The 131,589-nt window shown below is 37.6% G+C and overlaps 8 protein-coding genes and 1 pseudogene across 12 annotated transcripts; 7 read left to right on the top strand and 2 right to left on the bottom strand.

Moving 5' to 3' along the window:
- Positions 1-3,281: 3,281 nt before the first annotated feature.
- Positions 3,282-9,155, bottom strand: LOC115433499 (neurosecretory protein VGF). Its single transcript, XM_030154949.1, has 2 exons — positions 8,932-9,155; positions 3,282-6,886 (listed from the first exon to the last, which is right to left on the bottom strand). Exon 2 carries the CDS (start codon positions 6,855-6,857, stop codon positions 4,854-4,856), a length of 2,004 nt encoding a protein of 667 aa, XP_030010809.1. The 5' UTR covers positions 6,858-6,886; positions 8,932-9,155; the 3' UTR covers positions 3,282-4,853.
- A 32,787-nt stretch (positions 9,156-41,942) lies between these two features.
- LOC115432575 (multidrug and toxin extrusion protein 1-like) lies at positions 41,943-60,460 on the top strand (annotated as a pseudogene).
- Positions 60,461-64,335: 3,875 nt separating this feature from the next.
- On the bottom strand, positions 64,336-80,055 carry slc47a1 (solute carrier family 47 member 1). 2 transcript variants are annotated; one of them, XM_030153282.1, is made up of 17 exons: positions 79,832-80,055; positions 79,405-79,506; positions 76,844-76,912; positions 76,617-76,765; positions 76,050-76,092; positions 75,692-75,736; positions 75,507-75,604; positions 74,783-74,880; positions 74,561-74,674; positions 73,875-73,942; positions 69,939-70,047; positions 69,752-69,827; positions 69,588-69,657; positions 69,318-69,450; positions 66,741-66,835; positions 66,266-66,370; positions 64,336-65,330 (listed from the first exon to the last, which is right to left on the bottom strand). In XM_030153282.1, exons 1-17 carry the CDS (start codon positions 80,036-80,038, stop codon positions 64,956-64,958), a joined length of 1,956 nt encoding a protein of 651 aa, XP_030009142.1. In that variant the 5' UTR covers positions 80,039-80,055; the 3' UTR covers positions 64,336-64,955. The 2 variants fall into 2 exon arrangements, with proteins under 2 accessions (XP_030009142.1, XP_030009143.1); XM_030153283.1 differs by lacking the exon at positions 79,405-79,506.
- Positions 80,056-85,659: 5,604 nt separating this feature from the next.
- Positions 85,660-87,781, top strand: tmigd1 (transmembrane and immunoglobulin domain containing 1). Its single transcript, XM_030153486.1, has 5 exons — positions 85,660-85,726; positions 85,835-86,113; positions 87,194-87,481; positions 87,569-87,672; positions 87,770-87,781. The coding sequence occupies exons 1-5, from the start codon at positions 85,663-85,665 to the stop codon at positions 87,779-87,781; spliced, it is 747 nt and encodes a 248-aa protein (XP_030009346.1). The 5' UTR covers positions 85,660-85,662.
- Positions 87,782-89,643: 1,862 nt separating this feature from the next.
- Positions 89,644-94,871, top strand: pimreg (PICALM interacting mitotic regulator). Its single transcript, XM_030153276.1, has 5 exons — positions 89,644-89,737; positions 90,660-90,974; positions 91,124-91,431; positions 91,999-92,094; positions 93,917-94,871. Exons 2-5 carry the CDS (start codon positions 90,666-90,668, stop codon positions 94,074-94,076), a joined length of 873 nt encoding a protein of 290 aa, XP_030009136.1. The 5' UTR covers positions 89,644-89,737; positions 90,660-90,665; the 3' UTR covers positions 94,077-94,871.
- A 1,517-nt stretch (positions 94,872-96,388) lies between these two features.
- Positions 96,389-103,399, top strand: cct8 (chaperonin containing TCP1, subunit 8 (theta)). 2 transcript variants are annotated; one of them, XM_030154443.1, is made up of 16 exons: positions 96,389-96,448; positions 97,304-97,394; positions 97,507-97,586; positions 97,671-97,820; positions 98,089-98,269; positions 98,415-98,476; positions 98,562-98,699; positions 98,855-99,033; positions 99,660-99,726; positions 99,811-99,898; positions 100,002-100,117; positions 100,414-100,485; positions 100,582-100,746; positions 100,923-101,042; positions 101,959-102,098; positions 103,108-103,399. In XM_030154443.1, exons 1-15 carry the CDS (start codon positions 96,389-96,391, stop codon positions 102,064-102,066), a joined length of 1,677 nt encoding a protein of 558 aa, XP_030010303.1. In that variant the 3' UTR covers positions 102,067-102,098; positions 103,108-103,399. The 2 variants fall into 2 exon arrangements, with proteins under 2 accessions (XP_030010303.1, XP_030010304.1); XM_030154444.1 differs by lacking the exon at positions 101,959-102,098.
- Positions 103,400-104,527: 1,128 nt separating this feature from the next.
- rskrb (ribosomal protein S6 kinase related b) lies at positions 104,528-115,243 on the top strand. Its single transcript, XM_030154912.1, has 13 exons — positions 104,528-104,823; positions 108,312-108,602; positions 109,621-109,704; positions 109,963-110,031; positions 110,559-110,628; positions 111,344-111,451; positions 111,735-111,775; positions 112,066-112,093; positions 112,393-112,482; positions 112,625-112,713; positions 112,916-113,026; positions 113,113-113,226; positions 113,809-115,243. Exons 1-13 carry the CDS (start codon positions 104,794-104,796, stop codon positions 114,040-114,042), a joined length of 1,359 nt encoding a protein of 452 aa, XP_030010772.1. The 5' UTR covers positions 104,528-104,793; the 3' UTR covers positions 114,043-115,243.
- Positions 115,244-116,104: 861 nt separating this feature from the next.
- On the top strand, positions 116,105-125,221 carry aldocb (aldolase C, fructose-bisphosphate, b). 3 transcript variants are annotated; one of them, XM_030154913.1, is made up of 10 exons: positions 116,123-116,247; positions 117,424-117,525; positions 120,883-120,999; positions 121,653-121,864; positions 122,396-122,450; positions 122,541-122,701; positions 123,081-123,164; positions 123,258-123,432; positions 123,607-123,806; positions 124,043-125,221. In XM_030154913.1, the coding sequence occupies exons 2-10, from the start codon at positions 117,432-117,434 to the stop codon at positions 124,133-124,135; spliced, it is 1,191 nt and encodes a 396-aa protein (XP_030010773.1). In that variant the 5' UTR covers positions 116,123-116,247; positions 117,424-117,431; the 3' UTR covers positions 124,136-125,221. The 3 variants fall into 3 exon arrangements, with proteins under 3 accessions (XP_030010775.1, XP_030010773.1, XP_030010774.1); XM_030154914.1 differs by having other exon boundaries at positions 116,143-116,247; positions 117,419-117,525; XM_030154915.1 differs by lacking the exon at positions 117,424-117,525 and having other exon boundaries at positions 116,105-116,247.
- A 1,425-nt stretch (positions 125,222-126,646) lies between these two features.
- Positions 126,647-131,349, top strand: pigs (phosphatidylinositol glycan anchor biosynthesis, class S). Its single transcript, XM_030154104.1, has 12 exons — positions 126,647-126,762; positions 127,411-127,550; positions 127,647-127,758; positions 127,848-127,937; positions 128,054-128,145; positions 128,471-128,711; positions 128,790-128,932; positions 129,038-129,152; positions 129,257-129,402; positions 129,867-129,967; positions 130,241-130,451; positions 130,778-131,349. The coding sequence occupies exons 1-12, from the start codon at positions 126,744-126,746 to the stop codon at positions 131,054-131,056; spliced, it is 1,689 nt and encodes a 562-aa protein (XP_030009964.1). The 5' UTR covers positions 126,647-126,743; the 3' UTR covers positions 131,057-131,349.
- Positions 131,350-131,589: the final 240 nt, after the last annotated feature.

Genomic DNA, 131,589 nt, shown 5'->3' with positions numbered 1-131,589 from the left:
ATTTTGTTCCTGTGAGAGTTGGAGCCTTTTGCAAAATTCAAATTGCAAATTAATTATACTACTCCCACCAGGCAAAATATAAATGATTACTATAAAGAGGTAATGTGATCTAAAGCTTGACACACAATAATGCATTGTGTTGAAAAATTTTAATCTCATTTGTGTGTATGTCATAGAAAAACAAATATGCAGTCCAACATCATCAAGACAATGTCTTTTTGTCCTCGCCTTGTCAACAAAGTGTGAAAGAACATTATAAAAGGCATCTTTTCATGGCATACAGTGTGTGAGCATCATCAGCTTTAAACATCTTATATTGTGTGAGCAGACCTGCTTTGTTTTCCACTTTTTCCAGACATGACGTCTATGAAGTACAAATTGCATTCAGTCAGAATCAGCTTTTTTACTCTCGCACATTTTATGAACAAAAACTGTAATAACTCAGACTTTTTCAAATGTATCATAAGAACATTACAAAGGTGTATGGTTCACTACTGTAATGCAATCTAAATAGTATGCTCAGTTGATTATGGATGTCAACCGTGAAGCACAATCACCCAGTATTCCTCTATTCCCATTTCAGTCATCTGTCCACTCACATAAAGTGTTATTCTTACTCCTTGGAACATTTGCAGATCAAAACATTTGATGTGTATGGAAAAATGTTGAACAATCTAGAGAGTTTGTCTGAAGCATTCAGATAATCTTTGTTAGTGAAAACTGCAGCCAGTATTCTGTCCCCAACATGTTGCTCTTGTGTTTATCTAAAGTTTGTGTTGGTGTCTGTGTTGTGCTGGGAGCTGGAATTGGATGACTCCTTTTCAAACAGAAGATACTGCTGTAGAATGACTTTAGAGGAGCAGAAAACGGATAATAAGCATTTTGGGAGCAAACATGAAGATTTTAGGAAAACCCAGAGTTCTTTTACATGGGTGCTTCTATGAAACTGGTCCCTAAAAACAGGACAGAGGGGCTAAAAATTCTAACCCAATGTTGACTAATGTTATGAAGCAAGTTTGGAAGCACTTTGGGTCTATTTTAAAAAATAAATATTTTACCGAGATAAAAGAGAAACAATTTTTCAGATAAAACACATTTTTATATTTTTTAATATAATTTTTTATACAAAAATCCATGTGTAACACAGTAACAAGGACGTGAAATCACAGATTATTAGGATCGACAAATTTAACAGTGTCTTTATTTATAGTCATTTATAATACCATTTCAAGCTATGTGTTCCAGATCAAATGCACTGACACCAAGGTAGCTTTTCATGTCCCCATTTTGGTCCTATTTTTGGCCCCAATATTTCATCAAAAATTCATTAATTTTGGGAGGGCTCAAAGCAACAGTATAATTTTTTTTTGCATTTATCTGAGATCATCATCAGGTACATCCTGGGGGGAAATATGTCTAAATTTCTCTTTTATTATTGGGTTTAAAAAGCTGGCAAATTGCCAGGTACCAAAACGAGCCCAGTTTCATAGAAGCACCTACATAGAATTGAGTGCACTTGGTGCAATCAAGATTGTAGTCAATTAATATTAACACTTTACAATCTATTCACTCATTGAAAATAAAGTGATTAGTGCATGTAAATTTCACAGTGTTCCTTTTAGTTTTTATTTAAGCTAGTGAGCTCACACGTCAACATATTCATCACCCGAACTGGCTTTAAAGTATGATTATTTGTACTATTTCTAAGTTAAAAATGTATCTTTCTATGTGAAAGTTAGATCTGAAATAACTGATATTTTTGGCCACTTGAGGTTGCCTTCTACCCACTTATTGAAACTCAGGTCACTATTCACTCTCCATTTAAAGTGACTCTGTTTTGTTACCACACACTCGTCAGGGAAATATCTAGTTCACTGCACTAGTTAGTTGACTTTGCTGACTGCCTTTTAATACTGAGCTACTGCAACGGCATGAAGCAGAGCTGTGAGAAGCATGGGAATAAACCAGAATGGTCAAGTTGTGAACCTGACAACCAAACAAAGAGCTGAAAGTGATCTAACGCTGTAGAGCTGGGAGAAGGTGCAGAGTTGGGTATTTCTCTGTAGATTTCACAGTGGGTGACTCCTTTCACATGGCAGTCATTTATTCCATTGTTACTGAAGATGAACTGTGTAATGTACAGCAGCTTTAAGGGATTATCTGTGATAACTAGCGGCTTACCAGCAGCTAGCATTATGCTTCTTCTTCTTCTTCATAAAACAGCATACAGTACCTTACATTTCCTTATATACTGCTTTACATAAATACATCTCACAAATGGAGTCGGCTGCTGTTGTCGTAGCACAGTGTTTTTTTTTCTCTTCACAGCAGCATAGCTGGCTGAAGGCCAGTGACCAAAAGTGATGTTTTCAGAGCTCAGTCACTCCTAATTATTAAATCTGTGTGTCTGTAGCCACAACAAATAAACATTATAACCAGATAAAAAAAAAAAGGTACAAGCTGTAATTAAAAAAACCCGGTTTAATAATATGATGCACAAGAATAACTTGACAAGGCACGATAATGCCTTGAAATGTACCCGGCCAATCAACTGGTGAGTAAGCTTTCAAGATAACAGGTGATCAGAACATACTGACAGCCTCTAAATCACCGTCAGTGTTTGTGGCAGTGACAGCATACATAAGGTTTGTTCTGATGCCAAACAAGGGACAGTCAGAAGCACTTCAAGGAATCATAGCAGAAGGACATATTGCCTGTGTGAGGGGGAGGTGTGGAAACAAGATATGGTAAAAACCTATCTACCAAACACCTTTCCAGCGGCCGATTGGCTGGCTCGAGGCAGGAGTGAACACGACTCAATCATTATCTTGAATGCCAGCAGCTAAATTACTATACAGCTCAAAGAGACTGTGCATGTGTGTGTGTGTGTGCGCACGAGTGTGTGGTCCTGCGCAGTAAAGTGTACAGATGGATGACTCATCCACCAATCATGTGACTCATCAATCACTGCAGTTACCATTTTTCTCCCTCCTTCTGAATTTTTCCTTTCTTCAGTTATTCCTCCCCTTTTCATTTCTGTTCTTGTTTTTCTTATGTTCTTTATTGATTGTCTTGGCATATTATAAACTCTGTCCCTCTATAGATTTGTCTCATTGTTAAGAGCCTGTCATACACTGTACACGTGGTGCTGTCACTAAGCGTCAATTGTCTTCATTTGTTTCCCTTATTTCCCTTCTTTTGTTAGTCATAAATTCAACAATGCTACTAAATTTGCTGCTGTAAGACATAGCACTCTCCAAAAAGCCATTAAAAAACTGAACTTTAATAAAATAATTGCTTTTATTTTTTATCATATAGCAAAACTAGTAATCATCATGCTGTTATTTACACATTGCACGGGCATATTTATTTCACACTGTACATCTTACAATGCTAAAGGTGACATCAACAACAACACTCTCTTTTTACAAGACAGATGGCTTCACTGTGGACACAGTGGCCCTCTTCCTTTTGAGATTTCTTTTTTTTTATGATCACAGTTTATTCAGAGAAAACAATCATCTTGGTTTCTCCATACTGTTTTATTTTTTCTCTTTTTTTTGTTTGTTTTTTTTGTTCATTTTTTAAGATGCAAGTAGAAAGACGTGCATTTAACGTTTTAAGCGCAATCCCTGACTCCCCGGCCTGAAACTTTTCAATGAATTACTTCTGAAAATGAACAAAATGCTTATAGCCTCTTGGTGGATCTGTTTTTAAAAGGCTGTAGAACAAATAGTGTGACTTCAAGTATTTTTTTAAAGAAATAAAAACCAAAAAGTAGAGATAGTGCATGGTGAGGAGAAGAAGTGTAAGAAATCAGCAAGTAAAGATGCTTCTGCACTGATAGTGAGTGGAAAAGTATGGGGAAAAAACAAAGAAATTATGAGCTCCTAACTGGTAAAGGAGTACTGTGTTGTGAATGTGAGTGATACTGATTATGGTGGATCAACTATAAATATGTTGACACAATAACATCTGGATCCCAAAATGATTAAAAACCCTTAGTCCACCAGGTTGGAAGTGTTTAGTGTTTAAGTTTGTGCTTTTGGAGTCCACAGGGTTTCTACATTGGGACCATTTGCAATGATAGTATAATATGCAATATGATATTTCCCTTATAGAACCATGGTGCTTGTAAGGCAAAATTCATAATCTTGAGTTTGAAAAACTGAAATGTGTGTATTTGGCACCTTTGCAAATTGCAGTTGTTTAAAGTTGATCCAATCAGGAATAAGAAAGGCAACTACACACAAGAAATACAACAAAAACATGTCAAACTGTCAACATTGACTAAAGCAGTGTTCAGTGTTTTTTTTTCCCATTGTCATACCTATATAGCTAAGAAGTCAGTGAACTACTTAAAATTCTGTTATGACATACACAAACTCAACAAAAAATACAAACATGTTGTATGTTGTAAACATGATTCTCTTAAAATGGGCACATCTGCTTTTGAATGTGTCAAAAATGTGTAGTGTTTTGATATGCATGTGTTTATCTGTGTGTATGTATGCATGTGTGCATGTGTTCGTGTATGTTCTAGAAAACTCTGAAATATGCAAGAGCATCAGAGATTCAACCTGAATGGAGGCAGACATACACTATGGTATGTTCTGTTTCAAAATGTAAACTGAGCAAGAGGCTGAACATGGTTACAGGGAGCTTAAACTTCATCCTCTCCCTGACCAACAAAATCAACAAAAATACAGTGAATAAACAACATAAATCTAACTTTTCTTCTCTGGACCCTTAAGTTTCCATCAGGCTCAAAACTCATTATCTCCTATGAGTCTTTTTTTCACTTCTCTTACAGCTGTCAGTCCCTCTGATCTGACAAAAGCCCATAAAGTCTCTCAATACATTCTGCGTTTCATGTAGATCCTCTCGATAAAGTTCTCCAGTTCCTCCTCACTGTCCAGCTGGGGCACCAGCCCATCTTCCTCATAGTCATCTCCTGGTGTGACTTGTGGATAGAAGTACGGAGGTCGCCTGCCTCTCCTGGGTGTGGTTATTGGTTTGGGGGGAGGTAGGGTTTGGTAGGTCCGTGGGTGAGGAAGGATATAGTTAGAGATATAAGGAGTGAGAGGCAGGCGTGGAGGTGGCTGCTGCCTCCAGCCCTGTCCTCGGTTCTTACCCCCAGCCCAGTGCTTTCGCCTCGGGGGCTGGAGGTCAAGCTCCTGGGGGCCGAATGGCTGGTCTCTTGGGGGGACTGGCTTACCATAATACTGTGATTTGGGGTATGGAAAATAAACAGGATAATATGCTCGATATGGCTTCTGGTAGTATGGGTATGAGGGGAAGGCTAAAAACTGTTTCTGGGGTTTATACCAGTAGTCAAGCTGCTTCTGAGGCTTATACCAATAGTCCTGCTTGTATGACTTGATTTTGTCCTTCTGCCATTTTTTGTTAGACTTGTACTTATAAGGGGCTTTCTTGGGGTTTTTTGAGGCTGTGTAGTGGTAGATAGGTGGAGCAGCCAGAGGAGGAGGTACCAGAGGGCGGAAGCGTGGGGCGACAGGGTTGTGGTTGATAGGCTGCTGTTGCAGTTCTTTCCTTTTCTTCTTCTTCTCCTCCACATCACTAATAATCTCAATCACATCGTCAGCAGGCAGGTGCAGCTTGCTGCTAATCTCAATGAGTCTGTCAATCATTTGTTGGTCCAGGTCATCTTCGTCTGGGATAACCTCCTCGGAGCGCTTGTCCTCGGCAGTGTTACCTGCAGCTCCCGTGCTGCTTTTCTGCCGGGGCTTCATGTATGACTGCTGCTTCCTGCCCATGTACTGCAGCAGCATGTCAGAGGCAATGTCCGCCAGCCGCTGCTCCTCTTCTCTGGCTCGCTCTGCCTCCTCCTGCTGACGGAGCACCTCCTGTTTCTCTGCACGTGCCCTCGCCTCCTCTTCCATATGGGACAGGCTTTCCTCCTCTTCCTCAACCTCCTCCTCCAGCTCCTCACCCTCATCCTCGAAGTCATCCATGAAGTTGCCCCCCTTAACGGGTCGGTTGCGTGCTCCATTCTCCTGCCAGTGGAGTTTCTTTCCTGCTCGTGCTAACTGAGTGTTATAAGCCTTGTAGCCCTTGAGAGGAGGCAGGATCTCATTATCTTGGAGACCCAAGTCAATGTTTTGGAAGTAGCCTCTCACTTTGCGTTGCAGGGAAGAATCATCTCCCTGTGAGGTGGAACCTGGTCCAGCCTTGTCTAAGAAACTTTCTAAATCATTTCCCTCATCCTCCTCTCTGGCCTCCTCCTCACTTACACTATCAGGTGCAGCACCCACGTCCTTCTCAGACCAGCCTTGATCCTCCTCCTCCTCCTCTTTTTCTTTTAAGTCATCACCCTGAACAGCTGTCAAGTGGCCTACAATTAGCTGTTCAATAACCTTATCAGCCCCTCCCCCCTCCCTCTCCTCCTCAACCCTCCCCTCTCTCTCCATTTCCCCTGTTCTCCTTATCTTACCACCCTCCAACACTTCCTTGGAGGGCAGCTCCTGACTCTGATCCTCTTTCCAGTCTCTGCTTTCGCTCGCCTGGGCTTCACCCTCGCTCGGGTGGTCGAGGGCCTCCAGGAGAACAGCGAGCACCTGTGCAGGGTCAGTCACTTTATCTGACTGATTATCTTGACCAGGGCCCCGGTCCTGGTCTTGTGTCATGTTGATAGGGCTGGAAAGACTCTGGGGTGGGAGTGAGAGAGAGGGGCTAAGGCTGTCCTCTATATGGTCTGTCCGGGTGCGCCCCTCCACCCTTCCCTCCCCTCCCTCACCCCACACAGGGGCGGTGCCAACCAGCTCTGTAGTGACAATGAGCAGGACCAATAGGATGAGGTGGGCTGTGGAAGGGGCGTGATGACAGGTCATGACCATGCAGAACTGGCAGGAGGGAGGTTAAGCACCTGAAGAGGAGAAGGTGGCAGAGGGAGAAGGGGGAAAAAATTAGAACTAGTCAATAATTCGCAATATGGTTTTAGGTACTGATTATGTGGAAATTCATTGGTCGTATAGATTTGTCTGAAAAATTCTAATTTATCTCGTTCTGATCAACAATTCTATTAAAGGTGCAAATTAAAAAAAAAAAAAAAAAGAACATCGCTGGATTTAGGATTAGACAGAAACAACCAGGCAGAATACTGGCACTTTTACTGGGTTAACAAAACCAGTTTCAGATTTACTCATCCTTTCCGCTGGGAGAGGAGAGACAAAAAAAAGCAACTGACACTGAACGATTTTTTTTTTTTTTTTAAATAATTGAACAAACGTTTGAGAACAAAGCAAAGGCAAACGCAGTCTAACGAGACCTGCCAAATCTAATATGTCCCACGCTTTAATTTCTTTCTCCAGCAAGAAATGCTTGTATTTTGTGCACTGAATTCGTATGACCCTTTTTCTTGGCTTTTTTAAAATTACATTTTCTTTTGATGTTGCTGTGTAACCCCATTTTATGAGGCAACATGTAGATGAAGGTCTGGTCGGACCGTAAAAAAAAAATCAAATGCTGGTCAGTCGTGATTCTTTACCGAGCAACACGCCCATGTCTATTAAGAAAAGGCTATTCATTTGAGTTAAAATATTGCGCGTCGGTCCGAAACAAGAGCCTTTTTGCCTGCAGTCGCGCGTTAACGCAGTAATTATCATCCTTAAAACGCGCACTCTGAATTTACGAATGTTCAAGCTTTTTTTCCCTCATCAGAATTAAACTGTTTCTGCATTAAATGTACGTTATTTATATTTTTAATGTAATTTGAGGTATTTAAAATGTCTCACCTCTTCTTCCAAGTCAATCCAAACACAACGCACATACTTTCCATTTTAAACGCACAGCGTCTTATGTTTAAAACAACAAAAGCAGAAAATATACATGTATCCATTGCTTGTCTCTGCTTGAGCTGTGCTTTTGGTATTCCATGCGTCAAGGCGATGTGACCAGGACACTGATATAAAGACAGCACGCACGGGGAAGTCATGCGTAAAGCCGGTGGCAACGGCTGATCTATTTAACCCTACGGTCCCTGAGTGGTCCATCCAAATTGTAAATAAACTGAAGGTGGAATTTGAAGAGAAAAAAAAATCCCACAAGGTGACAGAGGAATAGCCCTGTTAGAATCATGGCTTTGTCCTTCTGTGATGTGAGCATGTTTCTCCTCGTTGGCAGTGGTGGAATGCAGGTTTGCACAGCGCAGAGCGCAGCCCAAATTTTAACTATGTCAGTATTTATCAACTGGAGCAGCAAGATGAGGAGACGAATGAAATAGGCCTACATTTAGAGTTTAACTGAGCGTATGTGGTTTGCACTCTGATTTCACTAATATTTTTTAAACAGCTGGTGAAAGATTATTAGAGTTATTTTGTAAAAAATTTACACTATTTTTTCATTTTGTGTTTTATTTATTTATTTATTCATTTAATATTCGCATTCAAAAACTCCGGTTTAAAATTTTTATGGGCAGCGGTTACAAATAGAAATATTCGCAAGGTGTAAATGTTTGCGCACTACTTTGGCTCGATAATTTAATCTACTTCAAATATTAAATAAAACAATAAATTCATTTGCTTTCGGATATAAATAATATCTTTATATTTTTATGCATATCATAGCTACACACCAGTAATGTGGAGTAGTCATGAATTTTTTGTTTTTTTAAGAAATCCAACAGATCCAGCACTTAAAAAGGGGGTTTACTTTTGAGCACTAGACTACTAAATGTGATCCCTCCCTCACATAAAAATCACATTTCACATCCACCTAACAAATACACAGTCAACAGTCTCACTGTTGCAGCAAACATTCATTCTTCTAAAGCTGGCATTTCGAAAGAAATTCCTGCACATTTCAAACACATCTTTTAGAAAACAAAAATCCCTGTCAGAACATTAAAAATAAAACGTCCTGTCCGAACAGATGTGTTGTGAATGATGCAGAATGAGATTTCGTTCCACTTACCTGGAGTCCCGCTGGGGGGTGGGGAAGTGGTGAAACTCACAACGCGGGTAAAGCCAAGATTATTTCATGAATAGTGGATCACCTGAGAGAATTTTCTTTGTCTCTTTCCACCTTTTCTGTCTTCAGTTTGTGACCAACATCAAGAAAAAAAAACAAACTGACGGTTCTTTATTTATTTGTGTGCTGTGTTTGTATGGCAGCTGCACTGGAGCTAATGTACAATCGAGTGAATGTTTTCAGCACCACGGCCAGCGCAACTTTATTGTATATACCCTCCGTGGACCACGTGATCCCCCCTCCACCCCCCAGCTGCAGGCAGTGCTGACGTCACGTCCATTGATAAGAATGTTGGTGTGGAGATGGCACTGTGAGTCTAGGCTGGCCCCAGCTGATGAATGAACGGAAATGGCATGAATGAAATAGTACTTTTCCTCAATGAAAAGAGAAAATTGTAGAGATAGAGCTGGTACGCTGCCATTTTCCTTCTCACATATTAAAGGTTAGTGTGCAGCTTCTTCCTCCCTTGTTCCTTCCTTCCTCTCCTCCAGCTTGTTTCAGATTCAGGAGCTGGAAAAGATGGAGTGACCTCTTTCACAGGCTATCAATTAGGGTCATTTGGTGACGTGCTCTGACGAATCAATGACTTGTATCCACAGCCACAGACAGATAAGTGGTTCACACTTCAGAGCCGGACTTCTCTTGAAGCCCCGTTGTTAGGCTTTTGTCCGAGGTGGCCCTGAGTCCTTTGTGGCTATGTGGTCCATGGGCCAGAGGGGCTATTGTGCACCGCTGTTCAATTTCCAGGAACTGCACAATTTTCCACCTGCTGTCTCACATAATATCTGACTGCTGTTTATCTGCCACTGGCACATTGCGCTCTTTGCATGGCTTCCCATCACCATTATCATACCACATCATTGAATGTGCATTAATCAATGCAGGCACTAGCATGCTACAGTTCATACTTTCCTGTGGTGCTGGAGAAAGATTTGTTTAATGATTAGTTTGCGCAACAGCTCCATTTCTGATGATTATCAGTATCTAATCAAGCAGAAAACCTGCTGCTGCTTTGCTGAAATATAGCAGAGTGGAATTGGCGTGTTCGATTTTAAATCTCTACAGTCCTGAACACATCAACCAAAAGAAAAAAAAAAAGAATCCGCTGCAAACAGTAAAAGTAATTAAGCAGAGGGAAGCCTTGATTATGAAACTCAATTTAACTTTATTCTCTCTCTTTTTTTCTTTTTCTTTTTGTACTGTTTTTCTGCTTCCTTCATTATAAAATAAAAACAACTCCCACAGTCAGCCAGTCATTCTCAAGGTCTGCTGTAATGGAGCATTTTGTACATTACAGTTGAACATTTTGGCTGAAGGGCAAATAAATATACAGACATGCAACTTTCTTGTTGTGCTGCTGTTAAACAAAGACCTGCACTGTCATTATGGCATTCATGTGCTGGATAATGGAGAAACAAGTTCATCCACAATGTTAAAGCCAAGCTCATTTCCATACACTTTATTTGTCACTGCCAAACCTTCGCTGTGGCCTTGTGTGGTACTAAATTCAGCTGTCAGTCCTCATACAGGTTTGTTGTTCCCTGTATCAAAGCTTTTACCTCTAGGTGTTTGTGTGTTTGTGTATGCCTATATTTAGGTTGGTTTTGTTTGCATTTGTGTTCTGTAATTTGTGATGATGCTTACACTGTACATTTGTGAGCGATGTTGTATTGTGTGAGGTGTTTTCAGGGTAATTGGTTATTAGCTGCAGACGTCAGAGTCACAGGAGGCCAGCTTTATGAAGCAATTATGTGGTGGTCTGATTCAAAATGTCACGCTCTATGCATGTGAATGTTAGATTTCTGATACATCTTATCAGATCTACAAGATGCACACAAATCTAATCTACACCCTATGATGTTACATTTTGATATTGATGTAGCTTATTACACACACACACACACACACACACACACACACACACACACACACACACACACATATATATATATACACATAAAATCTCATATTGACAGTCTTGTATTTTTTCCAATGCTAAGATTTATGCTCACCGTCTACCTGGTGACTGAAGTGATCCTTTGTTTAGACTAGAGTGCAAATATGTGGTAGCAGACAAGATACGCACACATCAAATGAAGTTGTAATTTGTTATGATAGCTTGAGGCACCTCGTAACCTCTGTTTGATTAGATTTTGTGCGAGAGCACTGTTTGCTGCAGAATGCAAGGCATTCACAAGGTGGTCGTGTTATTGTATGTGTGTTTGTGTTGAAATGCTTGATGGCAGCAGCAGGCTCGGAGAGGTAAGCTTGGAGCCGGAGGGCAGATGCTGATATAACGGTCTGGCATTATCAACTGCCACTCAGCATTAGTTGGCCCCTTACCCTCACTCCATGTCCGCACCCCCGCACTGACTCACACTCCCGCCTGCTTGGCCACTCACATAGATTAACACTGGTACACCGTACTTGCATTTAATGGAAAACACACACTGGAGAATACACACACACCTCACAGTAATAGCTCCTCTGTTTCTCTGTCTGTTTTGCACTCCTTTTCTCTCTCTCACACACATGCACAGAGATGGCCGCACTTCCCCTCTCTTACTGTAATGTACATTACAGAGAAATGAACCTCTGGGGGAGGTTGGGGCATGCTTTTACTCATGGCTCCCTGTGCAAACTGCTATAAGACAACAGGCAATGACTATATGTGAATGCTCTTTTATCCTGTTTAATTAACCTCCTTTTTTGCACTGTGGGTACTGGACTGAGGAGGGCTATAAGGTTGTCAGGGAAAACTGACAAATCAACATGCTTCAAACAAGAGGAGATAGGAATGATGAATTCCCTTGCTTTTGCTGACATATTGGCCACAATTATGGTAATGCAGGCTGAGGATCTTTCAGCAAGTGTGCTAATGCAGCTCCCTTGCACAGAAAAGGGTCTCTACCTGGAAGTGATAAAATAGAGCCCATGATTAACAGAAGCTTTTCCACCACCCACGCCACTTTGTCAGGGGAGGGAAGGACAAGTAATTGCACCATAAGGTTTCTACAATACAATACATAGCTTCTTGATGATGTGTGCAGGACCCTGGCGCCCACACTATAATCTACATCTTCTTCATCTTTCATTTTATACATTTTGAAAAGTTAGAAATCACTGCAAGCTACATTAACTTACACAAATTTCTGCCATGCATGTCATGCATTTGCATTTATGGTATAAGAAATGGCCACATTTTAAAACAATCCACATGATTTATGAGCACTACTCTTATGAGAAAACGATAAAGGAAACAAAAAATCTTTTGCTTCTATCTATCAAATCCCCAGCTGAGCAGCAGTTATCACTGTTTGGCCCAGGTTTTTTTTTTTTTTTTAAAAAAGGCCATTCCTCCTTCTTCCATTTTGTTCTCTGAGAATAAAAGGTTTCTTCATGTCATAGAGTAAAACAAATTACAATAAAACTCAACACAAGTTCTACTTAGAGGGGCTTTTTACTGCTGGTACATTGCTCTGAAAACTGTTTTTTGTTTTTGTTTTTGCTAACCAGTGGAATGTGATAGAAAATCATACTGACAGCAGTGAGACATTAGAACTATCATGGATACATTTGTTATTGGTAGTTTATAATATTTTGACATACAAGTCATGTCTTCACGTGACAAATGTTACATATTATTCATTCACCTTCTGAATCATTTTATCCTTGAAAGGGTCAGTCTCACATTCACACCTATGGACAATTTGTAGATTAACCAATTAACCTATTAGTGCGTGGAAGCAGGCGTACCCAGAGAGAACCCACACAGAACATGCAAACTCCACACAGAAAGGTCCCACCTCCGTCAGCTGGTGTCGGCATTGAACCCAGGACCTTCTTGCTGTGATGCGACAGTGCTAAATATCATGTGTTATACATCATACCCTGTCCAAAGGATACGCATTTGAATAGTGTAAATGTGATAGTCTGATATCAAAAACATCACATCAAACATACAGTCCATGTATGTCTGAGGGCATTTTGTGCCCTAATTTTGCAGTGGAGAGTATGGAGGAGAAAGGAAACAAACAGAGAAACTATAAACATGGAACACAGTTCATCCAGCCTGAAACTGTACCTCAAACCACCTGATAACCGAGCCATCCATTCAGTTTTTTAACATTTGCTTCACAAGAAGTATTAATATTCTATTGTTGTCTTTATGCAGCAATACTCAAGGCTGCACTAGAAACATACCTGCATGAGGTGGAAAAATGTAAAGTGTAAAATGTCTGTAGCAAAAACGGTACAATACAAAGTAAAGCACTATAGAATTTTATTTGCACAAAATGAGTCTTAGGCCACCTCTAGCTTTGTTGTTTTTGCGTGACTGAAATGAGCATATGTATTTATTTCTCATTCTCTTTTCTTCAGATACAACAACAAAATGCAAGAAATATGTGCACAGCTTTCAAAAATACACAAATCTAAACTCAACTAAACTAAATATGTTTTAGAAGTTAGAAGTTAGTTTTAGAAGTCCCCACGACAAGAAGCAACACAAACAATTTGACATATGTCAAATGAGAGAATGAGAAAATTAATGCAATCTTATGCTGTCTGAACAAAAGAGTTATGGGCATGTTAAGTGCAAAGGGAAGTCACACTAAATACTACCACATTTCCCTCAAACATTTGCTTTTCCTGCTGTACATACTTCCCACATATCCAGATTATATCTTAATACAGAGATTGAGAAATGCTAATGTGTGGTCATTATAATTTTACTAAACCAACAAACCAGATGTTGGCCTAAGGCCTTTATATGGAATATGATATGTATATAATTTTGAGCTTTTCTTTTTGTCTTGTTCACCAAAAATAGAAAAATTACAAAGATTTCCAGCATTGTGCTACCTTTAAATTCCTAGACTTACATAAATCCTTGCACACTGCTGCAAAGAATAACGTTGCTTTGTCCACATCACATAGCACTGTGAGTGAACACCATCCCTTGATAAGTATCCATAATAAATTAACATAATGAACAGGATAATGAATACGGTGTTAAAAGTAGTATATGAATATATAAGCCCATATAGATGAGAGAGTAAGCTCTGAACAGGCGCTAAATGACCCATGAGAAGAGTTATGGTGAGAGTTGATGGACCTCTCGGGAAGTCGGTTCTGTGTGAGTAATGTGTGTGCATCGTGTTGATTGTTGTCCCACTCTTGCATTGTCTGCTCCTCAGAAATTATTTACCTCTTTGAATATTAGCCGTAAAATGTGCATTGCAACCTTTGGGAAACTGGTGGCGTCAGTGACGGATGGCGTTGGAGGCCAGAAGCAGGCAATGAATTTGAGGTTGATGAGGCGACTCATATCAGAGCGTGCGACATCAGCGCTCACCATCAATCTCTTCCCTTCTCTCCTGTAGACATCTGGCACATGCATCAGCAAACACACTATTGAAAGTGAATTGAACCTGATCCTGAAAAACACAGGCACACACACTGTTTCAGAGGCAGTACTGCACATTCAAGGCCTCATGACAAGACACTCGGCCTGCAGCCAGCAGCCTATAATGTACTACAGTAGAACGTAGCATGAGACTTTATTAGAATAATAGCTTGCATCCACATCATTTGTAATCACTGCACCAGAGAGCACAGATGGCAAAGCCACGGACTGCAGATGTAATGGCAGGGAAACCATGCTTTTGCAGACCTTCACTGTAACGTGCCAAATTTCAAACCCAATGCATCCCTATGGATTGATGAGATGAGAGCCACATTTATTATGTCATGAAGAATACTGGCTTTGATTGAACAAGAATATTACATTTTCCAATACAGTTTTTTTAATAATATGGCTGACAATGCAGGGAGCAAAGAAGTCAAGTCAATGCAAATTCCTTACCATATGGTTTTGATTGTTTTTTAAAAACAATACTATTTATGTTTCATGTTGGTAGCATTGGTGCCTGCAGGTGTACGTCTGTATGGCTTGTGCATACAGAGTGAAATTTGAGAGAGAGAGAGAGAGAGAGAGAGAGAGAGAGAGGTACTTGTTAGTTATGGAGAACTCCCTCCCTCCGCTCTTACGAATTATTCCCCCTGCTCTTATGTATTATTTCCCTCGTCACACACACACAGACACACACACCGGTCTGTGAACTTTACGTTATGGAAAAACAGCACTGCAGCATCAAACCACAGACGGCTGTGGTAAAAACAGAGCTTGCAGATAATACTGATCAAGGATGTTGACAAACAGCATTTTTCAGCTAATTTTTTTCTGTAGATGTGAGTGAGACACTAAAGTTAACTTGACCAGTGTAGCTCATACATTTCATGTTCATGTTCATTCTGTGCAGCTGAAGAAAACACAACAGAATTAACATTATAAATATAATGTATGTGATGCATTTTTTAGACTGCTATAGATGCGTCAAACATTGAATTGTACTCAACAATGCAACTAGGGAGTCACACACATACACACATACATACACACACACCCACACACACACACACACACACACACACACACACACACACACACACACACACCCCACACACACACACCAGTATATTAAAATGAAAACAATTACTAGCTCATTTTGACCAGTCAAACCCTTTGAGTTTCTCTTTTGTCCTGTAAATACACACATCAGGATTTTTTATTTGTGGTCAAGTGGTGCTTCAATTAGTTTGTGTTCTTTCTAAATGATTTTTTTTTTATCATTTGCAGTGGGGTAAGCTCTTTAAGACCCTACACTTTACATAAAATCATTATACTTGGCTTTAATTGTGATGTTAATGATGATATCTTAATTTCCCTACATCCCTCTGTTAGTTACATAGACCATCTGTGTATTTGCTATAATTTTTTTCAGGTTAAATGAGCCTTTTTATAGGCAGAGATTTAGAGGTGTTTATTTTTAATAATGACTTTATATTTGATAGATTGACAGATCAACAAGTTTGTAACTGTTAAAAAAAATAAGAGATTTGTTTAGGACAATTCTGCAGAAGTAGAACTTTCATTCTCCATGGTCTGCAATCTGACTGTATAGCTGTAATATTAACATAACCAGACTTGGGCAACACATAAGCTATACCCTGAGGCAGACAAACAGAAGGAAAGATGAGCCCTCTAAAACTCCTTGTTGAAATGAAAACTGTTATCGGTTATCAGCGCACCACCCAACTGGAAGGGAAGTAATTTGAAAGCCGTTTGAAACACGGTAATTTGGCGGTGTGACTCATCGCCAACACCTACAGCGACAAAACCTCTGATCCTCCAAAAGGAAGAATAGAGTAGCACAACCCTATACTGTGTGTGTAACTCACCAACAAGCTGGTGTTTGAGGTTTATAGATAGAAAGCTATAGGAGGATATGTAGCTTCAAACATGTAATTATAGATCATACATTGGAATAGTTGTGATACATCCTATTGCAGTTTTCATTTACTAACCCTTCATTATAGCAATTAAAATCATTTAGAACTAAATGCAATCATCTTTTTAGCAATGTAATATCATACTGCAGTATATTTACTGTAAAATGAAACACGGCATGTTTTATTTTTTAAGCCAGTCAACATTTGTTTCAACTGAAAGATGGCCTGTCCAGATATATTGACATCCCCAAGAATAGAAAGATAGCTTTTAGGCGACAGGCTTAAAATAATAGACTATTTGAGCACTGAGACACTGAAACAAAAGGGGAAAAAAAGCCTATATTTTAAGATCAGACAGGAAGATAGGGTCCAGTTAATACAGTTTTGATGACAACCTGATAGAATCACAGCAAATAGGGCAGGTCTGCTTGAGGTGCCAGGGTGACGGAAATTATCATGATTAATGCAGGGGTTATGACAAGGCAGGAACATAATCAGACTCTCAGTTGCTAATCATTATCTCTCTGATTAATTTTGGCTCAAGATTTCAAATAAGATATCAGGCACTGTTAGGTTGGGCAAAGACCTTAACAAGACTTCCCATCATTGATCCCATTTAAAGAAACATCGATCAAATAATAAGCTGCATTTCTATGGGGCGGTACAGTCAGAGAGCTGAGTGTTATGTTCCAATAATTACACCTTGCTTTGAAGGCAGAGCTGCTAAAGTGTTTCCCAGAAATAAAATAAGAGAATAAAGACCTGGCATAAGAAAGTAACTAGGTTTTAAATACAAAAATATTGTAGTTTTTGCACTTGTCTAGCAAAGACACTATCCCTAATCAGCTGTGTACGTGGCTGACAAAATTTCTATTGCACCAATATTCCTGTTAACATACAGAAATTCAAACTGATTAAAAACAGAATTTTTTGAAAGTTTTCCACTGTTGCCAGTTTTCCACAGTGTGAACAGAGCCTCCAGCTTTGCTCATATCTTTAAACCTGTTGAAGAATGACCTCTGTCATAATGTTAAAGGATTGTATGTAGTGTTGGTATGATATGAACAGTAGGAGGATGTTGGATACCAGAACACACCCACAGTCATGAAATCCACCAACGAATTAACGCTGCATCTCCACAGACTGATGAAGCTTATTGTTAACTCACATATGTATTATGTTATAATCACGTTTTCTCTTTCACACCCAGTCTAAATAATTCTGCTGTTTTATAATCTGAACGTGGGTAACTGTGTTAGCTGATATTTCCCATTATAGCTCGGTTAGCTTAGTTCTGTTTTTAGACAACACAGCCACGGAGAAAGCATCTCCATTTTTCATACGGTTTGTGTTTTTAATAGCTATTTAACAATGTCAAAACTACTACAATTTAGCCTGATCTGTGGATCAACAAACAAACAAACTTAAAGCACTTAGAACTTCAGAGCCGTATCCAGCCCTGAAAGCAACAGCAATGTTTCTGTTTCTTATCACTTTATCACTTTATTTGACTCTGAAAGTTGTTTGTTAATGGTCCCCACCCTCATCTCGACCTTGGTGTTAGTTTTTAACATGATGAGAGCTGAGCAGAATGACTCACTACTCACTCTACAGGTCACTTAAATCCCTCAGCTGGCAGTGTGAATAGATGAAGTTCAGGTCTCTACAGTCCAATTACATCGGCATCTTTGGCATAATTTTAACTCTTTACTGATACCTCCATTTACATCTAGAAGGCACACTACACATAGCTCCTATAAGAGTAGGTGTTTTTCTGCTGTTAGTCAGAAATATGGATTTTTCTTCAGATTCATACCTCTGTTAGAGAGAATGTTTATCTCTGCTGTAGCTCACTGTAAACAGGGGCCATGTGTCACAACCTGCTGTAAAATGCACAGATTTCTCAATGTGTTGCATACATGTCTGAAGATCAGAAAACCAATGTCCTACTTATCTTAATCAGGAAATCTCCATTCTGAAAAAAGGACGTACTTCAGAATATCCAAGCGTAAGATGCTTTTCACATGACACATGTCAAATTCAGGATATTGTAATAGTCAGACTAATATTGGAAGTACAGAGTGAGTGTAAACATATTAAGTCAATGTGAGATATGAAGAGAAAAAGGATGCCTGAGTTGCTGCTATTGTTATGTAGGAATGTTAAACTTGACTTGTTCTTGTCAAGTTGTTGGTCACAAATCACATCCACATGGGTGATCATTATCAGCTGTGTGTTGATTATAGTTCCTCATCAAAATGGTCCTTTATCTCAGCAGTAATTTGCTTTAGCAGGAAAAAGCACAGGTGTGACTCATGTACTATCGATGGTGATGGCGCAGTGAAATCAGCTGCAGAAAGCCAGAATGTACCAGAATGTATCACAGTAACGCAGACTGAAACTGACAGGTCTTTCCACAGAAACTGCCTCTAACTGTGGTGAATGGTGACTCAGAGCAAACGTTTTTGAAGGTAGGTCAGCCTTACTCAATATAAGTCCATCAAAATCAGCTAATGTGGAAACTTAATTGCTCCATTTTTCTTCATTCTATATGTACGATTAATCTGCACTCATTTGTGTATCTGTGTCTGTGAGAATGGCAGTATCCTTTTAATTCATCTGTATTTATCCTTTTAGAGTACACTTACTTATCACTCTTGGTGATGGTAAGTGTATGATTATTTTCCTCAAAATGGTCATTTTAATCATCTGATATCAACACTGTCTGGTCAATCAGATGTTCACTGTCTCCATTTCTAAGCCAAGACTCAGTCTGAAATCACTCTCTGATTCATTCATTCATGCTCAATAAATCACTGAGTTGTAGGCAATAAACAGAGATTTTGGACACATGTGAATCTGCATCACAACCATATCACGAACTGCAATTCTGAAGCCATCACCATGTCATCAGCACATTTGCTTTTTGCAGCCAGAAGTGACCATATTTGAACAAATGGGGTGGAGTCACAGGTGGTAAGTTAAGCTAAATGCTAGCTTACCAAATTCCTTGTCATTCAAATTTCTTAATAATTGATGGCAATTTCTGTGTCTTAAAGGAAGATAATATAAATGTATGACATTTGTTTTAGTAGCAATGAAATATAATTTTTTAATTAAATACTTTATCATTTTTAGCTCACTTGCTAAGACTACATACAGCCACTAACAAGTTAAGTGCAGTTCACCAGTTCAGTCAGACTGAGGGAAAAAATAAGCAAATTTCAAAATCTAAAACATGTTCATTTGTGGCTGTAGCACAGTTTATTTAGTTGTTTCATTACTACTCATACTATATCAAAATTATATTTTTATTGTTATTAGTATATTTCCATCAAGTCATATGCTTTGTGCACAAGTTAGATTCATTTATTTGACATGTACATAACAGTATCGTTGGAAGTGGAACATACAATATAAATAAGTACCACATGCACTGTATTAGGCAATTGTAGCGAAACGCTAATGTACAACACCAAATGCTTATTTACAACACTATAAAAATAAAAACAATGTTAAACAAGGCTTACGCTGTGGGGGGGCTGACAGCAAGGGTATTTCCCCGAAATCCCCCCAATCCTCTGCTATATATAAATCTATCCACTATAACTGTTAGACAATCAAATGAACTCAGTTTGAGCTACTTCCCCCTGACTGTGGCAGAATAATGGTCAGAGAATAATTTTTTCCCACAAAACTCCACCTAGTGAATGAAAATGACACTATATGAACTCTGGATGGTAGCGAGAAAATGGATATTTATAAGGTGATCAAAATGAACCAAACATTTTTCTCAGTCTGTCAATTATTGCTTGATTTATGTTCAAAAAACTGAAACTAAAAAAACTAAAACACCCCCATTTGGATGACTTATAATACTCATAGAGAAGGTGAAATAGATAGTGTTCTTCCACGAGGGGTCCCCCATGTTGGTTCTCAGGGGTTAAGAAATCCTACCAAATCTGTCGTTGTTATTGCATTCACACAAAGGATATCTAGCGGCAGCAGATCCTGGCGGCGGCAGTCAGGGTAAAACCATTATATCCCCGAAACTTGATTTAAAATGGAAAACTTTGTCATACTTCTACTTACTTTCCTTCATCTACCAAAGAACAACATCTATTTATTCAATACAAAATTATTTAGATCAACTATTTCACCACAAATATTATAGGACACATTTTATTCTGTAATAGACGACAGAAATAAGTATTCCCACACATGGGTAGAACAAGTGGGGTTTTCAGTACACATCAGGTAGCATCAGACATCACAGTGTTTTTTTAAACCTGAGGTCTTTAACAGCACTACCAGATCACTTAATAAGAGTATACAATATGGTTGTATAATATTTACTACACTGTCTAATCATACTACACAATGACAAACTCACTATGTAGTGCATTATATTGTGGTAAAGTATTTCAGACATGGATGTAGGCCAAGACAGTTGTTAGCTTAGAAATGATGTAAGCTAACATACGACCGACTTCCAGCACAACACAGACTTCATGAAAGCATTTTTACCTAATTTACAGTCAAGTGTCACTATCTTGCATGTTTTCCTCTTTAAAATGATAATATGGGTAAAATGGCTGATGATCATAATTAATTTCAAACTGTGCATTGTATTGTAAAAAATAATTAAACACTAAATACATTTGAAGAAGCAGTGTGGGATGGTGACATGATTTCACTACGATTGTCAATAGAGGGTATGCACGTGACGTCACCGCTAGCGGAAGTCACCGCTGTTCCGTCCACTGAGTGGCAGAAAGAGGGAGACAAGTAGTGGCTTTGGCTTGAATACTGCAAAAATTTTAGAACAATCTAAAAAATGGGGAAGAGCTGTTGTACCATTGATTGCACAAATAGGTTTAAAAAGCACTCGGAGCTATCGTTTTAGCGGCTACCTAAAGCCAAAGACAGAGGCAGCAAATGAATCGCTGCAATTTGTAGAAATAACTGGAATCCAGGCAACGAATTCTGGATTTGTGGGTGCCATTTCATGTCAGATAATGTTAATTTATGCTGTGTTCTTGTGTAAAATCATACCTTAAATTACATGTTGTTTTGGCTAACGTTACTTCGTAGTAAAGCTCTTAATGTTAGCATCTGTCATTTAGTTCTATATTTCATAACTGAAATGTTTTTGTCTTCAGTTGTGTGATTCTGAACCTTGTGCTCTACATAATTTGTAAACTAGCTTAAACTGAGGCTAACCTAGTTTTCCAAATAAGGGGGTACTCTAGCACAAAGCTGTTGTAGCTGTGTTGTATCCAGTATTTGATGTTAACTATACTTAAATATCAAAAGCACCAGTAGATCATCCACTCACTTGGGTCAATACTAAGGGTTCAACTCCAGTAAATCAGTAGTGAACTGTGAGCACTACTGCTGGGCCTTTACCTTGGCAATCACCGCCAAGAGAATACATCTGCACTGAAATAAAACCTCAAAAACAATAGTATGTGGAATTAAAGCACTCACCAGCTGTAATCCTCTAAGTAACGATGACGAGGATGTCAACACCTCTTTGGCTTTTGTATGCTTTCAGCCTTTGCATTGTGGATTTTCCTGGCGTTGAAATCAGGTTCATATAAATGTCCGGATACGTGATTCCCGGCCACATATCAATGTTCATAGACCACTTGTTGTTTGGTAGCTTGTATGGATCCATGTCCAGTCCAGTTGTCTTTAATGTCATGTTATATTCCACATTTTTCCCGGTCTCGCTGTAGTTATTGCTTTACTCTGCCATGTTGAGCCGGTTTGTTTTTGCCACTCAGTCTGACTTAGAGGGGCGTGGCCCAGGGGGGAAGTGACATATATGCATTCCCTCTATATAGAGACAGAAATCATGTTTACAGAAGACTTAATGCGTTAAAGTTTTATTCGCATTAAATTGATACATATGCATAAAACAACATTTTACTGTAACAGCTGCATGTTAATAGTAACATGTTCATTTAACAAGAATCCACTCTCGGAAAAATGTTTGATATAAAGGATGAACACAAGTCAACAAAATATATACCACAAACATAGTCATTTTAATGTGTTAATCTGGAAATGTGACATATTATATCTTTAAAGGCCCATTTGATCTGATATGTTTGTCTTTTGTAAGTCATATTTTCAGGGAATCCAAACTTTTTCATTATTTGATTGTGTCAAAAATGTTGTTCTGTAGCTAGTTCTAAAACCTTTACAGTTCTTGACTGTGTAGGAGTCAACTTCTCATAAATTAAAAAAAAAAAAAAGAAAAAAAGATAAGAAACAATCTGAGATTATGACATCATAAAATCCCAGATTTGGCATGTCAGTTTGAAGCTAGAAATTGTTTATATCACAAGTATGTGTAAATCTTAATATTTGATGCTATTAATCCTATTAATGTGTGTAGAGTAATCCTCACATCCTGCACCTTAGATTGTTTTTAAATCAAAGAAATGAGATGCAAAATTAATGAAATCCACAGAGTTGGTGAGGGTTTTTATTAAGCATGTAAAAAATGTGAGCTGTCAGGCCTGTTAGTTTTGTAAAGTTGTGGAGTGTATTGTATTGCCTTGTCACAATAACATTCTCAGAGGATTTTATGGATCAATATTAAAAGAATAATCTAGATTTAGGAAAAGAAACAAACACCCAGAGCTTAATGATAACAAGAAAAAAATGAATAGCAAATTATGACCCCTGGTTACCGTTACCTTTTTAATTAATGTTGTTAATGAAATAAGTATCAATAGCTTGAGAGAATATTGACATTGGAAGTTTTAAGAAAACACAAAACAATACAGAAAGAACAGAAAGTTTCAAAGCAGGAAATGCATTTATAGGCTTATTCAGTCAAAACACAGCCTCTTTGTCACATCATCTTGAGTTACAGCAATCCCTTACCCCCATCTCTCCCCAAAAACATAGCATCAGTACACTAAGAGTGAGTAGTGACTAATGTGGGCAGTTTGGCGAAGCTGTGGACATGAAGAGGATTCAGCCTCCGTCACATTTCTTCTGTGGAAATTTAGAAAGAAAAAAAAATGGAAATTGAGATCCTGAATTTAGCCACTGGGAAAACCTGAGTTTGTAAATACAAAAGGATTCAGGCAGCAAAAAACAGAGCAGAAGCTTATATCCAGCTAGCTTTGAATTCACAAATTCACATTTTGCAGATAACAGTGCACAATAAAATGTCCCATTTCTTTATCTGTCACTTCTGCTAATCCATACACTGATCTCCCTAAAACAAAGCAGTGTTCTCTATATGTAACTGAATGCTCTAAACACTTCTCTTGTCTGTATCATTTCAACTCATCACCTCTTCTATTATGATTGCTTGCATTCCTTAAAATTTCGATTTCCCCTTTCTCTCTATCTCCTCTGTATACGGCCTATTTCCAGGGTTGACTGTGCTTATCTCTGTGTGCCTGTATGCTTGAGAAACAACAAGAGACAGCACTGACAGTAGAGAAAAAGCAATGGAGGAAAGCTGAAGCACTAACATACGGAGGCTTTTAATAATGTCATGTACAACGATGTACTCTTGTAGAAAGCAGATAAGTAAACGGGCTTAGCGATAAGAAGGGCTGACACATATTATGCCACGTCATTTTTTAGGATTAAAGTTTACTTTTAATTGTAGTCTCAGTACGTCATTCATGCAAAAAAAAAAAAGGGAGTCTCCGTCAGTTATAAATAAACCAAAGCGCATCATCACTTGTTACTATGGAGAGGGCTCTCGCAAAAACTAGACACAACTGGGCTGACAAATACCACTGTTTCAAAATTATGTGTGTTCTTCTGTGTGTTCTATGTTTTCCCGTTATTTATCTTTTGTTAAAGAAAAAAGTCTAGTGTAGTTTAAAGGTTGATGAGTGTTACTAAATATTTTGGGGACTTGGTGGGAAAAGGCCTTTGGTCAGCTGTCTCAGTCACTGACATGATGCCTACAAACACCTTAGTGATGTATTTAGTGCTTTTGTGAACACACGGTGAATCAGTATGTGTTGTAATTGAAACATTACATCTTGCACCAGTCCTACTGACCCACACATGTCTTGTTAATGAGCTAATGTTTTGTTAGACCAGATGGACAGAAAAAAAAACACAATTAAAGTTACAAAAACCAAAATTACCAAATGTATTATGTTCGTCACAGGAAGATGTCAGAATACTTATATTTGGCAACTGAAAAAGAGCACCTTCCCTTTCCCAAATGTCAACATTTTATTCGTGAAAAAAGACTTGAGTCTTAACTGATCAAGAAAGGTTAAATCATTCAAATGAGGCAAAAATGAACCAATTTCAACACAACTTCTTGAGCAAAGGTATGTCACTGTTAGTGTTGAGACTTGACAATGGGTTTGATATTTATTTATTATTATATTGTTATAACAAATAGTAGTAAAGCACAAATATAGAAATGTAAATTTGAACATGTAACAGTTCGCTTCAGTTAAATCTTTTTCATTGATTTACAGTTTAAAACTGGTGCATAAATTAGCAGTATGAACTATTTTTGAAGGTTAAATATACGTGTATGTTCAAGCTCTTATATGAAGTTTATGTTGGAGTCGGTGTTACCAGATGTATTATATTTGTCTCATAATTTGTCTGATAACTCTGAAATGAAAGAAATGCCTGTGTTGTAAGAATTGTAAAGTTGCAGGGGTTTGCTCCAAAACTCCTCTTTAAAAAATAAAATCCCCCCTCCCCACCCCCAAGAACCATAAAATGCACTTCGAATGCTAGTGTTATGATGAAGCATTACAGTCACTTAGTTTGATGTTATTAATTAAGCACATGTTGGTTACAAAGACATGACAGGTGCTTAATTTGACCCACATAAGTGAATGAAAAACATAGTATTCTGTCGTAAAATGGTCAGTGTTGCACATAGGGTTCATTGCACTTTTACTGTATCTCAAGTTGCTACAAGGAGCCATCAAATACACCAATAAAGTATGTGGAACTGGTGCCCATGTCTTTCTCCTACTTCCATTAGTGGGATTGAAACAGTGCACTTCCTACATGCATAATTACAACTTTGCAGTCATCATTATAAGTTACTGAAGTTACTAGCTGTACTATATACCGGTAGCCCTTCATAACTGTCACTGTTATTTCTCATTAAGTACACAAATGCAGTCAAAGGGAGGAAAGTTTCTCTTTCAGAGAAGCAGGACATTTGATTGACACTTTTATTTATATTTAATTATAGATTGCTAAGATTATGTTAGATGGAGCTGTACTACTTCTCCCCATTACATGTCACAGAATCAACATGGCAGTTCCCGTAACTGTGATAATTTCTTTTATCCACATGAAATTTCTCCTGTCATCTACTTTATATTTAATCTTGATTTGGACTGAGATGAGAAAGCTGCAGAAGAAGCATAAGATGTGTACTTTCAATGACAGAATTTACTTCCTGATGCAGCTTTAAGTAGAACTAGATCGCCTACATGGAGATTCATATCCCTGCCAATGTTTGGAAGGAAGAAACACAGTTCAAATGGATTTAAAGAACTGGGCCACACAGCATTGACTGTTGAAACTGTTGGTTGAGCAGGTGATTACTGCATGCTTTTACTGTTGGCCTGACCCTCATGCGTTTTTCTTGTGGTCGGTCAATGCATCACATGAAGTTTTACATGGGTCAGGGCTTACATTGTCAAAAGGGCACATCAACTATGTTCTGTTTAGCAGTCCTCCTTTAGAATTTTTTTCCACAGGAGAAAAGAAAAGGGTATTCTGTTGACGGAGTACTTGGCTCCTATGATCCAGAAACCAGCTGGGTGAAGAGGACCCTCTATGAACACTTGACCTTGGTGTTTCTCATTGGAAAAAATCTTACAAATAGCACTGAGCAGTGACTACACCTGGGAGTGGTGAGAGGGACCTTCTCAGTTGCACTGAATACAGGATGCTTCATCTTACCTCTATCTCTTAACAACCCTTTTTCATCAATCCTTGAATGCTAAGAGGTCTACTTCAGGGTATCTCAGTATTAGTTGTCTGGCAGATCAATTCCTCAGAGTAATTCTCTTTGGATGAGACTTGTGCCCCAAACAGCTGTGAACACACTGTAATTGGTGGGGCTCACTACCTCTGTGTTTAGCATCTGTTTTCTGCTGGTGAGCAATGTGCTGCTGTGATGGTATACCTCATACCAGGGCACATGTAGTCAAGGAACCATCTGTTCTGGTTATATATGTAACCTAGGACTGCATAGCTGTCAGTATAGAAGTGCACCCCAACTGGCATGCATTTATCTATGAACTCAATTCTAAACTTTGCATTGCTGACACACTTAATGGAATACAAGAGATAAAATCTCAGGACCGTCTGCAGAAAATCTAGGAAAAAAACAAAACAAAACAGTTATTTGCACCCAATTGCCTTGTTTTCTCAGGGTGTTTAATTAAAAGAGGTTAACAGGCTCAGATCATGACTGAGAACGACAATGTTTTATTAGTGTCAAGCAAAAGATTGTTTTGATTTTACCCATAAATATAATACATGTAAATAATAAGTTCCACATTGCTTTTTGTGATCATAAAGGTCAGTAGAGGATTGCAAAGCCTGCAGGAAAAGGAGTCACATGAACAATGGCTGGTAGCAGAAGCAAGGAGGGAGAGGCCGGGACCATAAAGGGCACAGATCAGTGCCCACCTTCTAGCTTCAATGAAGAGGGAAGAAAAACAACTTTTAATACACCTGACTGATTCAAACAAACATGCACTAACATGGAGAATGCATTCATGTTACAACAGTCAACATATCACCACAGTGTGACACTTCAGGTCACATTTGTAGCCTGAATTTTAGACACTCTTAATACCACTTTTCTACTGCCAGTATCAGATTTAGTCACTTTAACTCAGCAGGTTTTTTTGATGTTCCCATTATGTGAAAGCTGGGACCACCAGGTGATATCAGATGCAGTTTCCAGTAGGTACCACCTTTGCTGAGGTTTCAAGTGAGCCAAAGAAATACTAAATGTGATCATACATGTTGCTTGATCCAATTGCCACTGTGTCTCTACACTGGGATGTGGGATACCACGCCAAACTAGCAATAAGTCTGGTAAGTAGATGATAAGTCTAACTGGTGACTGTGTCCCTTGGACATTAAACAGCAGCACTGGGGTTCCACAGGGGACTGTGTTGGCTCTCTTTTTGTTCAGATTGTCCACTGTAAAATTTAAGCACAGCTCTGACCCCTGTCACATACAGAAACATAGTAATGACACTGCTGTTGTGGAATGTATCAAGATTAGACAGGAAGGGGAGTACAAGGATCTGACAGAAGTCCTCAGTGTCTAGAATCATAAACACTGCCTCCAATTGAATTCCTGTACGCACCAAAGAAAGGTGGTAGATTTTCAAAAGCCCTAATTTCAGTCAGTGAACATTCGTGGGTCAGGCACTATATCAGGTACATGTTGGTCGGTGCCAACATATTAATAATCTTGTATCTGGATAATAAGATGGACTGAGGATAGATTTTATTGAAAGGGTCAGACTTGGCCATTATTCCCAAGGAGGCTCAGGTCTTTGACATCTACACTAACATGCTACTCACTCTAACAGCTGGTTGCAGCAAGTGTGATTTTTATATCCCGGAGTGCTGCTAACAGACAGGATGAATCGCAAGGACACAAGGAAGCTGGACAAACTGGTGATATCAACTCAGAATACGGTGGAGGACATCATGGATTATTCAGATCATCCCCTTTACCATATCCTAACCATCCAGAGAACCAGCTGCAGGGGATGACTCACCTCAGTTTGGTGCAGGACTCAACGTTGCAGTGGATCCTTCATACTCACTGCCATCAGACTGATTTGAATTGGCTTACTATGTCTACTGTTGTCTACTTCACATGATGTTTTCTAATTGATGAACTGATTACATTTTTTTGTGTTTTCTTAAGTTATGTTGCGTTAAAGCTGCTAAGGGGATCCATACAGTTAATCTAATCTCATACGTGCAATTTTAGTGTTTTTTGCACTGCAATATAATGTACAGGGTGGGTGAAAAGTAACTAGGCATTAGAAGTCGCTTATAGAATTTTTAGTATCACTGAGGTCATGACAAAAACATTTTTTAAACAGACAACACTGATGGGGATTTCTTATTTTCTTATTATCTTATTTCTTATTCACGGATTCAGGAGGTTCTCAACGATATCCCAGCTGACGTCCTTCAGAGGGTTGTTCATTCCATCCTTGGCCGTTTGAGGAAACTGGTTGACACCACTGGTGCTTACGTTGAAATATGGAGATTTACTTTCATTTTCCCATGTAATAAAAAACAGGTATCATTTGTTTCAATAAATTTGTAATAGGAATATGGATTTTACTCTCAATTTTTAACGCTTAGTTAGTTTTCACTTACCCTGTACAGTGTGCACTGTTTTTCTTATACCTTATATTTTAAACAGGGGAGTATTTGCTATTTATCTCAAAAATAAGAGATGCAATGAATATAATGTAGACTGATAACATAAAACAGCCATTTTATTTTCACTCTATAATCACTGAATTCAAGGGCCTGGAAATTAAGGTGCTGGGGAAGTTAAAACTGTGGCACAGTGGGTGTCCTTCTGCCAACTTTGTCTTTATGCTACATAGCTCCCTCAGGCAAACTTCAACTTCCACTGCAGCCAGCCAATTCTTTCATTTTATTCAGGCCGCTGTGTTGACGCAATAACAGTCTGCTTAAGAAAAAAAAAAAAAAAAGCAGGATAGTCTGACAAAAACTCAGCCTATCTCAGCTTTTGTAATGCCTTTAGGTGCTTTGCTGCTTGTAGTTCTACTGATGTTTCTCTGGAGTTGTGAAGTATATTTAAATATATATATTGTATATAAATGTATGTTTATTTATTTATTTTCCTCTCTAAACCTTTGGGCTCATGGATCTATTAACTAGCCCTCCAAGATCCTGTTATGCTGTCTTGCATTTTACTGTGGCTTCAATGCCTGCATGTTCTCACACTTTGACACCTCTGACAGCATCATCATCATGACAAATTCTTGCATTGTGATGTTGGGCCCAGGGGAGTAAAACTATTTACAGTAAAAAGCTCATACCGATAAATGTGTCTTTGAGAATTCACCAACATATTAAGATGTAACATCCTGTCATATGGTAGGTTTTAGGGGCCGAATGTTGAGTTTCTTAGTTTTTAGTGTCATTTCATTGGAGATGACCTTGCATTCAGAGTGCATTTCCAATACTTAGAAATCTGTAGAACACTGTTACACTGTGTCAAGAGCAGAAGGAGAGATTAAAGTTGGGATGACTTAGACCCACATGGATCTCTAACAAAGCCTAAAAACAAGTCGAATCCTTTCACAGAATGAATGAAAGGCTGAATTTTTCAGATAATCATGTCATAATGAAATCCAAATCTGCTCATGTACAGTAACATATCTGCAAATATGAATGATTTCTTTTTCCGCACGCATACTTGCAGTATACAGTAACTATGTTTGTGCAGCTATTCTAACAAGCTCCAGCACAGAGATATATTCAGATATTAGGCTGTGTAGCCTAGAGGAAATCATTTAAATCCCACACGCTGATATTATCACCAACTGACAGTTTTCTATGCATAATTTTATTGAGGAGTCAACTCTCATGGACTAATAAAAGCTTGTATTCTTCAGTGTCTGCTTTAGGCAATGTCATACTTGAAATATGTCCAAATTTAGGGTGTAAATATTTAGTATGTTTGAAGCACTGTAGGTGTGAGGTGCTCCAGTGAATTACGTTTTTAATTAACACAAATGAAGTGAGAGTTACGAGGTGCTAATTCAAGTGATGTTGCTGTTATACTCAGAAAACAAAGAAAAAAAGTTCTCAGTTGCAGAGCTGGCTCACGGCTACCAGCATTTCTTTGTTCAAGTAAAATTTTCCTTCGTCACGTTTGTATAATATTCAGCATCTGGGATTTTCATACTATTTCCCCCAAGATTATATTCCTGTCTTTGTGAAATATATCCTAAATAAAGACTTACACCTTAATCTTCATTCATAGGGTAAAAAAGAGAGTTGCTTTATCATGATTGTCCAGCATGTGCACATGATCAATGTGCACATGCTGGCACAAGATAATATATAATACTTATACTTTAGGAACCCCTTGTACAATCAAGCTGTGTGGCTTTGTTAATGAACACACAGCTTACAGCATCTGTGAACAGAATACCTTGAATTATCACTGTCAGCTCAGAGGATAATAGTGCGTGATCCCCTGTGTCAGACCGAAACAACTAATGCCAAACACAAAAACTATTGCACTCAAAACACAATATTTCATCAGACAGCTTTGCTACATATTCGTGAAGGCTCTCCTGGGTATAAAACATCTATCAGGAACAGAAGCATATTGGCATACATCCGCTTAGCCACATGTTTTGTGTAACTAATTGGATAACCACACCAAGTAAAGCACGAAATTGCCTTTTTTTTTTATCTCTCCTGCAGCAGTAGATGCAACCCTCTCTGCAGGGCGTTGGTGGGGCACAGAGGCACACACATTTATGAGTCATACATTTAATATGCTCTCCCTTCCTACTCATTTCATAAACACTGGGAGATGAAAACGAAACATCCCCTTTTTACTCTTTAAACACAGCAGCAACTTCATCAGACAGTTGAAGAGAGATCCTCTCCTCTCTGTCCTTTGTTGAGTGTTTTTTTTACTCGACGGTGCCCCCCAACTCTTCTTCTTCTGCTTCTTCTCTCACGCTGTCTGACACTTGAAAATGCTGCTCTGACTCCCTGCGTGCTTTAAAATCTCAGCAGTGTGTGTGTGTCTGGTGGCTGTATATGCTTGTGTGTTTGGCTGAGAAGATAAGAGATTAGCATGAGTCAGATAATGATTCAGGACGCCAGGTGGCAAATGCCTCAAATCATGCTCTCCCTCTTTTTCACTCTTGTTTCCTCTCACTTGTTCTTCTCTGCACTCGCTCTGTCACTGCTGCTCTTTTGCATTACTGTCTCTAAGCCTGTCTCTGAGGTCTTCTCTATAAACTCTCTCTTTTTCTCGCTGCACTCTTTTCACCAGTCTCCCCACCAACTATGGCAAACTCAATAACCTACCGGTGGGCGTGGGGAGGTTAACAGGGGAGATAAAGAGGGTAAAGACAGATCGAGTGAAGAGGGATGGGAGAGAGAGAGAGAGAGAGAGAGAGAGATGGCCAGATGTGTGAGAGATAAACGGGAGTGTGTCGGATTGAGGTGGAAATTGAGCACGAATCTCAAGGAGCGTATAGGGAAAAGCGGCTGCACGTATCATGCGCGTGCCGGAGGGGGAGGCAACAGGGAGGAGAGGAATGGTGGGTAATTTAGAAAGAGTGGGACATAGGAATGTGTAGTGAGAGGCAGAGAGGGTTATAGAGAGCTGTGTAGAGGTGGATGGAAGCAGGGATAGAGAGATAGAAGGAGGGGTGGTGATCCTGGGGGCCTGATGACTCATGGCTGTGCTGCGGTTTGTGCGTCACTGGCGCTGGCTGGAGGAGGAGATAGTGGAGAGGTCTACGCATTTAATTACAGCCTTCCAATTTAGACACACTGTACACACACGCACCTACACACACACACGCACAAAATAATATCACAAATAATAGTCTTACAAGTACACTAATTTGTAACGCACCCATGTAGACACATGGGACAGACGCGCGTGCTGTGAGCACTCAAAGATGTTCACAGCGTCTTCAGTAAACTCTGAATGTAAATGTTTCTTTTCTTTTTTTCTCTATACTTTTTTTTTTTTTTTTTTTTTGAGTTAAAATGACCGTGGTCGTGAGTGTGTTGGGTACACACGTTCTCTGTGTGCAGCCATCCCATCCCAGACAGACCTTGAGGCACAAAACTTATCAAGCCCCAAAAATTCCCAAATACCAAACCGTACCCTTTGAGCAGTTGCACCACACGGCTTGTGACTGGAATATGAAATAGAGACACAGACATACAGAGGGACGTGCAGGACTCGCTTTGATGACGCAGTAAAGGCAAACTCTTCCTCTCGATAGTACTGCACGCTTGATAGTTTTCACAATACAATCATCACTGCGTGGCGTTCACGTCATCCAGCTGGTTAAAGGTCAGCCTTGTAAGACTCGGCTTTCTACATTGCCTGTCATGTAGTTTTTTTTGTTTTTTTTGGGGGGGTTATTTATGGTTTTTTGGTTTTGAAAAAAGACAGAAGGGTTTTTGAAATATTACGTCAGAGTGATTTTGAGGGGTTTAGACGGTGGAAATTGTCAAAATATCATCATATTATCACATCGTCAACATTGGACTTAATGTTTCTGCACCACTTTAGAAATCACTTCTCCAGTCGAGTCAGGTTTATTTAAAAAGCACTTTAAACACCTGTTTCCTGTCAAGCACTTTGGAAGTGCTTGTTGGGAAACAAAGGACACATGCAGATAGAAATGACGTGAAGAAACAGAAGAAGGATAACATAAATACCAGGAAATGGTGTCAGAGCTAATGGTTCTTATCTACAAAACATCCTGAAAGCAAAATTGGTACATTATTAGGCATTACTTGTGTGTGCTTTTGCCTGTGTATATTTTATGTCAAGTAGGTAATTACACATAAAGTATTTAACACAACATCTAACCTGGATATGAAAACCTGTACAGGCTAATATAGTTCATTTATTTCAGTGTAGTTAGGAATTTAAATGAAATAAAACAAAATACAAACACAATCAACAGTGTTTATAAATAATTTTTTACGACCAGGATTCACTGTATTATTACTTTTTTATTACTTTTTTCATTTTCTTATTTAAAATTACTTTCATGCATGACCATCATTAACACTATTTAGATAAACAATGTGATTCTACATTGTATTCTGCATAAAACCTGTTGTCATTTTTAAGTTTCTAATATTAAAAGTAAGTTGTTTACATACTGCATTGTTTACAAGCATGTCTACTTGTGCTTTACATCTAAAAATGTAATTTCTAGTGCACTCCTTTGCCTTTGAACAAACCTATATATTAAATAAATCAGCCTGCAAATAAAAAACCTATGCCAAGAACATGAATATATCAAATGAATGAAGTGCATTAAAGAATTTTATACACACACTTGCTTTCAGAATCTCATTCAGATGATTCATTTTACCTGATCCACTGCAACCCCTACATTAGCCTTTTCGCCACCTTTCTTTTAATTTTTCTTTCTTTGACTTCTCTTTTCCAGTCCAAACACATTACCCTCCTTATGTGCCAATTATCCCCTAAGAGGCTGCAAGCCTTACTCTTAAACAATAGGAGCAATCAGTTGCCCTCTCTCCCTCCCCCTTCTGTCTATGCCCCTTCACTCCACTCTTTTTTCCAGCGGGGAGTGCAAAGGGAGGATAATTTTTCCAAACAACAGCATTTGGAGGAAAATGGCAGAGGGAGGGGGGAAAAAGAGACAGAAAGACATAAAGAAAAAGAATGAAAGAGAGGCTGGCTCTTGGCCAGGTCACATTGGTTCAGAGAGTTTAGCCGAACATGTAACAATAAAACACTGCATGCAGATGTTTGCTGTCTTATCCTGAGACACACAAATACACAGCTGCTCTATAAACCCTTGACACAGATCCACTAAAGCTTAAAATACACAAATACACCGTCTGAGCCACTTCACTGCATGAAAATGATCCAACAAATGGTCTAACAGGACAAAAGCCATCTGAACAAAACCTAAGTGCATTACATTAAAATACATTTACACATTCAGGCAACATATTTAACATACAGGTGTAGGGGCAGATTTTAGAAACAAAAACTGAAACAAAGGTAAATTTCAACAGGGTCTGATGTCACAAAATGTAATCAAAAACTGTAAATTAATACTTTTTTTTTTTTTTTTCAAATGAGATTCTCACATTTTATTTGTTACGGTATAATTTTATTTTTTCAGATTTTGATTAAAAACTTAAATTAAAAAAAACATTTCAGCAAAAATAAAGACTAAATATGAGCATTTTTGATAAATAATATTGTAAAATTTCTCATATGTAAAAATGTTATTTATCAAACATTCAGTCATATGTGTTTTCCGGCTTTCCAGGTTTTTCAATTTAACGCCTATTTCCCCTTTCATTCATGTCTGCTATCAGGAATTGTCAGAGGCTCCGTCCCTGGGGAGGGAAATCCCAGCTGTCACTAAATAACTTTTCAGATCACACCAATAAAGCTAATGTCCACGGACGCTAAAGGCCATGGAGTCCATTTAACAGCCGCTTAACGCATGAGCACACAAGTGACACACACACCCCCGCACACACGCATCTGCGTACACGCACTCACTCAGATTGTTGTGGATTACTCTAACCAGGCTAATGATCTCTTCAATGGGACAACTGGGACTCTTCTGAGACCGTCTTCAGCCTGAGGCCCCACAGGGACCTGGAGAGGGGCTCTGGGGTAATTACAATGTAAATGCCCCAAGTGTGTGTGTGTGTGTGTGTGTGTGTGTGTGTCCAAGATTAGCTTACTTTACAATCTTTTTTTGTAAAGCAAATTCTGATGATTTCTCAGAAGATAATGAAAATTTAATTCATACCTACAAATAAATGATAAGAAATTTTATAAATGTTAACAAACTGTTATCTTTGCATCTTGGTGTAATTATATAGAGAGTCTTGAACTGAAATGTTTTTTATGTGAAACTGAAAATTGTTTATATAACCTGATAATTTTATTTTTTTTCCGCAGTTGATTAATTTATCTATTAGTTTATCAAGTAATCTATTAGTTGTTTGGTCCATTAAATTCTGAAAAATGTCCATAAGTGACTCCCCAAAACCCATTTATGTCCTGTTTGATGCAACTTAAAGATACACAGTTTATAGTCACAGAAAAGGAAACACCCAAGACAAATGTACATTTAACAAGCTGAAATCACAACATTTAGAGTTTTGTCTTTATTCAAACTGATGAAAAGATTGTTAAAATAGTTGCAGATAAATTCAGTAGTTGTCAGATACTTGATTTATGGTTGCAGCTCCAATATTGACCTCTACAAGCTTTAGAATTACTTTATGAAAAGGTATCTGAACATCATTTTCTGTAAAAAAAAAAAAAAAAAAAATGTCTAATGCCAAAATGAGTTTAATTTCATGGCATGTTTTTGCTTTTAAACATGTTTGAATTGCATATTCTGTATGATTTCAAATTTACTCGTCTGGACAGCACAGTGTGCATATTCAGCAGGGCTTCTTACATCTCATCTTGTACAGATGTTACAGTGTACATGGGTTCATTCTCCGTTGATTTTAGACTTTCAGGTCTTTCTCTGTTTGTTCAGCTCTATAAGGCAATATAACATTTCAGCGCCTTTTATTCTGTGTAGAAATAAACATCTGTAATGATATGAAACATTAAAAGCAGTGTATGCTGGATGTGCCACTCGAAGGATTTGCACCAGACAAGAAATGGAGGAGAGAATGTAATTGAGAGGGAGAGAGGGATGGGGTAAATGAATGTATGATTGATGTGAGTTTGGTGCTGAGAGAGCAGAGAAGGGGCATGGGGGGTGGGGGCAGAAAAGGAGGGGGCAGGCTCAAATGGTGCCTCACGTTTTTTTCTCACTGTGCCTTTGTTTCGGCTCATAGCCCCTCATCATCACCCTCATCATCATCATTATTTCTATCTCTCTCTCTCTTTTTGTGTTCCTGTCCCCGTCCCAGCCCTCTTCCCGCCCCTCTCTGTGACGCTCGCCATGCCAATCAGATCGCAACATGACATTATGGCTCATTATACCTGGGCTGGATGAACGGTCTGCTGCTGGTGGTCAGCCTTTTCACATAACAACGGGAATGCACATGGAACGTCCCTAACATGTAAACGCTATGATCCTGCTGCTTTGTTCCTCTCTCGTCTTTATTTGTTGCATCTCATTTTCCAAAAAGAAATTACATGAGATAGGGCATTATGTAATCTGGTGATACAGGCTTGTAACGCCTAAAGAAAGCACTGATGGAAAGAGATAGCAGGAGAGTGCAAAAAGAATTTAAATGGTGAAGAGATGATGGAGAAAAATAGGTGATTCAAAAAAAGAATGGGGGTGAAGAATGAGAATCATAGAAGAGGGAAAGGTACAGAGCTATGAACGCTCAAGCAGCAAAAAACATTGTGGTCATCTGCAGTGCGATGAGTCACCTGTCGGCAACACACACACACGTACACACACACACATACACACACACACACAAAAGAGACAGGCTTTGCAATCACAGCCCACAGCTGTGTAGTTACATGCCATATAGTCTCACCAACTGCATACACAAAAAGCACTGCATTATTATAGCTAAAGCACGGAGGCCAAGTGGACATTAAATGACGGAATTAAAAAAATCCACAACACAATGAGTAATTTGGACTTTAACACCCATTCCATCAAAATAAACAATGATGCAAAATTGTTATGGGAGCTGACAAGTCTTGATATAGTTTACTGCCAACACGATGTTTCTCCTCATGTAATTATCAAAATAAAATCTGGAGATAAAATCAGCCATCTGCACCAAGTAAACATATTTCCTTCTGCTACCCTTCTGCTATCAAGATGGTCATGAGCAGTAATCTCATCATTTGATATCTAAAAAAATTATACAACACGAGTATAAGCATATATATATATATATATATATATATATATATATATATATATATGGCCTTTTATCACCATCAAGCAATGTATCTCCAAAATGTGTGCAGAAGTATCACACATGTACATTACGTTGCATGTATTATACATCCTTCATTTAGACATTTGAAATCCTTTTTAGATTAAAACTCTGTTTTCCAAGAGAGACCTGCCCAAGAGAACAACATAAACCTGGTTACAGTTACAACAAATCATGACACAACAAACTAACAACTTATATACACTACGAATATGTAAATGTAATATATAGGAAAGTACAATAAAACACCATAATAAAAAATAAAGTACGCATTCAAGATTGTTACTGGTGCAAGTTTAGAAGTAATCACATTGACCAAGAGTATTATTTTCCTTTAAAATAGATGTTAGAAGTTCTGATAGTTTCATGTTCTTCTGTAAATATTTCTATGAAGAAGTGGCAGTGTTAGTGAATACAAAATATTTGTTTCTGTATGTTTTACATTTTTATTACATGTATGAAATGGGAGACATGTCACTATTTCTAATGTAACAAAATTTGGGCATTTGTATATTTTAGAAAGTTCTGATTTTTGTTATAACAAACACCTGTTTTGAACCATTTTTTATTCAATGCATAAAGTCAAATGTTCAATACAGTTAGAGCACAAACAAATTGCAGTCCTCAGGAAAAGAACAAATTCTGAAAGAAACATTTATTTCATAAAAAAGTAAAATAAGATTTCAAATCGTACTCATATTCAAAATAAATATGCCAAACATTTGTGATCTGCTTTTTCATTGATACATTTATGAAAACTGTGAAATCAAGAGGTCAAATTATTATCCTGACTCAGTGAAGAAAACTTGTCTTGACTCTAGAATATCCAAAGTTATGGATGGTGATGATGAAAAATTAGAATAAAAAGCACAAATAATTGTGCTACACAGACAATGTAAATACTGGGCTCTGTAACATCAGACTGACTCATTCACTGCGAGAGGTTACTGCTGTGAAACTGCAGTTTGACAGAAAAGAAGTAGACTTTTCAACAGCAACCTTTGCTAATTTTTTAATTATCAGGCCATCTTTAGGTAAAACCTTCATGTTCTCATTTGCAAATGAAATATGTGACTTTTGATATCTCCAGTGAATCTGTTGGCAGTGTGGGTCATTTGGAGACAAAAATTAGATTTGTCTTTATTGTGTGTGCCCAAACTCAACAGTGAGGATATAAAAGGGGGGATAAGGAGTAGATCTTGTCATCATTCATTCTAATTCTCTTTGCATTTAACTCTCCTGCCCCCCCCCCCAGCCACCTCCCACACCCCGCTCTGGCCCACCACCTCCACTCCCCTTCCCAATTTCCCCCATCCACTTTCATGTCCCTGAACAAGAATGAGATTAATTCAGCCCATTTGTATTAGAAGTAGCTGGTTGTGCTGCTTTAAGGTCTCTGACCGCAGTTGGCAACGGCAAAAAAAAACCTAAAAACTTTTTCTTCAGTGGGAGTAGCATGTCATCTTCAGTGTAAGCTGACTGGTGTGTTCTCATTCTCGTGCTATTAGTCTGCTCTCTCTTGTTGTGTATGAGTCTGTGTGCAGCTGTATGTCTGTGCACTCATTTAAACAGATTATTATCAGGTACTCACGTATTCACTGCCACATGTGACTCTTAAAGCATTTCATTTTAGGAACATTTTAGTAAGTCATTTATGCAACTTTTGGAGGACTGGAAATATTCAGGTGTTAAAGACCACTGAGTGCTTATTAGGGTTTTTAACTGTGTTGCCGTGGCAACATAGTCAATGAGCGACATATTGATTATTAACTCACAAAGTTAGAAACTTTACATCGTTAAGAAACCAGTGGACAATAAATGGAAAGCATTTTTCTGTGACTGTGAGTGAGTAACACAGAATCTGGTCACGACCTTTTTATACAGTCTGTGATTCTGACCACATATTTGACCAAACGCTGTTCAAACACAAGGACAAACATCCACATGGGACAAAGTCTCACTTTGGATGAAATACAATTTTCCCTTGAGCTGAAAACAACTGCTTTTTCACATCTAAAACCAAATGATTTCTGTGTGTGAGAGAGACATTAGAATTAGAATATCTGGAATGTGCTCTACACCATAATAAAGACTCTGTATCTGAAGTGAATTGATCAAGTAATTAAAAATGAAGAAGAGAGCCAACAGACATGATATAAAGAAAGAGGGTCAGGGTGAATTATATCAGCTAGAAATAGGAGTAGCCTGGTTTGAGAGATATATTTACTTTAAAAGGTCAGGAAAGAAAAAAAAGAAAAGTTACAGTGACAGCAAAGGTTTTGTATCGGTGGGTGATACTCCTCTTAAACATGCTTTAAACTGCTGTTTTTTTCTTTAGTTTCCATGAACTTGTGCCATGAGTAACATGTCCATTCACACAAATCAGAACACTAGTGCATGATCTGTTAAAGCACCAGCTGAAGTGTACAGTGTACTAGAGTAGAAGAGTAAAAACTAGAATTCCTGCTAGAACTACTGGGTCCACAGTTACACATAGTACAATGCACAGTGATATGTATTTGCATCTATTGCATTTCATCGATTTATGGGCAGACTTCCATAAAATATGTGGCAAACACTTTGAACGTATTGGAAAGTCTTACTGTTGAAACTAAATAATGTACAGAGAATTGGGTGTTGAAAAACAGACAGACACAACACTGTGACATTCCAGTGAAGTTCACCTTTGACCTTTGGTGAAATAAAATGTCATTGCAAAATTATTTGATACTATTGGACATTTCATTAAAATTCTTTCAAAATTACAGAATGGATTATTGAATTTGAAGGAATTACATCAAATCATTCCTTTCCTGAAAGAGAGGGCAACGAACAAAAAGACAGAAAAAGGTAACCGTCTGAAAACATTCTGTAAAGCTGTTGTGGAATTTTTGCCCAGCGACACCAAAAAAAAAAAAAAAAAAATCCTGCCTACTGAAATTTTAAGTATATTTACAACTGACATCAGTCAAATTTATCACTTGCCACTCCTGATGCTAAATAAGAAATACGCTTTACAGTGCAGCTTTCAAAAGGTAAAAGGTAGCACACAAGCTGTGATGTAAAGGCCACCAGACTGAATCAGAGATCAGTCTGGTGTGTAATTAAGAACTCTGTAAGTGCTAAGCTTTCAGGCTGAACAGACACAAGAACTCCTTTGTTTTTAATCTTTGGCCAAAATAAGGTGTAGCATAGTTGTTTTCAGCTACCTGCCATAACAAATAAGGATCGATTTACAGAGCCGAGAGACTTTTCATAACATCTGCTGGTGTGTTATAGGCGTGATGCGCTGTAGGTGAGGCCAGGTGCTGCTCTCATGTCAGATGATGCATCTCCCGCTTCACTTCCTCAGACGAGGAAAGAAAAAAGCCTCCAGGGTAGAAACTGAGAGTGAGAGAAACAGGTTGCCTTCTCTCCAAGGTCAACCAGCTGCCACAGTCAATGAGCCTCTTCGGTCTATGAGTCAACAAAGCACAGAATCACTTCCAAGCATGAATTTGTCATATCTCCGGCCCCCTGACCCGACACACCTGACAAATACAAGAACACAGTCATAACATAATAACCCTGTGAGCGTAACTGATTCAAGTCGGTTTAATTCAGTGGGGGTTTTTTCTCTCCACCTCTTCTTTGTGCTCACATGAACAGCCTCTGAGACACCCGTTGGTGCTGTCTGTTCATATTTACCCCTTCTGCTCCATCAGGGGGGCTATGGAAAGGACAGTGTGTCATGAAGGACCAGGCGCCACGCTGCCGCATTGTTTTAGAGGCTGGATGAGTCATGGAAGACAAATCAGGGTTGGTGGCATTGGAGAAGGCTCGTCTATTGCATTTGGACAGCAATATTAAATCAGCAGGGGCACTATAATGTGTTCCCATGATGCCTGTTTTAGCAGGTCAGACAAGGAATTCATTATGGCCTAATCTAAGCTAATTACCTGAGAGATTTGATAGTCATACACTTTTATGACTGCAGTTTGTTTTTGAAGCTTTTGCTGTCATAATCTGCTGTGTCTCTCAAGCTTAGTCATATAAATATAAAGTTTAAATTATCCAAAAGAGCAGCATCTAAAATAAATCCAACCATTTATAGCACCTCAAACACAATGTGTGCAGCATCGCAATGAGTATTTCAAGTAAACATTATATGACTCACCAAAAGAAACTCAAAAGCTCATACATCATCAAAAGAGCAGACAGCAAATTTTCTTGTGCTTTAGTCATGGTTGAATTACTTTCTCTACTTTTTTTTTTTTCTTTTTTGGTGTGATGAGTCCACGCTTCAGTTATTTGTTCCTGATGAATTGGATCAGAGTCTTTGGTGAGGTCTAAAATTTAAATGAAGCACTTGATATTGAATCAGCAGTAGGTTAAAAATGTGGTCAAGAATATGTGAGACAAAGAAATCTCATTTGGCTTTCACCACGTTTCTAAAACTCAGTAGGCTGAGAGGCTGCCTTTTGATTTTTTTTCTTTTTTTACATCTGTACCGATAAAAGCAAAATTACACAAGATTGCTCACAGACAATAGTGGCAGCTATAAATACATCGCTTTTTTTTTCCAGCACGCATCTCATATATGCGTCCTGTACATGAATGTCAAGTGTATGCAGGTGACAGACTTGAAGCATAATCCGTTTTTTCCTCCGCACTCCCTTTTTCTCCCTTTTTCCACCTCTGTCTGTCTTTGTGTCTCGCTTGCTCCCTCTGACACCCTCTCACATGCTGCCAATGTGAGATAGACATGTCTGTGTGTCCAGTGTAGTGTGTCATGTGTGATAAACTGTGACGTAGGCGTCACGAGCCGGCAGTTTTAGGGTTCCAGTAGAAGCTACTTATTATTGTTATCATTTCAGTCATCATCATTATCAGCTGGAGCAGACACCATGGGTCCCTCTGCGTCATTGTTCCCTTCTCTCCCAAACCCCAAAGCCCTCACGGCGAAATCTACCCGCAACGTAACCAACAAAGGAGGGAAGAGAACACGTCGAAAATCACCCTGGCACTTTTTCAACGAACCCCCCCCATCCATTCTCTCATCTTCGGCCTGCACCCCTCCTCTATATACTCTGTCTCCATTTTTTTTTCTCTGTCTCTCTATCAACTGTTCACTTCTTTTGTCTCATCCACTGTTTCTTGTTCCATCACACTCTATCTTTCTGTGTGACACACTCTGCCCTCGTCCGCGCTCTCTGGCCACCATTATCTAAACCACATATCTCCTCATCTTTCCCTCAATTCCCCTCTCTCATAGTCTGTAAAAAATTCCAACCTACACATACAGATAAATGCACACCCCACAGTGATACTGTGTGTGCAAATACTCTTACCCCTCCCAAAACCTTCTTCCATGCACACATTCCCCCCCGCCCCACCACCTCCCCACTTTCTACTCTCTCCAAACCCTACCCCCCCACCCTAATCCTCATCACACCACCACCACCGTCATCAGCCCTTATCTCACTCTACCAAATCTGCTGTGACTCAAAACAATTTCCTCTCATTTGCGATTTTACTGCCCGCCCCCGCCTCGTACACCTCCGTCAACCCACCTACCCCCTCCAATAAACCCTCTCCACCTCCTCAATACCCCATTGCTACCCATCCGGAGCAAACCCCACCCAAGCACACATGCACACAAACACAAACACATATACAAATGCACTCACGTTCACACACTCTGAACGGTCGCCATTAAGAATGACGGCTCATCATGTGTAAGCGGTGACTTGCCACTGTCATCCAGTGGAGCCCGAGAAGAACTGCAGTGTGACGTCACGGCGGACGCCGACCCCGCTGGTTGGTGGAACATATTTACGTGTGTGTGTGATTCTGTGCATGTGGTTGGGATGGGGAGCTGGAGGAATACAATTTGGTGGGTGGGTGGACCCGGTGGGCCTTGCTGCATCACTGAACCAGGAAAATGAATGAGAGCCTACGTTGGGAGTCACACCCTTTCTTTCCCATTGGCCTATGCTAATTTTTCCCTTTCTCCTGCTTCATCTTCCTCACTCAGCCCGCTATTCCATTTTAATCACTTCCAAATCATCATCAATCAAAAATGAATGCAGTTGTTGACTGTATATTTGTGCCTGTTGCAACTTGATTGAAACTGTTCAATGACTTGAGTTGGCTAAAAAAGATACAAGCGTTTTTATCAGTTGATTAAATGATTTGAAATCCATTCAAAGTTCAGTGAAGCAGGCTGATGTGCCAGAAATTTTGAGTGTTTGAATTTCAACAAGAGCAAAACAGCACCACCCGATGGGAGGTTTCCAGAGCCACAGCCAAAGGGAGTACCACCTCAGTGAGAGGTGCTATGTACTCTGCAAGGAGGAATATTTTATAACATAATACACGATGAGCTAAAAGGATACACATTTCAATTAACATTGAAAGTGATATATTTACCTCAGCAGTGAGAAAGGAAATAAGCAGCCTAGGGACAGTTCTTTTATCCCTCAAGTCCAATGACGCACAACTAAAAAGTGAGCTTGTTGGTTTTAATCACAAGTCAAATGGCTTTTTCACACACACACACACACACCCCCATCTTATAATAAGCTGTTTGTACTTTTCAAACATCTTTCAGTTTTTCCAAGTCAGCCTGATCAAAGTCAAAACAGAAAATTATATGTATTGCAGTAATAAAGAAACAATGAATTATTTGTCTCTTTTAAGATTCCTTGACACATCATTATGCAGACTTCTCAGTATATGTTAGGTAGGTGTAAAGTGTCAATTTAAATCAGATATTTTTTAATAATATTCATTTATAATATTCCATGTTTACAGTAGTTAGAAAATATTCCTATACAGTTAAAATGCTGACCTTGAGCAAGTTTGAGACTAATCTGGGAGACTTGTTTATCTCCCTCTTAAGTTTAAAACCATGTAAACATAGTTTCTATACTGTATTTTATTCTGTACTCTGTCTTCTTAATATATGTCCTATAAACTGCTTTCACTGTTACAAAGTGATAAAACTGTGCCTACAGTTAAAGTAATTATGTGAAAATCCAAACCCTCCTAACTGAATAAATATTCCCTAAATATTAAAATAGGGCAAAACAAAAATGACCAAAAGAAAAACCCTTTTCTGATCGAGACACAAGTATCAGAGTTTCAGGATTAGAGACTCAGATTACACAGCTAGTGTCAAAGGATTACTTTCCTTTGGTGTGTTAAATGTCATTGAGGTGTGAACATGAGCTGTCACAGTGATAGTGACTGATTTATTATTAGTATGTGTTTTGACACTTTTAAGATGAAAATCCTTTTCTTCTTCTTCTTATTCATTATTACTATTATAATTTTTTTTATTTTTGTTTTTTTTTTTGCACTACAGTGAAGGTGATCTGTGTCCTACAGAGCAGATGAAACAGTAACAAAGCAGAGGCACAGGTCAGTGGTGGAGCGATGCCCTACCATACTGTAAGTGCCAACTCTCTCAAACAGAGAGCATGGTGGGTGGACATGCCTTGGTTATTGATTATTACCCAGGTAATTGGTTATTGATTACTCCTAGCTTTCTTGCCCGTGTCTGGGGAAAACTGTACCATAAATACACTGTCCGCTTTGGGATTGAATTCTGTTTTCTGCCAAATCTCATCACAGTATGGAAGATTTAGCTGCAAAACCTGCCTGCAAAGAAGTAAATGGACAGACCATGGCAGACAAAGCACCTTCTCCTGCAGCTCATGATGTTGCCTCTGCCAGAAAAACATCAAGCTGTGGATACCAGTGGACTGCAAGAATGAAGCATTTCACCTCTTAAAATTGGCAGGACCAGTGATATGACCAGTGTAAATGTACAGAAAAGTGATTGGTATATTCAGAAGGGCTACCTCTGTGGGTCATCATAAAGATACAAGATGATTTAGCTTGTTTGTTAATATTTCATGTTTTTTTTTCTTTTTGTTTGTTTTTGGGGTTATTTTGTCCAATGAAACCATTAATAACCAGAAGTTCATATTAAGCACCCTACACTCAAACACAATAGTTCATATTAGGATAGGACTTAAGTTTTACATCAATACTACAAAACAATAAAAGCAAGTTTTGTACTGGGTGGCACCACCCAAGATGAAGTTGTTCCACTGTTCACATCCACAGCAGTTTTCGAGTTGAACTGTGAAAATGTATATGGATTCAGTCTGTTCCTTATCTTTCTTAAAGAGTTCAGCCATTCTGAAGTTAAACCTCCTTTAGTGTTAGTTAAGACTGGATCACATCGACTGTCATAAATTTGCAACATCCCCAAAACTTCATCTGTTTTATGTGCTATCGTCAAATTAATAATCTTCAATTAATTTAGCATCTACTTTAAAGCAAAAACACAGATAATGAATGTTTTAATATATTTGTGTATAAACTCAGGCATGAAGGGGTTAAATTGCAATGAAAAGTTTTGGTGCAACAAAATCAAATTTTTAGGTTTGGGGTAAAAACCAGACTGGGGTTTAAAGAGAGGTTAGCATTTTATCTTTCTCTGTTTTAAGCTAGTCTCAAAGTGTTTTGTAGCACAATTGAAAGTTAATCCACATGCACATGCTTAAAGATTAAACCTTAGTTTGGTGCCATTGAGCAAAAAAGTAATATTGTAACTGTTAGAGAAATGTACTTTTAATGGGCCAGGTGATGATATAAGGTAATACTGAGAGTGTGACCTGCATTTGCTTAATTTTGTGCCTTTATTTACTCAAAAGCCTCAATATGGAGGATTTTTGCTTGTTTTTGTCCTTAAATTAAATTTGTGGTGGACTTCAGAAAAGTCAGTTGTTGAGTAAAATGACTGCTAACTCCATTTCCATCCTAACCACTGACTAACCTCCCCCCACCACCACCACCACCATCCACACCTGCGTTCTATTCTGTGGGCTACCTAACTCTGAATATCGTTAAAACAGAATTACATAAGCAAGGGTGACAGAACAACCAGCCATCAAAATATCTGTATTGAACCTTTAAAGGTCCTGTACAGAGTTTGTTTCCAGTGGATTGCAGCGATACCTTCGGCCGGAATTGGTGGTGTTTTTAAGGGACAAAGACTCTGCTTCCCATGAGCACTAGCACCTACTGTCGTAATGTCGTAAGGGCATAACTCTGGCCAAGGTGTTTTGAAGCTAATAACTGAAGAGCAGATCCTCTTTACAACTCTGCATTTCTTTTTTCAAGACAGTAACTTGCAGGGTGCAAAGTGACGTTTGAAACGAGACAACAAGCCAACTTCATAAAGTTCGTTTGTAGTGTAGTTTAGTAACTGGCATGAAAACAAAAGTGAAACCAAACTTTGAAAGTCTGACTCCCACTACAATGTCTCTTTTACTCCAGAGCTCCTAAGTGTTACTCACAGACCAGTGTCAAAGACATGTACAATAATATACATTTGCACTAGCTTTTCCACAAAGTATTCTTTCATTTTCATGAATGACTTAAGTCGTTGAACATCTTCATCATTCTGCATTAGCAGTTCAGCTCTAGCTGCTTCAGCCTTCTGCATTCACAGTATTCTACTGTTAGAATAGTCTTGTTCCTGAAGGACAGTTTAGTATCCAGGCCCCGGCATGAATATTCAACTCCATACAGAACCATTTCAGTCTCACCTTCCAAAGCTCTTAGTTTGGACTGAAACAACGCTCCAAATAAAACAGATTACCGACGTCGCAGAGCTAGCCCTGTGGCTAACACAGAAGCGTTTACTAAGTGTTTGGCTGAGCTACCAACAGCCACTATAGTCAAATACAATGTTCCAATGCATATGTAGAAAGAACACAAGCATTCTATACCTGTGTAGAAGAAAGAGGGACAACTCCAGCTCTGTTTTCATTCCTTTTAACTCCCTTAGTTCTATCCATCGATTCAATGCAGAGGTTTACCGGTGTTTTAGTCTGTGCCCTTTCACTGTCCCGTTTATCTTTCTTTTTCTTTCTGCCAGTCCAGCTCCAGTTCCAGTGTCCACCATCACAACTAAATAAATCCAACAAATCCCTTTCTTTAGGAAAAAGGACAGATCTTACTCCTCACTTGTTCAGCTTACGTCTCACTACTAACCTCTGCCGGTAGGTGTGGTGTTGTCATAGTGATGTTAGTCTGCTGTAAATCAGTCCAGTCTTGTTCGACCCGACCAGGGACGCTGGAAATAGCATTTGGAAATAACCTATTTTGGTGCTGATAATCTCATTTTAAATTGCTGACTACAATTATTCATATATCTGAAAATGAGACTTTTTTAACATCATGCAGAAAGTCTGTACAGCGCCTTTAACCACAGCATATAATTGATCTAATTAAATTCTTTGAGCCCTCATTATCTATGAGGTAAACAAAAAGTCCCCATATCGCTTAAGATTTCTGTATTCCACATTTGATATCATACCGTTCTCTGTCTTTACTATTTCAGCAAATGTGAGACAAAAGTTTCTGCAGTGTGCTAATTAGAAATGAGCTGCACTTGCACGTGTCTCCTGTACAACAACTTATAATTTTGTGGGGAGGAAAGTAGCTTTGAATTTCTGGGCACCCAACGTGGATCCACTTTTCTCTGATTTCTATTCATCACACAAACCTACAACTTGATAGATGAGGACATTAAATTTCTTTTATGCAAACCTTTTTATGCCAAAGGTTGTCAAAATCCTGCACCAGCACTCACTTTAACTATTTTCTAGAGAAGAAAAGTAGTAAAGACATTAAGAGAACACAAAAGAACTACAGGAAAACCAAAGCATAACAAAAGTCAGCTGCCAGCTGAAATGAAAACTTTTTCTCAGCACAAGGCCTTTTGAATTGATTTTTGTGAATAACAACTTGATCTGGTGCCTTTCATGAAATTTTGTGTTTCATTCTTCTATCATTTATGTTTTCAAATTTATGAGCTCAGGTGAATATGACTTTCTTTCCAGTTCATTTCACAGCCGATGAGCTTTTTGATCGGCTTCATCAGCATGGTGTTTTGTGGTCACCTATAGGGAAACCAGCTCTCACTGGGGTAGCATTAGCAATAGCAGGAAGAAATTTCACAGCTTCTGTTTTTTTTTATCAACATTCTGCTTTTAAAGATCAGCATTTTCTGAAAAATGTTAACATTAAGCATCAGGCAAATAGAAATATGTGTTCCTGTTCTGTCTAGACTGTGTTTTTTAATGATTTATTTTAATATCTGCAATAAATGTCACTGGTATTTCAATCAACACTGGTCTGGCTTCAGCATGTCACACTCTCGTATCTCAGGAAATCAATTCATTTTTTGTAACTAACCTGTTGAGTCCTCAGCAGCCACCCCCGTGTTACTGCTGCATCTCTGACCTCTTTTTTGGCAGACATATGAGTGTGGTAACCTTAAGCGTGTGGGAGTGATTCTGGAAAGAGGGGTCTTGATTCTGCTCTTAGCCTGTTTCCCCTGCTGGGCGCTCATCATTAACACTCAGCCCTAACACTCAGCCCTTTCTGCAGGCTGTCAGGCAAAGTACAGAAGTCACCAAGTGAACCCTTTTCACTTCTGCACATAGGTCAAAAAATGTATTGACTGTCTTATGAATGATTCACAATTCAAAATCCAAATTATGCAAAGGATGTACAATAGGAACAAATAATGACAAAAATCACTCGATATGATGATGTAAATGTGAATTCTAAGTATTAAAAATACATCAAATGAAGCATTCATTTGAAATATTGTCCAGCCTAGACACATAATCATTGTTTTGCAGCTATAAATAACAACAGCCTATATATAAATCCATACATATAACTAGTGCTCATCCAAGTTATTATTAGTTCAGTATGATTTTCGCACTTATTCATAATTTTTGTTTTTTCTTAAAATTTCTCGGCTGTATGTGATGATCTTCATGCCAGCTCTGCCTATGAGTTCATCTTCCTTTTTAGTACAGACACAAAATGTTATTTGTATCCGCACGTATGCACTTACTGAATGGTTGCTGTGACGCAATATTGATCTAATTATCTCTATTCATGGTGTTGGGGTGGAATCTGCAGGCTGCCTTCATGTACCAGCTGCAGGGGAGGTATCTTCAGAATCAGGTGCATTTCAGACTCTAAGGCCACTGATGTGATGCAAATTGTACATACAGTTTCTCTGCAATGAAGTGGTTTAGTGCATGCTTGTAAAAAGATGTTGGAGAAAGGAACAAACAGCACATGCACTGTTGAAACGGCATGTTCTTTTAGAAACAGTGTGCTTTGGCTCACAGGGCATCATGTGGCCTCAGGTCATTACTGGAGCCATAGGAAATGTTTTTAATGCACTCATCAACTAAATCTGTCTTGGTCTTTTGGATCGAGGGGTCAAGTGAGTACACCTACCATACCAGTAGCAGTGTGCTTTTTACATGATTCATATTCATAAATGTTTCTCAAAATGTTACAAACAAATCAGAGGGCATGCTGTTAAAGCAAGAAGTGTGAGTAATCAGCAATTATCATTTTTATAATGATCTGGAGCAAGGAGTGGGTGAAATAAATGTCCTGCCATTTGTACTTTAATATTACAATTAGAATATAACAGGGTGTGATATACAGAGAAACTGGAAAGTACAACTAGAGAGGATTTGGGGAAAGGCAAAAAAAAAAAAAAAAACCCCACGGAGAAAATATATGTTTCATCGTGTTGAAGTAAAAATCCTTGATAGTTTATTTATTATTTACTATTTATTATTCATTCATCCATTTCATTTCATTTATTTACTGTTTCAAGCAGAAGAAAAAAACAAAACTTGTGTGTACAAGGAACTAATAGCAGAGCAAATAAATGAATAAATAGAGGTGATTAAGACAATATAGCAATTGCCATGTACTCTTGTAATAACAAAATTAATTCAATATGTATTGCTCGAAAAAGAGTGGGATGAAGAAAACTTACTAAATCCCACCCCGACTTCTCATTTATACAACATAACACATTACTTTTGCTTCCTTATTTATCTATAGTATTATATGCTTTATTTATTGTATTGTTAAAAAAAAGATAATTGACATTATTGTTTGTGGAAATTCTATTGATATTATTAATTTATTTCCCTCTTTTTTTTGCATTGTTTTGCCTTCTTGACTCCACCATATTTGATCAGCTGCTGCTAATGCCATCTCACACTACTGTTTGGCTGTGGTTTTGTTCGTTTACATTTGCGGCAGGGGGTTGCACAAGGCTACATGGGATGGTGAGTTGAAGCATCTCAAACTATTAAAACTGACGGTTGTGAAACATGTTCTGTCTTCTGTTTCTTATGTTGCAGTCAGTGTTTTCTCATCATTCTTTCAGCCTATCCCAGTCTTTCTGTCAGTCAGAGCAATAAACTACTGTATATACCTGACAGTTTGATACATTAGAAATTATTTTTATTTTATGTTGCAGGGAGCTAATAATAATCATAATAACCCATAACCTGAATTCCTCTGAATTCTTGTGTTTCATATCACAGTATGCATCATATAAAGGTTAATTCAGTCTCTGCATTTTACCTATTCTAATATACACACACTGTACCTGGCATTAGCATTAGCATTAGCATTAGCACTGCTGGTTGTTTGGGGATTAACTCCAGATCTTCAACAGCAGTGTGGTCAAGGGCACTGACTGAGAATTATCCTATATGTACCTATTTTTTTAATGGCAGGGAAATATACCATACCATGTAGGCTACATGATTAAAAATGTCTACAGGGCCCACTCTGCTATTTTATAATTTCATCAAACCATCAAGATAACATTGTGCACATAAAAACATGATCATATTTTATTGCTTGTTACTTTTTTTTTTTTTTTTGTATTGCAGTGGCTAATGGTTGTATCCCATTATTTTGGGAGAAACTTATAATGAAAAACATGTATTGCCTCCAGCCTCTTTTACATGATCTATCCAGTAACTAAAAAGGGCCTTTACTAAGTCTACATTTGTCCAACAGGAGATCTCAGTTCAGTCTTCAAGACAGTGGTAAAACTATAATTTTACTACTGTCTTGATGCAGTGTCGTGTTTGTGTGATTACTATAATATATAGCTACTAAAACAGACTACTGCTGAAAACCTCTGAAAAGTATTTGAAACTAGTCTTTAAACATGCAAGTGTACAAGAGAAACACATTTCTTTTTCATTTCCTGCCATGAAAAAAGCTGACTGACACATTTAGTAAATTGCACAACCCATGGCAGTGAAAGGGTTACACAATGAAATGGCCACCAGCTATCTCTTGTATCAGTTCTTTACTTTTTTTTTTTTTTTTTCTCATTATTTCACACCCTGGTCAGTCGACTGCCTGACAGAGTGGTGACTCTTCCTCCACCTGGCCATCCCCAGCATGTTGATGCACTGTCTGGGCTTGTGGCTCTATGAGACAGGAGGTTTCCTGGCAGGAGTTATCAACAAGGTCCAGTTTGGAGCATTTGTATTTATTTGCATTGTAACCTATTTTTGCCTTCTCTAAAATCACTTTTATAGTATCTCATGGAGAGGTAGCATATTGATATAGCTTTGACTTTTGTGTTCTGTATACAACACTTACCTTATTCTGTCCTGTAACTGCCAATCGGTTTCTCTGTAGCTGCCAGTGTTTGGGTTTGAAATGCTGGTGCTGGAAACATGAAACAAGCCAAACTGTCCAGCAAGGTGTCCCTCATCTGTGCATGTATGAATTAAACATATGACCTGCTACATCTCAAAGAGGCAAAAGTTACTGTGTCAAGAATCTCACGGGGGAGACAAAGCTGTAGCCAGAATTTTGTGCCCCCAAGCTTGTAATTTCATTTTTTTTATATTCAGTGTATTGTGTTTATCAAGGTATCTTTAGTTTTAGCGTTACATAAGTTTTATTTAGATAAGGCATCTCTACAAAAAAAAAAAAAAAAATCTTCTAGTTTTAAACAATCTACATCACAGGTGTCAAACATGCGGCCCAGGGGCCAAATCTCTGCCCGCCAAAGGGTTCAGTCCGGCCCTCGGGATGAATTTGTGAAATGCAAAAATTACACTTAAGATATTAACAATCCTTTTAGTTCAGGTTCCACATTTAGACCAATTCAATCTCAAATGGGCAGGACCAGTAAAATACTATCATAAAAACATATAAATAATGACTACTCCAAATTTCTCTGTTTGTAAATGTAAATATTTTCATGTATTTACACTAAAACAAAGTATAATTGCACAAAAAAATGTAAATAACCTGAACAACTATGAACAACCTGAAATATTTTAAGAGAAGTAAGTACAATTTTAACAAGATTCTGCCTGTTACTAAATGTTTTGTGTATTTTTTATATTATAATGTAAATGTGTAAATGATAAACTGAGGCAGAATGTTGTTAAAATTACACTTATTTTTTCAGTTTGTTCATGTTAATCACATTGTTTTAAAGGATAGTTTGTAGATGTAAACCTTTTCATAATGTAAATTAACTTTTTTCGCTCTTAAACATAGAGAAAAGTTCGGAGTTGACATTATTTATATATTATTATGTTATTATTTTACTGGTTCGGCCCACTGCAGATCAAATTTAGCTGAATGTGGCCCCTGAACTAAAATGAGTTTGACACCCCTGATCTACATCAATTAAAATATCTAGAAAATATGTGTCTGCAGTCTTTGCCAAAGGTTGTGGCAGTAAGAAATATGTACTAAAGTCTTTGAAAGTTAAAACTACCAGTAGTAAGAACTAAACTAGCTGTTCTTCACTTCCAAAACATATTGAAAAAAACTGAAAAAACCTTACCATATATATATATATATATATATATATATATATATATATATATATATATATATATATATATATATATATATATACACACACACACACACACACACACATATATATATACGTATATATATATATATATATATATATATATATATATATATATATATATATATATATATATATATATATATATATATATACACACACACACGCACGCACACACACACAAATATTCTTGTGCCATATTTACATAATACAAATGTTTTTGTGCTGAAGAAATTTGTCCAAACAAAGAACAGACAGTGCACTTAAATTATCAGTCTAGTAAATCGCTGAAGGTGTCATTTCTTCATTTAGATCAGCATAGAATGGATTTTCATAGTCTGGGTCTGGGCCATGGCTTACGTAGGCTGGTATCTTGCTCATTTTCAAGTTCTCCAATCTTACTCTGAACTAGAGAAAGCATTGTATCAGTGCAAAGCTGTTTTTCACTGCTGTTAGCGAGTGTTGTCTGTGTGTTTAAATGTGTCACCTCCCTCCTTTGGCGATGGTAGTCAGTCTGAATGGAACTGGTTGTGACGCTGGGGCCTCCCCTGCTGGTCATCTTGCCGTTTTTCAAGGCATTCCTGAGCCTAATGTCCCTTCTGACCACAGTGGAAACACACATTTGGGTCATAGACAGAGCGAAATGTTTATGTGTGTGTGTGGGGGTGGGGGGTGGGGTCTTCTTTGGAGGTGGAGTCCGGTATCTCTACTAAGGTAGGGGTGGAGAGGGTGGTGGCAGCTGGTTTGCGTCGGGTAGAGGAGGGACACACTGGCCCTCAGTGGATGGTAGAGAGGGACCCAGCCACTACCACCATTCTGCCCAGACAGAAGGACAGAGAGAAGAGGAAGGAGAGGTGGGGTTATGTGTATCAGTGAGCAGTCCCTACTCTGTTCCCTGCTCTGTATTATTCTAACCTTTTGGATTTAGAACCTTCATTAACTGTTTTTTTCTGCTGGAGACATTTCTCAACATCTTGTAACTTTATCATACTTAACATATCTGGAAACACATTCTTTTGCCCAGAAATTCCACCTGTTTGATGCAATCTGGAGCAAATTTCTTTATCGTTAATTGACACACTGGGTGGGGAAGCAAAATTTACAATATTTTGAGGCAGGGATTGAAAGACAGTGTATGACCAATTAGTTTATTGAAAGTCATGAGAATTTATTTGCCACAAGAAAATGTACATAATAGAAAATGTTTTTATTCTATGTGTCCTCCTTCTTTCTCAATAACTGCCTTCACACGCTTCCTGAAACTTGCGCAAGTGTTCCTCAAATATTCGGGTGACAACTTCTCCCGTTCTTCTTTAATAGTATCTTCCAGACTTTCTCGTAATAGTTTTGCTCATAGTCATTCTCTTCTTTACATTATAAACAGTCTTTATGGACACTCCAACTATTTTTGAAATCTCCCCTGGTGTAACGAGTGCATTCAGCAAATCACACACTCTTTGACGTTTGCTTTCCTGATTACTCATATGGGCAAAAGTTTCTGAAAAGGTATGGATAATAGTGTTAGGTATGATTATGACATCAATATATGTTTGGTTTCAAAACAATTGACGTAGTGCCTGCTGAGAAAAAACAACTAAATGTTCATTGTAAATTTTGCTTCCCCACCCTGTAATTGTAAATATTGTATCGTAATTCACCTTGACATTCCTGCTTCCCTTAAACCCCATATTTCTGTGCCTGGGTCTCTCCTCTACAGACATCTCTGACAGAGGTTTTATAATGTTTTGGCTTTACACTGCCTTTTTCCAGCCTGTAACAATAAATTGCATCTGTTTTACAGCCCATAGTAATTAAACTACACCTGTTTTATTGACCCTAAAGAAAGTTTGGTCCAATGTCCCAGAACATCCAATGTCAAGGAAAATCACTTTCAACCCCTTTAATGCACAAAGACTGACTGTTTACACCACCTAGAATTTGGTTGAAATTTTAGTTTGTCAGATTCTGAGGTGACAGCCAGAGTCCACTCAGTTGTTCCACCCATCCTTAAGTTTCAGGGAAAGGGCATCATTTTTCTGTCCTGGATGATTAGTCACCTTCTACAGTGGACTCAATGATCAGCCTGGAATCCCACTTCTGACACCAAGATTGTGGTGGAAATTTGTCTGTAATAATAGAATCGTCAGTCAGAGCTGTCTTTGTGAAGCTAATTGAGGTTGTGCAAGAGGAGATACAACTAGGCAGCATAAGTTTGTAAGTAAGGGATCTCGTTGGGCTACCCCCAACGTAAGCTTTTTATGCGCACAACAAAACATGGGGCATCACGGGGCTTCATGCACGGCTGCTGCCAAGGGACAAGGCTTTTATTATCAGTCATTCAGTGCAATACATTTTCCATTTCACTTGTACCATATTTTACTGACTCAGAGAAACAGTTATTGGTAAGTTACAACATTAGCATTCTCAGAGTGAGGTAAACAATCAAATATAATATAAATAATGATGTCATATACCTTTTCAGTAGATTTTGGTGAAGAGAAGCAAAATCAATTGTTTTATTAGGTGGTAGTTAAATATAATATGCTACACCATTTGACATGTTATCTTTGTATGAATTTTCAATATGTATAATTTCATGTGCTGCATTTCTTGTGCTAATTTCTAGTGATTGTCACATGTTTTAACCGGAGCTTGTCTGAGGGGGTGTAAGGATGTGATCGGCTACATTTTCACCACAGAGAAGTGAATACAAATTTTAAAGCACTGATTATTAATTTCTTTGTTTTTCTCAGATCTGATGTGGTAACTAAAAGTCAAAAGCTTAGAAACTGTTATAAAGAAGTTAACATGTAATTCATTATGTAAGACTCCTGACAGAGAAGTCAGCTTGTGCTTCAGCTACACTTCAGAATCGAACTGAAAATTAAACTGTCACCATGCAGAGAGGCATAGATTTGGCACAGTTTGCAGACTTCTATCAGAAAATGGTATTGATCTCTTGGCTGGAATTTATTGATGTTTCTTTTAAACACTTAAAGCTTTTTACAGTTTGAACAGAACCTGTTTCTGTATTTTTATTTTCCATCTAGGGATATTGTTCAGAGATTTGCTGATGTCATGACGATGTATAGTTTCATCCAGTGGCGATTTCTCATAGACTGCAAGGGAAGGTCGGCTTCCCCTAAAATTATGAAAATTAAATGTTTGAATATGTGCAGTTGTGTTGACATTTCATTGACTACAAATGTGTTAGAACACGTTCATCTCACAGGCGAGTTCATTCAGAATCAGCTTAATCACAAATCAACAGACTCAATGTTGTTCACTTCTCATACATTCCCGTTGCGCTGTTTTCTCATTCGATCTCTGCTCAGTGCATTTGCCCGTTGACACCCGACGTCCATGCACTTCAATGGGACTGAGTGGAACAGTTTTTTTCATTGCCTCAAAACTGGACGGTAATTGGATAAATGTCATGATGTTGTCCCGCCCCCGGACGCTCGGCTTCTCGGGGGGTGAATGGAGCTGTGGGCGGAGCTCAGCTGGGCTGGACGCCAGTCTTCCATGTGCTGATTGGAGGATCAGTCAAAAGGCTGAATCCCGTTTGATTGACAGCTATTTTGAGATCTACTCCTTCACTTGACAGAGTTCAGTTTAATACCGTCTCGCATTCTGCTGTGAAATCGAGAGAGAAACCACTACGAAATTACTTGTTCATTTCTTGCACTGTAAATAAAACACACTCGTTGTTCTTCCTTGTTTCAATTTAACATAATTTCAAAGTTTTCCTGTTTAGTTGGTACGATAAGGTCACTGACCATTTTCTTAAAAAGGAACGGAGGGCCGAATTAATGTTTAAATAACTTGACCATTTTTTTTTTTTTTATGTAAGGCGACAATGAGCTTCCCCTCTCTGAAAGATGAGCAGCCGCCACCGGTTTCATCCCTGTTGCAGAGGCCTTTGCAGTGAGTGACTCTACTTCAGTGTTGAAATAAAGAAACTGCTCCTCACAGATTGGACATCCCTCTGTATTTTCTGTCAACAGGGTGCCATGGCAGGTATTGTCAGGGGAATAGGGAAGCAAATGACTGGTGCTGTGAGTAGTGTGGTAAGTTACAATTTCATAGGGTTCCCTGTTGAAGCATCTTTAATATTCAGTGCCACAATGGGCATTGGTGAGGACATAAGAGGTACTACAACACCACACAGCTCTTGTTTCAACTTAAATCAATCAACTTCCTTTTAATCTCTTTTTGCAGGGCTGTGGTCAGGATTTTCAATTTCTGCTTTGGTACAGTCGACCTTTTTTATGTTTTTTGCTGTGTAAGCTAAATTGGAAGACAATCACAAAGGAGGTGAGTAATCCCGTTATGTGGTTCAGGTAGAAAATGAAGCTATGATACACTCACTGTGTGTAATTTAACTCTCATCTCTGTAGGCACTGGTACGAGTAGGAGTCCACATTACAGACAAAAACAACACCAAGAAAGAAAATGTAGGTAAACACATGTTACAATTATGCACAGGCATATTCTGCCTACTAAACCACATATAAAACTATAACATGTAAATGCTTTTTGACACCTTGGGCCACAGCAACAAGCAATGAATACAACATTGATATCATTTCAGTTAATTCAGTTGTGTAATCATCAACATTAAGCTGCTGTTGAATGCATGACTAGATGACTGTCTTCTAGTCACGTAATTGTGTCTACTGTTTTGGTGCTGGACAGGTAGCGTAAAGTGAGTTCATCTGATGTTTTTTTAATTAGTTTCCTGCTGTGGCTGGAAACAGAATGAGAGGAGCTGTGAGAGGGAACCAAGCAGTAAAACTAAAACAATGAGCTGATGATGGTGCTGATACAGAGCTGTGATAATTATCTATGGCCTCATCACTGCAAGCAACACCTATCATATTACATTACATTTAATTTATTGAAAATATGATGTGAAAATATGAAACGTAATTATCTTCATTAAAGCTACAATATATAACATGTCCCCATCAAAATATCTAATAAAAGTAGGTTTGTGTTATATATTTTGTTAATTTGCCAAATGTTTCCAACAAATCTGATGTTAGCGGTGTTATAGTGTTGCTAATATGGCTATTAAAAGCATAAAACTTTAATATATAATTAGCTCATCTGTTAACAGGATTTTTTAAATGTACGGTGGTACTGAAAAGAATTCATTCTTTTTTGCCTTCTGTCATTGTCTATTGTCACTATATCTGCATTGTATTATGGGAAGTTTTTACTTGCAAAATGTCCAGAGGTCGCATACCACAATATTTAATATTAATGCAATATATTTAAATAGTTTGTAATTGACCTTTCACTAAGCCCTACCCAAAATAGTCCAGTCCTACATTTGCAACCCTTCCTAGGCACAGGAGCTCATAGATATAAACATTTATATATTTTGTCACTTTATTTGTTGCCAATGATTAACGTATATGTATAATGACAATGCTATTTATCAACTATAAACATCACACCACCATTTTAGCACTAGTTAAAATCGTGCGTGCCCCGAAGGTTACTCACCAAAACATTCATTCATTTATATCTTATATGAGTGTTAATATTATCTCTGATGGAACCTATAAGTCTGACAGCAAAACATATTTTCGCTTTAGAGGAGGATGTCATGAATTTTTCTTTTCTGAAGCTAAAATATGCTCACAGCTGAACATAAGTGACCATGTTGCTTATTGACTAAATGAGAATTTTGGACGTTCATTACTGATCATGGATAAACATGAACCGTCTCAAATAGTGTGTTAAATGTATTTTAGTTTAAGGATGTCTGAGAAATTGTGAAGGCATTTTTATACCTTTTTATGACATTGTATGAACTAAATGATCAGTCGGATACAGATCAGGTATGCTCAAGGAAATCATTTTAAATTTCTGTGAAAGATATAGACAGAGAGGGCAGTAGTATGTGCCTCTGAGCTACTTTCCTAATCTTAATGAACATGAACATGATCCTTAATGAACATCAGTGAAAACTCCTTGAGTTGCTTTACACTTAAAACACAAGATATAGTCACGGAAAAATTTTTTAGACTACCCTTGCTTTCTTCAGTTTCTTGTTCATTTTAATGCCTGGTACAACTAAAGGTACATTTGTTTGGACAAATATAATAATAACAACAAAAATAGCTCTTAAGAGTTTAATTTCAGAGCAAATATCTAACCATTTTCCATGTTTTCTTGATAATAACCAAAATCACTTCAGTTCTTACATCAATAGCTATGGCATTGTACTGACAAAAACAGTGCTTTTAGGGATTCCATGTTTTCTTTTCTGTCTGTTTTAGTCACATGATACACACAGAAGTTAGTACTTGATTTCATAACCATTGTTTCTGATGATTTTTGATGGTCTAATAATTTTTTCCGCGACTGTAATGTAGACAAACCATCGACAAATATACATGACCTTTTATATCTCTTTTCTTATTTGCATCATCAAAACAAAATGTAAAAATAACTACACTCACCAAACATATAACTAACCTCTCCCATCAAGGCTAAAATAAGACTAACTGTCGTAAACATCAGGAGATGATGTCAGGAAACTGATACAATTGGTTCACAGTGGTACACAATACGAAAGCATAAGACAAGTAGATGCAGTTGGCCATTACATTTTCATCAACAGTGAAACAGTAAAGAAAGGGATTCTTTTATCTTTCGTCTAAATCATTGGTGTCAAACATATGGCCAACCAAAGGGTCCAATCCTGCCCACAGGAGAAAATTGCAAAGTGCAAAAATTACACAGAAGATAACAGTCACTGAGTCCTGACAAGTTGTTTTGATCATAAAGTTAAATAATATGTTTTTCATTTCCAGATGCCTATCACTATGTTTTGGATCCTGTGTGTTGCCTTTGTAGATCCACTGCAATTTGTAAGCACAATATTGTTAAAATTATGTTTATTTTTCTTAAGAAATTTCAGGTTTCAGGTTTATTCACATTTTTTCTGACAGGATACTTTTGTAATTGCCAACATTTTTATAATGTAATTTAATTTTTTTTTCACTGAAGCCAAGTGACAAATCTGCTGTTTTCATTTATAGGCTTTTTTTGTTATTATTTTATTGGTCTGGCTTACTTGAAATCAAATTGAACTGTGTATGGCCTCTGAATGAAAATGTGTTTGACACCTCTGATCTAAATATAAGTGGTATATTATATGTAGCATCAATAAAGCATCTTACCTTCGTTTCATTTGATAAAATTAGCACTATGAATTATTGTAAAAATAGCTCCTTTAGTTACTTCTATCTTCCTGTCTCTGCTATTTCACAGAAATTTAGGGAAGGGTCAGTTCACATTCTATTGGTTTCATGCTATGGTTTTGGACATTCTTGAAAATCTTACGTGCTGTTTCACCATCTACATTTAGTGTGGAATTTTGGATATGACCATTTTTAATGCATCATTAGTAATGTATTTTGCTGTCCTTCATTGTGGCCTACAGCTCAAGTAGATAGAAAGCTGGGAGCATCCACTTCAGGTCAGCGGTCCTCAGACGATGTGACTGTGTCTGTCAGGCAGCTGGTGATAGGACGTGGCCTCACTGTGCTGCTCAGGTTCATCATCCTCTCTGCTGGAGTCTTCATCAGTGAGATGCTCATCAAAGTGCTTGAATTAGACTAGTGACCTTTATCAGGCCACATGGCAGCAGTTCAAAAACAAGTTCTGAGTCTTCATCTTGAGGCTCAAATGAACCGACACAAACACTCAATGACCAAATTACAGCCTATTGACTGGAATAAGTACTTGTATGTGTCAGTGTTTAAACTTAAGAGATTTGGTTTTTCAAAGTTTTCCTTCAAATCAGCTTTTAGACAACTTCACAGTCTATTTTCATACAAAATGTCATTTATTTTGTACTTTGATGAAAAATAGCTGCAGTAAAATGACAGGTAATTACTGAACATTACACAAATGAAAAACTATTCTGTAAGTGAACCCGATAAGTGGCATTAAGGCACATTTTTTAAACCTTGAAAGAGTTGTTGAATTCTACTGATTACTTTATGTTATTTCCCATCATGACTGCATGATTAAGCAACTGTAAGCAATTGCACTTAAAGTAATGACATGTGAAGTAATAATATGTGTTGCTTGCTCCACTCCAGCTAATACTCATATACATACCCAGATACATATGCAGTAGTTAGCTGTGTTTGGAATGCAAAAAAAAAAAAAAAAAAAAAAAGAAAACAGGAAGTAAATGAGGCAATCAATGAAATCCTGAACTGAATACTGTCTAGGTTCGTTTTATGTGTATAAAAACATGTGGTGTAAGAAGGGCTCCAATCAAGACAAAAAAAGATATAATTCCCTCAGTGACGAAATATATGTCCTCATTACACAACATATAGATCAATGGATGCTACATTTAGGAATTGCATGATTAAATGTTATAAATAGACTACGGCACATCTGTGGATGTGTGCTTTCATCATCAAAGACAGAAAAACTGTCTTTTTCTTTGATTTATTTCTCTTTCTTTTGATCTGTCTTGCCAAATTTGATGATAATGAAAGGTCTGTATGAGCTCCATGCAAATGCTGGCTGGATGAATACATGTCAAACTGAGCAAATCAACCACCTGCTCTCTGTGTAGGAGCAGATAACTAGGTAGCTAGTCCAGTGTCTCAGTCAAGTCCTGCTCACAGAAATGAAACATTCCCCCTCGTTATGACTTTAGGAAATATATACCCACTATATTAGAGATTATATACTGTACACTCAAGTTTCCCTTTTCATTATTAAAACTTTTCCATCTCAATCAAATTTGGATGTAGGCCACGATGAAGCGCTCCTGGAGGGATTCAATGTACAACCTAATAAGTGCGAATTCTATTTGAGTCATTTCAGACGGTGTTAACTTTGAAAGCTGGGGTCTCATTCCAGAGGCAGATTTAAGTCTCCAATCTGGCCTTTAAGAAGCTCTTGCACCCACCCAAGTGACATCAACGCTGGTTTTCAACAGACTGATGTTTGTTCAAGTCACATAAATCCTGCATATTAATTTATCATTATTCAACATGTAAATCAGGCTTGATTCATACATGGCTACATCATCGTCTGTGTTCCAGAGTCGCTCATCAGCAGAGACACTGCCACAGGCTCCTCACAGAGTCTATAATCTCACCCCCAGAGACTGCAATCAGTGACATGCTGTGGCATCATTAACAAGTCACTGGGTAAAGATATTTTGTCAGTATTGTTAGACTATAACTTGCTATGCAGTAACTTAGCACTGTCATACATTTCTTGATGGACTTGCTATATGTTCAATTGTGTCTTCATTTTAAGAAACTCCAGTCCAGAACAAGTGCTGCGTATGATTTTATAGTCATTTATGAGCTCTTTTGCAAACAAAAGTGTAATGATAATTAACCCACACAGACTCATTATTAACCCTGTGATTTTTAAGGTGCTGTATGAGACAAAACACACTGATTGCTCTAGTTCAGCCTGTATTTGGTGTTGTAGTGATATTACCATTTAGTATGACATTGGCCCAATCCTAATTTTCACGCTGAAGCATCATCAGTAAACCCTCACAGACAACTGACGTCATTTGATAAGTGATTGAGTGTGAGAGGTATAAATATAAATTCTATAAATATGAATGGGACAGCGCTTTGCCACGTGTCATGTAACATCAGCTTGACAGTGCAAAAATACAGGGAGATTTATGTGTCTTTCTCCAAATTTCTAGCCTGTCCAGGGTTTTCTTTTTTCTTTACACGCTGTATTCAGTTATGATTTGGTTTCACTAAAGCAGTAGCACATAACTTATTCATTATGGATATTTAATGCAACTAGACTGCTCCAGACCAGACAAACAATCAGGTTCAGTTAATCCTGGCATCTTATTTGTTCAGTTCACACTCACTCTGACCACAGTTTTACACTTAATTCATGTTCTTGTAAATGTACTTCACTTGGCTTATATTATCCTGCATTAAAGGGTCAATATATTATCTTTACTGACATCTGGTGGTAATGCTGCAGATTTCAACAACGCAAACAAACCTCTCTCCCTCTCCTACAGTGGCTACAAAAAGCACAAAAGGTCCTTTAAGTTGAATGAATGTTAAGTCTCTTCACCCTCATATGTACAAAACACACAACCTCAAATCAGAAAGGTTGGAAGTGTGTGTTAAAAGAAATAAAATAAGTGGTGCCAGGCACAACAAACTCTGCCCCTCGCATGTATTGTAGCTTATTTAGGCATCAATCCAGCTGATGTCATCATGTCTATGAGTGTGCTGATGTCAGTATATCAACTGCCTCTATATATGTGGCAAGTTTGAAGTAAACTGAAACAAAAATGACATTTTTATAGACATTTGAAATGTCACCCATTAAAAGTAAAAGGCAGAAGAAAAAAATGTTAAAAATTCATAAAAATTAGAAATTTGACCTACTTTTTCATAAATGTAATCACCTCTTTTCTGGGTCGCTTGCAATCTATAATCTAAATTTGGTATGAATTCAACCAGTAGTTTTACTGGTACAGACATGTGAAATTTTGCCTTTTATAAGTAAATGGGAAAAAAAAGATTAAAAAAAAAAAAAAAACATGAAATATTTAAACTTTGACCTATGTTTCCAAAAATGTAACGACATGTGTTCTGGGTCACTGGCAATCTATAAACCAAATTTGGTATGAATTCAACCAATTTTTTTGCCGCTACAGATATTTGAAATTTCGCCCAATATAATTGAATGGAAAAAAGAAAAAAAAAAAAGATTTTAAGAATTCATAAAAAAAACAAAAAAACTGAACTTTGACCATGGTGGTGATAGGTGATGATATATATATATATATATATATATATATATATATATATATATATATATATATATATATATATATATATATATATATATGTATGAAATGATGAAAACTACAACTGAAAAAACATTTTCGTTAAACCCAAATAAATAAAAACACTGATTAAAAGAAAAAAATTTTAACTAACTGAAACTGTATTGTGTGCTTAGAAAACTAACAAAAACTTTTTAAAAATTATAGAAAAATTCCCTTTGTTTTCATCTTTGTCAATGTCGGATTGATATGAAATCAATTTATTTCATTCAAGCAATTTTAGCTGGTGGCAACACACAGTCTGTCACTTCTTGTCACTTGCTGTTTAGAGTCGTCTTCTCGTCCCCACTCTACCTGGCAACATGGAGACTAAAGTTGGGAGAAAGCAGCAGAGTCTTGTATGGAATTTCTTTGAATATGACGGCGAGGAAGATAAAAGATATGAAAAAACTAAAACTAATACTAAAACGTAACTAAAACTATGCATTTAGAAAAAAAAATAAAACTAATAAAAACTAGCAAACGTGCTCTAAAAACTAATTAAAGCTGAATTAGAGAAAAAAAAGTCAAAACAAAATAAAACTAAACTATAGAGAAAATTCCAAAATTATTATAACCTTGGTCACAACACTCTAGAATCAGGAAAAACTCTCTGGGTTGTTTGTGGATTGTTTCAGACTAAACACTTAAAAAATTTATTTACAATTCATTGATCATAGTGCTCTCACAGTATTAATGTTACTGGCCACAGATTTGAAGTAAAAAAATAATAATCAAGTATTAGTAATTAATTGTCTGTGTCTTGGCTCAAACTGATACAGTAGAAATACATTTTTCTATAGTTATACAATGTATTACATATTTACATGTACATTTTACATCAGCTTTTAACAGTCAAATCATATAAAAGTTAAGATATTAAACGATTCATAGTCAGTGAAAAAGACAACATGTCAACATAAATCACAAGATCTCAAAATCAGAAGTGAAAGAACATCTTTGTGTGAGATGAATTTGTAAATACGTCTTGTCGTCCCAGCTGAGCGCCTCTAACTGAGCAGGCTAAGACATGATCTTTGGAGCAACACCTTTGATTCTGCCAGTCTCGCTTTGCTCCTCATGAGACCCTTTTGATATTGCTTCTGGCTTTCTGCGGAATGGTTTGGCAGACTAGAGCTGCCTCAGACATTACTGACACATATTTCTCCACCAAAGACACCCACCAGTCCAGAACAGCTGAGGTTTATGAGAAAAGCTAAACCTCTTTAACAATAAATGGTCCATTTGTTAGGGGTTCGTTTATTGGTTAGTGGTCAGGTCCAGTGGGAGGAGTGGGGTAGGAGTGGAGTCATTGGCCCAGTTCAGGGTAAAGTTGGCTCGTATGTGAGCCGACGGTTCTGGTGCAGGGAACGCAATGTGAAAGCCAACACCTACAGCCAAAATCAGAACTGAAATCAAGACAGTGAGCCCTCTGCGTAGAATCAGCTGAGTGACAGAGAGCGGTTCTTGGGGTTTGGATTTTGCAGTGTTTTTGCTCTGTTCAGCATCCTTCTCAGCCCCTCCTGTGTTTGTACTGTTGCCCTCGGCTTCATGAACCACTTTCACCTCCTGATCCTGAGTGTTGACAGAACTGTATCCTTCTGTTGTAGGAGCTTCTTCACCATCCATTTGGGCCTTCAGGTTGTAAAGATACTGGTATTAATCAACACAGCACATGGGTTAATATTTAATTAAGGGACTTTTTGAGTTACCTTTACAGGATAACATAGTTGACAGGTATAATTGACATTTTTGCTATTTTCAGGCCTAAAACCAACATAACCATAGCACCACATGGCATTTTTACAGAAAGATTCTTCTAAATATCATATATACAATTGAATAAAATTGAAATTAATTTATAAACATATTGTAGTAACACTGTTGACATAAGAGTGCCTTGACTCACACACTACTTTACATTAAATAACTAAGGATAAGGAGAAAGAACATATCTTGAAGTCTTGCCTGTGTTTTCTTCAAGAGGAAATGACATCATGTGGAGCAGGTCATGTGATTTGGAATTAACACACTTCCATCAGAGGTGTTTTTGTAATGGTAACTTAGTTGAAAGTGATTTCTCGGACACAGATACAATTTATTATTTTCCATATAAAAAATTATATATGGCCAAAAAAGAAGTATCTGTCACGATTATCTCAACTTAATAAAAAGAACACAACCACAACAGTTTTTGAATAAGCTCATTTTATTATTGTTTCGCAAATTAGAAGGTAGTTGTTATTAAATTTGGACGGTTATTTAGTTGATATTTTATCTAGTCATTTATGGATTATTTATTAATCATTTATTAATAAGTGATTGTTTCTGTAATTAAATAATTATGGAATTTTCAAAGACATGATCATAATGAACATAAAAAAAACATTAGGGTTTTTTTTTGTTTTGTTTTGTTTTGTTTTGTTTTTTTTACGTTTTTATTTTTTTTTAAAGATGTATGCAAGATATATCCCATGGATTTCAAAAGTCCCTCAATTATATATTGACCCACATACACAATAACAGATTTATCTCACACCACATATATAAAGTATAGACTGTACACTCACTGTATTGTTGCTGACAGTAAAATCAGGCACCATTCCTTCATTCAGGACTGTGCTCACAGGTCGCTTTGGTGTCACCAGCACTTTCATCCCAGCTCGCTTTAGGGCCTGAAACATTGCATTGATATTGTGACAAACATAAAAAGCACAATTTATTTCAGTCAAGCACTTTGAAATATTTTAGTCATCTTCAATACTGTTTGCTAATTCAGCTGTCATCTGAAAAATAAATATTTAAAAAAACTAACAATAAAAAATGTTTATTGATTCATATAAACAGACATTTAATTTAAAAAAACTGGGATGAAAATATAATCAAAGATGTCTGTGAGCAGTTTTTCTACTGTAGGTTGATTTAAAAAAAAAAAAAAAAACTTAACAGAGTGTTTCATGTGATAATCCCAATTCTATTGTGTCTTTTAATCCCTATTGGAAATGTCTGAAGTCCGTGTGTTCAATAAAGATAACAACAGCCTACCTTCCGCGTAACTTTCTTCCAGTCGAGTTTGAAGATTAGAACAAGGAAGAAACCCATCTCAAGGATAACGCATATGAGGAGGCCGAGCCACAAACCTAACAGAGCAGACACACATACAAATATATACAGATGCACAGTCTTCACTTAATACAACCATCCTCATTTATATCATGATTAGTAAAAGATTAGATTTTCATGGCTCCCTTGAGTTAATAATGACCGATGTTACAAAATACAGATTTCACAAGGTCAGAGCTAGAGTTGAATGTGCATGCACTTGAGTGTGCAGGTATGCATTTATCAACACATGCACACTTTAAGTGGACAGCAAAGCGTTTCAGTCTGGTGGGGGGTAAATGGCGGGCTGCAGGGAAGGAAATTAAGCAGAGGCTGATGCAGAAGGGCCCAGTGGGTTTGTGAACTAACTAATGAACCTGGACTTAAATATAGAGACAGTTTCTCACTTGTGCTGGCACGCCGCCACTTTGCGTTTTAAATCGAGTTGTTTACAGAGTGATAGATAAATGTAAAGGGTAATATTTTTGTCAAAGTACTGTAACTTATTACAATTTTTAGCCAGTCACTAAGTGTTTAAAAAAAAAAAAAAAAAACATTAACAAATATTGTCCATAAAGGCTGAAAAATCCTGGAAACATAAATTTAAACCAATACTTAATGGTCATCAACACTGAAAGACATTCTTGTCTGACAACATGGACACTCTCCTTTTATCAAAACTAATATGTAAAGAATATGTTTAGATAATATCCTACTATTATCACTGATATTTTGATGATGAATATTACTAATCATTATTACTCCTCAACACTACCTATTGCTAAAAAGGTTCAGTGCATCAGATGTAACGACATCTAGTGGTGATGTTGCAGATTGCTCTGCACTGCCACGATTCTGACCCTAATGAATGTATTTGACTACAGTGACTAAAGTCTCTCATTTGAGCCAGTTTTTATTTCATCTGTTCTGGGATGATTTTAATTCTATTCAACATCCAAAGGTCAAATGTAACAGTAGTACACCCTGTCATAAAATGGATAAATAAGGAGGAGAAGGAGTCAGTTTGGAGCTGCTTTGAAAACATTTGTATGCAGCCCACTTCCTCTGTATAAACAGCTAATTCTAAGTTGTTGACTGTATATAATTTGTGTACTGAGGAATGGTGATTGCACCCATTTTTGAAGCCAGTGGTTTGTGTTTTGGCTGTCACCATATTGCTGTTTTTGGCCCAGAAGAGACCATATTTGGATGAAAGAGAAGGACCTGCAGGAGTCAAAGGACTCAGAGGTGAGCTAATGCTTAAGCGCTAACTCACTGACTTGGTAAAACAGTAAACTTCATCATGCATTGTGTAATTTTGTAATTTCACAGTCTTGTTGGTAGATCCTGTAACAACAACTTGTCAAGTGACTTTCAGGAAACGTATATTTTACTAAATAAACTGAAACTATGAGCTGTCATATAGACCTGTCAATCAAAGCATGAGATGACAGGCAATGAAACTTTATTTTTAACCTGGTATCTGATTAACAAAGAAAAGAAAATTAAGATGAACCACTGAATCACTTATTAGAGGTTCCAAATAAAATATGAGACCAGAATGAGTACTGGAAAAAATGACTGACTTGGTATTTTTAGAGAAGTTCAGTGTAAGTAAGTGTATGGGAGTCAGAGTTTTTGGAGTCACCTGCAGTAGCCATCAGCTGTGTTACAACCTTAAGACACCTTTACATTGGCTTATTTTGTAACTGAGGTCATTGACCCTTATTGTAAGGTTGTAAGGTGCAATGATTCGCATTTTCAAGTAAATAATATTAGATTATAGTAATAATGATGATGATGAATAATGTGAACCTATCAAACAACTCATGTTTAAAGCAAAACAGCTTGATTTCTGACAAAACTCTGAAATCAGCTACTTGGAAATTAAACTTTACATTAAGATGAGCATAATTATTATTTTGCCGGTGTCTAAGACCCATTGGACCTGGCCTTTGGCTTAATGATTAAATTTGAGACTTTTAAGGATTTTTTTTAATGATTTTAAGGACCTGGACTAAGTTAAGATGACACCACTGTTGCCTTTGTTGTGAAAGGAACTTTATGTTTTACCTTTTTCTCTGAGAATTGATTTTCACTGATCGGCTGAATAGCGTTGCCAAATAGCTGACTGAACTGTCATGCGATCGATTGGTACAAAAAGATTTAGTTTGGGCGAGAGGGAATTATCCAGAGCTGACACTTACAAGTAGGAGCCCAGACTAGACATGACAGACAAGATGAGTTGTACACTCTCAGCTACACTCTATGACTTCAGGCTACAACATGACATGAAAGCATTACTACCTATATAGCACTGTAAATTCCAGCAAACATCTGTTTATAACAGTGTGTTAATGTCAATTAAGAATCTGTAACAATCCATGTAATTTCTAATCTCTCATTTAAAGAGTACACAGCTAAGAAAAGTCATCTTTATTAATGTCACTAATGCCATTAAGGGAGTTAATACACAGGCTTGTTTGCAAAAATATACAAATAAAAGGATAAAAGCATTACCTAATGTTCTGAGCTGTGCTGCAAACATCAGAGCGATTCCTACTGGCAGGCCTATACAGTAGTAACTCACTAAGTTGGAGAAGGCAGCAATTTTCTGCATCCCAGCCCCGACAAGAATCCCCGAGCAGACACACTGAAAATACACAGATTGCAAGAAACAAAAGAGAAACATTCATTCAACAAAACAAGCAAATAGCTCGGTGTACCCTTCAACACAAGGGCTCAGCGTAAAACAAGACAAGAGCATTTGTTTGTTCTGTAACAACATACCAGAACTGCATCAAAGAGTTGTACAAATGTGTAGACTGTGAGGTTCTGTGAGACAATTTCCACAATTTTACTGCAGGCAGATGAAGAAGAAGGTAATTACAAGTTAATTAACAGTAGACTTTATTTCAGACACAAATGAGTGTGTGTGCTGGGCTGAAACTCACTCATCAGAAGTGAATATGTAGCCGATGACAGACTTGGAGCTTGCAATTACAATACCCTGTAACACAGCAAGCACCCCTACAGCAAAGGAGATAAATATGGGAAATGTTATGAATGGACGCTCACTTCTGTCTCCATCTACAATTTAAAAGGTACAATAAAAGGTCAAAAGTATCTTTCTCTTTATACCTGATAGAAACAGGGAGACTTTGCAGGTGACTATAGCTCTGGCAGTGTTTCCAGCCCCGAGAGCATTACCAACACGCACACAGGCCGCTGCGTAGACACCTAGAGGGAACTACAAGTAACACATAGGGTGCGCATATGGGAAATATTTTTTGCTTTATTCATAATATATTTCAGTAAGATACACAAAACAATCAATACCAGTTTAAAATTTATGATTCAGTCAATACTGGAGCCAGTGTGATTAGTTTACTGCATCCAAAGTTTAATTATCCACTTTTTAGTTTGTCATAAAATATGTTTTTGCTTTGTTTAATCTGTGCACAAACATGAATTAGAAATTATCAAGTTTTGGGGGAGGTTGCTGGTTGAGTTAACTGCTGGTATTTAGTTGTGGTGATCTTCCACAAGATAACAAATCACTCTACCTGTCTGTGTCTCCCAGTGAACAGCCAATGCATGTAGGTACATTCAGAAAGCCTAGTTTTGACAGGGCCTTTTAATTAACTGGGGTATTGCACATGTGGGTAATCTACAGCCCCACTAAAGATTGGGTGGTTTCACAAAATGAGAATGCACAATTTCAGACAGACCACAGGATAGCTTTTTCCCCCTGTTTCTATTCTTTACTAAGACAGGATACCATCTTACAGCTTTAGCATAATGAACAGGGGTTATTTCAGAATTGGGGGTACGTTTCGCGTCTCCCAGTTACACCCTTTGTTTTTTCTCCCCGGACAAATCTTTATTGAATCAGTTTTTAATAATAATACTAATTGAATCAAAGTTTAACAAATAATAATGCTTTTTGTTTATTTTTGACAAAGTGTATACAGAAAATATTAACTTAAGAAGTCCCACCCCATCCACAATTGACTGTCTTTGGCTCAGGATTCATACATCGAACCTGAATTACAATGAAATAATTTAATATAATTTTCTTTTTTTTGTGCTCACTCTAATAACATCAATAAAATCAATTGCACAGAATATCTATTTTCTGTATTATATGAAATTTCAGTATTAAATGAATATGTGTTTTTTTGTCTGTCTATACATTCTGGTCAACTCTGTTATCTGTGTTATAAAACGCCATAAAAATCTCCAAAGCATTCATATAAAAACATGAGACCTGCATATTGTGATGTCACTTCCTCTTGCAGAAAACATGTTGAAGGCAGGAAGGCATATCATTTTTCTTCTCCCATTATTTTGTACAAAATGTTTAGGATACGCCGATAGTAGATTAATTACTTGTCAACTCTGTTATTGTTAAATCATGGTGAATCAATCATGAAACCTTTAAAAACCAATGATATGATAAAATCTTAAAAAATTCTATTTTTAGACATGCCATTAGTATCTCATTTTCATCTGGCACATGGAGTTAAGGTCAAAAATGGAAGAAAATGTCATCTCTGTTATGTCAACTCTGTTAATGGTTTAATGATAGCAGACACTTGACAGTGACTTACAGAGTCAAATGCTCCTAATCTTATTTGAGTATTTTGAGGTATTTTACTTTTTTATATACACACATATATTCACATTTATTATGGTTGCTGACTCATATACTATAAAGGGGACATCAGTGCTATAACTTTCCAGTTTAAGGGAATTGAATCATATGTTGTAGGTAAATGAAGATGAAGCTGTCAGCAGCAGAAAGGCAACAGCAATACAGGGAAAGCGAGATGCCGACTCGGTAAGGAGAGCAGAAAATGTGCAAAAAGACAGAGATAGACGGAGCAAAAGAAGTGCAGGGCAGACAAGCAGAGTGGCAGATTTGAGTAACAGGGAGCAAAGACAAAAATGCAGGTATTGTAGAGAGGCTCAGCAGAGGTTCAGAGCAGGAAGGCAGAGAATTTCAGAGATGACACCACCACCAAGTCCAGAACCAGACCCTGAACCACAGCTATCCAGGTTAGATTAGTACCTGATTACATGGCTACATAGGTCCATGAGTTTATAATTATGTTCTATAAAGTAACTGTACAGTACGTTACAGATAGGTTGAGACGTGTTTTTTATTAGGGTTGTCAGTGTGATAGTATGTAACTGAACTGTCCAGTGTGTTGTGTCTTAAAGGCACATTCTGTAATTTATGCATGGCTTTAAATAAAGGTGCACTTTTTAGCAACAGATTTTGGTAAAAATTTTGGTCTTCTAGATAGGCAATGTTCTCTTTTTGTTCTCACCATAACTGATATGATGCCCACCATAACTCTAAAGACAAGCCTGTTTTGCTATTCCTTCTATCAAAGCCTCCATCTTCTTTGTTTGATGACATGATTTCAAAGTAATTTTATAGTGCACCTTCAATAATAAATACTTATTTCTTGAAAAATGTAACTCATTGATAAAGAAGTGGGACTTTAGGCTAGTTAGTGTCATATCAGTACTGGACTCTTGTATGTTTTGTCTGTCTTGTGTGTCACTTCCTGTTTTATTTTGTAGTTTCCCTCATGTGTCTTGTCTGGTGTCTTTACTTTCCTTTTGTGTTCACCTTTTACCTGATTACCTTACTCCTCCCTGATTGTCTCCACCTGTGTCCAATTGTCTTCCCGCCCTCTTCTGTATTTAAACCCTGTGTTCCCCTCAGTTAGTCGCCAGTTCGTATTCCTTCCTCGTGCTGTGTTTACTTACCAGCGATTCTCTGAACCTGTTCGTCTGCCTGTCTGTTCGTTTCTGACCCGGTTTGTTCCTCGACTTCTGAGCCTGCCTGATCCCTTCCTGTACCTCTGCCTGATTCTGCCTCACTGGTTTTCGACTTTTTGCCTGGACTCACAGTTAGTGCTTTGCTTTATCCCCATGTACCGTTGCCTGTTTTTTGGATCCTCTGTGTATGACCTGGTCTGTCCCCTGACTCTTCTCTGCTTACTCCTAGTCGGGTTCCCCTGGTGTGCTCCTGACCCGGGCAGAGAATTCCCCTTGCTGGTCTCGGACGCCGTGACGAACTCACACAGTCTGACCTGCGAAGACTCCTTAAAGAAACCTTTTTGTAAACTGTTAATCCTGTCCGTGTTTAATAAACACTCATTAACTTTACTCCTGTCTGTTGGTTGTGCATTTGGGTCCAAGTCTTGTGTCTCTGGTTCTAACAGTTAGGCCGTGTTCTCATAAGTTAGGCTAAGTCCTAACTTGAACTAAAGAAGAGTGAATGCGTCATATGATATCACAAATTGTGTCAGGAAAGATATCAAAAATCGTTTCTACATTTTTATATGTTTTTAAAGGTTTCAGAGTCTGTCAGAAATGTTGTTGTTTTTAACTATGGATGGTCATCTCTGTTATTCATTGTCCACTCTGTTAACATCAATGTCAACTCTGTTTGTTAATGGTTTTGCTTTAAAAAATGATTATCAGGTATGTTTTACTATTAACAAACTTACTAGAAGCTGTGTCCTAACTGCCATTCTTCCTAAATGAAATTTCAAAGTATTTAATTCACCTTTACAGGTATGTTTACAGAAAATGCACATCCTTGCGGCAACATGTCAATTAAATGTGATGACATTTTTACTCCGAAACAAAGTTTTTATCTAATCAGACCAAAAATTTACTTAATGGATTTAGAAACACAATATCTCTAAGGAAAAACTGTTTTAAATTGTGTGACCTTTGTTAATTTTATGTACTGTACTCGATTTGTCTGCAACAGAGTTGACAAATTTTTCTGCAACTACATTGTTTTTCATATTAAAAGTTTCAAATGTCACAGGTTTATGTTCAGCAAATACTAGAAAAGTTAAATTTAAAGTGTGTTCTATGAAATAAAGTTTAAAGAAAAAAGAAACACTCCCAATTTTTGTTTTCTTTCTCCATGTGAAATGTACCCGCAATTCTGAAATGAGCCACAGACATAAGACTGACATTACTTTGTCTGGTCAAAAGAAAGCAAAAAAGGATGTACATGAATATATGAGAGCAAATCCATACCATGTATGTAATGGCGCTTAGTTCCAGTATGACATGTTGTGCAGCAAGATCCACCTCACCAAGTGAACCTGACAGAGTAAGATGGAAATTTAGATATTTGCACACATACACTGTATTTCACTTTTGATCACTGTCAGCTTAGATTAATGTCTAAACTTTCAGCTCTCCTTGCAGTGTCAATGTTAAAGAGTAAACCGAAAAAATGTCTTATCATATATATATATATATATATATATATATATATATATATATATATATATATATATATATATATATATGTGTGTGTGTGTGTGTGTATATATATATGTGTGTATATATATATATATATATTTATTTATTTATATTTATGTGTGTATATACATACAATCTTTGCCTGTTTCCAATAATTCCAGTTTGCTGTAGCAGACATTATCCATTCATTATGTGTTAATACACTGTTTTGTTTTCAGACACATTCCTGGTGACCTGGTGCCATGATTACATACTTAGTCACAGTTACACAGTATCTATCAAGAATAAATCACATTGTCACAATCATTTCATGAAGTAAAAAAAAAAAAAAAAAAAATCCAATTTTATGGACATACTATATACCATAAAAAGGTTTTCACATCCTTGTAAGCAAGTATTAAGTAATCTGTTAGTTGTGATCTGTTTGTGGTTGTCAAACACACTCCGATGCTTACCAGCAAGGAAACCTCCAATCTCCCAGATCCACCATTCAAAGCAAATCATAAATACACTGGGAATGGCCAGCTTCATATAAGACCCCCATTCCTGCAGACATTCAGTAGACCACCCTGCAGAGTCACAAAGAATAACACTGACTAACTGAGAATATTTAAAGCTGACATTCTCATCGGTCAGTCGTCTGTATAACATGCACTGTGGACGTGTAAAGGCCTCACCACCCCATGTCTGCACATGAAGCTTTCTCCACCGGATGTAAGCAAACAGCAGCAGGCAGATGATGATCTGAGAGAGACCATTGGCAATTGCTGAACCACTGCAAACATGCAAAATACAACATTTGTGTATACACAGCATTTTAAAAGGGGTCGTCCACCAGTGACTCCATCCCTGTGGGGTCACAAGAGGTCACTGAGATATTTACACTATACCTTAGACATTTACAGTAAAGTTCTAGAGTTATATATGAAGTCGTCTTTGTATGCAGTTGATAAAACTGAGGATATTTTTTTATCCTATGGCGGTCTGAAAATAAGCTTAGCAGGAGTCCATGCCAGTGATAGGAGGGGAGGGACAGACCCGGCTGCAGAGATCTGATTGGATGAGTTAAATGCTTGTTAAATGAAGTGTTTGTCCAGCTGGTCCAGGATCAAATCTGCCAGCGACCTCTCTCTGGGTCCTTCTAAATAAAAGACAATAAACACCAGTCGATTCCTGACTCAATTTTAATATCAAACATATGCAGATAGGTTGAAACCTGAGGCTAATGCATAGGGCTGTGCATCAGCAACAGTCTGCGTCTACTTGAATAATAGTAGCGTTATGGCCCTTTGCAACATGAAAAGTCACACAGACTCCACTTGTTTTATTTTACTGGCTATCAAACTTAAACCCTGATTAGATCGCAAGAGCAACACAAAGTCCATCAAAGTCCATACGTACACGACACCCAGCTGCAGGCTGATGATTAACACATAGTTAACCCCCAAGTTAAATATGTTTGCTGCTGCTGCTGTGTACATCTGTGGCAGAATGATCCCCTGAAAGAAAAAGGACAACAAAACTACTGTCAAATATTAAATCTGGAGAGCTGTTGTTGTCTACAATGTGAATAAAATAAAACTTACTTGATTTTGTAAGTAAGTGACCTGAAGCTGATGCAGGAACATGGCCTGTTGTAGAGAAAGACAGATATTTTTAAGAAAGAGTACTATTTCAGCCAAAATGTAAGATCCTCCAACTGAATGTTAGTAGGCCAACAGAGAAACACCTAACTGAGTTGAACACCACTTTATGTTTTTGATCAAAGTTGTCATTTCAGAGTATAAAATACACTTAAGGTCAGTGTCAACCCTGCAATGAAGTTCCACAATTTCCATTAATTAATTTGCAGTTTTTGAAAGATATTCCTCACTGACTCCCACACATCCTTCAATCAGTACTATCAATACAGTAATTTAAACTGACTGAGTTCACTGCACTCACAGGAACAGCTGGTAGAAAAGCCATCACATAGAGCTGGGCAATTCTGGAAGCAAAGAAAACAGTCATTAATGCCAAAGTCAAGAATGCAGGAAAACAAACACAAAGCAAGTTTGTAAATGTGTGTGTGCAGGAGAGATGTTTGTATCCTTTTTAGTTTAGTGAGAGTATTGCAATAATTACATACAGCAAAAAAAAAAAAAAAAAAAAAAAGGAAAAGCTTGTATCTGTTCACATTATTATTATTTTGTGTTATTATTTTTATTGTTATTATTTTTATTATTTATGAGATTTTTGCCTCCTTGTACTGTTTTCTAAGTAACATAAAGAAAACAAGAGGAGTCTAATAGTTATTATTTCAGCTTTTCTGAATTCACATCTCTAGCTAAACCGAATGTATTATATTCACATACCAGACTCCAAAATCTTGAGGAACTCTACAAAGTTCAAAAGTTAATGTAACCACCCACACATACAATAGGCTAACTCTATGCATAAGGAACACACAACGTTTCTGGACATCTAATGTATTAATGCATCAGTTTTCAACATCATGTACAATTAATTTACCTTGCGACCTCATCTTCTTGTTGCATCAGACTTAATAAGTTGTAGGAGTTGATAAGAAGAGCCCAACAAGGCAGACAAAACAGCAGCAGGATCAGTGAACTTCTCTGAAGAATTACCCCAACACGTTTCATGTTTTTACTGCCAAATGTCTGAAGAGCACAAAAATGACTGAGATTTATGAATGTCAGTACACATAATACCAATATATGTAGACAAGTTTTGCTCACCTGAGAAATAAGCGTGTCACAGGCCACAGTAAGGCCATAACCTGTTGAGGTCGTGGTCAAATTAATGGTCTGAAACCAAATAATAAAAACAGCATGACAAACCTTCTTTAATCATTGTGCCTTTTGCTCATTTACAAAATCCATAATTGCAGGATGTTAATGATTTCTGGACTCCCAGCTTCTCATTTTGCTCTTACTTTGTAAATGTTCAGCAATAAATACACACAAGGGAATGAAGAAAACCAAGTACATTCTTTACACATTGGTCAGTGTCGAGCAGGTGCAGAAAGAGTTACAGAAAAATATATGTTCAGGCAGAAGATCATTTTTAAGCATAAAAGATTAAAGATAAAAAGACTACTGTGGTTAAATGATTTAACATAAGGAACAGCAAAGTTGGCAAAGTAGTGTTATGAGAAAAACTGGTAAAAGAGGAAGAGGACAGAGGAAAAGACAAACAAATTTTAGGAAACAGCTGAAGATTGGAAGGTAAATCTGATAAGAACCAATGACAGCAGTCTGTCGTGTACTACCATTTCCTTAAAACCTCAACCAATGAGTGTGATGGAAAAGATTCCATTGTACCACTTCTGACACAAAATGGGCTGTACTTTGACGATGGTGGATGGTAGAAATTAGTGCTTCATTTTGCTCACACTTTTTCCTCCTAAGTGTACCTATATTTGGTATTCTGATGACTCACTGTGAACTTGACTGCACTGAAGATGATTTAGAAAGTCATTTAAAGAACATTTTGACCGACTTCTACACTCCACATCCATTGTGCCCTACTCTCAGTATATCATTATCCCATACAGGGGACATGGACACCCTGTCCTCAAAAACTCAGGCACTTCAGACACAGCTATAGAAAGCAGCTAAATCTGCACAAGACCACAAACACCAACAGGGCCAGAGATGGTTAAAAAAAACAAGCTACTGAAATTGATACTGAGAGGATCAATTCAATTGGTATTCTCAGAAAAGATGTCATGGATTTTAAGCATCTGCTCATGGCATTTAAATGGCATGAAAATAGATTATAATAGTTTAGGAATAATTGCTATGTTGGATATTTCAAAAATTACCAAAACATAGTCCAGGTCAGGTTTGACATTTCTATGGCTGTGTGATGACAAAACTTAGAAAACTTTATGTTTTGATATGAAAAGACTTCTGTTCCTATCCTATTTAGTGAGAACTTCACAGAGAGTGTGGTGAAGACTACATGTCCAGCCGAATCTATCATTGAACACTAGAACAGTCCATCCTGAAACACATACAGACAGGTGACAAATTAAAGCAAAACCATAAATTTGTCTTTCTAAGTTGCCGAGCAGTTTCAGTCCTCCTCCGCATTGATTCTACACTGTCTGAACTCAGCTGAAGGGATAAGCAACATTCTTCCAAAAATCACTTTGTGTTTTGATGATGATTGATGGTGTAGATGGTATTGCGCTGTCTAACACTTTGGTGCAAAATGTTCATTTAGATTGAGATCTGGTGACTGTGAACACAAATAGCATGTGATTCATGTCATTTTTATTCTTATCATCAGTGACCCCAGGATTATCATTCTGAGGGGGACCAGCAATTTATTTTATTTATTTATTTATTTTTTGCTAAGTCAATTTTACTAAAAAGCAAAGAGTCAGAGTAAATGTTAACTCGCTTTATTGTGCCCATAGGGGAATTCAGTCTCTGCAGTTAATTCATCCTAAAACACACAGTATCCATCATTAGCATTAGCACTTAGCACAGTGAGCTGCCAATGAAGGTGCTTGGGGGCTAACTCCAGATCTTCATCAGCACTATTGTAAGGGACACAGACAGGAGAATTAACCCATATGTATCGGGTTTTTAATGGTAAAAATAGCTGGTGAGGAGATTTTAAAAATTTCCAAGTCAAAGAAAAGGACTAGTAATCCATCTATTTTCAGTTATTATCAATGTAGATGCCTTGAAAACCAGTGCACGTAGGATAAAATCAGATTTGTTTTCCAATGTTAATGATTCATGATGTGCAGTAATAAAATGGTATGGAGCAATATACAACGTCTAAGAATAACAAATTATCACACTCTACCCATGACAATCACTGTAAATCCAGGCCTTCCCGAACATTAGCTGAACAATTGGACTAATTAAAAACTGAATGAAACCTTACCAATTCTGCATTATAAAAATGAAAACATAACTATTTATGCACTCATAAAATTAGCCAAATTCAATCAAAAACAATCACCTGTCTTTAGTGTCCATAAGATAATCTCTGTTGTTTTAAATGAAGTGTTTTTGTTGAAATTCTATTGTCAGGGCCCTGTTGTCAGTTGGGGGCTTGTTGACGTACTCAGCTAAACCAATCAATCCATCAATCAGCTGAAGAGACCACTGTACTTATAAAAATATGTAACTGCAGAAGATTTTTTTGTGATATTTATGTTGTAAGAAGTAATAGTTAAAGGATAGGTAATAATCAAGGATGGAAGAAGGGTAATAGGACTGTGTTGTGGGTGAATTAAGTGACATTAGTATATATGTGTATAGAGTATAGGTGGTACCGCTGAGGCCAGTGCATATCCAGCCAGTTCTGCATTGCCAATGTGACCACAGAAAATGGTGATAACAAATGGCAGTAGGAAGCTGAGAATCCTAGACAGCAGCTGCAATACACAAAAAGAGAAATCTAATATATCTATAATAACATCCTGTCTGGTGAGATATTGTAAAAAAAAGTATAGGTTTTATTTAGGTTACAACGTCCAAAGTACTTAACAAAGTGATTTCAGGTTAAAGCCAGAAAATTTCACTAATATGTGCCATTGTATTTCAGTTTGTACAACTCCAACTAGTAGCTGATTGCACTGTTATGTAAATTTTCAATGAAAAGTAACATTGTGAGGCAATGGAATGCAGTAAATGGATCATACCACTGTATGAACAACACACAAGCACTCCCCACCAACACTTCAACTTTCCCCTACTCACCAGTGGACCTGTGAGCCGCAAAACATGGTAAAGTTCTTCTCTGTAGGCCAGTGGTAGCCAGCGTCTCACGCATGCACACCGAAACAGTTTGGAGCTGACTGCAGCCTCGTCTCCCTCGACCCCTGCCGTCTTGGCAACAGAAACCCCAGCAACAAGCCCTGCACCCTGTGAGGGGTCTGCAGGATCTGGGGAGCCCAGCTTCTCCATTCAAACACAGAAAAAGCACAGAGGAGCAAGAGAGACGGACACAAGCCAAAGGACAAGGGAGGGAGGGAGTAAAGAGAGAGAGAGTAAGGGGAGAGAGTGGTAGAGAGAATGAATAATAGAGAGAGGGAAAGAAAAAAGGGAGTGACAGGAGTGGAGGAGAACAAAAGTGTTTTTTGTTGTGGGTCGATACAGAGCTGATAAATGCATCTAGATGAACAATAGGAGAATAATGTGGCTAAGTATGCATTTACAGTAGACTATATATGTATACAGAGTTGTCAGCTGTGTATTTGTGTGTGTGGTCTTAGTGGGCTCAGTAGTAATCTGATGAGGAATGCCTGCTTGTATAAAGTATACAAAGAGTTTTAATGAAGTAAAGCTTCAAACTTTTCAATAAGTACAGACAGCAATAATGTTTGTGTGTGAGTTGTATCTGCACTGAACAAAAATATAAATGCCCCACTTTTGTTTTTGCTCCCATTTTTCATGAACTGAACTCAAAGATCTAAAACTTTTTCTGTGTACACACAAGGTTTATTTCTCTCAAATATTGTTCACAAATCTGTCTAAATTTGTGTTAGTGAACACTTCTCCTTTGCTGAGATAATCCATCCACCTCACAGGTGTGGCATATCAAGATGCTTAGACAGCATGATTTTTGCACAGGTGTGCCTTAGGCTGGCCACAATAAAAGGCCACTCCAAAATTTATCACACAGCACAATACCACAGATGTCACAAGTTTTGAGGGAATATGCAATTGGCATGCTGACTTCAGGAATCTCCACCAGAGCTTTTGCCTGTGAATTGAATGTTCATTTCTCTACCATAAGCCATCTCCAAAGCTGTTTCAGAGAATTCATGAAGAAGAATGTGCAAGGAAAATGGTGGTCACACCAAATACTGACTGGTTTTCTGACCCCCCCTGGACCACCCAATACAGTAAAAGTGCACATTTTAGAGTGGCCTTTTATTGTGGCCAGCCTAAGTCACACCTGTGCAATAATCATGCTGTCTAATCAGCATCTTGATATGCCACACCTGTGAGGTGGATGGATTATCTCAGCAAAGGACAAAGGAGAAGTGCTCACTAACACAGATTTAGACAAATTTATGAACAATATTTGAGAGAAATAAGCCTTTTGTGTACATAGAAAAAGTTTTAGATCTTTGAGTTCAGCTCATGAAAAATGGGAGCAAAAACAAAAGTGGGGCATTTATATTTTTGTTCAGTGTACCTCTAAGTGTACCTTGACCCTTCTCATGTAGCTGTCAGATAAAACAACACAATTGCACATGTGCTAAATACTATGTTTGCTTTGCCCTGATGCAGCTTTGTAACAATAATTTATTATATTAATATCATGTTAATGAATGACCCTGGCAGCACGGATTTAATCACTGGTAATAATCGTGAGTTTCTTGAAAAAGATCCATGGTGCACAGTTGACGTTTTATTAATGTCACAAGCACAGATTTAGTGTGTGTGCGTGTGTGTGTGTGTGTGTGTGTGTGTGTGTGTGTGTGTGTGTGTGTGTGTGTGTTTGTCTGTCAGTTATATAGGTTACCCGGTGCTCAGTTGTGCAATAAAACACAAAGAGCATTTGCTTCATATCCTACACTGTTGCAACTGCTGCTCACCTTTGATCTGACCTGACCACACGGGATCTATGGGAATCTGACACAGCACAAATATTCTGAATACAATAGAGAGAAAAATGTCCAGTTTGAAAATGTTACAATAATTTTTGTATTTTTGATCAGTTGTGACCAAAGGTTTTAGCAGTGACACATTTTCTTTTCATAATTTTCACAGTCAGCACTTATTAATACTGATAATACTTTACTCTTTTACATATATTTTCTCTATATTTACTAATTTATTAATATTATTTTTAATGAGTGAAACTTTATATATTTTTATGTATAAATTTTTTAAAAATTGCATATTTTTTAGACTTTTTACAATTGACTATTACTTTCAATATCCCTATCCTTATGCCACTTTATCACACCACCATTCCCTATCATGATACTAACAAAGGATTATGTTTTGTTGTCTTATCTTATCTTAGTTTTTTCCACATTTCTGAGGTACGTTGAAGAACAAGATCAGCATTTATTAAGTTTCAAAAACTTACAGGGGTAAAAAAAAAAAAAAATCACATTTATGTAAAGAGTCACTGTCAAAGCTTTTAGCCATAACTACAGTACATACACATATTGTTTTTGTAAATTATCTTAATATTAACATGTTTACCATTCATACTTAAATATTGAGTCTTCATTTTCTCATTGTTTGCATGGCTGCTTGATGACAAAAAAGTCTTCTTGAATCTTGAAGTAACATGTCAGTAAATTAAAAATCTTTAGCCAGATCATGTATAAATAATCTAGACTGAATTGTCTATTACAAACAAAACAAAAAGATGAAAAAAGTTATGTGTTCTACAGCGCATTACAAAAGTCATGTGTTGCTTTTGAATATCATAAAAAAACCAGGGACACATCTTTCTTTCTACAGCATATTATGATAGTCTGACATGCCTGTGAATGTCTCAAACATAAATAAAAATTTCAGATCCATTACATCAGAGACATAGAAAAGCCACTAATAGCTTCATAACAATAACAAAATAACAAATGTAAAATTCTGATTCACATATTACACATGTGAAAAGTTGTTGTTGCAAAGGAAAAATAAATGATAAAATAATGATGTTGAATTATCATAGATTTATGGATAGAAGAGGTACCCACATGAGACAATACAAAGAACACAAAGAAATAAATCTTCCAAACAAATACAAAATGTAGAACCCAAGGGGGGTACAGCCTCTAATGGTTAAGTCGATGCATAAATTCATAGTGGACAAAGCTAACACACAGTGATAAAGGCAAAATCAATGAAGTAACTGGACTGATCGTGTTCATTTAATGCAACAAGAGTCCAAGTCATAAAACCTGTAGCTTTAAAGTTTTTTTTTCTCTTGGCTGATGCTTCTCTCTAGTGGGTAGAAGAGGAAATACACAGCTTACATATACAATCACAACATTTGGATCTCCTCAACAGCACACTCTCCAGTCCACACTCTGTTCTGCATATTTCAACTAGAAAAGCACTCGGAGAGCGCAGATCTCCGCCAAAACAGATCAGTGCCCCCCCCCCCCACACACACACACACACACCCCCACCCCACCCCCTCAGATCACCACCAAAATCTAATCATTTGTTCCTTGTGCCTGTATAAACATTTCCTGAAATTTTCATCCAAATCTGTCCAAAACCAGACAGAAAAACAGACAAACCAATGCTGGTAAAAACATAACCTCCTTGGAGGTAATAAGTAACTAAAATATGCCCTGTTGTTTTAGTGTTTTCTTTAAGCCTAACTTGAATCCTGGCCCCATTCCTGCACGTTTCCTTGTTATTTTCTTACATTTATCCAGTCGGAGGAAACCTGACATCACATTAGAACAGTGAGTCTCAATACAAATGTGTTAGTTATACAGCGTGTGCAGTGTGTTTACACTGTTTTGTCCACTAAATTTTAACATGAAATCAAACAAATCTTTAATATAGAGGTGAATGATGTCAGTGTGAAATGGTAAGACTCAAACACTATGAATTGCATTTGGATTTGTTGTCTTTTGTTTTTTTTTTTACATGTTTAGGAAGGACATATTTAGACTTTTAGAAGTGTAAAAGGTCAGTTAGTTGTGTGAAGTTACTGTTTGGTGGTCATTCTATTCACAACGTGCACCACTTGCTGTGAATTATTTTAGAGAAGACAGACAGTTTGTCTGGATGTTTTTTTTTTCTCATCATATGTTCTTCAGTTGAGGTTGTCTTATGCCTATTATATCAAAATAAAGAAACACAAAGCTGATAAGAATTAAAGATGAAAATGTAATTAGATAAATTAACTAATTTTCTAAATTTGGAAATAATTTGCATGTTCCTATAATGTTAATACGAAGCAAAGGTAATATTGCACTTTTTCTTGACTTGTTCAATATTATAAATTCATTGCTTTGTGACTCGGGTGGTGTAGAAAATAGCTGCACTCTGATTATTTTGATTAATGGTTGATTAATGACTTAATTTTCTCAATCATACTGTGCATTCACTTCATTACTGATTCATTTTGGGTGTGAATAACCTGTAAAACATTTTTAATCCTCATATCCACACCCAAGATGTTTTACTGGCAGTAAAATGACAAGAGTCAATAAAAACTCCCTTACATCTAGTGTTTGGACATTATGACTGTGCAACAATAAAACAAATCTGGGATGGGAGGAACACAGGGCAGGCAGAATGATGAGAAAGTCGTTTAGTAACTGGACGTATGTTATAAAAATCTCCTCATCTGTATGGGAAACATAAAAGGGCTGTTAAGCATTTAAGAACGATCTTCCACATCCTCATATTCACAAACAGGCAACATCAGAAAGAAAACTCCCACACGAGGCAAAACAAAAACTGAAGCAGAGTCGGGTAAGTAGCTTTTCTCTTCATCTCAGGAGGCAAAATTTTCATTTATGTTTGCATTCATGATTTTATGGGGTATGTTTTATTTTAATTTTTTTATTTAATGGGAAATCCAGAATGCACTTATACTATTGGTGAGTCTTCACCTCTTAAAACAGAAAAAAATTTAATCTGACTGATAATGTGATGACAAATAACTTTCATGAACAAAATATTCTAGGAGTTTTAACATTGACAGCATTTTTAGTCCTTGTCCAAAGACAGAACTAGTCTGCCAAAAGTCTAAATGACTCATGAGGATGATAGCTCTGTTGTCACACAAAGACAACTCGACACAAATTTTCTACAATTTTAGTGTATTTTTCCAAAGCATAGAAAAAAGGACACAATTGCAGCCTTGCTTTTGTAGAACGCTGATTTATTTAAATGAAGGCAGACTCCAAAAGAATGCTTTTAAGATTTTAACACAGTTTTGTGAGCAGAAAATGGATTTATTCACAGCTTATTTGATGTGTTATAGTGTTGTAAAGCATGTCATTTTACCAGTATACCAACTGTATGAAGTAAAGGTTAATAACAACTAACTGCCTTTATTCTATTTAATACATGAAAGTAGGAGAAACAGTTTGAGCAAACAATCACAGACTCTCATAGAAGAATAAAATTTCAAGCACATATTTATATTAAGCGGCAATGAACACATTTCTTTCCAACATTATTGGAAAAAATCAGTTTGAATGGAATGTGACTTCTAACTGACACGTTAAAATAGTCTCACACAGTCATCCTCCTTTATCTTTCAGTAAACTCAGAAGAGTGTGTTCCTTACTCCCACTGAAAACCAGCCAAAGTAAGATTGGATCACTATAGTTAGATTTTTTTTTTACATCATTTTAATGCTCAAAGACAAATCTTAGCTACTACAAACCTTGAAGCACACATAAAATGACAATATCATAACAAAAAACTTGGTTAAAGCAGAAAAAAAAAGTGTCCGCTGCCTCCCAATATACTACGCAGGATCTAGATCTAGATTGTGTTCTTTGTTAGTTTTAACCAAAATAAACTATTTAACCATTTTAATAAACAATGTATGTACACTTTCTTCTAGGTTTATAAAGAAAGATAAAATGAAGTTGATGTCAATACCTCTGCTTTTCAATTTGCTTCTCCACTGCACAACACAGACATCAGGTAAGTGTCTCAGTTTCCAAAACTCCTTTACCAATCAGCTCTTTTCATATACTGACATTATTTCAGTTGATTTCGCAGCCTCACTTTAATCAACTTTTCCCCAATAAGGTGTCAAAATCGAGGCCAGTCATGCTGTTAACACTGAGGGAATTTTAGAAACAAAGCTGGATGAGACAGTGTCTCTGGTCTGCAAGTATGAGGACGAGCCTGACGAGGAACTGGTCTGGAAGAGGAATGATGCTCTGGTCAGCCTAAAGGACGAAAATAAGAAGGGTCTCAGCAGAGTTTGTATCACACCCATCGACTATGAGGACAATGAGGTCACGTTCACCTGCCAGCTGGGAAAGAATTCTACAGTTAGAGCCTTTGTCACCTTGAATGTCACATGTGAGTCCCCACAAAGATGAAGAAATTGAATGTCAGTTATATAATTTTTATTGTAGATGTGTTCAACACTTTTGTGAACAAACTCCAGAAACAAAAATGTGTTGAGAGTTTATTTGTTTTTTGTTTGTTTTTTTAGAAATAGCTTAATTTTATAAAGGTTTTGTCATTGCCTATTGTAAACTTTACACAAACAGAATTAAAATACTCTTTCTTCTAAAAAATAGAGAGATATTCTTTTCTTTATTACCCATTATTCTCAAAAAGATTCAGTGTAGGACTGGCATCAAATATTAACCCATAAAGACCCAGCGCTACTTTTGTGGCAGTTCCCAAATTATTTTCTCTCTCAGATTAACCTATTTTAAGGCTTTATCGCTATTTATTATAATATTATCATCTACATTTTGAGGTTTTTTTTTTTTTTTTTTTTTTTTACTGTAAGTCATGTATTTTCCTTTATTTCATTTCATGTATTTAATTTAGCTGTTCATAAAAATTCAGAGTTCATTCAAAGGTTATAATATCACAACAGAGAAAACTGAAGAAAAAGTGAGTTTGTCAGCAAATACATCATTAATGTAAAACAAGTGGTTTTACTGGTGAATCAATATTGTAGAAGATGACAGGGTTTCCTCGTTCAAAATGGAGCCTCTGAACGTTCAAATGGGTCATATCTGATGACCATGAAAAGATGACAAACTGCATTTTACGCCAATTATTTACATGGATTGATAGGATTAGTGTGTCAACAGGTATTAAACATTTTAGGTCAGGATATGATTTTGGTCACCAGCGGAGGTTTGAGTCTTTAGGGTAACGGAAACCTGTCACTTATGTCACCGTTGAATTTTTAACAGAAATAGAGGTAGGTAGAAAGTAATAAAATATAGGAGGTTTTTATAACAGTAACAGAAAAATCACCCTAAACAATATAAATATCTGCAGAAAGCTACAACTTTACTACTTTACTAAATGTTAGTCTGGTTCAAGAAGCAGACATGTATTTTAAAGTTAAAACCATTGTCAAAATTGCTCCAAAAGGTGTTGTCAATAGTATTTTCCTTGTTCCTTCTTCTTCAGATCCACCATCGTTGTCTGGATCAGAGGATGTTTCAGTGGAAGAAGAGTCTGTTTTCGCTCTGCAGTGTGATATCGGGGCCAATCCGCCAGTCACATCTGTGACATGGGAAATGAATGGAACTGCGGTAGATGTGTTAGCAGGTGGTTTCACAATATCCACCGGAGCCTTTACAAGCAGACTAACCGCCGACAGCACTGAGAAAAACCTGCATGAAAACACATATCAGTGCTCTGCTGTTTCTCCAATGTATGGAACTCACAGCAAGGTGTTTCATGTTACTGTAACAGGTCAGTTCAGATGTTTTTGGATGAATCCTATTATCACACTACTGTTTTACTGAATAATCATAACTGATCGCCTTATTTAATTTGTAGCAAAGACCATGAAGTTTCCATTGATGCCCATGATAGCAGGACTGGTGGTGGTTTGCCTCACTACGCTCCTTGCCATTGTTTCACGTTGGAAGAAAATCACAAAGGTACAGTGGCATGTAAAATACATACATGTGATACAGCTTCATAAAGTACAAAAACATGAACCCACTAACCTGCTATGCTTCATTTCTCTTTTGACAGTGCTGCAAGTGAGCTTTGGCTAAATAATTTGGCTCTACTTTATCAGAGGAGAAAAACTATGAAGATTATTTTTCTTGTTTGTGTGGAAAATTCTGATTCGACTGTTTCTATTATTTTATAATAAAATTTATTTAACTTTTGAGAAATCAGACAAACTGTAGCACCCTGTCTACTGTGGTAATTTTCCATTTTGAACCAATGATTATGGCAGGAAAAACTCTTTAACTTGTAGTTAATAGTAGTAAGTATTATATAATTACGTAATTTTTTATATGTGATACAAACAGAGTCAAAAACCAAGTCTAACTATCCTTTAAGGACTATTCTATTCTATTCTATTCTATTCTATTCTATTCTATTCTATTCTTCATTCATTCATTCATTCATTTTCTGTGTCTTAAAAAGGCCTTAGTCAAAATGTTCCTTTCCAGTTCTCACATTTGCACTGAACTTTAACTCCTGAGTCAACAATAAAATGAAGGCTTGTTAAAATCATGTTATACATTTACTCTTATTGAAACAAAAGGCACTGGCCTTCACAAAGATCAAGGACAAGATGTTCTTACCAATAAAATGACACTTAACGTGGCCACATAAAACAGTGAAACACCAAATGAATTGGACAGCACGTTCAACAAGAATGCACGTTTAGTGAGCTCATATTGTTCAAGCTGAGATGTTGGTGTTATTTGATGGAACAGGGTGTGCTGACATTTGAAAGGGGAGAGGATGGGTCCCTCTACAGCTGTGTCTTATTCTGAGTCGGATTCATCGGGTACTGTTCTAATATAAGCAGAACTAAGATATCTTTTGGTTAAAATGCCCAAATATTTATTGGAAAATTCCCACAGCGATGCCAAGATATTTAATAAATAGGCCCCAGATTGTTACCTGTGTAGATAATATGCTAAAATGAGAATCAGAAGCTAAAACATTAGGAACCTCTTTTCTGATATTCCTACACTGTGTCATTTTCTATATTTAATATCAATCCAAAGATAAATTGCAGGTTGACAAAGCATTTGACAGCATAGTGTGCAGGCAAGTAGAGGCACCTGCTGGTCTAAATCTTAAATTTCTAATCCCAAATGTTGTAGCCAAAAGAAACAAAATTATTAGCTCATAATGAAATTGTAGGCCTAATGATGATGGTAAATGAAAGTTACCATAATAACAATGAACATGTTTAATGGAGTTTTCATGTTTCTGATGTGCCTCAATAATTTATTAAAGCTGATGTGAAAGGAAGAATTTAAGGAGTGACCTGCAGAAGAAGTTCAAGGACAATTCATATTTTAATGTGTAATAGATATAATGATGGGAGCCGGCATCTGTGGAGATAAACAGCTGCATGAAAACCCCAAGGACGTTTTTATGTTTCCTAGAAAATATTGGAAATGATCTTACATTTTCAAACTGTTTAACTGATATACTGATGCCCAGAGCAGTCAAGAATGTTCAAAGCAAGTCAAGGACATATTAAGAAAAATTATTGAGTTCATGCCTGCCTGGTAATGGAGGAAACTTTTTTCTATGAAAAATCTGTGAGCAAGAATGAACAGGATATATGAAATTATGAGATGAAGTTTGGTATAAAACTCCTACGGAAATGTGGGAGATAAAAATAAAAGGGGGAAATTACAAAGAAACAAAAACATAATAAAACTATGTCACAACTTACCACGACTTTAGAGGAAATTAATTTAAGTTTAGAATTTAACGTTGAAGCTTTATTATTTTTATTTTTTATTTATTTATTTATTTATTTATTTTATTTATTTATTTATTTATTTATTTATTTTTCCGGTTTATTCAACATTTACGACTAGGCGACGCGTTGACGTCATCATGCCGGCGTTGCGTGCAGGGCGTGGTGTTGTGTTGTGTGCTGTCCACCGCCAAATTCAAACAGTGAACGAAACAACAGCAAGACAGAGGGTCATTTTTTTAATCAACCGATTCATTAAGGTAAGTTAATATAATTGTTCAGTTACATATGGTTAAGAAGCGTTATTTTATCATTTCTCGGAAATGTAACGCGGGTTTCTTTCAGTCTAAACGACGCCATGTAACGTGCTGTCGCTAGCGTTTTTAACACAGAATTGCTAACAATAAAAGAGCTTCCTTTTTATTGTTAGCCAATTCATTAACATATCATAGTCGGATTAGTGTAATATAATTTCTTCAGTTGTAATAAATCACCTCCTCTGGCTATATTGGAATGTGGTTAAAAAAGACAATTGCTGTCTGCAAGAAAAAAAAAATCTGATCAAACAATAGCCACGGACTTTCATTAACACGATTATCAGGTTCTCTATTGTAATGGGTGTGAACAGTCACTTCTGTCCCTTGTTCGTTTTTGACCGTCACTTTTGTCATTGCTGTTGCATTTTGATATTATTTCTGTTCTGGAATAACTGCTTCTCGGATCTTAAATATCCCACGAATGAATACAACATTTAAAGTGAACTCAGGGTGTGTTTCTGTCCAAAATATCATATTATTTAGCTTTCATACCAAAAGTCAGTGTGATTAGCTGATTTGATCATTTGTGATCTTACTCAAATTGGCATCTGAGTTTTTCAGATGCATGGTGTTGATTTCAGTTTGTGACATGAGAAAGGAAAAAATGGAAAATTGTGACTTTCTTTATTGTCTTCACTTCATAAATAATTTAAATAGTTGGCCAATGATCAGAATTGTTGCTGACAGGGCGCTCAAGGAGTTAAAGACATTGACAATAGATCACAAGGACCGTTATTCAGCTGGGGGTCTTTGTTTCTTTGTGAAAGGTATGAGAAGCCAAAATGTAGGCTTCTTAAAGTCCCTACGAAAAGTTATACTGCTGTGACACAAGCCTCAATGCTCTGTTTTTACTCCATTCTATCAGTTCATCATGGCATCTTCAATGATGGATGGGGTTGGTAAAGCTATGGTAGGAGTCTGGCGGGCACATACAGTCCTGGATGAGTCTGATGGACCAGACAGCTCCCCAGAAGCCCCTGATCGTTTCCGCAAGCTCCGCTCCTCATCATCACTCAACAGTCTGCGAATGTCTTTGAGGAAGCGTCTCCCACTTCGATCCATCCAGACAAACTCCCTTCCTGAAAATCCAACCTGGGAAACACAACAGGAGCAACCAAAACCCAGCACAGTCCGCAAACTTACCCGCAGTGCACGAAACTCTATCAGTGGAGTCTATCAGGTATGTGACTTGATGTGAAAAAGCCTGTCAATTTGTTAATGTGTGGTATTTTTATGGTTTAACTCTTGTATAATGCATGTGCTAATATCTAAATTTACTCAAGTAGCCTGTTTATTGTTTTGTTGCTCCTTTATCATTTCCCCACCCAGAAATTTCAGAGAAACAGGGAGTTTTCACGTGAGGAGTGTTTGGTTGCAACCCCAGGACGAACATGTGATGGGGAGGAACCTGTTGCCTCAACATCTCGCACCCCAAAACGTACGCCCCGCAGACCTCCAACACCCAGACGCACCCCAAGAGCAACAGCTACACCAGGACGCACCCCAGGGTCTAGAATGAAGAAGACACCTGAGGCAAGCGTACGGGGGGTGAAAACTGGAGGAGGCAGGAGGCAGCTGGTCCGCATGGCTGCTTTACGGAGTCCATTTGCATCCCCCAACACTCAGAACCAGAGACTGTAAGTTACACTTTATGTGATCCAGATGTTCACTTAGTATTCCTTATGCAAGCTGGCAATGCTGATAAATGGTTTTAGACTTGGTGTAAGATATCTGAATATCTAACTAATAATAACATCTAAATAGATGAATAAATTTGTTAATTTATTATTCGATCAGATCAATTTTAACTCCAGGGTCTTTAATAGTGTTTTACATTTGTAAATATTTTTTAATTGCTTCTGTTTTACATGATTTCATCCATTATATAAAAAAGTTTATTTTTCAAGTTGAAACTGTACCAAAAAACGGACTTTACTACTTATACAAATTCAACACCCCCTGTCCTTCAACCCTCAGTTAGAGTAAGGAGGGGAAAAAAAAGTATTTAGGGTTTATATGTACAGAAACTTGCACTTAAATGAAGAGACCTTGAGCAGTAGTTAAGGCAGCAAAAGTGGAATACACCCAAGCTGCACAATCTCTCCTCTGTGGACCTGGACAAAAATAATATCACACACAAATGTTAACTTTTTTCTTCTGCTTCTTTTACTCTGCTTTAATTTTTTCCCTCTCTACTATTACAGAAAATTTGACAAAGATCTGGAGTCCGTCTCTAGTGGACTGAGGAAACTCAAACATCTGTCCAAAGCCTTTGATGAACTCATCGGCAGAGATGACAGGTAAGAGCCTCCCCATTCACTAAATTATTATGATCAGTGTCACTTACAGTTTGCATAAAAATTTTGTCTTAATGACTTTTTTTGTTATAGTGAGAAACAAAAGGCTTTTTCGTTGTTACTGTATATATAAATGTAAGCATTGGTGCATTGTTCATGCAGTCTATTCATGTTTATTCAAACATATTCTGGATGAAGAAGATGCACATGACTGCCTTCCTTCTCCTCAAGCACCCACCAAAAGAATCCCAGTCTGTGGTGCAGCTTGTGGGTCCTCAGACTTCCTCCCCCTCCCCCACATACATTCTTCCCGCCTCGGTTTAAAACTGGGTCTCTGTTTCTGGTATTCGATGAGGAGGGAGTCAAGGGGACACAGCAGGGGCAGAAAGTATGGGTGTGGGAATTGAAGCCAGAAGAAATGACAAATATGCACTTGAGTAGTACGTGCGTTTTTGCATCATTTCCTGTGTTGACATTCAAAATGTTGGGTCATGGTCTGAACCCACCCTGAACCAGGATTAGATACACTGCCAGGCACAATCACAGTGACCTTGTATTTTATCTGTGAGTATTACAAAGGAAAACTCTGCACTCACTCTGTGTACAGCTCATTGTCTGGTAACTTACACATAAGTTTGTCTTCCATCTGCAACAGGAGGTTCAGCTATTCTCTAATGGAATAAGGGAAGAAGGTAAATTTGACATCTCAGATATGATCCTACAAAAAACAAACAAAACTATAAAACATGTCTTGAGCTTTGATCAATTTGTGACATGACAGTGCATGACAAAACTGCTCCGTTGCCTGTCGTCTGTATGGCGATGCACGAACTAATGTGTGCATGTCATTATGAACTTTCTTATAGCCACTGACCCATTATGACCAGCGAATAACTTACATTTTTCACTGTTCTTTTCTATCAGTCACACTGTCTTTCACCTCTCTTAACTGACCCATGCGTTACAAATCAACTTCTTTTACTCTTTACATCTTTACATTTCAGCTCTTTTGTCTTTACTCATATTTCCAAATATGTCTGCAAGTGTCTGAATTGCTTTAACACCTATAAAATTATTCTTTCCATGCTTGGGGTCAGAGAGAACTGAACAATTGTCAGATATATTATCAAAATTAGAATATGATAAATGTAAAACCTGTCTTGGCATACCACAATGAACAATCGTGGCGCTGCAGTGATGCCTCAATATACATATTGTATTTTCTAGCTTGTTTGGTAGATACCCCCACCAAAAGTCACAGTGATTATTTTTCAATGCAAAAACTACTTGTCTCAGTGAAATTGTGACTCATATTTCAATTGCACTAAGAAATTAGACAGAATTGTGTTATATGTGCTATACTAATTTAGTGCCATTATTTTTAGATCTTTACAAAGCAGGGTTACCCAAAATAATAAGTTTGTCAGTGTTTTTGAGAAAGTCCGTTCAGTTTTGTTTATTCACACACAAATAAATTTCAGTGACACTGATTAGAAAAAATATTAAGGGTATATGTGATGAAATGGGGAACTCTGAAAAAGTTATCTAGAGCTTAAAAGTAGTGGCCCAGACACCTACTTAAATATACAGTTACAGATCTAGTATGTACTGGTGCACAAGACAATCCCTGCAGTTTCAGCATTGCATTTACACTGTCACAAATGCTTATACATATTAATCAACGTCACCAACTCCTAATTGTAATAAAAACAATCCAAAAATCCAGTCAGTGACATCTGCTGACACAGGTCTCCAAATACTCTCTCTTAACTCCCTTTTAAACTATCTATACTATCTGTCTGACAACAGTTGTTTTTCTCAGCAGAGGCAGTACAAAGGAGCGTTTTGGAGGAACAATGATGAGAAAGTTGGACCCCAGCGGTAAACTCTGTCGCTCAAACCTCACACGTCGAGCAGTGAATCTCTCAAACACAGTGGGAGGTTGGGCACACACAGCTGTAAACACTATGCGCCAACCCAACTGAACTACATGCATGTGTGTGTTTTATAAAACAGGACCTTTGTGGCCATGTTCCACGTTTATTGTTACTGTGGTGTCACTGTTACTTGTACGTCTTGGTGTCAGGAGACTGTTACATGGCCACTTGTTTTCTTTTCTACCTATGCTGTTTGTATTTAGCAGTGTCCAAGTAATTTTTGTGTGTTTACACATCTCAGGTTAGCTAGTTGTGGATAAAAAATCCTCCCATTAGCTACCAAAGGGATATTTTTATTGTGGTTATTTTGTACCTGTAGCTGCTACAACCAAATGTCCTAGTTACATTTTAAAACAATACTAATACTGTAGTTTGTATTCTCACTCTGCATAGAAATGGTTTTCTACGTTCTTTAGCCTACTTAAAATGAAAATCTGCACAAAACCAAAATTGTATCTGCAGTACTAACACTAAGTTCATTGACAAAGGGAGATACATTTCCTTGTACTTTATACATGTATGCAATAACGTTACTAACATATGCCACACACTCTAAAATATGATTTGATTATGCCAAATTGTATGTGTAAAACTGTATTTTCTATGAAAGGGGATGTTTTTTATACAAGCAGTGTTCAAATGGGATTTAACTCTTTATACATATATATTTTGTGAAGCAGACTCAGGCACCTGAAATGGTCTGAGATGATCCATGTGCCAGTACTGTACACAAAGAATCATCTGATAATGTGAGGAATGAGATGCAATGGCTCATTAGCTGATGATGATTATAAAGCCATATCCAACAGTTATTACTATACTGAACAAGCACCCTTAAATGAATAAAAAAACCCACTTCTCCTATCTACCGTGTCATTGATTGGTACCACATTCTCTACAGAAGGGAAATGGTGTAACTGTGAAAACGCATATCTATTCAATAAAGTCTGTAATCTTTGACAACAAAAACACTTTGTCTGTTTTTACTGCAACACAAGATTTCTTAGGCCACTGTTATCAAACTTTTGAAAATATGATGTCGTAGTGCAATAGTTGATTTTTTTTTTATCCAACTTTGCCTCAAATTATATGGAGAAATAGAAAGTTGTTCTTGTATATGGTATTCTGTGTAAATGTATACTTTACTACATATTGATAAAGCTTTTTATCAATGACATGTGGATCACTGGTGAAACTCAAGAATAAATTAATTCTCAATGCATGTCTGCAAATAAAAGATTTGTGAACAGTTTTGAAATTAAAGAGGCCTTTTATTTTCCTCACATATTGATATACGTGAGGAATACATGCTCTTTTTTTCTTTTTTAGTGGAACATATGTACTTCACTGTAAGATGTGTTCATTATATTACTTTTAGAATCACACATCAGGTATGGTTGAGATGTCTTAAAATTTGGCAAAAATGTTCACTTTTTGTTCCATTTCTGTTCATTATTCTCACACTAATCTGTGAAACAGTCTTAGTGGAGAGAGCATGTTGGTCATTTTATTATTATGCTTGCTTTCATGTGCTAATTTTTTTCCTTCTTTTGTGTGATATTTTCTTATACATGCATAAAATTTGTCAATATGAGAAAGGTTGCAGTATAGATCTGGAACATAAAGTTTAGAGGTGCCTTATGAAAAATGATTTTCTTTGTATATTCTTGTAATAACAGAATCCATTCGTGTTCTCAATGTGAATATTTAGTATAGATGTCTTCTTTATTAGAAATAAGGTTTTATTACTGATCATTTGTGCATTTTAATGAGGAACAAAATATATGACATCCTACAAAACAAGTATTTCCCACTTCACAACTATTACAAATAAAACGCAGTTATAAGAACAAACACACATAGAAAACAGATCTGACAACTTTAAAAATTGATTTACTTAAGCTTTTTGTTTTCCTCAGATCCTTGTTGGTCAGAGTAGTTATGGAAGAGGATTAGGGCCACTGGGGAAAAATTAAGGTCCAATAAATATTTTTTATTATTCTGAGAAAAAAGTGACTTTTTCTCAAAATTAAAAAAAAAAAAAATCTATTTATATTGGACTTATTTTTTCCTTGTGGGCCTAATCCTCTTCGGTTAGTAGTAGAGGTACTATTCTGTGGATGTGTTTGGAATTTCTGCTTGAAGTGCAACAGCTTCCTCAAGTGGTTCTTTAGGGTAAGGGTTGAAGAATCAGAGTATATGAAAGGCGAATCGCTCGGTTTGTCCCTTGTCAGATCCCGTCCAGATTTTCTCCGCCTCGCTGAAGACGCTCCTCCTCTGTCTCTCCGGCTTTGTACCCAGAGCTGAACCCACGCCGCGGCTACCTTCTCTAGGATACCGGGGCTGATAGACATCACAAAATGGCTCTCCATGTACCCAAAGCTCCGGGCTTTGCCCAGATGTTGAAGGATGGTGCCAAGGTGAGATGAAATCACTGTGGTGGAGCAGTTTGTTAACTTTAAGTGTGTGATTTCTGAGCTAGCATGCTAGCAGCCATTAGCCCCCGAGTTAGCACGTTCATTCACAGTCATGTGGGGAGAGTTCTAGAAGGAAGACAGGCCGCTCGAAGAAGCAGCACCTAGAACTGATTTCATGAAGAAATAATGATTACTTTTTTTGAGTACTTCTCTAAGCTCATAAGCATCTAACCGTAAGCTTGTAGGACTAATTCACTGTGAGAGCATGTCACACCCATTTAGCTCTTTGCTAACACTGCAACATCCACTGAATAAAGTGTCAGAGCTGAGGTGTGACTGTCACATCAGCTGCTGATCTGAGATGCTTCCTCCTTCTGATTTCACTCAGATCTAAAAATTTGCCCTTTTAAACTGGAAAGAAAGGATTTGAAATATCTCGTGATAATTATGAATTATGACATTGGTGGGAATATTATTCTATTAATCATAATTGCACTGTGGCTATATGATCCAGCTCCAGGGCAAAAGATTTCTGCACATAAAATTCTGAAACTACATTTGTGAGCCAAAATAAAACCCTGCCAAATATGAACTCCTTTTTTAAATAGATGGTTTTTGACAGCATTTAACAAAGCTAGAACAGAAACATTAGAGTTAACATGGATTATCCACTTTATACTGTATTTATACATATGCATACATAGTTGTTTTTGAAATTTTAAATGATTTACCAAAGGTCCTTGTCTACTGATTGAACATAATGCATTTAAATCATCCCTTAAAAATCTTCTGATTTACTATAGTAGTTTTCCCTTTCGTGGACATTCAAATATAATGAATTCTTTTCTTCATATCCAGCATTATTCAGGGCTTGAAGAAGCAGTGTTTCGTAACATCAGAGCCTGCAAAGAGCTGTCTCAGACCACACGCACTGCCTATGGGCCCAATGGTAAGTCTTCTACAAGTTTTTAGGTTTTTGTGTACTTCATCCATTAATAGAATAAGAGAACATGAAACCATATAAAAGTAATGGATACATGATTGTTATTGTTGCCTTTTAGGTATGAATAAAATGGTCATCAACCACTTGGAGAAGCTGTTTGTCACCAATGATGCTGCAACCATTCTCAGAGAGCTTGAAGTGAGAAGACTGTATACTTGATATTTAAGCTGTTTGAGTTTTTATACAGTGTAAATATAATTGTAAATGTTATTTATTCTGTAGGTGCAACATCCTGCAGCTAAAATGATTGTGATGGCATCCCACATGCAAGAACAGGAGGTCGGTGATGGTACAAACTTTGTCCTGGTGTTTGCTGGAGCTCTTCTAGAGCTGGCTGAAGAGCTCCTCAGGATGGGCCTCTCTGTGTCAGAGGTAATAAGCACTGTGATGACATTAATGGTCATTGTGTCATGACTTTGTGATGTGTAGATTCTGTAATGTTACAGCTTTTTAAAGTTTGTAGTTTATTTTTTGGTAATGATTCATAAAGTCTAAGCATATTTTGTATGTAGCTAAATATCTGTATCAAACAGTAAGTTGTTTGTGTTTTGCCGATCTTCATTGATGCAACTCTTCGCTCATGATTATCTCCAAAATATACTGGATTTCCTCAGTGCCATCTTTTCCTCTTGCACTGTAGGTGATTGAAGGCTATGAGAAAGCATGCAAAAAGGCTCTGGAGATCCTTCCAGACTGTGTATGTTCCTCAGCTAAGAACCTCCATGATATTAATGAGACCACAGCTCTCATTCGTACAGCAGTCATGAGTAAACAGTACGGCAATGAGGACTTCCTCGCCAACCTCATCGCTCAGGCCTGTGGTGAGTAAACAGTTAAACCATCAAAATCCTCCTCAGGATTTCAACTATGAATCAAGCTAAAACCCTCTATTTTATATATCTTTTTAACAAATTCATAATGGCAAATCTGGAATAAATATGTTTTTCGTTTTTGTTTGCTCTACAGTGTCCATCTTTCCTGAATCCGGCAATTTCAATGTTGACAATGTCAGAGTGTGCAAGATTTTGGTAAGTATTATTGTCTGTTGAATACATTATTCCTGTTTATGTGATGATTTTTTTGCTTCAAATTTATTGTCTCTGGTGTTTTCAGGGATGTGGAGTGACTGCGTCCTCCATGCTGCACGGCATGGTTTTTAAAAAGGAAGCTGAGGGAGACATCACATCAGTAAAAGATGCCAAAATTGCAGTTTTCTCCTGCCCGTTTGACTGCATGGTGACAGAAACCAAGGTAATGGAGTTATTGCATTTCTTATATTGTTTCACAATTATCTTAATCTGTCGTAAGAAAATCTGCAGAGCTGTATAAACCCTAATTAATAAACACTGCTGTCAGGGGATCCTGTTGATGGGCTGATGTTAAGAATGGTTTTCTTTTCTCCAAAGGGCACAGTACTGATAAATAATGCAAAGGAGCTCATGGACTTCAGCAAGGGAGAGGAGGATATGATGGAGGCTCAGGTTAAGGCCATCAAGGAGGCTGGAGCCAATGTGGTGGTGACTGGAGGGAAAGTAGCTGACATGGCACTGCACTATGCCAACAAGTACAAGCTCATGGTGGTCAGGTAAGACTGAGAATATGGTGATTAAACACAAAAAAGAGCCAACTAAGGTAGAACCAAAGGCACAGATGAGCTTCCCTTCAAAAACAGAATAAATAAATGTATTTAAACACAAATTACTTTAAACCAGGTCTTTGCTATCACAGTACAGTGATTCTGTGATACTCGATACATTACAAGACAGCAAACTATGATAGATCATGTGTGTGTTACTGAAGATGGAAAAAATAGCCATAAAGGGCCAAAGAGCAGGAATTTTGTGTTTTTCTTTGTTGTCTGAATTTGAATGAAATGATGTACAAAGGAATCTGATCTTAGTATCTGAACTCACACACTGACCACAGTTTCTATTTCAGTATGTGCTATATGGGCTTTATGGTAAAGACAGGGATTAGAAAGGGATTAGAAAGCACTCAAATGTTTTGATTATTTGTGTGTTACATACAGTTGAAACACTTCAGCTAATGTCTATAACCTTATGAGACTATTTTGCAGTATTATTTTTATGATTTAAGTGATAATCAAATACAGAAAATTTAAGGACATATTACATTAAGGACACATTATGAAATTGTTTTAGTGTTTTAGGATAATGTACTTCTTAACACAGCTGGCTTTTCCTCCTTCAGGCTCAACAGTAAATGGGACCTAAGGAGATTATGCAAGACTGTTGGAGCTGTAGCTCTGCCCAGGATGGTAAGTGTAATCAAATGGCTATTTGCTGCAGGAGAATACAATAAAGGCCGTTTTATCATGTATACAAATTTTGCTCTGTCGTAGACGGCACCAACTCCTGAAGAGATGGGCCACTGTAATAGCGTGTACCTGACGGAGGTGGGAGACACCCAAGTGGTGGTCTTCAAACATGGTAAACTATTGAAATCACTCTTTCAATTTTGAATTCATGAAGTCATTTTGAAGGTGAGCTCGTGTAAATGTCAAAACTCAATCGGTTTGTATTGTTGCAACAGAGAAAGAAGATGGAGCTATTTCAACAGTGGTGATCAGAGGCTCCACTGACAACCTGATGGATGACATCGAGAGGGCTGTAGATGATGGAGTCAACACCTTCAAGGTTCTGGTCAGGGTAAGTAAATCCATGTGAGTCAGGTTTCAGTAGTCTTTTGCACTGTTTACAGAAAAAGAAATTATATTGCAGTCACTGACCTTTCATCCATGTTGAGTTTTTACTTAGTTTTTAATGATACTACTCAATGTGGTTTTTGTTAGTTTTTTTTTTTTTTTATTCATTTGGCTAAATAAAGTTTCAAAGGAAATCTGTGTATCTGTTTTAGTGTCCTCTTAGATTTTGACCAGAACCCTTTTTAGTTCTACTTACTGGATGTTTTGTACAACATTTTCACTTTATTTTCTCTTCTTCAGGACAAGCGACTGGTGCCCGGAGCTGGAGCCACTGAGATAGAGCTGGCAAAACAGATCACATCATATGGAGAGGTATGCTGATTTGTAGTGCCCAGTTCAGACTAATTCATTGCCTTATGGTTTTATCTTTCAGCTGTAGTGACTTTATTCTACTTTTCCTCTATGCAGTCCTGCCCAGGTTTGGAACAGTATGCCATTAAAAAGTTTGCAGAAGCCTTTGAGGCATTGCCACGAGCTCTGGCTGAGAACTCCGGTGTGAAAGCAAATGAGCTGATCTCTAAACTGTATGCTGCACATCATGAGGGACACAAAAACATGGGCTTTGATATAGAGGTGTGTATGTGTCTATATAAGGCACGTTCCTGTGTGTTGTAATGCTTGACAGATCTGCATATTCTTATGTTTGAATCTTAACGACTGATGTCCTGACCGTGCTGGGTTTTTTTTGTGATTTTTTTTTTTTTTTTTTTTTTTTTTTTTTTTTTTTTTTTTTTTTTTTTTTTTTTTAGGGAGACAGCCCCACAGTGAAAGACATGCTTGAAGCTGGCATTCTGGACCCTTACCTGGTCAAACACTGGGGCATCAAACTGGCCACAAACTCTGCCATCACAGTGCTGAGAGTTGATCAGGTCTGTTCCCCAACACATAATAGAGACACACACAACTTCATAAGTAATCAAAAGCAGACACAAATTAGAAAATGTGATCTACAGTCTCAAATGGAGGCATATTTCAAGCCAATAGTCAGTAAGCTGATGGTGACTCGCAGCTCTAGACTCAAAGTCCATATAATAAAAATACATTTGCTTAAATGCTCAGTTTTTATTAAAGTATTAGATTTTATGAAAAGCGCATTTTGTTTTTGAAGATGTGATACATTTTTGGAATCAAATATTGGACAACTGTGAAAAGTCAACATTTGTCATAAATATGTTATGAGGCTAAAATACATTTTGGCCTCACAACATATATGTTGATATTTGCTTTATAAATGTAGTAAATAAACTGTACTTAAATTACTGACAACAAAAAATTGGAAACATTTCAAAAAAGAATATCAAAAAGGTGACGTTAGTTGGCTATTGTTTTGAATTTAATGGAAAAAATCAGTGCCAAAGCTGCTTGTAACATTTCTGCATTTAAATATCTAAAAAATGACTAGAGTTTCAAAATCTGTTTCATGCAGAGCATGTATAAACATATTTTATGCAACATATCAAAAGTCTCCAACAATGTTCAACAGAAATCTGTAATATTGTTCATTATATTGATATTTCACTTGGTAGCCCATTAATGGTATTGTATCCTCTTCATTAATTAAAAAAAAGTTTTAATGGTCATGTCCGATTTTCATCAGCAGTTGTCATGAAAACTCTCCCCATGATCCTATGTTACTTCACAACACCTATTGCTACATTTTTAATTACTGCATTGACTGAGACCCGCAGCAGCAGAAATCACATACTGTGTATCACAGGACTTCTTGAGCCCATAGCCTTGAGGTAGTTAATGTTAGCTTGTGTGTATACTGTATGTGCAATCCAGATCATCATGGCTAAAGCTGCAGGGGGACCCAAAGCTCCCAAGCAGAGAGGACACTGGGACAAAGACGGCTGGGATGAAGAGCCTGATAATTTTGAAACTCATCATTAGATGGCGAACGCATAGATCCTCTCTGTCTGTCAGTAGGTTCCTGAATGCGTGTGTGGTTTTAACTTTAAAAACCCTGCACCGATATTCTCACTGGCTCTTGAGACACTGATGTTTGATTCTCTTGTTTTGCCTGTCACTACTAACACTGGTGTGATACATGAATCCACATGGAGACATGTTAAAATGGACTGATTCAGGAGAGAATGATGCTATTCTGAAGTTTCACTGGTGTTTTTAATAAGAAGTGTGCTACTCACAACAGACTGAATCACTTAAGTCTGAAATTGCACAAACCTGACATGGTGTGGTAGCATGCTGCATGCACTCATGAACCTTTTCCTTGCAGGTGACATCAGGCAAGTACTGAATATTGCATGTAAAAGTATTAAAGTAACTGAACATTTAAAGGGAACCGGAGTGAGATGAAATACTTTGCTCTCGCTGAAGTAGCTCTACTTCCTGAAGGGTGTTTTCCATCACGGTCACCCTTATTTTTACTTGGACATTATAGTTAAATTTACAATCTATAGAAGTTTTTTCCTAAAGTCAAAATCTGGATGGCCATTCGATATTTCCATGTGCCATAATGTATTTTAATCATGATGAATATTGCATTAAATATCAGCCCACAAATTGCATCTCTGCCACATTTCTCTTAGTAGATGCAGGTCCTTATGTGTTTATGAATAATGAATCACCATAAATGGCTTCTGGTATTTTCTGTGAAGATGGTGAATGGTGGTCTGTTGTTAAGCCACACTGGTAGTTTGGTCCAGCTCTTTGTCCTCCCTGTGGTTTTTAACCTGAAGGGCATCACATGTAGTAGTCTCTGGTGACCACTGAGGATATTTGTTGAAACTAAATAAATATATTTTTGCATTTCTTATGCTAAATGCTGTCTTAACTGGTTGGTTCTAGTCTCTGAATAGATAATCCCCCGGGCCTGCCTCAGAGGCCTCACGCTGCTATATGGATCTTTGTGCTCATTTCCAGCCAAAAAAGGCTTACTGTTGTCTTTTTTTTTTTTTTTTCTTTTTACAGATCATCATGGCCAAACCAGCAGGGGGACCTAAACCTCCCCAGGACAGGAAGGACTTTGACGAGGATGACTGAACGCGATGGTGTCCAGCTGATGCTCCTTTAACCCTCAACGCTCCCACTTGGATCCACAAACCCTTTTCTACTTGTTTATTTAAAGCTCAACAGTTTGGTTTATTTTGTAGAAACGGCTACACATTGGTTGACAAAGTGATATGTGAAAGTAAAATGTTTCGATGGCACTGTTTGCTTTTTATGTTCCAAGTCCCAAATAAAAGGCACTTGAGCTGTCCAACCTTTTGTTTTTTATTATTCACAGTTTACACTTACAGCATTGTAGCGCAAGTAGTTACATAAATGCACCGGTTGTCTACTTTTAGTACTTTACATCATCACTCAGCTATGTCCAGTTTGTTGTGAGCCTATTACTTGACTGATCTGTGGTTCCATTAGGACTCCCCTGTCACCTTGGTAATTTCTATTCAGTTGCATCTTTCTCATCCTCAGCATCAATCAGCACTGTAGTGTCCTCTTTGCATATCATAGCATGTACATTTACCTTTTCAAGCTTCCCTCTGGGTTTTGCTCTTAAAGGCAGTAGAAATTATGCATGCACTGATTTATTTTTAGAACAGGTGTAAGTGCAGAACAGGAAATGAGGATGCTTTACAGCTAAATTAATTGATTTTTTTAATTGATGTAGTTAAGTCATTGATGGAAGCGATTTTAACCCTTTCATGCATGAATTGTGAGAACCTTAGTCAATATTTTTTTTCTTGAGTGATTTTATTCCTCTTTAGGTGTGAAAAAAAAAACAATGCAGTTGAATTTTTTTTTTATGAACCTATTTTTCATGGAGTTACAAAAATGTCCACTCAGCTGGACACCATGCATTTAATTTCTGAAGCAAAGAATCATGTATTTAAAACCCATCATGAGAAAGTGATAGACTGTATGAAAACTATGAAGTAAAAAAATTTTAATGCAGTTTTCTCACATTTTAGCATACTCTAATATTAGTTGTTACTCACCTCATGGAGATAATATGCAAAAAAAAAAAAAAAAAACCTTTTGTTTAAGAAAACTGTCACAGTCTAACAACAATTAACAACTGATTTACACTAAAGCATTTTAGTGCAGATCAGGTTTATCAAGAAGAGCAAAGTTACAGTAATGGTGTGAATTACAGTGTTTGGGATGATGCATTAGTGTCCACTGTGTTGGCTGATATGGAACTAAAACGATAAAACCCATGAGTATACAGGAAAACAGCTGTAGAATAACTGTCCACTGGAGTGACCACTGTGCATGAAAGGGTTAAATAATGATTTCAAAAATGTCAGTAAATAGAATTGATTAGTGCTACATTAGGGACAGGGACCAGCAGGGGGAGCTACACACCATCAGGTTGTTGTCCCATTGGATGGAAAAGATGTGGGCGGATTTGCGCTGACGTTGCCTATACCCGGGATTAACTTGTTTTTTTGTCGCCATATCTATCACATTTTGCACCCGATCTTCTGTTGCTTATCGCTAGTGTAGACTTTTATTGAGCGTTCATCTTGTTTAACCCTTTGATTTGCTCTCCGTGCCGTGCGCGCGGTCGGAAAGGCTGGCTCGGAAGCGCGCGATACAATGTGAGTTGTGCGGATGAGGATGAGGTTCCAGCTCTGATGTCCTGTCACACAGATGGGGGCCGACGGCAGTAAAAACAGGAAGGTGAGTTCAGAGAAACTCCTGCTTGCTGAGGTGTGACGCACGATGGAGGGGGGGTTCCCCGTTTCCATGGCGATTTGCCTCCCGAAATCTCCCAGCAGTGTCTCTGGTACCAATCATCATGTTGGGACCTGTAAACACAAGTAAATGATGCAACAAATCCAGGATATGGACCACGAGAATGTCTTACAGTGCTTTCATGCAAGTACTTTAAACGCACCATTGCCTCACTTAAGAAATGAAAGTTTTTCTGTTTTACATCAAAATAACATCTCGCAAGGATCAAGCAATGTCCACATCAAATTGTCGTGTATTGTCAGTTGCCAGGCGGATGTTGCCAGTTGCTATTTCAGTTGAGTGACATAGATGTGTCCCTGAATTAGACACAGATGATAATAACATCTTGCATGGCTGATTACACACCATCTTGCACCACAGAGCATCAGATCTGCTGTGCAGCCCAGCAGGGGAAGGGGGGTGGGTCTGTGTGACCCAGTGACTGTGGCCTGCATCAAGACCCATGTTTTTCTGCAGTAAAATTCCCTTTTATCAGCAGAATAATTTGGGAACTGACACATTGTTATGTCTTGGAACTAGATTACAATGACTTTATGAGACAAAGATTTAATATTGAGAAAAATAACTGTGTTTTTTGTGAATTTGAAATCGAATCTTTAGAACATTTATTTTTTGACCGCTCATACACCAAGACATTTTTTTGGACAGCATTTCAAGACTGGACGTCTGAGAAGGGCACTCAATCGCCCAAACTAGAATACAAAGACAGTAAATTTGGAGTTATAATGGTAAACAGAAAAAGAGAAATTATGTATAACACTTTAGTTATTATGGCCAAACAATTTATACATAAATGTAGATTTGTGAAGACCCCCCCCAACTGTTCTTAATTTACAAGAATGAAATAACTAACTTCAAAAAGACACTGAGATATGTGAAAACCAAACGAGCCTTGATTGTTTATGAAAATTTGAATGTATTGATTCTTGATTAGACCTCTGACTTTATTTCATTTTATTTTATTTTATTTTATGATGTTCTTTACTAATATTGTTCACTTAAGTTTGATATTGTTGCTCAGTCTGGAAAAAATAAGTCTTTTTCTATGAAACTGATTGAATGTATGACCAGATTTTGATTAATAAAGTGTGTGTGTGGGGGGGTGTCTTGGCACTAGAACAGGGGTCTCAAACATGCGGCCCAGGGGCCAAATGCGGCTCGCCAAAGGTTCCAATCTGGCCAGTGGGATGAATTTGCAAAGTGCAAAAATTCCACAGTCAGGGCTGTTGAACTCACATTAGTTTGTTCCACATACAGACCGATATGATCTCAAGTAAAATATTAGTATCATAACCTACAAAAAATAACAACTGCATATTTTCTTTTTGGTTTGATGGGAAAAAAATAATATTACATTATGCCTATAAATAATGACAAATTAAAAGTACAAAAAATAACAGTAAATTATGAAAATATTTACATTTACAAACTATCCTGTAACAATAAAATGTGAATAACCTGAACAAATCCGAATCTGAAATGTATGAAGAAAAGGCATAATATTGTTAAAATTGCACTTATTTTTCTTGAGAAATTTTGGTTTTTTCAGGTTATTCAAATCTTTTTTGTTTGGATAGTTTATAAAAGTAACTATTTTCATAATTTAATGGGAGGTTTTTTTTTTTTTTTTTGCACTAAAACAAAGACAAAAATTGTTGTCATTGTTGTTATTATTTATAGGTTATTATGCTATTATTTTACTAGTCCGACCCACTTGAGATCAAATCGGGCTAAATGTGGCCCCTGAAAGAAAATGAGTTTGAGACCCCTGCACTAGAGCCATTTCCCCAAACAGATGTAAAATGATGGATCTAATTTACACCACACTACACATCCTGCCATTAGTTTATGTAACAGTTGTTCAGCAGCAGATACTAAACAATGAATTCCATCAATAATCTATCAATGACCACCATTGTCTTTGGTGCACATGGTTAAATATGAGTCACTGAAGAGTTGCCTCTATAGATCATGTAGATACAATACATCCTAAATAATGGACCCAGGTGATTCTGGTAAATATAGGAAACCTGTAGCTAAAATAAACAGGCACATTGATAAATTAGTGCATATCTGATGTATTATAAACATTTCCACATGAATCCAACAGGAAATGTCTGTGTGCACTGAGTGACTCTTCAGTGTGTGGTTATGAAGCAATACTTAGGCAACTTTTCCTGTTTAAATAGTAATCAATAATTCTTTTGTGCTACTTGACTTGTATCAGTGCTATTGGCTCATAGTTTTCTTGGCATGAACTTCCAAAAGGTCAAATAAAACATGAATGTTGCTTTTAGTACAGCACGCCTGCCTCAATAAGTGCTGACATTTGGACTTACGTAAAACCTGTCCCAAAGCATCTACAATAAAGCAGGGTTTTGTACACTGTCCTCAAGTTATCAGTGTTTTCCAGGAGCTGGTTTGAATGTGCGAAACAGTGATAGTGGTGGGGTATTCTACAGCACATTATGATTTTTAAAACGGAAATAGGGCTGGAATTAGTAATCATTTACTTTGTTGATTAATTGACTAATTAACTAGTTTCATGTTCTATAGAATGGATTTAAAAAAAAAAAAAAAAAAAAAAAGTGTTTCCCAAAGGCCAAGATGATGACACATATTGTGTTTGGTTCCCAACAAAATGATATTAAATTTGCTGCAAATGAAGAGTAGAAATCAGAAAGAATCTAATAATTAAGCCTCAAAGACCTAAATAGCTGCCAATAATGAAAAGCATCTACCAGTCTAAAACGTTTAATAACTTTAGAACCGATAATCCAATCAATACATATAAATAATCCAGGTAAAATTCAGTTTCTCAGCTTTTCATCATCATCAGATGTGACCCATTTGGATGTTCAGAGGCTCCATAGTGAACAAGGAAACACTGTCCTCTGTATCATTCATTCAGTAAAATGAATGTAGTTTGATTCATAATGTTGGTTGTAGACAGTTGTTTTCATGTTAATTAATGATATATTTTGCTGGAAAATTCACTTTTTCTTCAGTTTTCTGTATTTTGACATAATAACCTTTAAATTAGCTCTGAGCTTTTATGAACATCTGCTTGATCCATAAATTAAATATAGAAAAACACCAAATTTTCACAGCAAAATGCAAAAATGCAGAGTTTAATAAAATATATGATGATAAATCACTTAGGAAAGTTTGGATATAGAGAAAAATTAATTTGTTCTTTGTCTTTTAGGGTTAATCATTAACTATGAAACTGGAGTCAAAGAGTTTTTGCCTTTATTACTCAAACTGATTAACATCAAAATAAACACAGATTAATAGTTGTGGATGTACAGTGTTTTCTTATGAAATATCTTTGTAGATCTAATCAGAGTAATAACACTGAGCTATAAGCCTTTTTTCCTTATAGCCGTTCTCTGACGGTGTCTCTCCTGCAGAGGCCTGCTGAGGAGCAGGAGGATGAGCACTTCTCATCAGGATGGCGTGGATTCCTGTCCAGCATGGGTCTGTCTCTGCCTGCTGGCCTCTGCCGCCTGGCCCCACCTGCCCTACGTCTGGGGCAGCGTCGAATGCTCCAAGGCAAGCCCCCGGACATCCCAGAGCATGTCCTGAGGTTGGCAGGGGTTGGCCCGGACAAGCTGAGAGCAGAGTGGAGCCTCCCGGGGTTCATTTCCATGTTCCTGCCCGAATTTCCCCACAGAACTGTGCCTGGACACGAACACTTTCAGGTAAACCAACAGGGAAAATGTTCTAATCTGCTAATACACTTTTACCTCTGCCTTGTCCACTGATACAGGGTGGGGAAGCAAAATTTACAATATTTTGAGGCAGGGATTGAAAGACAGTGTATGACCAATTAGTTTATTGAAAGTCATGAGAATTTATTTGCCACAAGAAAATTTACATAATAGAAAATGTTTTTATTCTCTGTGTCCTCCTTCTTTCTCAATAACTGTCTTCACACGCTTCCTGAAACCTGCACAAGTGTTCCTCAAATATTCGGGTGACAACTTCTCCCATTCTTCTTTAATAGTATCTTTAAGAAAGTCGACATTGCTGTGTGATGTTCTATTGGTAGCATGTTTTTAAACACCCCAAATAGCATAATCCAGAGGGTTTAGATCTGGGCTAGAAGGCGGCCATAAACATGATTCCCAAAAATTGCTAAAGTTGGATTTGTTGCTGTTGTCAACAAGTGTTTTGGTGTTCTTGTGTAAGATTTTAACTTCAGATCATATTTTACTGTATTTCTAACGGTCTTGTTGTCTACCTCAAGTTCAATTGCCATTTTTCTCATGGATTTGGTTGGATCCTTTAGGATTTTGGATTTGAGAGCTTTAATAAAAGCTTTGGTACATTTTTTGTTGCTTCCTCCACTTCCAGACTTTCTCGTAATAGTTTTGCTCATAGTCATTCTCTTCTTTACATTATAAACAGTCTTTATGGACACTCCAACTATTTTGAAATCTCCTTTGGTGTGACGAGTGCATTCAGCAAATCACACACTCTTTGACGTTTGCTTTCCTGATTACTCATATGGGCAAAAGTTTCTGAAAAGGTATGGATAATAGTGTTAGGTATGATTATGACATCAATATATGTTTGGTTTCAAAACAATTGACGTAGTGCCTGCTGAGAAAAAACAACTAAATGTTCATTGTAAATTTTGCTTCCCCACCCTGTATGTCTCTGATGTTGTCTTTTAATCGCTGTTCTTTTGTCTTCTTCTAACTGTGGCTAAATCAGGTTTTGGGTTACATCGCCAAAGGATCATTTGGACCCATTCTTAAAGTGAAGGACAAAGCCAAACAGAGAACATATGCTGTTAAAGTGAGTTATTTGGTTGTATCTCATGAGTCAGTCCATTTAATTCTGTGATGAAACCAGTGGGTAAAGTTTGATATTATGTTGACTGATGTGTTGCATACACACAGTATTAGTTGTTGACCAGTGAACTTTGTAAAGAATATTCAGCCGTAATTGACAGTGTTTCTTTTAGACGCTTCTATTATTTCATGTGTGTTGTTCTTTGTTACCTTGCAGATCAGTGTAGTTAAATTCTCAATATTCTTTTTTATTGTTCATCAGGTTATACCTAAAGCAGAGATTCTGAGACTTGGCGTACTGGAGCAGTCAAAAGAAGAAGTTATAGTCCAGGTGGGTAACTCAGAGTAGGATCCAAAGAAGCTATGAACTACACAAAAATCATAGGTCTGAAAATAAATGATCTTTTGTAGTGTACGTTAATACAGTATATGTCTATGAAATGACATGACAGGGAATGTAACACCAAAATTCATCAACTGTTTTAAGGCTCCTGAGCCCCTTTACCAAAAAAACCCATATTATAGTCAACTATGTTAATGACTTATTTAGTTAAAATTCACAAGTAAATGTAAAAGTTAAGTATAAAATGTGCATTTGCATGTAGTAATCTATATGTTTTTTTGACACCAATTGTACTAAAAAAATATATTGACAACAAATATACTGCAGGCCACACAGAAATAAAGATAATAAGAATAGTTTGTCTTAAAGTAGGTGTTTTAATATTTGTGCTGTCATGTCTTACATTAGATTTTAATTATGACTAAATGAATCAAACATTTAAGAGTAGTGACCCTCTCTTTAATCACTGGTCCGAATTGAAAGCTTTCAGGTTGACCTTTGACCTTTGCCTACAGCGTCAGGTTCGCCACCCATTTGTCCATGACCTCCAGGACTGCTGGCAGACACAGCGCCACATCTACATTAGTGAGTCAGACAGAGACTAGTGACCCGATCCAACCCGAATCCACTATCCAAAAACCCTCACTCCACCTTCTCTCACCTCAGTACCGGTGGCACTGGTGACACCACAATCTCCCAGCCCGACACCTTTGTCAAATAAACAATGAAGAAATGAAGAAATTAAAGTGCTGGGTCCTGTTTGCCTGAATATTAAATACATATATGCAAACTTTTCCAAACTCCCTCAACCTTGAAGCCCCACCCCAGCCTATCACCGTCTGTGCATCCTGTAGCTGATTCTCCCTCTCCTCCCCTTTTCCAGAGCTTTTACCCTTTTTTTTCCAAATCAGTCACTGACTCAGAACGTGTGACCCAGTTTGTTTGCTTCCCCACCCCCTGTGAAAAGAGAACAAGTTAGCCCGGGGTCCAGATGTTGAACGCTGCAGCAGCTCAACAAGACTGCATGTGTCAAATACAAAAGAGAGGATGATGCTGCTCATGCAAACAGTGAATCATCAGTGATTCACATCGTTGAAGACATAAAGCCTCTGTTCACACCCGTGTACCTCTGCACACACGGCTACAATCATGTAGTGAAGATAGTTTTCCCACTGTCCTCACTTCTAGATGGCACTTCCCTAACCTGATTTCCAGTACCATGTCCCACAGACCTTTACAAGCCCCCACTCCTTATATTGCATGACTGAAGTGTGTTTTAATGTTGTTTCTCCATCTGCAGTGTGTGACTACTGCAGCACCGGAGACCTCTACACCTACTGGCAGATGAACGGCCAGTTTTCAGAGGATACTGTACGAGTGTTTGCAGCAGAACTGGGATGTGCCCTAGGTGAGTAAACTGCAAGGATAGGAAGTTCAGACCTCCTGAGAATCATCACATTCTTCTGCACAATGCCTTTACTGGGTCAGAGTTAGTTGACAGAGATAAATTGTAAAAAAAAAAAAAAAAAAAGATGTTAATTATAAGAATAGAGTAATTAAAATGAGATGAGCACACAAAGGGAATTTCCACAGAGGCAAAGCTGTGGCACAATTCAGTCACAATTTGACACACAAGATATCAAATTCTGTTGTTTAGTTTTCATTGTTATTTTTTATTTGCACTTTATTAGGATTTCTTCATGACTTTGGGATCATCCACAGAGATGTGAAGGTAAGAGAGGAAAGAAATAGTTGGTTTTTGTTTGATTTAAAATGATAATGAATGCTGGCAATAGGGAGTTTAACTAATCGATTTTATGATAATATAAGATTTGAACAATATGAGATCATGAATAAATAAATAAAATTGAAATTAAATAAGAAATATCCTACTTAGGGATGACTGTTATGCTATTAATAGATACTTAACTGTGATATTATGTAAGCAATATTTTCAAACTGCTGAAAATAAAGGCTAACCTAGTTTTTTCACTTTACCAAAATCTTCCTCTTCTTTAATAGATGGAGAATATCCTGTTGACAGATAATGGTGAGTAAGTCTCATCCCCAGCAGAGAGCAGCACAGCTCTGTTCTCCAGAACCTTCCAGAGGACATCCTGTGTGTCTGTATAGCTGCCAGTCAATATACATGAATGCAAACACTGCATGTGTTGGCACGACAGAGAAGAGCCTTTGTATCCAGTTCCATTTACTATGAAGATGAGATTGTGATTAAATCATTTATTTATCCAAGTATAAATAACCTATCTCCAGCCGTAACAACACACTGTATGAATAGAGGAATAAAATCACATGCTCATAGTGATGGATAAAAATGGTCTGTTCAAGGACACCTCCGCTTAGCTGATTTTGGTTTGTCCCGTCGCCTGGAGAGAGGAGGAAGAGCCTTTACCATTTGTGGAACCATCCAATATATGGGTGAGAAATACTCTGCATCAAGTACTAGTGCTCTGCAGAAAAGCGACATTTTAAGTGTGTATAACCTATTAGAATATAAAGTAAGGGCTGTACTGAACCGCAGTAAATCTAGTGCTATAAAAATGCTCTTTCTTCTCTGCAGCTCCTGAGGTACTCAGTGGTGGACCTTATAACCATGCAGCCGATTGGTGGTCTTTGGGAATCCTGCTGTTCTCATTGGTTACTGGGAAGGTGAGACCCTGTAGTGGGCAGTGTTCTAGTCATCATGCGTAAGTGAACGTGTTTGAACGCACCCAACAGGCTTTTGTGGCGTCATCCACAGCTCACAGTTACTCTTTCAGAGTAACATGACTAAGCATCAAATTAGATGAAACTGAAGTTCTGTGTGTATTTGTGAATTATCTTAATTCTAAGTTTCTCCATCTCTTCATAGTTCCCTGTGCCTCCAGAACCAGACCACTGCAGTATGCTACGAAAAGTAAGGAGTTTTCCTTATGAAATTCCTCTCAACTTCAGTCCCCCTCTGGCCTTGCTGATCACTGAGGTAAGTGTTAAGAATAAAATCATGTTACCATAAAACATTACCTTCTTTGTTGCCATAATATGACCCACATCCATATCTCTTTCCAGTTGCTCTGCAAGAATCCTGCTCGCAGACTGAAGACTCTTGATCGATTCAAACGTCAAACCTTCTTCCATGGAATAACCTTTGACCTCACTCTGCTGCAGCGCCAGCCGGTGCAGGTAACTGATGGGGGTTGAATGATCCAATGAACATCTATGGAGCCGGGGATGGAAATGTCTTTTTTCAGATGGCCATATTAACTTGGATAAGCAAAGGTCCACACACTGGACAATTGAAATGAAACATAAAGTTTGGATGTGGGTGCAGAACAGTTCACATGCTTGTTCAAAACCTGTGGCTTGATGTTGTATTTCTTACTCTTGTGATTCATTCATGGCATATCGCCACACTTGTGACAAACCATAATGCTGGTTCTTTGTTCATTTGGTTTGGGTCATTTTTAGGGATGTGCACAAATAATTGGTTGATTAGTCAAAGCGGTAAGCCAAGTTGACATCTTTTTAAAGAGACAACTAGATATAATTTTGGGCAGGAGGAGATTTATATTTGAGAGAGATGCTGTTAACAAATCGCTTAATCAACTAATTGACTTCTCAGCCTTAAAAAGTAAGGAAAATCCATGGTTATTTAGTCTTCCTGTGAGGACATTAGGATTAGGGTTACGGTCTATAGTAGTAGATGAACATATGCTCATCATATAAACATACTTGAAGTGACTTTTCCTCACTGTGCCCACACAGGTGATACTAGAGCTGAGGGAGAGACCAGACCGAGCTGCTAAGGCTCGACGAGGCCTCACATTGTCTCTGCAGCCCCTCAAGGGCTTCGACTACGACGCACTGCTCAGCCCCCCTGCCACACCAGACACACTACTGGAAACCAACACAAGTCGCACAGTTGTACCACTGCCTGGCCCGGCACTCACACTGCAGCCTGCTCAGGAAAAAGGTCTACGCAGAGAAGTGTTTGTGTGATGGACTTTGAGTTTACTTATGGATTGCTAATGCACAAAAAGTAATGGCCTACGTGTATGTTTCTGCACATTTATTCACCCTTACACAGAGCTGTGATACGCCTTGTAAGATAAGATGTCTGATAAAAGCCAAAACATTTGATGATAATTTCATTTGGATCTATGGTTTAGAAGATAATAAGTTATTTGAATCTTTAACTCAACACTGCCCCTTCTTTACTGTTTTTTGTACTATGCTGAGCAAAATTTGTTTTTTGTCTATTTGCCTTCCTCAAGCGCTTTTTCACATCCTCTCAAGTCTGTTTGCTCACAGTTGTGCAAGAAATATTGCACCCTTTACCATCTACTTTCTGTTTTGCAGTGATTGGTCATGGTTGCCCTTTTATACGAAATGTATGAACACTATCAGGTAAAGACATTGCACAGATTTTTGTGGACCACAAACATTTCTTTGTGTTTTTGTATAAATCTAAACACGTCCCTTTAATAGATGGTTTTGCTTTGTTCTCTTTCTTTATTAATTAGGAAACAATTGTAACTAAAGTGTTAGGAAGGACCTCCTTATTTCACTTTCCAAGTCTTTCAGTTGTGGTCATTACTTTGAAGCCTGTTCCTGTGTTCATGTGGTGATGCTGTCTTTCCCAAGTTTGACCTTTGCTGCACAAATTGTATAGCTGAAAAATCTTTTTCCTCTGACATTCCTGTATAAAAATCATGCAAGAAGAGCAACATCAAATCCACATTTTTTGCCTTCATTGTCTGCTTCACTTTTTATCATTTATAACCTACAACTTAGAGAAGCACTCAGTGGTTTGCTTAACCTGGCCTTGTTTTCTATATCACCACAGGTCTTTGCTGTATACATTTGATCTGTGGCTACAAAGATTGAGAGAACATGTTTGTTTACTTCCATCTAATATTTTGATAGATTCAGGGCTTTTTTAATTGTCCAAAACGAATCACCCCCTCATGTACTTACCTAACAGTCGGAAAATTTGATGATTTTGTAAAGTATGCCCTGATATACCCAGAATGCCTCACATGTCTGATCCTAAGCTTGTTTGTCACAAAAACGCTTATTTACAAATTCCTATTTATAGCATATATATGTATATTTTGAATTTGATGTTACATGTTATGCAATTATGTATTTTTGTAATAACCTGTAGCACAGATAAATTATTAAACCTACTTTAAAGCTTTGTCTTTTTTGTGTGTGTGTGTAATTCAGTGTGAGCTGGAGTGAGTTTTCAACATACTGGTCTGCACAGAAATCATTGTTGCTTAATTTCAGCTATCAGGTGTCATAATTTTTTCAGAACAGCATAGCTATCACTGAGAAAGGACATTTTGTACTATAGGCCTTTGGTACTACACTTACAAATTTTAGACTTCAATAATCACATATTGTGCTACTCTATCGGCTTCCTCTACATTTTACCTACTATACTGTTACATCATTTATTTACAAAAGACAAATGATTATGTAAAGTGTCCTAATGTTGGTAGTAACATAATAGCGTTATTCCTGTGTATTTTCAGTTCATCCCAAATGCAATACGGCATTATAATAGTGATATAATAAGGAAGGTTGTTGGGTTTTTATACACTGGCTGGGTTCTGCATTGTATATGCTATTTTTGTGGAACCTGAATCTATCCATCACCAATATACGACTCAGAAACCATTTACGGCACAACCAACATGATGTGACATGGGTTTTATCAATATATATCGTACACTTTGTGTTGACTGGCTGTTTAATTTGAAATACGTAAATACATATATAGATATATATATTATTATCAGCTGAAAAAAGAACAAAAGTTGCAGAATAAATAACAATAACTAGACTTTTTTTCATCAGACTTTTTTAATCGTAGAATTGTCCACTAAAAAGCGCACAATTCAGTCGGCAACACGAAGACAGGTATTTACATGCAGGTAGAACAAAACATTGAAGTAAAAAAAAAGCATTAAAAGTTGTTTAAATTCTTCAGCAAAGATGCATACTCATGCCGCTGTCACGACGCCGTCCCGCACATGCGCAGTCCATCACGTGACGCAGCATCGAGGCTCCTCCCACGGCTCGCGGGGTTTTGTAAAGGGTCACGTTGCGCTGCAGCAGGGAAACAGGAGACCGCTCCGCATCCTCCGCACTCAGCTCACCTGCACTGTCCGTATTCTCCTAGACTCCCATCATCAGGTAAGAGTCACAACTGAATCCATCTTCATAGACATTGTTTATCTGTCTCTTCACTGTTATAATGAAGATGATAATGACAGGAATGTGATGCTGCTCCGCATCATTCGCCGCTAACTTATCTTCTTTGCTAGGTAGCTATAAATTACTAGCTAACATCAGTGGATATGGTGTCTCTGCCCTAGTTTCCTTCGGTCGCAGCGGATTAAGTCACCCAAATCACCTTAAATTTACAAATTATCGTTTGTAAAGTGCTTAAAATGGCGTATGTGGCTCCATCATCGACGTACGTGCCACACAGGGCGTAGCAGAAATGACCTTCAAGGATGAAACTGGGAAAGGAGAACATGTTGCGTCTGATTTCAATCGAACACAAAAATAATGAAGAATTTCTTTGATTTGATGCTCAATTTTTAGTGAATTGTGTGGTGCGGATGTTGGGTGATGAGAGAGAGATGGGGGGAGGGGGTGTTGGTGGTGTCCTCCTGTCGGTGTGTATCTGAGCCAGAGCACGTAGACCTCTGATGTGATGGGAGGAGGGGCAACTGAGGAGGTAGAGGAGGAAGAATGAATGGCAAAAATAACGCAAAACTACAAGTTTAAAGGATCAGCATAAGTATACAGTCAGACTGGATGTACTGTTTAAGAGCGTAATGTTGTGGTTGGATATATAACGAGGAGTTATTTCAAGTAGTAGCCTAATGCAAAGTGCAAATTATTTTCTTGAAAATCATCATGAAAATGATTGAAAATGAAGGCTCGATGTCACTTAAGCTTTTATCAACTTATACTCTTTTTGCATGGTTGCTTAGAATCACTTAACAGATTATCAAGATATTTTCTTTTTTTTCAAGTAATCAAATCATGTTATAGCGTAGCAACAGCAATGAGAATTTCCCCACCATTTGCTGAAAGTCAGAATGAGAATAAATAATTAGCAGATACAAAAAAACTACATCAAGTAAAATAAAATGAGTATGTTTGTGCTTTTTGACAGCTCAAATGCATTATTTTTGCCTCCTAAGATGAAAGCAAATGATCATTTGAGGAAAAGGAAACGGTGTGTTTAGGTGAGCATTGTTGTAGCCATAGTGTAACCTGCTCATGTTCATCATTGTCAACCTTTCTTTGAACTGCATCACATGCATCTTTGACGTCTGACTTGGGCTCTCAGATCAGAGGGCTACATGGGAAACAGTGCTCCTGTTAGCTCTGCTACAGCAGCATCAAGCCCCCCGAGTACAGGGATGTGCATCAATGTCCAGGCCACCACCCCGTCTGGTAACAACCCCCAGCTCAAAAAGCAGGCTTTTTACTTTTGATTAGTGCTGCGCAGCATCAGCTGTTTGACCCCTTTAAGCTTGTGCAGCTTGCATTGTAGCAGGAACAAAGGTGGGTAATCCTCCAGGTGGTGATCGTACACAGAATGCACAACATCTGACACTAATAGCACAAGAAAATCTGCCTTTTTAACCACTGGGTTCTAAGTGTGTAAGCTTCAGACATGTAGTTTAATGCTTGCAGAAATGCTAGATCATAGGCCAGCTGATTGCTGTAGTTGCAGATGTTACATTTTGGAATTCTTATTGTAAGTGGGTTTTTTTTGTTTTTTTTGTTCCTCCAGCCTGGAATGGTAAGTGAGTTTATGCAACATCCATTAGATGACACAGTAAGGATTGTTTGTTGCAGCGTGAAAAACATTTTGTCCTTTTCGTTCAAAGTGACAGTAAATGAAACTACAGATGAATGAAGTTTGGATTTGACAAAAGGTTGTTTTATGAATGTTCTCAATGAACCTCCATACCTTCTTGCCACTGAAACCATGGGGATAAAGTGAACTGGTCCTTTTGGTTGTAGGTCGTTTTCCTCAGTAGTAATTGCTCTGAGTTGCCTTTTGCTGGTGTCTAATGGTAGAAGTCTTGGCACGTACTTCACGTCTCCTCAGGTTTTAAGTGTCCTGGTCACCGCAGTGGGGAGTTGGCTGTTGCCTCTTGATGTCGCAGTGCAGAAATGGTATTTGTCCTGTTCAAGCTGACTGATGTGCAACAGGCTACAAATGGAAATTTAATGTAGTCAAGCAACACTCTCAAAATATTTTAAAAATATCAGCAAGGCCACCTCATTTGATATACAGTGTCTGTCATGGTGCAGTGTATTTCAAAGCTTGTTTTCATATCAAGTTTCATTGTGCACCTTTTGCCAGCAGGCCTGTGGGCCATCAGATGGTTGTTTCTTCAAAACAAGCCAGTATGATGTTTTTGCAGCGCAGGTTTTTTTCCCATATACAGAAAATAATCCATTAAACTAGATTTCATTGTTCCTATCTGACAATGTTATGTAATGTGATTCACATGGTACCAGAAATTGATGTAATGGTATTGGTACAGTAGCATAGCATAGTGTAGTTTTATTTTAAATTTGTACTTTTCCAATTTGTAAATGTGTCAGTCTATATGAATATTACTTTTTATGTTGCAGGAGGTACATAAGCGGCAGACACTAAAGTAAAACTCACTAATGTCTCCAGGGTTTGTGAAGTCATGTCATGGAAATGACTGACCAGAGAGTCCTGACATTGGACAGTGTTAGGCTGCCATCTTGTCTTGTTTCCTTCAAGTAATTGCCATATTAATCAGAAGATAGAACAATAGTATGTTTAAATTTAGGTCATTTACTGGAGCTGTCATTTGTACTTTTTCACATGGATAATAATTGAGTTTTATTTAAAGCTTACAAATGTACTTTTATATGTACTATTCAAAATTATGTAATGTTAAAGTCACATGATTTAAAATCTTCTCTTTGTTCAACCACATTCAAGCCAAAGTCAGTGGAAATGTATTGTTGAAGCTTTACAAAAGATAACAGGTATTTACTGAGTGTGAGTTTTGTGTGGCTGCTGTGGAGTAGGGCTATTCACACCAACGTACTGACATATTGATATATCATACTTTTGCAGATAGGCTGGACTTTAATCAAGTGAAAACACCTTCTTCTGTTTGTTGAGGATCTCTGTGGGCTCCTGATGTAGCCCCTCTGCGTAGGGAACATACTGTACCCAACATGCTCAGCCTGTTTAGTTTGACCCCCATGCAGAAGATATCGACAAACTGCAGTTTTGCTTGACATTAACGTTGTGATATCTACACACCATTTTCCTTTGGGCTTTTATATGTGTGTGTGTTTGTGTGTGTGCGTGCGTGTGCTCTCAAGGTTGTTATCCCATAGATTTAAGCTGCGGATTAACACTGAGGAACACTGTATGTCAGCCAGTGTCCTCACACAGCGAGCCAGCTTCAGCGGGGAGTTTGCAGGCTACTTGTTAGCATCAAAATGGATCTGCATCAGTTTTTTAGACTTAGATACTGTAGCTTCATGTCACCAAGGCTATTTTTGATCTTGGTGCATGAGGCAGAAAATTAACGTATTGCACATCAATCAGATTGTCCTGTGCATTTCTTTGGCCTCATACTTGCTTTTAATTATTTTTAATCATTTAGTCCACTACTGATTTATACTTGCATTAGTTTACTCTAAATAGTCTGATAAATACAGCACATTATTTTATCTTCAGTGACTTCATATCTTCATGTTGACCTCTCAGTGATGAATTTGTAGCTTCCAGCTGTGGATCACTTTCATTTAAACCATAGCTAACATTATGGCACAGATTTTACACCTCAGATATTGAACAAAACCATTCCAGTGACGTTATTGGATAAGAGCAGCTTGGCAGCATGTGCAGTTGACTAGAGAAGTCACAACTTGTTCCTTGGCTCATTCCGCTTTAGTGGGTGTTTTGTGAAGACGTGAGTGTATGGAATGTGTGTTCATTTTGTGTGACTAAGAGTTTTCATTTGCCCTCAAAAATCAGCAGCACATCAGACAGGGCAGAAGCACATTTGAAGATGTTCATTAAAAGCAGTCATTCGGTAATTAAACAAGCATTCAGGTTATTGCCTTAGGATTCAAGTCATGCAATAATCATTGCAAATGTGGATATGGAGTACAATGCACAAAGAGAAGGATATAATGAAAGTGTTGCTGAGGAGAGAAAAACGACCCATGCTGCATCCAGTCCTGCAGCTATAATGAAGACTGGCAGCAGAGTATATAAGGACGCTGTTGCATAACCACTCCCTCTCTCTCTTCTGTGGTACGGATGTTGAAGGGGATGGGGAGGGCAGTTGCGTAACTGCTTATTTATGGCAGAGTGAAGAAGAGAATAGGGAACAACATAATCTGGTTTGTGTCGTGCTGTGCATGCTAGCACGTTGTGACGGTACAGCTGCTGCCAACGAACAACTAAGAGCAGACAGTATATCAAAGATGTTCCTCCATTTGAGTTTATATTACAGATTCCTTTTCAGAAGCCTTATTTGGATTTCTCAGAGCAAATCCTCTACTTGCTCCACTGGTTTATTTTGTGACATGCTACATCATTGACATGTGAATTTTTAAATGCATTCTTGTAGTTTTATCATAATCACCCTGCTCTTGCAGAGAAGTGCTAGATGCTGTAGTGAGACTGCTATACTGTAGACAATAGAGGGACAAAGTATGGGGCCGGCACTGGGCACTCATCCAGGTCGACACACCGTGAAACAATGTGACCTGACTGTGGCTCTCTGTTTTCAGCAACCATGACTCACCAGTATCCAGCACTCACTCCTGAGCAGAAGAAGGAGCTGCAGGAAATTGCTCAGAGGATAGTGGCACCAGGGAAAGGCATCCTCGCAGCCGATGAGTCCACTGGTACGCATGTGTCCAATATGTCCATAACACTGAGATCACATTAGACTATTATACCTCACCCCCAGGTTCAGCATCATATGACCCCAGCTGCCATTTCTAGACATCACCACTGAAATGCTATCATTTACATTACACAGAAACAAGTCCAGTTGACAGGTGAAACTGCACTTTCATCATAAATATTTTCACAATGCAGAAATTGATCACATGTAATGGATGATGTGTCATTTGGATTGTTTTGAAAACTTTTTTTTATCACTTTGCTGCAAACTACAATAGACCAGAATGAGTTGCTACTTTATTAAAAATGGATTGGTAATTGAAAAGATTCTTGAAGTGGACCTGATGTGTGACTATTGATGTTGCCAACTATAGTGTTCATCCATGAATGCAGAAGTGAACATACTGTGTATGCTCAGTAGAAACACTTTGTATTGATAGCCCTAAGAAATGTATGGGTTCCTGAAATATTTCTGTTACTTTCTACAATATTTTATGCTGTCTGACATCCAGAGATTTCTTGTTAAATTGTTTTAGCTGTAATCATCACATCATTACAAGGTTATCCACCAACTCACCAATATCACAGACATAACTCACTTATGTTTTAAATAAACAAAATGCCATTAATTAAAATGCTTTGCCATCTACAGGCAGCATGGCAAAGCGCTTGAACCCCATTGGCGTTGAGAACACAGAGGAGAACAGGCGTCGCTACCGCCAGCTGCTCTTCACCGCTGACCAGCGCATTGACAGCTGCATCGGAGGAGTCATCTTTTTCCACGAAACCCTCTACCAGAGCACAGATGACGGCACTCCCTTCGCAAAACTGATCAAAGACCGTGGCATTGTTGTTGGTATCAAGGTATGCGAGGTTCACCTGAAATATTTAGCCACAACCACCAGTTGCATGCAAGACCTACATTCTCCAGTGTCTCTTAACCTGTTAATGTTTTGCTTTGCTTCCTAAAACGCCCGCTTTTTCACTGCATTTATCAGCTTTGGCATGGTTTTGTTGCACAGTACATCCAGCTCTTTATCAGATCTAACCTGGGAACACAGCCAGGCATTTTGTGTTGTAAAGTTAAAAAAAAACCCATCCATTTAACAGGTAAAATGGGAAAGGTTTCCTCCGTGTATATGATAACACAGACTGCTGGTCAGTATGTTTAGCGATACACAGACCCACCCATAAAGAGGTTGAGAGGACAAATTGGGTTAAAAGCCTTGTGGTTGTTTGGTGAGGAAAGTTCAGTTTGTGTTTGTTTCCAGTGCTGTATCACATTACATCACGAAGGACAGGTTCTGTGAACAAAAATGGATGCATTTGAGAGAGGCTTTCACTCCAAGTTTATTTTAGAATATTATTTCCAACACTTATTTTCCTTTTTTGCAGGTGGACAAAGGTGTTGTGCCTCTCGCTGGAACAAATGGAGAGACCACCACTCAGGGTAGGACACATTAGTATCACATACGCTCAAAGCCTACAAACATCACATTTGTGCTGTATTTTTGATGGTTTCATTCCTGTCGGACTGCAGGTCTTGATGGGCTGTCTGAGCGCTGTGCACAGTATAAGAAGGACGGTGCAGACTTTGCTAAGTGGCGTTGCGTGCTGAAGATCAGCGACACCACGCCATCTGAGCTGGCCATCTTTGAGAACGCAAATGTACTGGCCCGATATGCAAGCATCTGCCAGCAGGTTAGTACCAACTACAGGTACTTCTGTTATTTAAAGCAACCAACAAATCTGAAAAGTGAGCTGAAACAAATTGAGTCTAACCCTCCATGTTTAGTTTAGTTAGTTTTTCTGTCCTTTTATAAAGTCCAGGAGACTTCTTTTTACTGGGTTGTGTTTTTAAGTTTTTGGTTATTTACATAGCTGTATCAATTTTTTATACAAACATAATTGTCTAAAATGATGCTCCACTATCAACATTATGAGGATTTTATATTTTTTAAAAATTCATATATATATATATATACACAATTCGTCATATGTTTGGGTAGTGTTGTTGCTGTTTTGTTTTTGTTTTTTTTCTTCCCAAAATTTGCTTAAAAATTCCCTTTACGTTTCCTAGAATGGTATTGTTCCCATTGTGGAACCTGAGATTCTTCCTGATGGAGACCATGACCTCAAGCGTTGCCAGTACGTCACAGAGAAGGTAACAAATTAAAGCAGAACAAACTACAATGTGTGCAGTGTGTTCTATGAAAGGTGTATGTCTGTGTTGGTGACATGTCTGTCCTGTTGTTAGGTCCTAGCTGCAGTGTATAAGTCCTTGTCAGACCACCATGTGTACCTGGAAGGGACACTGCTGAAGCCTAATATGGTCACAGCTGGACACTCCTGCCCCAACAAGTACACCAGCGAGGAAATCGCCATGGCGACCGTCACTGCTCTGCGTCGTACCGTGCCTCCTGCTGTCACAGGTCAGACAAAGGAAGACAAAATATAAGCGCATCTTTAATTTGTGTAGATCAATATAACTTAAACGTTGTTATTAAGAGTTATTGCCAGTGTTTTGTCATTTTCTGACTGAATATTTTTTAAGCTTCAGATCAGATTTGTAACACTTCATTTTCCATGTTTCTGTCTTTTCTCAGGAGTGACCTTCTTGTCAGGAGGACAGTCGGAGGAGGAGGCCAGTGTGAACCTTAACTCCATTAACACTTGCCCGCTCGCCAAACCCTGGGCCTTGACCTTCTCCTATGGCCGTGCCCTCCAGGCCTCTGCACTGGGCGCATGGAGAGGAGAGCTGAACAACGAGAAGGCAGCCACCGAGGAGTTCATCAAGCGTGCCCAGGTCAGAAAACAAGCACCACCACACCTCAGACCTTTTGCTGTGCAGTTAGTTTTTCTTCAGCTATACAAGGACCATTGTTGTTATAAACTTTAAGCAAAAAAACACTCTAAATAATACATTATTAGCCTGTTTGTTTAATCAGTTTTTGATTTGAGAATAAAAATGCTTTCAATGAATCATAATCAAACTTGTTTGTGCAGTTTTATTAAACTTTGTCTCTTCTTTGTCTTATTCAGGCAAATGGCCAGGCTGCTCTGGGAAAATACGAGTCTAGTGGAACTGGTGGTGCTGCAGCAAAGTCCCTCTACGTAGCAAATCACGCCTATTAAACATCAAATTACCACATTCAGCTGTGGCCTAAAAAATAGTCTTATACTGTATCTGCTCTGCTGTTCTCCCCCACTCCATCAAATACAGGCCTGCGCTGTCTACTGTACTTTAGAACTGTCAGTTATACAAAAAATTATATTATTAGATATGTGTATTTAAAAACAATGTGAAATTATAATACTAAAGGGAACAGGCTTATTCTTTGTTTCAATCAAATCAGTACAATGCAAGACAATTTACGACAGATGTGGACACAGTTTTACGTCTGGCAGACTGTTTTTAGCAGTTTGGTTTTGAGATGGGAATGTAGAGGCAAGGAAATTTTAAATGTAGGTCATGATTATCAGTAATTAGTTTATGCCTCTTCTTTGTCTCCACTCCCAGTGCTGCCTCTGGTTCTCTCACACAAAGTCTCAACTCCAAAGCAGGCCAGATTAGCATGTGTGTGTTGATGTTTTGCTTCTGTCAGAATGCAGTGTTGGCTCATTTTTAAAATGTCTTACTAACACTTCCCAAACAGTGGGACCAATGATTATCAGCTGCGTCACTACCAGTGAAAAAGGACAAGATAAACAATGCAAAGGTTCTGGGATTTTCACATTGTATTACTTTTGAGTGACTGTCCAAATGTGTGGAGTGCTCTTTGTGCTTTTAGACAGCTGTAGTTCCAGCAGGAGTCAGTAGATACACTGTAACAAACTACTATACACCAGGATTCCTCCTAATCTTTGTGTTCTCACGCTTCTCAACACCAATAATCAGACAAACATCTTGTGTCTTTTCTCAGTATAACATTAGCTTTTAAATGACACAGTTAATGTATTCAGTTGTGTGAAAAGGTGTCGATATTGTGTGATGCTTGTGTGTCATTCCCCTCCTGATTTCCCCAAGCCGACCCCATGGGAAGAGAAGATGGTTTCTATAGCTGTATCCAGAAATGTGGACCAACATATGGGTTGAGCGGCAGGGAAACAGTCACTGCTGTGTTGGATTACCTTAATGTTTGTGATGTTAATATTGTTCTTGAAGCACTCGGTGTGTCAAATAGTGGAGAAAAATAAACTAAAACATTTACTCTAAAACCACTACAGCTCTCTTTGTCTCCATTTGTCTTTATGTATGTATGCATGCATATATGTATAGATGCTGTTTTTTTTTGTTTTTTTTAAATACTGAAACACAGTCTAACCCAGTCAAACCTTTCATACACAATAGTAACACACTGTAGCCTTGGATTCTATTGTTCTGAAGGTATTCTTTAGTGTTCTATAAACAAATGCTATGTGATTCCTCAAGTGTGTTGACTGGCCAATAACTTAAAAGAATGGCAAGTTATTAGTCAATGTGGTATAACATTATTTTGGTCAAATATGTTTGATGTTGATTGGTTTAATTATTCACTTGCACTTTTTGCATTCGGGTCAATATCACTATATGGTGCCTTTGGTGTCCTCCAGCCAAATCTGTCGCCATGAACATGCTGCTAAATAATGAAATTCTGGGGATTTATTATGAATGGGCAAACACATGTATTAGTACAATTTTAAACCTTTTGTAATGTGATTTTATTATTTTATACAATTTTCTCTGAGGGAATGTACCTAATTTGTGCATGTTTCTCACTGCCCCTCTGACCTAAGTGAGTTTGAATGTTTAAATGAAAAAATTAAACTTTTTAGATGTCATTGTACTCAAGGTTATTTTTTTTAGTACACAAGTAATTTTGATAATTTATATTATATTTTAATAAAAAAAATTTGCATTCTACTGCCCTTGATATTGCTGTCCACCATGTCACTTTGGGGGAATCGCCCCTTTAATAATTTGATTCAATTACTGTTATCATTATCATTGTGAGTGTCTTCAATGGAGGTGGAAGCATAGTCTACAAGAGCATTGTGTATTTATTTATTTAGTGTTTATTATTTTGTGTTTGTACTTAGATGTGGTCAAGCATAGCATATCCACCCTGTCACTAACAACAAAATATTGTTTAATATAAAACTTTTTAGAAATTCAAAATGTATTTGTTGAACATTACAGTCTTCTTCAAAGATAATCTACTTTGCTATCTCAGGGTCCAACATGTGGTTATGAAATGCTAATCTTAGCCAAAACTATCCACCCTGTTACACTAACACTGATCATAACAGTGGTTGATGGACAAAGGAAGAAAATCAAATTAAAACAGAAATTACACTCTACATAAATCAGAGGTACATGGAATTATATCTGTAAAACATTTGAAATTGGTAAATTCTAGTATAGTTTTGATACACTCTAGTATGAAAATTATGATGAAAATAAATTTTGTAATGATTAGAATCTCCATTAGGGGCCGCTGTGTAGTAATGTTCATTTGCTGTGTTAGTTAGATATATACACACGGTGAGCCGACTATCCAACACTGACATCATTTCAGAATAGAAATAAAAAACGTATGTTATTTCCAACAAACATCAGTTTCTTTTTGTGAAACGTAAGACATACGGGTGATAATTTCCCATATTTTGAAGCATACTCGTAATATTAATAGTGAGCACTTGGTCACGTGACAATTGATTTTGTCAAGTAAATTTATCAAGCGTACCCATTCGCTTCATAGAAATGGCTACTACGGAAGTGGGTGAGTAGTTCTGTGACTGAAGTGAATTTTGTAGAAATAATTTTCTTGCTCTGTGACTCTATTATTTACACAGTCCAAAGGAAACGGAAACATTGAGCATATTTGATGTTTACAATGGACCTTATTCACCAGAGCCGGAAATGGCTGGTTTTGGTTTATTCCTCTTAAGCTAATAGTTAGCGTTAGCTAGCCGCACCGGTACCAGTAGTGGTACTTGTGTCAGCAGTGGTGTATTGTCAGTCACTACACATGGACATGCTCATCTTCATGATCCAGGGAATATCATTATCAACAACATTTAACTGTTTCAACATGGCAAAAATAGACTCCACTATGTCCATGTATTCTCACTTAAATATCCACTTCTCTATCATGGTCAAACAATGTTTGTTTTCCATTTGGTTAATGAGTTTCCCCGCTTTTTTCCACCTTTTTAATGACAACCAAATTCTTACTGAAATATATATTTTGCATCTACAGTCTAATGTAACAGTAAAATAATTCATAGCAGCCTTCTATTGAGTACTGATATGTCACACATTTATGTTCTGGAGTAAACTGATTGCTTCAGTAAGTTTTATCCAGTGAATTGATATTATGAGGTCCATGTGACTTGACTCTTTTCTTGTGTCTTTGTGTTTACTTCAGAGCGCAGGCGAGGCCAGCTGGCTGCTCTTTCCATTGCAGCCGTGGTCATCATTATTGGAGTCCCACTGTGGTGGAGAACAACTGAAACATACCGTGCCTGGTTACCTGTCAGCCAAATTCAAGAGCTAGCTAATTTGGAGGTTTGTCTGTCATGCTCTGCCTGGATCATTCTCTTTAGCAGTGTCTGATTTTTAATGTGTATGACACTAATTCTGATCTGTATTTTTTTACCACAGCTACAGTTGAGCGCTGATGTGGAGGTGGTGTTCGCACGTGGAACTGTCACACCAGAGCAGCAGAAGAAGATCCCACTAACACTATCACAGGACGATGAGCATGTAGTAGATGGTGACCTTTTATTAATATTGGCTTTCCATCTTTATGAATAAAGCCCATAAAGACAATGCTTTCATCATTTTTTTTTTACCATTTTCCAGAGGATACATCTTTGAGGTACAGATATGAGACAAGGTACCGCACAGCCACCATCATGGAGGAGGATGCTCTGAATCAACCCACTGCTGCAGGTTCGATGCTCTATGACTTTCAAATTAATTTTAAGTCCCTCATATGCAGACAGTGTTTTGTGTTAGTGAAATCACAGGTTTGAAATCTCTCTATCTCACTGATTCTCTCTCTGCAGAAGCAGATCTGTCACTGCACATGCTCAGCGAAAGTCCGTGTGGCTCTTTGGTTGTGTATGTGGTCCCAGAGTCAACTTCGCTGCTACCGGAGGTTTATATTATTTTTAAATCCCTTCTCTCCTAGATTTTTAGTTTTGTTTGGCTTTTTTATTATCATTTCATATCACCTCTTTTCATAGAAATCATATTGTCTTTACTCAAACTTTGATTTGTTTGCACACTGCCTCTCACTCCTTTTTCAATACTTTGAACAGTTAACACTGAAACATGTCTGTACCAGTACTGCAATGTCATAATGATACCCAGTCTAATATTTAACAAGGACATGCTAAATTCTTAGCTCTCCATTAGGTTTTTAAACTTAATTTTAGTTCTTGATGAGTATAATAACATGAGCTTGTTCATCTGCCTTTTAGGATGTGGAAGTGTACATCGGTCAGCGACGGACAGCTTTGTTGCGTATCGGTACTCAGATGAGGGTGGGTAGGACACTGGATCAACTGTTGGATCACCTTGAACCTCGGATCAAGAAATTACTGCAATTAATGTCCTTCAGCCATACTGACATCACTGCCGCTCTCAGTGACAGAGTTCGTCTCAGCCCTGGCAACAAAGAGAGCATTGCTGACAGCATGAGGGCCTTTAAATCCAGTCCAGGTTGAGCACATTTAATTTTTCTTCCAGTCCATGTATTATTTTACTCATGTTCTTGGCTAATTCACTTTGTGTGTTTAGGTTATGAGATAACCTTCAGTCTGTTGAACCCGGACCCAAAGTCACACCGGCTTCACTGGGACATAGAGGGGGCTGTGCAGACCTTCATCCAGCCTTTACTTACAAAGCTTGAACCTTTGGCCAACTTTAGCATTGACTCTCAGGTAATGTTAAATATGTATGAACATGCAGCAAACATTAAAGTGAAAAGATGCTTGAAGCAATTCAATGATAGTGTATGTACTTTTCTGTCTTTTTTTTTTTTTTAGATCTTGTACTATGCCATGCTTGGTGTCAACCCTCGTTTTGACAACAGCCATAATGCCTACACACTTAACGCTGACAGCCTTGCCCATGTAATCAACCCTGTGGAGGCCAGACTGGGTAAAGCACAACTTAAAATATTTTACTGAAAGAAACATATGAATAAAAAAATCTGTTCTTATTTGCTGTTGTATTTTATGTTTCTTTTATTAATCTTTTTGCAGGCTCTAATGCAGCATCTTCCAATCCAGTGCTGAATTTTCTGCTGTATGTCCCAGATGCCAACCACTCACCTCTGTACATCCAGGACCGCAAGAAACAACAAGTGCCTTCAAATGCATTTCACTCACCACGATGGGGCGGCATCATGGTAATATAAGGGAACATCATGTCTCATAAGTGTTGTATATTAGCAATTAGTGGTTCTAGAAAAAAAACTGATACATTTGAATGTTGCAATATAATGTTTTACATGCAAAGATCTGCAGCAGACAGTGATTATGTTGTGCTGTTTCAACATCCACCTACAGAGGGCAGTGTTGGATGTGTTAGACTTTGTAAAATGTAAATGCAGGTCCCAGTGAATTTTGTTGATTTTCTTTGCTTCTGACATTATTCTTGGTTCTGTTACATTTTTCAAAAAATTACATTGAGAAACCACATATGTTATCTTATATATTACATATTGTATTGTAACCCCCTGCACTATGATGTGTATTTTCCCTCCAGATTCTCGATTATACGCAGATCCATAAGCCATCATTTATTACTAAACCAGTTTTATTCCGTGATGTCTTACCTAAGGCACTGATCAAACAAAATTTGTTTTTCTAGGTCTACAATGTTAATAGTTTTTATGGCCCGGATGTTGCTTTTCCTGTTGACATCAACATTAACATGGCCAAAGTCATGGGAGTCTTCCTGGCACAACTTCGGTAAGACACTGTTGCCCATGAAGTTTGAATAAAATATTTTTATCTCTTCTCATGAAATGATTGTGACAATGTGGTATATTCTTGATAGATAAAGCATAACTGGAGTATGTAATAATTGCACCAGGCCAAAGGTGATTACTGATCTGTATAAATAGGAATAAAAAAAGGAATGTGTTTGAAAACAAAGTTATTCCCATTTTATGTGCAGCAGTATATTAATATATATCTTTTTCTGGGTTCATAAGATAACCTTCATGTCATGCATCCTTTTAGACTGCTGCTCGGGGTACAGTCTTCTACCCCGCCCCCTGGCTTCCTGGTGGCACCATGTGGGAGTTCAGGACTTGCTGACTGGGAGCTAGACCGCCTCATGTGGAGCCGGAGTGTAGAAAATATAGCAACAGCAACCACCACCATCACGTCCTTGGCACAACTGCTGGACCAGATAGGCAACATTGTCATCAATGACAATATTGCCCAGCAGGTACTAAGATGGGCACACAGCTTCATTAATCATCAGTCTGTTCATGTTTCTGTGTTTAAAAAGCATAGATACAAAAAATAAATTGTTGTATTATTCAGGTATTTAACCTCTGTAAATTGTCTGATACCAATAAGGTCATCAAGGTTTCTTTTCCACTTCCCAATAGAATAGAATAGAATCTCTATTATATCAGCGTCCATTATAGTGCATTAATGTAATGCCAAAAACATGACTGAGTTTGGCGTTGCACTGTTTATGTCAGAATACTTTGTGGAACAGGTTTTTGGTTTTGCATTACTCAAGTTTTTTTTTTCCTTTTCACACAGGTGTCCAGTGCTGTCACTTCTCTGCAGCTAGCAGTGGCAGAGCTGGAGTCAGGGAACCTTGGCTTTGCTCTGCAGTACAGTAAAGAGGCCATCTTGGCATCAGAAAGAGCATTCTTTGACCCATCGCTCCTCCACCTCCTTTATTTTCCTGACGACCAGAAGTTTGCCATTTACATACCGCTGTTCCTGCCTATGTGTGTACCTATTTTACTGTCACTGCTCAAAATTGCATCTGAGGTGAGACAGAGACGCAGGGATAAACAAACTAAGACAGATTGAGAAACACTGGAATTTGAAGATGTGATGGACATGTTGCACTGAACAAAACCATGTTGTAAACTAACTGTTAATGTCAGTGGCCTTTACATCCAAGTATGAATGTAAATAGACACTGGGTTTTCACACTCATCTGTAATTTTAGTTGTGGGGAAGTCCTTTTGGTTCAAGGCTGTGGCTGTTTTTAATGGCCACAGCCTGGCTTTTTAATGCTTGGATTGTTGTACATTTGTTCATGTATTTTATATTTGAATTCTCCTCACTTTTAAGTTATTAAAAAGAAAGTTGTACACATATCAGTACATGCTTTTGTGTGATTTCACAGTAGGTGGCAAAGGTGGCTACATGGGCTTTTTAGAAATGTTGCTATAATCAGAAAAAACACCTCTGAAGAGTAAGGAACATTGTTCAATAAGGAGCCACATTTATTTGCAGAAATCAAATATGTATTGGAGATGTGACAACCACTTATGAATCCATATTGAGATTTATATGACTTTTCTTAGATCTGTGTTTTCTAGGTTTGAAAGCAGTGG

Source organism: Sphaeramia orbicularis, chromosome 14, assembly GCF_902148855.1.
Source record: "Sphaeramia orbicularis chromosome 14, fSphaOr1.1, whole genome shotgun sequence".
Taxonomy (NCBI): Eukaryota; Metazoa; Chordata; class Actinopteri; order Kurtiformes; family Apogonidae; genus Sphaeramia; species Sphaeramia orbicularis.
This window is presented reverse-complemented; position numbering and strand designations above follow the sequence as displayed.

Coding starts and splice junctions, on each gene's coding strand:
- LOC115433499 (XM_030154949.1), bottom strand. CDS start 6,857: ATGGTCATGACCTGTCATCACGCCCCTTCCACAGCCCACCTCATCCTA.
- slc47a1 (XM_030153282.1), bottom strand. CDS start 80,038: ATGGAGAAGCTGGGCTCCCCAGATCCTGCAGACCCCTCACAGGGTGCA. Junction 76,766..76,843: donor GTGACACGCTTATTTCTCAG/GTGAGCAAAACT, acceptor TGTGCTCTTCAG/ACATTTGGCAGTAAAAACAT. Junction 70,048..73,874: donor TAAGCGCCATTACATACATG/GTATGGATTTGC, acceptor TGTTACTTGTAG/TTCCCTCTAGGTGTCTACGC.
- tmigd1 (XM_030153486.1), top strand. CDS start 85,663: ATGAAGTTGATGTCAATACCTCTGCTTTTCAATTTGCTTCTCCACTGC. Junction 86,114..87,193: donor TGTCACCTTGAATGTCACAT/GTGAGTCCCCAC, acceptor CTTCTTCTTCAG/ATCCACCATCGTTGTCTGGA. Junction 87,482..87,568: donor GTTTCATGTTACTGTAACAG/GTCAGTTCAGAT, acceptor TTTAATTTGTAG/CAAAGACCATGAAGTTTCCA.
- pimreg (XM_030153276.1), top strand. CDS start 90,666: ATGGCATCTTCAATGATGGATGGGGTTGGTAAAGCTATGGTAGGAGTC. Junction 91,432..91,998: donor AACACTCAGAACCAGAGACT/GTAAGTTACACT, acceptor CTACTATTACAG/AAAATTTGACAAAGATCTGG. Junction 92,095..93,916: donor CTCATCGGCAGAGATGACAG/GTAAGAGCCTCC, acceptor TTTTCTCAGCAG/AGGCAGTACAAAGGAGCGTT.
- cct8 (XM_030154443.1), top strand. CDS start 96,389: ATGGCTCTCCATGTACCCAAAGCTCCGGGCTTTGCCCAGATGTTGAAG. Junction 98,270..98,414: donor CCTCATCGCTCAGGCCTGTG/GTGAGTAAACAG, acceptor TTTGCTCTACAG/TGTCCATCTTTCCTGAATCC. Junction 98,477..98,561: donor TCAGAGTGTGCAAGATTTTG/GTAAGTATTATT, acceptor TGGTGTTTTCAG/GGATGTGGAGTGACTGCGTC.
- rskrb (XM_030154912.1), top strand. CDS start 104,794: ATGGGGGCCGACGGCAGTAAAAACAGGAAG. Junction 108,603..109,620: donor CTGGACACGAACACTTTCAG/GTAAACCAACAG, acceptor TGGCTAAATCAG/GTTTTGGGTTACATCGCCAA. Junction 109,705..109,962: donor AGAGAACATATGCTGTTAAA/GTGAGTTATTTG, acceptor ATTGTTCATCAG/GTTATACCTAAAGCAGAGAT.
- aldocb (XM_030154913.1), top strand. CDS start 117,432: ATGGGAAACAGTGCTCCTGTTAGCTCTGCTACAGCAGCATCAAGCCCC. Junction 121,000..121,652: donor CGCAGCCGATGAGTCCACTG/GTACGCATGTGT, acceptor TGCCATCTACAG/GCAGCATGGCAAAGCGCTTG. Junction 123,433..123,606: donor CGTGCCTCCTGCTGTCACAG/GTCAGACAAAGG, acceptor GTCTTTTCTCAG/GAGTGACCTTCTTGTCAGGA.
- pigs (XM_030154104.1), top strand. Junction 127,759..127,847: donor CGATGAGCATGTAGTAGATG/GTGACCTTTTAT, acceptor ACCATTTTCCAG/AGGATACATCTTTGAGGTAC. Junction 128,933..129,037: donor ACTTTAGCATTGACTCTCAG/GTAATGTTAAAT, acceptor TTTTTTTTTTAG/ATCTTGTACTATGCCATGCT.